The sequence below is a fragment of the Ranitomeya imitator genome, chromosome 10, assembly GCF_032444005.1.
Source record: "Ranitomeya imitator isolate aRanImi1 chromosome 10, aRanImi1.pri, whole genome shotgun sequence".
NCBI classification, from domain to species: Eukaryota; Metazoa; Chordata; class Amphibia; order Anura; family Dendrobatidae; genus Ranitomeya; species Ranitomeya imitator.
The window spans coordinates 147,884,227-148,028,405 of NC_091291.1; the positions used below are offsets into that span (position 1 = coordinate 147,884,227).

Genomic DNA, 144,179 nt, shown 5'->3' on the forward strand with positions numbered 1-144,179 from the left:
AACCATATGAAGGTCCTGGAGTGGCCTAGCCAGTCTCCAGATCTCAACCCCATAGAAAACCTTTGGAGGGAGGTGAAAGTCCGTGTTGCCCAGCGACAGGCCCAAAACATCACTGCTCTAGAGGAGATCTGCATGGAGGAATGGGCCAACATACCAACAACAGTGTGTGGCAACCTTGTGAAGACTTACAGAAACCATCTGACCTCTGTCATTGCCAACAAAGGACATGTAACAAAATACTGAGATGAACTTTTTTTTAATGACCAAATATTTATTTTCCACCATAATTGGAAAATAAATCTTGCCAAATCAGACGCGGTGATGTTCTGGATTTGTTTTCTCATTTTGACTCTCATAGTTGTGGTCACCTATGATGTCAATTACAGGCCGCTCTCATCTTTACCAGTGGGAGAACGTGCACAATTGGCGGCTGACTAAATACTTTTCTTCCCCTATGTATGTATATATATATATTCACACACACACACACACACACAGCTGTGGGCTCATTCTGGCTGCAGTTGGTTCCATTCTTTTCTGTAGGTATGTAGAAGGTCAGACTTCATATTTTCGCCCCTGGGTCCCCGTTAGAGGTCCTCTTCTCACAACCGGCACGGACCACTCCCTTCAACAGACACGTGAAGCCTCATTTATCTGCTTCTGGGAGATGGATGTTCACATTCACAAAGGACAAGTTCTCCACGAACCGTACAAGCCCTCCTGTAACATCCAGCCTGTTGTGTGGTGGCAGAGCGGGCATCCTCCACTCTGCACGTACCATTGGGTATGAGTCTGGATGCCTGGACAGTGTGACGCTCCTCCACAGCTATCTCCCCCATAGTGATCCCTTACATAGGGATCTCCTTCAATGCGATCTCCTCCACAGTGATCTCCTCCATGTGCCGCTGACGTGGAGGACATTAGCTACTTGACTCTGTATAGAGAAATGTCTCAAAGGCATAACTCAATGGAAACACCAGAACCCAGCAAAGGCAAGAACAGCGAGAACTCTGGGGACATGTCCTCCTACAGCGAGACATCCCGGGGCACGTTCTCCAACAGCAAGACATCCCGGGACATGTCCTCCAACAGCGAGACATCCCGGGACACGTCCTCCAATAGCAAGACATCCCGGGACATGTCCTCCTACAGCGAGACATCCCGGGACATGTCCTCCAATAGCAAGACATCCCGGGGCATGTCCTCCAACAGCGAGACATCCCGAGGCACGTTCTCCAACAGCGAGACATCCCGGGACACGACCTCCAATAGCAAGACATCCCGGGACACGACCTCCAACAGCGAGACATCCCGGGGCACGTTCAACAGCGAGACATCCCGGGACACGTCCTCCAATAGCAAGACATCCCGGGGCATGTCCTCCAACAGCGAGACATCCCGGGACACGACCTCCAATAGCAAGACATCCCGGGACATGTCCTCCTACAGCGAGACATCCCGGGACACGTCCTCCAATAGCAAGACATCCCGGGGCATGTCCTCCAACAGCGAGACATCCCGGGACATGTCCTCCTACAGCGAGACATTCCGGGACACGTCCTCCAATAGCAAGACATCCCGGGGCATGTCCTCCAACAGTGAGACATCCCGGGACACATTCTCCAACAGTGAGACATCCCAGGACACATTCTCCAATAGTGAGACATCCCGGGACACATCCTCCAACACTGAGACATCCCGGGGCACGTTCAACAGCGAGACATCCCGGGACACGTCCTCCAATAGCAAGACATCCCGGGACATGTCCTCCTACAGCGAGACATCCCGGGACATGTCCTCCAATAGCAAGACATCCCGGGGCATGTCCTCCAACAGCGAGACATCCCGAGGCACGTTCTCCAACAGCGAGACATCCCGGGACACGACCTCCAATAGCAAGACATCCCGTGGCATGTCCTCCTACAGCAAGACATTCCGGGACACGTCCTCCAACAGTGAGATATCCTGGGACACATCCTCCAACACTGAGACATCCCGGGGCACGTTCTCCAACAGCGAGACATCCTGGGACATGTCCTCCTACAGTGAGACATCCCAGGGCATGTTCTCCAATAGCGAGACATCCCGGGGCATGTCCTCCAACAGCGAGACATCCCGGGACACATTCTCCAACAGTGAGACATCCCAGGACACATTCTCCAATAGTGAGACATCCCGGGACACATCCTCCAACACTGAGACATCCCGGGGCACGTTCAACAGCGAGACATCCCGGGACACGTCCTCCAATAGCAAGACATCCCGGGGCATGTCCTCCAACAGCGAGACATCCCGGGACACGTCCTCCAATAGCAAGACATCCCGGGACATGTCCTCCTACAGCGAGACATCCCGGGACATGTCCTCCAATAGCAAGACATCCCGGGACATGTCCTCCAATAGCAAGACATCCCGAGGCACGTTCTCCAACAGCGAGACATCCCGGGACACGACCTCCAATAGCAAGACATCCCGGGACACGTCCTCCAATAGCAAGACATCCCGGGGCATGTCCTCCAACAGCGAGACATCCCGGGACACATTCTCCAACAGTGAGACATCCCAGGGCACGTTCTCCAATAGTGAGACATCCCAGGACACATTCTCCAATAGTGAGACATCCCGGGACACATCCTCCAACACTGAGACATCCCGGGGCACGTTCAACAGCGAGACATCCCGGGACACATCCTCCAACAGTGAGACATCCCAGGGCACGTTCTCCAATAGTGAGACATCCCAGGACACATCCTCCAACACTGAGACATCCCGGGACACATTCTCCAACAGCGAGACATCCCGGGACACGTCCTCCAATAGCAAGACATCCCGGGGCATGTCCTCCAATAGCAAGACATACCGGGGCACGTTCACCAATAGCAAGACATCCCGGGGCACGTTCACCAATAGCAAGACATCCCGGGACACATCCTCCAACAGTGAGACATCCTGGGACACATCCTCCAACACTGAGACATCCCGGGGCACGTTCTCCAACAGCGAGACATCCTGGGACATGTCCTCCTACAGCGAGACATCCCGGGACACATTCTCCAATAGTGAGACATCCCGGGACACATCCTCCAACACTGAGACATCCCGGGACACATCCACCAACACTGAGACATCCCGGGACACATCCACCAACACTGAGACATCCCGGGACACATCCTCCAACAGTGAGACATCCCAGGGCACGTTCTCCAATAGCGAGACATCCCGGGGCACGTTCTCCAACAGCGAGACATCCCGGGACACATCCTCCAACAGTGAGACATCCCGGGACACATCCTCCAACAGTGAGACATCCCGGGGCACGTCCTCCAACAGCGAGACATCCCGGGACAACTCATGATCCTCTAAAACAGCCCTATTTACTTAATGTGCAGAGATCCGGCATGTCGACGATGATGCTCATTGCCATGACACTTCAGACTCGTGCACACAATCATATTCAGAAATGATCCCCCATAATACTTTTCAGGTGATGCTCTCTGGAGACCCTCAGTAAGCTCCTGCTGTCATGCTTGGCCCATCTCTGGGATATCACTGGTGCTGCAGGTTCCCAGTGCCGGCTCAGACATAACTCAGTACATAGGACTCTGGCAGCGCTTGGTTCGGCCGGCCATGTTGTGCAACCTTTCTGGCCACAGCGGACATCACTCATCCGTGAGGAGTCTTTATGTCTGATCATCATGTATTGGGAGGAATTTCTGTCAATGCCAAGGGGCGGCAAGTATCTTCATGCAGCGCCCTGGGGAGGTAGACATGTTTTCGGGGAGCTGCCAAGTTATACGTGTGGTGTGTTCTCAGTAATCCCAGGTGTACAGCAAGAGAGACCCATGTGCAGAGGGAGGCGCGAATGCAGGAAACTAGCAGGAGTGACACTGGGGGTCACCTCATACAGGGGCAGAGGGGTCACCTCATAGAGCAGTACTGGGGTCATCTCATACAGGGGCAGAGGGGTCACCTCATAGAGCAGTACTGGGGTCATCTCATACAGGGGCAGAGGGGTCACCTCATAGAGCAGTACTGGGGTCATCTCATACAGGGGCAGAGGGGTCACCTCATACAGCAGCAGTGTGGTCATCTCATGCTGAGCAGCAGTGGGGTCACCGCATACAGCAGCAGTGTGGTCATCTCATGTTGAGCAGCAGTGTGGTCATCTCATACAGCAGCAGTGTGGTCACCTCATACAGGGGCAGAGGGGTCACCGCATACAGCAGCAGTGTGGTCATCTCATGTTGAGCAGCAGTGTGGTCATCTCATACAGCAGCAGTGTGGTCACCTCATACAGCAGCAGTGTGGTCATCTCATGCTGAGCAGCAGTGGGGTCACCTCATACAGCAGCAGTGGGGTCACCTCATAGAGCAGTAGTGGGGTCATCTCAGAGCGGCAGTGGGATCAGCCCATAGAGCAGCAGTGCGGTCATCTCATGTTGAGCAGCAGTGGGGTCACCGCATACAGCAGCAGTGGGGTCATCTCATGCTGAGCAGCAGTGGGGTCACCTCATACAGCAGCAGTGGGGTCACCTCATACAGCAGCAGTGGGGTCATCTCATACAGCAGCAGTGTGGTCACCGCATACAGCAGCAGTGTGGTCATCTCATACAGCAGCAGTGGGGTCATCTCATACAGCAGCAGTGGGGTCACCTCATACAGCAGCAGTGTGGTCATCTCATACAGCAGCAGTGGGGTCATCTCATACAGCAGCAGTGGGGTCATCTCATACAGCAGCAGTGGGGTCATCTCATGTTGAGCAGCAGTGGGGTCACCGCATACAGCAGCAGTGGGGTCATCTCATACAGCAGCAGTGGGGTCATCTCATACAGCAGCAGTGTGGTCATCTCATACAGCAGCAGTGTGGTCATCTCATACAGCAGCAGTGGGGTCATCTCATACAGCAGCAGTGTGGTCATCTCATACAGGGGCAGAGGGGTCACCTCATAGAGCAGTACTGGGGTCATCTCATACAGGGGCAGAGGGGTCACCTCATAGAGCAGTACTGGGGTCATCTCATGTTGAGCAGCAGTGGGGTCACCGCATACAGCAGCAGTGGGGTCATCTCATACAGCAGCAGTGGGGTCATCTCATACAGCAGCAGTGTGGTCATCTCATACAGCAGCAGTGTGGTCATCTCATACAGCAGCAGTGGGGTCATCTCATGCTGAGCAGCAGTGGGGTCACCTCATACAGCAGCAGTGGGGTCATCTCATACAGCAGCAGTGTGGTCATCTCATGTTGAGCAGCAGTGGGGTCACCTCATACAGCAGCAGTGTGGTCATCTCATACAGCAGCAGTGTGGTCATCTCATGTTGAGCAGCAGTGGGGTCACCTCATACAGCAGCAGTGTGGTCATCTCATGTTGAGCAGCAGTGGGGTCCCCTGATACAGCAGCAGTGTGGTCACCTCATGTTGAGCGGCTAGACATCCAACACCACAGCCTGATGCCAATAATGACTGAAGGCAAAGCTGTGACCACCAGAACTTGGAAATGAGAACATGAGAATCGAGAACCAGGAGATAACATTACCAGAAAGAACTTCCAAAGGGAGATAACCAACGGGCCTGAGGAATCAGAGCTCACACTAGATACAGGATGACGGTGGAACAATCCGTTGTAGGTGAAAGATTGTTCTATCACTCTGGTAAACAGCCATACATGATCAATGGCAGCAGGTGACTTATGGTGGATGCATTGCCATAGCTGATGTTCACATCTGAAGAGTATGTTCCCATTGCGTTAGGGCAGTCCATTAAGCGCACAGCGCTAGCGAATTGCGCTAACGCAATGTTTATTTTGTGGCCGCGTTCGCCGTCCCCGCTAGCGCAGATCCCCGATTATTATTATTTATTTATATAGCACCATTAATTCCATGGTGCTATACATTAGACGGGGTTACATCAAAATACAAATATCACTTACAGTAAGCAAACTAAGGCTACGTTCACATTAGCGTTGCGCCGCCCTGCGTCGGCGACGCAACGCGCGACGCATGTTAAAACGCGCGCAAACGCGCGCAAAAACGCGCGCGTTTTGCGACGCGTGCGTCGTTTTTGACGAAAATCGGACGCACAGAAAATGCAACTTGTTGCATTTTCTTGCGTCCGACGCTAGCGTCGGAAACGACGCACGTGGCGAAAAACGCCACCCAAAAAACGCACGCGTCCCCTATGTTAAACATAGGGGCGCGTCGCCGCTGCGTCGCCGCTGCGTCGCCGACGCAACAGCGGCGCAACGCTAATGTGAACGTAGCCTAACAATGACGGACTGATACAGAGGGGCGAGGACCCTGCCCTTGTGGGCTTACATTCTACAGGATGGCGGGGAAGGAGACAGTAGGTCGAGGGTTGCAGTAGCTCCGATGGTGTTGTGGTGGCCGTGTGGTCTGGCTGTAAGCTTCCTTGAAGAGGTGGGTTTTCAGGTTTCTTTTGAAAAATCCAAAAGTAGTGGATAACCGGACATGTTGGGGCAAAGAATTCCAGAGGATGGGGGATATTCGGGAGAAGTCTTGGAGGCGATTGAGTGAGGAGCGAATAAGCGTGGAGGAAAGGAGGAGGTCTTGGGAGGACCGGAGATTACGTGAGGGAAGATATTGAGAGATAAGTGTGGAAATATACGGAGGAGAAGGTTATGGATGGCTTTGTAGGTCAGTGTTAGTAGTTTAAACTGGATACGCTGGGAAATTGGGAGCCAGTGAAGGGATTTGCAAAGAGGGGAAGCAGGAGTGTAGCGAGGAGAGAGATTAATTACTCGGGCAGCAGAGTTAAGGACGGACTGGAGGGGTGCGAGAGTGTTAGAAGGTAGGCCACAGAGGAGGATGTTGCAGTAGTCGAGGCAGGAGATGATTAGGGCATGCACGAGCATTTTGGTATGTGGGTGTGGGTTGAGGAAAGGACGGATTCTGGAAATATTTTTGAGCTGGAGGCGACAGGAGGTGGCGAGAGCTTGGATGTGTGGTTTGAAGGACAGGGCAGAGTCAAGGGTTACTCCGAGGCAGCGGATTTTGGGGACAGGGGAAAGTGTGATTTCATTTATTTTCATAGATAGATCAGGTAGGGAAGATATGCGTGATGGAGGAACGATAATGAGTTCAGATTTGTCCACCGATCTGCGGTAGCGAGGGATGGACCTCGGACACTGTAAGCAGCGTCCGAGGTCCGTCACAAAAGAACGGCACATCGCTAGCGCGTGCCGAAAATGGCACGCGCTAGCGATGCGCTAGTCAGAAATAACATTGCTGTCAATGGGTGCGCTAACGGACCCGTTGCACGGCGTTAATGGTGACATTTTCGCCGTGCAACGCTGTCCGTTAGCGCTAACCCATTAACGCAATGGGAACCTAGAGATCTTTCACAGACTGACTGGCCATATAGTCACCAAAAATTTAGACAATGGCCAACATTTATCCAAATCACAAGGTGTCACTGACAGCATATTGTAATGTTATAGCAGAGACCCTCCATTTTCATCAACTGTAGGCTGAAGTGGGTCAGACACTCAGGGTGAAGGTCGGTTGATCACTCACCAGTCAACAATAAGCTCTCCCAACATTCACAGACACAAGATTACACACCTGTCTAAATAGGGAGAGGAAGTCCTCTTCCACCTGACTCCCATCTATCCAAAACTCCTGTCCTATCACCTTTCTTCAGCCTCCTTCTGTTACCTCTAGACTCGTCTCTTCTCCAGCCTCCTGTCCACTTCTAGACCCATCTATTCTCAAGCCCCCCTCTAGACTCTATTTTATAGCCTCCTGTCCACTTCTAGACCTGTCTATTCTCAAGCCCCCTCTAGACTCCAGTCCGCCTCTATTCTCCAACCCCCTCTAGACTCCTCTATTTTGCAGCCTCCTGTCCAGTTCTAGACTCGTGTAGTCTCCAGCCTCCTGTCCACTTCTAGATTCGTCTATTTTGCAGCCTCCTGCCCCCTCTAGACTCGACTATTCTCCAGTCCCCCTCTAGACGCCTCTATTCTCCAGCCTCCTGTCCCCCTCTATTTGTCAGCCGCCTGTCCACCACTTGACCCCATTATTCTCCAGCCCCACTATGGACTCGTGTCTTCTCCAGCCTCCTGTCCACCTTTAGAGGACCCTATTCTCCAGTCTCCTGTCCACTTGCAGACTCATCTATTCTCCAACACCAACAGGGTGTCTGTTAAGGTACAACTGCCACCAGACAAGAAGTGACTCCAACCAGAAAAAAATAAAAAATACAGAATTTATTGATAATTAAAATAAGTGGATATATAGACAGGGCTAAAACCTCCATATAGAGGGGGAGAGACAGCACAGTATCCTAGCACTATTGGTAATGTGATAACAAAATAATAATAGGAGTGTCCATATGTCAATATAAAGAGTATGAATATAACACAGATTATATCATTCTTATATACAATATGTAATCCCAATGGGACTAAAGAGAGTGATGCTATTGACCTAAAAAAAAAGTGCGTATATCAGAAGTTTAACCCCTTAACAACCGCCGATACGCCTTTTAACGGCGGCAGTTAAGGGTACTTAAACCACAGCGCCGTTAATTAACGGCGCTGTGGAAAAAGTAAATAGCGCCCCCCAGAGTCCGATTTTCTCCGGGGTCTCGGCTGCCGGGGGTAGCCGAGACCCCAGAGAACATGATTCGGGGTTTTTTTTACCGACCCCGCTTTTGCAATCGCCGGTAATTAACCGTTTACCGGCGATCGCAAAAAAACAAAAAACGCGATTTCCCTTTTAATTTCTCTGTCCTCCGATGTGATCGCACATCAGAGGACCCGCCCAATACTCACCTGTCTCTCCCGATGCTCCTCGTGGCTCCCGATGGCCGCTGCCATCTTTTTCCGGCAAAAAAATGGCGGGCGCATGCGCAGTGCGCCCGCCGGCCGGCATCGGGAGGATCTTTGGGGTCTCGGCTGCCGGGGGTAGCCGAGACCCCAAAGAACATGATCTGGGTCGGTTATACCGACCCCTGTTTTGCGATCGCCGGTAATTAACTGTTTACCAGCGATCGCAAAAAAAAAAAAGTGGTGTGTAATTTTCGGTCCTCTGATGTGATCGCACATCAGAGGACAGAGAAATAGGGGGATTCGGGGACCCTATTATACTTACCGGTGTCCCTGGGTCCTCCTGCTTTTTTTCCTGGCCGCCGGTGTCTTCTTTGGCAAACAAAAGGGCGGGCGCATGCGCAGTGCGCCCGCCATCTGTCGGCCGGCAGGTGAAAGCAGTTTGGGCTAAAATTAGGGTTAGGCTTAGGCTTCTTTCACACTTGCGTCGGTACGGGGCCGTCGCAATGCGTCGGCCTGACATACCGACGCACGTTGTGAAAATTGTGCACAACGTGGGCAGCGGATGCAGTTTATCAACGCATCCGCTGCCCAATCTATGTCCTGGGGAGGAGGGGGCGGAGTTACGGCCACGTATGCGCGGTCGGAAATGGCGAACGCGACGTACAAAAAAACATTACATTGAACGATTTTTTGTGCCGACGGTCCGCCAAAACACAACTGATCCAGTGCACGTCGCGGTCCAAAGTTAGGGTTGGAGCTAAAGTTATGGTTAGGGTAGGGGCTAAATTTAGGGTTAGGGTTGGGGCTAAAGTTAGGGCTAGGGTTGGGATTAGGATTAGGGTTGGCATTAGGGTTACGCTTGGGATTAGGGATAGGTTTGGGATTAGGGTTAAGGTTAGGATTAGGGGTGTATTGGATTAGGGTTAGGTTTGAGGTTAGGGTTGAGATTAGGATTAGGGGTGTGTTGGATTTAGGGTTTTGATTAGGGTTATGGTTAGGGTTGACATTAGGGTTGTTTTGGGGTAAGGGTTGATTATCGTTAGGGTTGTGATTAGGATTATGGATCGGGTTGGGATTAGGGTTAGGGGTGTGTTGGGGTTAGGGTTGGAGTTAGAATTGGGGGGTTTCCACTGTTTAGGTACATCAGGGGGTCTCCAAACACGACAGCCAATTTTGCGCTCAAAAAGTCAAATGGTGCTCCCTCCCTTGAGCTCTGCCGTGCGCCCAAACAGTGGGTTACGCCCACATATGGGGCATCAGCGTACTCGGGATAAATTGGACAACAACTATAGTGGTCCAATTTCTCCGGTTACCCTTGTGAAAATAAAAACTTGGGGGCTACAAAATCTTTTTTGTGGAAAAAAAAAATATTTTTTATTTTCACGACTCTGCATTCTAAACTTCTGTGAAGCACTTGGGCATTCAAAGTTCTCACCACACATCTAGATAAGTTCCATGGGGGGGTCTAGTTTCCAAAATGGGGTCACTTGTAGGGGGTTACTACTGTTTAGGTACATCAGGGGCTCTGCAAACGCAACATAACGCCCACAGACCATTCTATCAAAGTCTGCATTCCAAAACGGCGCTCCTTCCCTTCCGAGCTCTGCTGTGCGCCCAAACAGTGGTTTACCCCCACATATGGCGCATCAGCGTACTCGGGATAAATTGGACAACAACTATCGCTGTCCAATTTCTCCTGTTACCCTTGTGAAAATAAAAACTTGGGGGCTACAATATCTCTTTTGTGGAAAAAAAAATATATTTTTTATTTTCACGACTCTGCATTCTAAACTTCTGTGAAGCACTTGGGCATTCAAAGTTCTCACCACACATCTAGATAAGTTCCATGGGGGGGTCTAGTTTCCAAAATGGTGTCACTTGGGGGTTTCCACTGTTTAGGCACATCAGGGGCTCTCCAAACGCGACATGGCGTCCAATCTCAATTCCAGACAATTCTACATTGAAAAAGTAAAACGGCACTCCTCTTCCAAGCTCTGCGGTGCGCCCAAACAGTGGTTTACCCCCACATATTAGGTATCAACGTACTCAGGAGAAATCGCACAACAACTTTTGTGTTCTAATTTCTCCTGTTACCCTTGTGAAAATAAAAATTTGGGGGCAAAAGATCATTTTTGTAGAAAAAATGTGATTTTTTATTTTCACGGCTCTATGTTATAAACTTCTGTGAAGCACTTGGGGGTTCAAAGTGCTCTCCACACATCTAGATAAATTCCTTAAGGGGTCTAGTTTCCAAAATGGTGTCACTTGTGGGGGGTTTCCACTGTTTAGGCACATCAGGGGCTCTCCAAACGCAACATGGCTTCCGATCTCAATTCCAGCCAATTCTGCATTGAAAAAGTGAAACGGCACTCCTTCTCTTCCAAGCTCTGTGGTGCGCCCAAACAGTGGTTTACCCCCACATATGGGGTATTGGCGTGTTCAGGAGAAATTGCGTAACAAAATTTATGGTTACATTTCTGTTTTTACACATGTGAAAATAAAAAAAATGGTTCTGAATTAAAATGTTTGCAAAAAAAAGTTAAATGTTCATTTTTTCCTTCTACATTTCAGTTCCTGTGAAGCATGTAAAGGGTTAATAAACTTCTTGAATGTGGTTTTGAGCACCTTGAGGGGTGTAGTTTTTAGAATGGTGTCACACTTGGGTATTTTCTATCATATAGACCCCTCAAAATGACTTCAAATGTGATGTGGTCCCTAAAAAAAATGGTGTTGTAAAAATGAGAAATTGCTGGTCAACTTTTAACCCTTATAACTCCCTAACAAAAAAAAAAAAGTTGTTTCCAAAATTGTGCTGATGTAAAGTAGACATGTGGGAAATGTTATTTATTAACTATTTTTCGTGACATATCTCTCTGATTTAAGGACATAAAAATACAAAGTTTGAAAATTGCAAAATTTTAAAAATTTTCGCCATATTTCCGTTTTTTTCATAAATAATCGCAAGTAATATCGAAGAAATGTTACCACTATCATGAAGTACAATATGTCACGAAAAAGCAATCTCAGAATCAGCGGGATCCGTTGAAGCGTTCCAGAGTTATAACCTCATAAAGGGACAGTGGTCAGAATTGCAAAAATTGGCCCGGTCATTAAGTACCAAATTGGCTCTGTCACTAAGGGGTTAAGAAACACATAGTGCAGGAAATACATGAGCCTATATGCTGGTACCTGAAATAGGTTTATCCGACAATTAGCTAAAGATCAACACACCGCGGTATCTAATAAATGCACAATCTATATGCTGGATAACCAAAGCCCCAGGAAGAAGCGAGCAGCGAAACGGCGCCCGCCAGGTGGGAGGTGAGAGCACAGCCCCACTACAAACACTCATGGTCAGTCCTTCCAGCTGCACAGCCTATTCAACAGCCCTACTGAGGTAATAGGTAACTTTGACACCTCCTAGCTCTTGGAAGAGATATGTTAATTACGGCCTGATAGTATCTCTGTGAGAATGTTTACACAGAGGATCTCAAGAGAAAAATAATATATTCATTGGGGGGCGCGGCCATGGTCCAATCAAAAAACAAGCAGTTATGATATTAACCTGAGGGGCTGGTCTAGAAACCTGACCTCCAGACCAAAGATATACTGTAAATTAGACCTGTATTCAGAGAATTGTGTTCACATGTGAGGGCAGCCTGAGAAGCTGATGTGTTCCACAACTACATTCACCCCCCTCCGGGAGCAGAAAGCAGACTACAAGTTAGATGATTTCTGTAAGCTTCTCCTGTTTATTTTTATACTGTTTTGCATAAATTGTATGTCTTTTTATTATATTTTTATACATTTTTCTTACTGTAAGCATTGAACTTTTTGTATTAAAGTATAAAACTTTATCAAGTTGAACCTCGAACGTTCTAAAGAATCCATAACCTGAGGTGTGTGAGCCTTATGAGTGGCAGACAGTAGTAATATTTCTGGGACCCATCACCCGTGTATTCGGTGAGTGGTGGCAGCGTGTATGAGCGGGTGTGTGGCCTGGGTCGGTGAGTGGTGGCAGCGTGTATGAGCGGGTGTGTGGCCTGGGCCGGTGTGTGATTTATGCTCCCATTACAGCATAGGACAGAGGTTGATTGCTGGACTGAGAGTGGGGAGATAGATTAACCCTTGCAGGCACAACCCCTAGTCATGTGCTGAGAGCGGACACGTGACTAATTAGTTACACCATGGAGTAGGGATCCATGACAAAACCTATTTCAGGTACTAGCACATAGGCTCATTTATTTCCTGTACTATGTGTTTCTTAAACTTCTGATATACGCACTTTTTTTTAAGTCACTTATCACTTTCTTTAGTCCCATTGGGATTACATACTGTATATGAGATTGATATAGTCTGCGTGATATTCATACTCTTTATATGGACACTCCTATTATTGTTTTCTTACCACCTTACCAATAGTGCTAGGATACTGTGCCTCTCCCCCTCTATATGGAGGTTTTTAGCCCTGTATATTTTATACATCCATTTATTTTAATGATCAATAAATTCTATATTTTTAACTTTATTCTGGTTGGAGTCACTTCTTGTCTGGTGGCAATTGTACCATAACAGACACCCTGTTGATGTGTATTGATTGAAGTGACTAACAACTAATATGTATTATCATCTATTCTCCAGCCTAATGCCCCCTCTAGGACTCCAGTCAACCTCTAGACCAGTCTATTCTCCAGCCTCCTCCAGACCAGTCTATTCTCCAGCCCCCTCCAGACCAGTCTATTCTCCAACCCTCTAGACCAGTCTATTCTCCAGCCTCCCATCCACCTCTAGACTCGTCTATTCTCCAGCCCCCTCTAGACTCGTCTATTCTCCAGCCCCCTCTAGACTCGTCTATTCTCCAGCCCCCTCTAGACCAGTCTATTCTCCAGCCCCCTCTAGACCAGTCTATTCTCCAGCCTCCTCTAGACCAGTCTATTCTCCAGCCTCCCGTCCACCTCTAGACTCGTCTATTCTCCAGCCCCCTCTAGACCAGTCTATTCTCCAGCCTCCTCTAGACCAGTCTATTCTCCAGCCTTCTCTAGACCAGTCTATTCTCCAGCCTCCCGTCCACCTCTAGACTCGTCTATTCTCCAGCCCCCTCTAGACCAGTCTATTCTCCAGCCCCCTCTAGACCAGTCTATTCTCCAGCCTCCTCTAGACCAGTCTATTCTCCAGCCTCCCGTCCACCTCTAGACTCGTCTATTCTCCAGCCCCCTCTAGACCAGTCTATTCTCCAGCCTCCTCTAGACCAGTCTATTCTCCAGCCTTCTCTAGACCAGTCTATTCTCCAGCCTTCTCTAGACCAGTCTATTCTCCAGCCCCCTCTAGACCAGTCTATTCTCCAGCCTCCTGTCCACCTCTAGACTCGTCTATTCTCCAGCCTCCTGTCCACCTCTAGACCAGTCTATTCTCCAGCCCCCTCCAGTCTATTCTCCAGCCCCCTCTAGACCAGTCTATTCTCCAGCCCCCTCTAGACCAGTCTATTCTCCAGCCTCCTCTAGACCAGTCTATTCTCCAGCCTCCCGTCCACCTCTAGACTCGTCTATTCTCCAGCCCCCTCTAGACCAGTCTATTCTCCAGCCTCCTCTAGACCAGTCTATTCTCCAGCCTTCTCTAGACCAGTCTATTCTCCAGCTTTCTCTAGACCAGTCTATTCTCCAGCCCCCTCTAGACCAGTCTATTCTCCAGCCCCCTCTAGACCAGTCTATTCTCCAGCCCCCTCTAGACCAGTCTATTCTCCAGCCTCCTCTAGACCAGTCTATTCTCCAGCCTCCCGTCCACCTCTAGACTCGTCTATTCTCCAGCCCCCTCTAGACCAGTCTATTCTCCAGCCTCCTCTAGACCAGTCTATTCTCCAGCCTTCTCTAGACCAGTCTATTCTCCAGCCTTCTCTAGACCAGTCTATTCTCCAGCCCCCTCTAGACCAGTCTATTCTCCAGCCCCCTCTAGACCAGTCTATTCTCCAGCCCCCTCTAGACCAGTCTATTCTCCAGCCTCCTGTCCACCTCTAGACTCGTCTATTCTCCAGCCTCCTGTCCACCTCTAGACCAGTCTATTCTCCAGCCCCCTCCAGTCTATTCTCCAGCCTCCAGTCCACCTCTAGACCAGCCTATTCTCCAGCCTCCCGTCCACCTCTAGACCAGTCTATTCTCCAGCCCCCTCTAGACCAGTCTATTCTCCAGCCTCCTCTAGACCAGTCTATTCTCCAGCCCCCTCTAGACCAGTCTATTCTCCAGCCTCCTCTAGACCAGTCTATTCTCCAGCCCCCTCCAGTCTATTCTCCAGCCTCCCGTCCACCTCTAGACCAGTCTATTCTCCAGCCTCTCGTCCACCTCTAGACCAGTCTATTTTCCAGCCCCCTCTAGACCAGTCTATTCTCCAGCCTCCTCTAGACCAGTCTATTCTCCAGCCTCCCGTCCACCTCTAGACTAGTCTATTCTCCAGCCCCCTCTAGACTCGTCTATTCTCCAGCCCCCTCTAGACCAGTCTATTCTCCAGCCCCCTCTAGACCAGTCTATTCTCCAGCCCCCTCTAGACCAGTCTATTCTCCAGCCCCCTCTAGACCAGTCTATTCTCCAGCCCCCTCTAGACCAGTCTATTCTCCAGCCCCCTCTAGACCAGTCTATTCTCCAGCCCCCTCTAGACCAGTCTATTCTCCAGCCCCCTCTAGACCAGTCTATTCTCCAGCCCCCTCTAGACCAGTCTATTCTCCAGCCCCCTCTAGACCAGTCTATTCTCCAGCCCCCTCTAGACCAGTCTATTCTCCAGCCCCCTCTAGACCAGTCTATTCTCCAGCCCCCTCTAGACCAGTCTATTCTCCAGCCCCCTCTAGACCAGTCTATTCTCCAGCCCCCTCTAGACCAGTCTATTCTCCAGCCTCCTCTAGACCAGTCTATTCTCCAGCCCCCTCTAGACCAGTCTATTCTCCAGCCCCCTCTAGACCAGTCTATTCTCCAGCCCCCTCTAGACCAGTCTATTCTCCAGCCTCCTCTAGACCAGTCTATTCTCCAGCCCCCTCTAGACCAGTCTATTCTCCAGCCTCCTGTCCACCTCTAGACCAGTCTATTCTCCAGCCCCCTCTAGACCAGTCTATTCTCCAGCCTCCTGTCCACCTCTAGACCAGTCTATTCTCCAGCCCCCTCTAGACCAGTCTATTCTCCAGCCCCCTCTAGACCAGTCTATTCTCCAGCCCCCTCTAGACCAGTCTATTCTCCAGCCCCCTCTAGACCAGTCTATTCTCCAGCCCCCTCTAGACCAGTCTATTCTCCAGCCTCCTCTAGACCAGTCTATTCTCCAGCCCCCTCTAGACCAGTCTATTCTCCAGCCCCCTCTAGACCAGTCTATTCTCCAGCCCCCTCTAGACCAGTCTATTCTCCAGCCCCCTCTAGACCAGTCTATTCTCCAGCCCCCTCTAGACCAGTCTATTCTCCAGCCTCCTCTAGACCAGTCTATTCTCCAGCCTCCTCTAGACCAGTCTATTCTCCAGCCTCCTCTAGACCAGTCTATTCTCCAGCCTCCTCTAGACCAGTCTATTCTCCAGCCCCCTCTAGACCAGTCTATTCTCCAGCCCCCTCTAGACCAGTCTATTCTCCAGCCTCCTGTCCACCTCTAGACTCGTCTATTCTCCAGCCTCCTGTCCACCTCTAGACCAGTCTATTCTCCAGCCCCCTCTAGACCAGTCTATTCTCCAGCCTCCTGTCCACCTCTAGACCAGTCTATTCTCCAGCCCCCTCCAGTCTATTCTCCAGCCTCCAGTCCACCTCTAGACCAGTCTATTCTCCAGCCTCCCGTCCACCTCTAGACCAGTCTATTCTCCAGCCCCCTCTAGACCAGTCTATTCTCCAGCCTCCTCTAGACCAGTCTATTCTCCAGCCCCCTCTAGACCAGTCTATTCTCCAGCCTCCTCTAGACCAGTCTATTCTCCAGCCCCCTCCAGTCTATTCTCCAGCCTCCCGTCCACCTCTAGACCAGTCTATTCTCCAGCCTCTCGTCCACCTCTAGACCAGTCTATTTTCCAGCCCCCTCTAGACCAGTCTATTCTCCAGCCCCCTCTAGACCAGTCTATTCTCCAGCCCCCTCTAGACCAGTCTATTCTCCAGCCTCCTCTAGACCAGTCTATTCTCCAGCCCCCTCTAGACCAGTCTATTCTCCAGCCCCCTCCAGTCTATTCTCCAGCCTCCCGTCCACCTCTAGACCAGTCTATTCTCCAGCCTCTCGTCCACCTCTAGACCAGTCTATTTTCCAGCCCCCTCTAGACCAGTCTATTCTCCAGCCCCCTCTAGACCAGTCTATTCTCCAGCCCCCTCTAGACCAGTCTATTCTCCAGCCCCCTCTAGACCAGTCTATTCTCCAGCCCCCTCCAGTCTATTCTCCAGCCTCCCGTCCACCTCTAGACCAGTCTATTCTCCAGCCTCTCGTCCACCTCTAGACCAGTCTATTTTCCAGCCCCCTCTAGACCAGTCTATTCTCCAGCCCCCTCTAGACCAGTCTATTCTCCAGCCCCCTCTAGACCAGTCTATTCTCCAGCCCCCTCTAGACCAGTCTATTCTCCAGCCTCCCGTCCACCTCTAGACTCGTCTATTCTCCAGCCCCCTCCAGTCTATTCTCCAGCCTCCTGTCCACCTCTAGACTCGTCTATTCTCCAGCCTCCTGTCCACCTCTAGACCAGTCTATTCTCCAGCCCCCTCTAGACCAGTCTATTCTCCAGCCTCCTGTCCACCTCTAGACCAGTCTATTCTCCAGCCCCCTCTAGACCAGTCTATTCTCCAGCCCCCTCTAGACCAGTCTATTCTCCAGCCCCCTCTAGACCAGTCTATTCTCCAGCCCCCTCTAGACCAGTCTATTCTCCAGCCTCCTCTAGACCAGTCTATTCTCCAGCCTCCCGTCCACCTCTAGACTCGTCTATTCTCCAGTCTCCTCTGTCCCCTCTCCCCATAGAGAACACATGTGCACAAGGCTGAAACGAGCGTTCATGTGTACAAGGAAATCTTCAGGAGCATTTTTACTTGCTGCCTCTCGTCGTCCGTTGATCTTAGACTCATGACACAGAATATAAGGAGTCGTCCATAAAGAAGAAGCAGCCACCAGCAGAAAACATTAATAATAATATATTTTAATGAAAAATCTTCCATCATCAGTTTCTATCCAAAGACACTCAAAACTAACTGAATTTTTTTGTCCTTAATTTGACCTATGACGGCGCCGGGCGAGAATTGAAATCTTTTCTGCGTTTTCATACTTTTATTTTCATGTTTAAACAACCAGGCGAACGTCCTCCTTGTATATCCCACAAGCTGCGATTCCATGTAGCTATTCAGAGTATATACATTTCACAAGTGGGCAGAACCAAACACAATCCCTCCACCCCCTGCGCCAATTTAGTCTACACAAGTGGGAAATTCTCACCGCTCTCCTGACTCCTCTTTCCCGTCAGACTCCGCCCTCCTGACTCTTCCTCTCTGCTTCATCGTTGCCCGTTTTGGACTAGTCCTGTGCTGAATGTGTAACGGAGGCGGCTTCACCTTCAGCGCTTTGTCCCAATTACTAAGGAGACGTCCTGTATTATTCTGTAATTATGGATGATATGCTGGGGCAGGCCATGTGGCTGTAGCGCTCTTCCTGCCCGGCCCCCTCTAGGGTCTCCCATGCTCCGATTATCATTTCTACAGCAGGAGCCACGACGACAGACCCCGGTTATGGCAGATAAAAGATGCGGACCATCAGCCTCCCTTCACCGGTGGACTACAACTTTCTGCATCCCTTACAGCCACACTTGTTGAAGATGCTGGGAGTTATAGTGTCACAAGTTCTGGAAAGCTGAGGGGACACATACAGCCCCTAAAACTGGGTGCAGATGAGAGGATAGCCCTCTCAAGAACGGATTGTGCAGACCCCTCACTTCAGGGGCCACCGCTGCTCCTCCCACTTTAGCAGTGGGTGGGGTCTTGGTGTTTGGCTCCACCCACTCAGACATTGGGAAACATCAAAAGCGTACAGCTACGGCTCAAAATTCAGATCAGAAAGGAAAAAAGGACAAATAAAACAACCGCGACCTTCACATTGCATACAAGAACTGTAGAAATAATTGTAACATTTCCAAAACGGCACTTGTTTTCCAAAAATGGGCACAAAAATAGATATTGTCGCCACCAAGAACAATGGGGTACTATAAAAATGTTAAAAGCCAGATACAAGTATATAAAATGTGTGTCAATTGTCATTAAACATTGTATATATTTCAAAGAAAGAAAGCAACCCTCGTAATACACATGCAAGGAGTAAGATACGTACGGGGAGGGAGCCTGCGCCCAGACGGGACAGATCCGCAGGGGACGGCTCAGAGCGCGGCCCACCCTGTGCCCCCGGACCAGACACGGCGGAGGATTGTGCTGGGTGGATGGGGCGCAAGGACTCGACACACAGCCCCCGACAGCAGCGCAGAGGAATCAGGAGCCAGCCAGGACTGGTAATTTACCCCCACTATCCAGACATGGAGACCCTGCACAGATGACACGGCACCAGCTGGGTGGTCCGCACACATCCTCAGTAACCAGACGTGTAACATCCCCAACCTCCATTATATCATGTCACCACAACTGAACGTGGGACAGTCAGACCGCGTGATGGTTACAAGCAGCGGGACAATGGCCGCTCCATCCCCGGAGGACACAATACTGGGCCGGACCGTTATAATGGGAGCCCCATTACAGGGTCATTGCTGGACCTGTGTATGGGGGAGGGGAGTCATTGCGGGACCTGTGTATGGGGGAGTCATTGCTGGACCTGTGTATGGGGGAGGGGAGTCATTGCGGGACCTGTGTATGGGGGAGTCATTGCTGGACCTGTGTATGGGGGAGGGGAGTCATTGCGGGACCTGTGTATGGGGGAGTCATTGCTGGACCTGTGTATGGGGGAGGGGAGTCATTGCTGGACCTGTGTATGGGGGAGGGGAGTCATTGCGGGACCTGTGTATGGGGGAGTCATTGCTGGACCTGTGTATGGGGGAGGGGAGTCATTGCTGTACCTGTGTATGGGGGAGGGGAGTCATTGCTGGACCTGTGTATGGGGGAGGGGAGTCATTGCTGGACCTGTGCATGGGGGAGGGGAGTCTTTGCTGGACCTTGGGGTAGGGAACGGGGAGTCATTGCTGGACATCGGGGTAGGGGACGGGGAGTCATTGCTGGACATCGGGGTAGGGGACGGGGAGTCATTGCTGGACATCAGGGTAGGGGACGGGGAGTCATTGCTGGACATCGGGGTAGGGGACGGGGAGTCATTGCTGGACATCGGGGTAGGGGACGGGGAGTCATTGCTGGACATCGGGGTAGGGGACGGGGAGTCATTGCTGGACATCAGGGTAGGGGACGGGGAGTCATTGCTGGACCTGTGTATGGGGGAGGGGAGTCATTGCTGGACCTGTGTATGGGGGAGGGGAGTCATTGCTGGACCTTGGGGTAGGGGACGGGGAGTCATTGCTGGACATCGGGGTAGGGGACGGGGAGTCATTGCTGGACATCGGGGTAGGGGACGGGGAGTCATTGCTGGACATCAGGGTAGGGGACGGGGAGTCATTGCTGGACATCAGGGTAGGGGACGGGGAGTCATTGCTGGACATCAGGGTAGGGGACGGGGAGTCATTGCTGGACCTGTGTATGGGGGAGGGGAGTCATTGCTGGACCTGTGTATGGGGGAGGGGAGTCATTGCTGGACCTGTGTATGGGGGAGGGGAGTCATTGCTGGACCTGTGTATGGGGGAGGGGAGTCATTGCTGGACCTGTGTATGGGGGAGGGGAGTCTTTGCTGGACCTTGGGGTAGGGGACGGGGAGTCATTGCTGGACATCGGGGTAGGGGACGGGGAGTCATTGCTGGACCTGTGTATGGGGGTGGGGAGTCTTTGCTGGACCTCGGTGTATAGGGGAGGGGAGTCATTGCTGGACATCGGGGTAGGGGACGGGGAGTCATTGCTGGACCTCGGGGTAGGGGACGGGGAGTCATTGCTGGACCTGTGTATGGGGGAGGGGAGTCATTGCTGGACCTGTGTATGGGGGAGGGGAGTCATTGCTGGACCTCGGTGTATGGTGGAGGGGAGTCATTGCTGGACCTCGGTGTATGGTGGAGGGGAGTCATTGCTGGACCTCGGTGTGTGGGGGAGGGGAGTCATTGCTGGAGCTCGGTGTGTGGGGGAGGGGAGTCATTGCTGGACATCGGTGTGTGGGGGAGGGGAGTCATTGCTGGACCTCGGTGTGTGGGGGAGGGGAGTCATTGCTGGACCTCGGTGTGTGGGGGAGGGGAGTCATTGCTGGACCTCGGTGTGTGGGGGAGGGGAGTCATTGCTGGACCTCGGTGTATGGTGGAGGGGAGTCATTGCTGGACCTTGGTGTATGGGGAGAGGGGAGTCATTGCTGGACATCGGGGTAGGGGACGGGGAGTCATTGCTTGACACCAGGGTCACTACTGACCTCGGGATGCAGGGGGAGGTCATTGCTGGACGTTGGGGTAAAGGGCACTATTGGACCTCTGGTTGGGGGTCACTGCTGGAAGTCGGGTTGGGGGTCACTGCTGGACCTAAGCAACAACTTATTTCCAGGGTCAATATAAAACTTCCGGATTATGGAGACACGATGTCACACTGAGTATTGTGCAATGCTTCATATTGTGCTGTGTAGTTTTTTTTTTAAAGTAAAAGGAACGAACAAAGCCGCCAGAGACGTCGCGCTGACACTGAACTATCACACGCTAGGTCACACTCTCCCCTGATCTACAAATCGTCACTCATCACTTTTCCGCTGTTTCCTGAAGTACAGCCCTGAAGTACTTGAGACATTTTATCTCAGACGGTTTAGAGACTGCTGGGAGTTGTAGTGCATGCAGTGAGCCCTATACTTGCAAGGTAGCGGTGATGGAGCGCTTGCTGACAGACTGGTGCTTGCTAAGAATCATCCACCTGTACAGTGACTAGTAATCATAGTACCTTCTACAGAGCGACGTGCGCGCCCCACTACAAGAGGTCTAGAGGAGATAAAACCGCTGCAGTCAGACGCCTCACAGAGCAGGGACATATGGAAATACCTGGTGACCGCCCGTCCCCTCCATCACCAGTATCTGGTGACCGCCCGTCGCCTCCATCATCAGTATCTGGTGACCGCCCGTCACCTCCATCATCAGTATCTGGTGACCGCCCGTCCCCTCCATCACCAGTATCTGGTGACCGCCCGTCGCCTCCATCATCAGTATCTGGTGCCCGCCCGTCCCCTCCATCATCAGTATCTGGTGACCGCCCGTCGCCTCCATCATCAGTATCTGGTGATCGCCCGTCACCTCCATCATCAGTATCTGGTGACCGCCCGTCCCCTCCATCATCAGTATCTGGTGACCGCCCGTCACCTCCATCATCAGTATCTGGTGATCGCCCGTCACCTCCATCATCAGTATCTGGTGACCGCCCGTCCCCTCCATCACCAGTATCTGGTGACCGCCCATCACCTCCATCATCAGTATCTGGTGACCGCCCGTCTCCTTCATCACCAGTATCTGGTGACCGCCCGTCCCATCCATCATCAGCATCAGGTGACCGCCCATCACCTCCATCAGTATCTGGTGACCGCCCGTCGCCTCCATCATCTTCTCGTCACTTGTACACAGGTTATGGAGGAGCTCGGCAGGAGGTTGCACCAAACATCTTGGAGGACTGACCCCAGATCTTCTGGTATGAGGCTTGTGCGGATCCTTCTGTCTCTTCATGTGATCCCAGACAGACGGGATGATGGGAGATCAGGGATCCATCACTTCCAGGGTGCTCACCAGATACTGATGGGAGTTACCGCTCTTTTGTTCATTGATTGGTTTTGCCTTTTGTGTATGTGATGTAGTGTGTATTCGTATCCTCGCCTTCTCGGGGATCGTTCTGCTCCTCATCAGTGACGTCACCGCTCTGCGCACTCTCTGGATAAGACCACGTTCACACGGTCAGCATTTCACATCAGTATTTGTAGGCAAATCAAGGAGTGGGACAGTCAGAGGAAAAGTAGTAGAAACACGTCACCACGTCTGTATTATCCCCCCCGTCCTGGTTCTGACTGTGTGAACGTGGCCCAACGCTGTGCTTTGTGTGCAATGCAAGTCTACGGAGCGTCAGAGCAAGGTTGAGAACAAAACTCCATAGACTTGCATGGCAAAAGAGGAGCGGCTGATGCCCAGATTGAGGAGCGGCCGGCGCGGAGAGTCACACATTACACACATGTATCCTCCATCACAGGCTCCTGTAACTGAAACGCAACAGGAACTTCTGCAACATTTTGGGTACTGAGATTTTTCAGTAACGGCATCATTTATCGGCACCAATGATAACAGACCTGAACAACCACCGGTCCACCCGCCCCCGCAGCAGCCGGCGGCCATCGACCTTGTAGTGTATTCATAGCTCGTAACCGCATCTTCTCTACAGAAATCTAAAAACTAAGAGTAAAAAGGCACAGCTCCAGCTGCCCGGGGCCACACCGACACGCGCCCCCCCGGGGGCCGCACCCAGACACGCCCCCCCCCCCCGGGCCGCACCCGGACACGTGCCCCCCCCCCCCCCCCGGGGCCGCACCCAGAGATGCGTCTCCCCGGGGCCGCACCCAGACACGCGCCCCCCCCCTGGCCGCACCCAGACACGCGCCCCCCCCCCCCCGGGGCCGCACCCAGACACGCCCCCCGGGGGCCGCACTCAGACACGCCCCACCGGGGGCCACACCCAGACACGCGTGCCCCCGGGGGCCACACCCTGACACGCGTCCCCCCGGGGCCACACCCAGACACGCGTCCCCCCCGGGGCCACACCCAGACACGCGTCCCCCCCGGGGCCACACCCAGACACGCGTCCCCCCGGGGCCACACCCAGACACGCTCTCCTCTGCCAAATACGCGCGCCCACCCATTTCTGCCTGCTCACAAACACCTCGGCCCTGCCAGAAGTAGGCACAGCAGGGTCCACAGTGCCCAGACGCCCCGTGCCTGCCATCCTGGCCAGAGAGCAGCACATTCGGGGGCCTCCCAGATGGGCACACCTGCTCACCACCCATGCGCCGTCATACTGATACGGGTCAGGTCCTTGCGCAGAGTTACCACCAGCCGTGCCCCGGTCTGCCGCTATTACCCGCGGTGGCTTTCCCGGAGCAGAGACTGCTCATCCTTCCAACTCCTGCCACCAGCCAATGACAACACCAGCTGTGCCCACGACCACCGCAGATCTCTAACGCCCCCCAGAGCAGAAACACGGGACTTCCGCTCTGCTAAGGCTTAAAATAAAAGAAAAAATAATAAACCCCTATAAAGTAGTAAAGGTACAAGTTCTGGTATAATAAAAGGTTAGTACATAAAGAGGAAACCGGCGACATCGTTACCTAGAGCAACAGCAGCCGAACGATGACACATGAAGCAGTCGGAGCGTCGCCGGTCTCCATACCTTGTGCTTGGCGACTTTAGCTGGACCGCAGCATTGGCCGGTCAGCCTACACGTGTGTACAGCGCTCCGCAGGGCGGGAGACGACCCGTACAATTCACGATGCTGGTGAACACATTTGGTCAGAGACGTTCTAAGCTGGGGACAATGGAGATAAATGTCTGTACCAGGGCAGCGACATCCCACCGAGACGACACGGGTCACTCCTCACATCAAAAAGGATCAAACACTCCAATCAGAGATCACAAGGACATGAAAACGTCAAGGTCTGGGGAGGATCCCTGCTGCACTGCGCTCGCCTGCCTGTACCTTTAAGGATCAGACCATCACTCAAAGCCGGCGGTGGGGGAGGAGTCTCTGCACCGCCGGCTCCATGGCGACAGTGAGGGAATTATCCAGGAAAAGCAGAGGCTCCTCCCATTAAAGGGCAAGCAGCGGTTTCCAGGTGTCTGCCTGAGGTGGATGCGGCTGCCTCCCCGTAGTGTCCGCATGGGGATCATATACTTTCATCAGAAAAGAAGTGTAAAGAAACTAGAACTGACCAAACACAGGCATTTTCCAAAAAAGAAGAAACAAAATGTTAAAAATGAAGAAAGATGTGAAGTCCGGGCGCAGGTGCTCAGCTACTCCACAGCAATGGAAGCCACCTCTGCTTTGGGGGCGTCATCTCGGCTGGTTTCTCCTTCCAGCGGGGAGGCCTTGGCAGGCTCAGTCAGTTCCTCCTCGTCGCCCTCCTTGTCTGCGAGGCCGCTCAGGGAGCCCAGCGGGAAGGAGCTCTCGCAGTTCTGGGTGGAGGACACCTGGGAGATGACAGGCATTTGCACAGAGGAGTTGCTTTCGAAGCCGTGTTCTACCAGCTCGTACTGCCCCAGAGCCTCCTCCTGCTCCTGACTCAGGTAATCCGGGACTAGGAAATCGCTGCGGAGAAGAAGACAACAGCACAGTCTTACGATGAGGCACACCACCGGAGCGGAGCCCACCAGCATCCTCCCTCCCGGAATCACGGCCTGTTCACACCGGAGATACGGTGCAGACGTAGGGTCTACACCGACTACAGCAGCTCTGGGAAATACCAAAGCCATCAGCTTGTCTGCAAACACGGGATCGGGGGGCCGGCCGGGCTGCACTTCATTATTATAGGGGTGAAGATGTAGAAAATAAGTGCAGTACTCGCCCTCTGAGGTCCAGTGAGCTGCCCCGACATCAGCGCCACCAACGTGTGACCGATGCAACTAGTCGTGACCACTGCAACTAGTCGTGACCACTACAGCCCGTCACTAAAAACAGGGCAGAGGTGGAGGATGGGGCGTGCCAACCCACGGGAGGAGAGGGGGAATGGGGGAAGGAGCGCCGACCCGGAGGGATAATGATGGGGTAGGGGAGCGCCGACCAAAAGGAGGAGGAAGGGGGAGGGGGGGTGTCTGGTGAGCATTGACCAGGAGGGATAATGAGGGGGGGGAATTGGGGATGAGAACCGATCCACAGGGGAAGGGATCCGACCCAGAGGGATAATGGGGGAAGGGGGTGTAGTGGAGCACTGGACCAGGGGACGAAGGGGGGGGGGGTAGATTAGGGGTCAGCGCCACCCAGGAGGGGAAAGGTGGGGGGTTCTGGGTGAGCGCCAACTTAGAGGTAAAGGGGGGGTTGGGTGTGAGCGCCGACCCGGAGGGTGAAAGGGGGGGTGAGCGCCGACCCAGAGGGGGAAGGAGTGCCGACTCGGGGAAAGAGCATCAAGCTCGGGGGGAGGAGTGTGGTGAGGGCGCAGACTCGGGGGGGAGGAGTGTGGTGAGGGCGCAGACTCGGGGGGGAGGAGTGTGGTGAGGGCGCAGACTCGGGGAGGAGGAGTGTGGTGAGGGCGCAGACACGGGGGGGAGGAGTGTGGTGAGGGCGCAGACTCGGGGGGAGGAGTGTGGTGAGGGCGCAGACTCGGGGGGGAGGAGTGTGGTGAGGGCGCAGACTCGGGGGGGGGGAGGAGTGTGGTGAGGGCGCAGACACGGGGGGGAGGAGTGTGGTGAGGGCGCAGACTCGGGGGGGAGGAGTGTGGTGAGGGCGCAGACTCGGGGGGGAGGAGTGTGGTGAGGGCGCAGACTCAGGGGGGAGGAGTGTGGTGAGGGCGCAGACTCGGGGGGGAGGAGTGTGGTGAGGGCGCAGACTCGGGGGGGCGGAGTGTGGTGAGGGCGCAGACTCGGAGGGAGGAGTGTGGTGAGGGCGCAGACTCGGAGGGAGGAGTGTGGTGAGGGCGCAGACTCGGGGGGGAGGAGTGTGGTGATGGCGCAGACTCGGGGGGGAGGAGTGTGGTGAGGGCGCAGACTCGGGGGGAGGAGTGTGGTGAGGGCGCAGACTCGGGAGGAGGAGTGTGGTGAGGGCGCAGACTCGGGAGCAGGAGTGTGGTGATGGCGCAGACTCGGGGGGGGGAGGAGTGTGGTGATGGCGCAGACTCGGGGGGGAGGAGTGTGGTGAGGGCGCAGACTCGGGGGGAGGAGTGTGGTGAGGGCGCAGACTCGGGGGGGAGGAGTGTGGTGAGGGCGCAGACTCGGGGGGGGCAGGAGTGTGGTGAGGGCGCAGACTCGGGGGGGAGGAGTGTGGTGAGGGCGCAGACTCGGGGGGGAGGAGTGTGGTGAGGGCGCAGACTCGGGGGGGAGGAGTGTGGTGAGGGCGCAGACTCGGGGGGAGGAGTGTGGTGAGGGCGCAGACTCGGGGGGGGAGGAGTGTGGTGAGGGCGCAGACTCGGGGGGGAGGAGTGTGGTGAGGGCGCAGACTCGGGGGGGAGGAGTGTGGTGAGGGCGCAGACTCGGGGGGGAGGAGTGTGGTGAGGGCGCAGACTCGGGGGGGAGGAGTGTGGTGAGGGCGCAGACTCGGGGGGGAGGAGTGTGGTGAGGGCGCAGACTCAGGGGGAGGAGTGTGGTGAGGGCGCAGACTCGGGGGGGAGGAGTGTGGTGAGGGCGCAGACTCGGGGGGAGAGCCGTCCCACAGAGGGAGAGTATAGCAGAGTCTGATATTTTCTATGCCGGCACCTCAGTAATGAATAATGGTGTCCGTCCATCTGTCACCCCGATGTCCGGATTTCTTAGCTTTCTGCTCCACTGATGGAAAAGAACATGAGAAATACAAGGGCTGATGTGAACCCGGGAGGCAGATGGGAGAAGTGACGGGTGTAAGGCTCAGGATTACTGGAAAATGAGAAAACATGAAGTCAGCAAGAAAAGCTGAGGTGATCAGACAGTCCAAACCCAGAGGCTGCACTACTGAGGCAATCTCTGCCCTGATGGGGTGAGGGCAGTCCGGCAGAACGTGGATAGGACACTACCGTCACCCTCAGTAGTGCAGACTCAGGCTTTGGGCCTAGAACTAGGGTTGATCGAATAGCTTCAGCACTCATCAAATATGCAGAGGGAACCCGGATTCCAGGAGCCCCCGATAATCAGGAGTCCGATGCTGGATGTGTCACTGTGGTGTGACCGGCACAGCACATGTATGGAGAACAAACCGGCCATCCGTGCATGTGCCGGTCACACCGCAGTGACACATGTAGCATCGGACTCCTGATTATCGGGGGCCCAGGTATGTGCTGTGCCGGTCACACCGCAGTGACATCCAGCACCGGACTCCTGATTATCGGGGGCCCCAGGTATGTGCTGTGCCGGTCACACCGCAGTGACACATCCAGCATCGGACTCCTGATTATCGGAGGCTCCAGGTATATGATGTGCCGGTCACACCGCAGTGACACATCCAGCATCGGACTCCTGATTATCGGGGGCCCCAGGTATATGCTGTGCCGGTCACACCGCAGTGACACATCCAGCATCGGACACCTGATTATCGGGGGCCCAGGTATGTGCTGTGCCGGTCACACCGCAGTGACATCCAGCACCGGACTCCTGATTATCGGGGGCCCCAGGTATGTGCTGTGCCGGTCACACCGCAGTGACACATCCAGCATCGGACTCCTGATTATCGGAGGCTCCAGGTATATGATGTGCCGGTCACACCGCAGTGACACATGTAGCATCGGACTCCTGATTATCGGGGCCCCAGGTATGTGCTGTGCCGGTCACACCGCAGTGACATCCAGCATCGGACTCCTGATTATCGGGGCCCCAGGTATGTGCTGTGCCGGTCACACCGCAGTGACATCCAGCATCGGACTCCTGATTATCGGGGGCCCCAGGTATGTGCTGTGCCGGTCACACCGCAGTGACATCCAGCATCGGACTCCTGATTATCGGGGCCCCAGGTATGTGCTGTGCCCGGTCACACCGCAGTGACACATGTAGCATCGGACTCCTGATTATCGGGGGCCCCAGGTATGTGCTGTGCCGGTCACACCGCAGTGACATCCAGCATCGGACTCCTGATTATCGGGGCCCCAGGTATGTGCTGTGCCGGTCACATCGCAGTGACATGCAGCATCGGACTCCTGATTATCGGGGGCCCCAGGTATATGCTGTGCCGGTCACACCGCAGTGACACATGTAGCATCGGACTCCTGATTATCGGGGGCCCAGGTATATGCTGTGCCCGGTCACACCGCAGTGACACATCCAGCATCGGACTCCTGATTATCGGGGGCTCCAGGTATGTGCTGTGCCGGTCACACCGCAGTGACATCCAGCATCGGACACCTGATTATCGGGGGCCCCAGGTATGTGCTGTGCCGGTCACACCGCAGTGACACATGCAGCATCGGACTCCTGATTATCGGGGGCCCCAGGTATGTGCTGTGCCGGTCACACCGCAGTGACACATCCAGCATCGGACTCCTGATTATCGGGGGCCCCAGGTATATGCTGTGCCCGGTCACACCGCAGTGACACATCCAGCATCGGACTCCTGATTATCGGGGGCCCCAGGTATGTGCTGTGCCGGTCACACCGCAGTGACATCCAGCACCGGACTCCTGATTATCGGGGGCCCAGGTATATGCTGTGCCGGTCACACCGCAGTGACACATCCAGCATCGGACTCCTGATTATCGGGGGCTCCAGGTATGTGCTGTGCCCGGTCACACCGCAGTGACACATCCAGCATCGGACTCCTGATTATCGGGGGCCCAGGTATGTGCTGTGCCAGTCACACCGCAGTGACACATGTAGCATCGGACTCCTGATTATCGGGGGCCCCAGGTATGTGCTGTGCCGGTCACACCGCAGTGACACATCCAGCATCGGACTCCTGATTATCGGGGCCCCAGGTATGTGCTGTGCCGGTCACACCGCAGTGACATCCAGCACCGGACTCCTGATTATCGGGGGCCCCAGGTATGTGCTGTGCCGGTCACACCGCAGTGACATCCAGCATCGGACTCCTGATTATCGGGGCCCCAGGTATGTGCTGTGCCGGTCACACCGCAGTGACATCCAGCACCGGACTCCTGATTATCGGGGGCTCCAGGTATGTGCTGTGCCAGTCACACCGCAGTGACACATGTAGCATCGAACTCCTGATTATCGGGGGCCCCCGGTATGTGCCGGTCACACCGCAGTGACATCCAGCATCGGACTCCTGATTATCGGGGGCTCCAGGTATGTGCTGTGCCAGTCACACCGCAGTGACACATGTAGCATCGAACTCCTGATTATCGGGGGCCCCCGGTATGTGCCGGTCACACCGCAGTGACACATGCAGCATCGGACTCCTGATTATCGGGGCCCCAGGTATATGCTGTGCCGGTCACACCGCAGTGACATCCAGCATCGGACTCCTGATTATCGGGGGCCCCAGGTATGTGCTGTGCCGGTCACACCGCAGTGACACATGCAGCATCGGACTCCTGATTATCGGGGCCCCAGGTATATGCTGTGCCGGTCACACCGCAGTGACATCCAGCATCGGACTCCTGATTATCGGGGGCCCCAGGTATGTGCTGTGCCGGTCACACCGCAGTGACACATGCAGCATCGGACTCCTGATTATCGGGGGCCCCAGGTATGTGCTGTGCCGGTCACACCGCAGTGACACATGTAGCATCGGACTCCTGATTATCGGGGGCCCCAGGTATGTGCTGTGCCGGTCACACCGCAGTGACACATCCAGCACCGGACTCCTGATTATCGGGGGCTCCAGGTATGTGCTGTGCCGGTCACACCGCAGTGACATCCAGCATCGGACTCCTGATTATCGGGGGCCCCAGGTATGTGCTGTGCCGGTCACACCGCAGTGACACATCCAGCATCGGACTCCTGATTATCGGGGGCTCCAGGTATGTGCTGTGCCGGTCACACCGCAGTGACACATCCAGCATCGGACTCCTGATTATCGGGGGCCCCAGCTATGTGCTGTGCCCGGTCACACCGCAGTGACACATCCAGCATCGGACTCCTGATTATCGGGGGCTCCAGGTATGTGCTGTGCCGGTCACACCGCAGTGACACATCCAGCATCGGACTCCTGATTATCGGGGGCCCCAGGTATATGCTGTGCCGGTCACACCGCAGTGACACATCCAGCATCGGACTCCTGATTATCGGGGGCTCCAGGTATGTGCTGTGCCGGTCACACCGCAGTGACACATCCAGCATCGGACTCCTGATTATCGGGGGCCCCAGGTATATGCTGTGCCGGTCACACCGCAGTGACACATCCAGCATCGGACTCCTGATTATCGGGGCCCCAGGTATGTGCTGTGCCGGTCACACCGCAGTGACACATCCAGCATCGGACTCCTGATTATCGGGGGCTCCAGGTATATGCTGTGCCGGTCACACCGCAGTGACACATCCAGCATCGGACTCCTGATTATCGGGGGCTCCAGGTATGTGCTGTGCCGGTCACACCGCAGTGACACATCCAGCATCGGACTCCTGATTATCGGGGGCCCCAGGTATATGCTGTGCCGGTCACACCGCAGTGACACATCCAGCATCGGACTCCTGATTATCGGGGCCCCAGGTATATGCTGTGCCGGTCACACCGCAGTGACACATCCAGCATCGGACTCCTGATTATCGGGGGCCCCAGGTATATGCTGTGCCGGTCACACCGCAGTGACACATCCAGCATCGGACTCCTGATTATCGGGGCCCCAGGTATATGCTGTGCCGGTCCAGTGTTCTGGAATCACTGCGTTGAGAAACACGTGATGGTGTCTCCGCAGTGTTGGATGTTTTGGTCTCCCCGAGGCCAATCATCTGTGCCTTTATAGCCTTTTTACTAGGCACTGCTCCTAATAGCCAGATTCCTACTCCACACTGATGAGGGGCAAACACCCCGAAACAGCTGTCTGTGGATGGATACCATGCTTGGCATAGGTGGCTTTCCTTCATAGGATGCTGCCCTTCCCGTGGTTGTTCCTTCCCGGGGAAAGGCCTGGCTATTCACTGCTTGCGTCGAGAAACACGTGATGGTGTCTCCGCAGCTTCTTTACCTGCATCTGCATATTTCCCATAAGGGATGGGGGCAGTGTTCTGGAATCACTGCGTTGAGAAACACGTGATGGTGTCTCCGCAGTGTTGGATGTTTTGGTCTCCCCGAGGCCAATCATCTGTGCCTTTATAGCCTTTTTACTAGGCACTGCTCCTAATAGCCAGATTCCTACTCCACACTGATGAGGGGCAAACACCCCGAAACAGCTGTCTGTGGATGGATACCATGCTTGGCATAGGTGGCTTTCCTTCATAGGATGCTGCCCTTCCCGTGGTTGTTCCTTCCCGGGGAAAGGCCTGGCTATTCACTGCTTGCATCGAGAAACACGTGATGGTGTCTCCGCAGCTTCTTTACCTGCATCTGCATATTTCCCATAAGGGATGGGGGCAGTGTTCTGGAATCACTGCGTTGAGAAACACGTGATGGTGTCTCCGCAGTGTTGGATGTTTTGGTCTCCCCGAGGCCAATCATCTGTGCCTTTATAGCCTTTTTACTAGGCACTGCTCCTAATAGCCAGATTCCTACTCCACACTGATGAGGGGCAAACACCCCGAAACAGCTGTCTGTGGATGGATACCATGCTTGGCATAGGTGGCTTTCCTTCATAGGATGCTGCCCTTCCCGTGGTTGTTCCTTCCCGGGGAAAGGCCTGGCTATTCACTGCTTGCGTCGAGAAACACGTGATGGTGTCTCCGCAGCTTCTTTACCTGCATCTTCATATTTCCCATAAGGGATGGGGGCAGTGTTCTGGAATCACTGCGTTGAGAAACACGTGATGGTGTCTCCGCAGTGTTGGATGTTTTGGTCTCCCCGAGGCCAATCATCTGTGCCTTTATGGTCACACCGCAGTGACACATCCAGCATCGGACTCCTGATTATCGGGGGCTCCAGGTATGTGCTGTGCCGGTCACACCGCAGTGACACATCCAGCATCGGACTCCTGATTATCGGGGGCTCCAGGTATGTGCTGTGCCGGTCACACCGCAGTGACACATGTAGCACCGGACTCCTGATTATCGGGGGCCCCCGGTATGTGCTGTGCCGGTCACACCGCAGTGACACATGTAGCATCGGACTCCTGATTATCGGGGGCCCCCGGTATGTGCTGTGTCGGTCACACCGCAGTGACACATCCAGCATCGGACTCCTGATTATCGGGGGCCCCAGGTATGTGCTGTGCCGGTCACACCGCAGTGACATCCAGCATCGGACTCCTGATTATCGGGGGCTCCAGGTATGTGCTGTGCCGGTCACACCGCAGTGACACATCCAGCATCGGACTCCTGATTATCGGGGGCCCCAGGTATATGCTGTGCCGGTCACACCACAGTGACACATCCAGCATCGGACTCCTGATTATCGGGGGCCCCAGGTATATGCTGTGCCGGTCACACCGCAGTGACACATCCAGCATCGGACTCCTGATTATCGGGGGCTCCAGGTATGTGCTGTGCCGGTCACACCGCAGTGACACATGTAGCATCGGACTCCTGATTATCGGGGGCCCCAGGTATATGCTGTGCCGGTCACACCGCAGTGACACATCCAGCATCGGACTCCTGATTATCGGGGGCCCCAGGTATATGCTGTGCCGGTCACACCGCAGTGACACATGTAGCATCGGACTCCTGATTATCGGGGGCCCCAGGTATGTGCTTTGCCCGGTCACACCGCAGTGACACATCCAGCATCGGACTCCTGATTATCGGGGGCTCCAGGTATGTGCTGTGCCGGTCACACCGCAGTGACACATGTAGCATCGGACTCCTGATTATCGGGGGCCCCAGGTATGTGCTGTGCCTGGTCACACCGCAGTGACACATCCAGCATCGGACTCCTGATTATCGGGGGCCCCAGCTATGTGCTGTGCCCGGTCACACCGCAGTGACACATCCAGCATCGGACTCCTGATTATCGGGGGCTCCAGGTATGTGCTGTGCCGGTCACACCGCAGTGACACATCCAGCATCGGACTCCTGATTATCGGGGCCCCAGGTATATGCTGTGCCGGTCACACCGCAGTGACACATCCAGCATCGGACTCCTGATTATCGGGGCCCCAGGTATATGCTGTGCCGGTCACACCGCAGTGACACATCCAGCATCGGACTCCTGATTATCGGGGGCTCCAGGTATGTGCTGTGCCGGTCACACCGCAGTGACACATCCAGCACTGGACTCCTGATTATCGGGGGCCCCAGGTATATGCTGTGCCGGTCACACCGCAGTGACACATCCAACATCGGACTCCTGATTATCGGGGGCCCCAGGTATATGCTGTGCCGGTCACACCGCAGTGACACATCCAGCATCGGACTCCTGATTATCGGGGGCTCCAGGTATGTGCTGTGCCGGTCACACCGCAGTGACACATGTAGCATCGGACTCCTGATTATCGGGGGCCCCAGGTATGTGCTGTGCCGGTCACACCACAGTGACACATCCAGCATCGGACTCCTGATTATCGGGGGCTCCAGGTATGTGCTGTGCCGGTCACACCGCAGTGACATCCAGCATCGGACTCCTGATTATCGGGGGCCCCAGGTATGTGCTGTGCCGGTCACACCGCAGTGACACATCCAGCATCGGACACCTGATTATCGGGGGCCCAGGTATGTGCTGTGCCGGTCACACCGCAGTGACACATGTAGCATCGGACTCCTGATTATCGGGGGCTCCAGGTATATGCTGTGCCGGTCACACCGCAGTGACACATCCAGCATCGGACTCCTGATTATCGGGGGCCCAGGTATATGCTGTGCCGGTCACACCGCAGTGACACATGCAGCATCGGACTCCTGATTATCGGGGGCCCAGGTATGTGCTGTGCCGGTCACACCGCAGTGACACATGCAGCATCGGACTCCTGATTATCGGGGCCCCAGGTATATGCTGTGCCGGTCACACCGCAGTGACACATCCAGCATCGGACTCCTGATTATCGGGGGCCCCAGGTATGTGCTGTGCCGGTCACACCGCAGTGACATCCGGCACCGGACTCCTGATTATCGGGGGCCCCAGGTATGTGCTGTGCCGGTCACACCGCAGTGACACATCCAGCATCGGACTCCTGATTATCGGGGGCCCCAGGTATGTGCTGTGCCGGTCACACCGCAGTGACACATCCAGCATCGGACTCCTGATTATCGGGGGCTCCAGGTATGTGCTGTGCCGGTCACACCGCAGTGACACATGTAGCATCGGACTCCTGATTATCGGGGGCCCAGGTATGTGCTGTGCCGGTCACACCGCAGTGACACATCCAGCATCGGACTCCTGATTATCGGGGGCTCCAGGTATGTGCTGTGCCGGTCACACCGCAGTGACACATCCAGCATCGGACTCCTGATTATCGGGGGCCCAGGTATATGCTGTGCCGGTCACACCGCAGTGACACATGTAGCATCGGACTCCTGATTATCGGGGGCCCCAGGTATGTGCTGTGCCGGTCACACCGCAGTGACACATCCAGCATCGGACTCCTGATTATCGGGGGCTCCAGGTATGTGCTGTGCCGGTCACACCGCAGTGACACATCCAGCATCGGACTCCTGATTATCGGGGGCCCAGGTATATGCTGTGCCGGTCACACCGCAGTGACACATGTAGCATCGGACTCCTGATTATCGGGGGCTCCAGGTATGTGCTGTGCCGGTCACACCGCAGTGACACATCCAGCATCGGACTCCTGATTATCGGGGGCTCCAGGTATGTGCTGTGCCGGTCACACCGCAGTGACACATCCAGCATCGGACTCCTGATTATCGGGGGCCCAGGTATATGCTGTGCCGGTCACACCGCAGTGACACATGTAGCATCGGACTCCTGATTATCGGGGGCCCCAGGTATGTGCTGTGCCGGTCACACCGCAGTGACACATCCAGCATCGGACTCCTGATTATCGGGGGCTCCAGGTATGTGCTGTGCCGGTCACACCGCAGTGACACATCCAGCATCGGACTCCTGATTATCGGGGGCCCCAGGTATGTGCTGTGCCGGTCACACCGCAGTGACACATCCAGCATCGGACTCCTGATTATCGGGGGCTCCAGGTATATGCTGTGCCGGTCACACCGCAGTGACACATCCAGCACCGGACTCCTGATTATCGGGGGCCCCAGGTATGTGCTGTGCCGGTCACACCGCAGTGACATCCAGCATCGGACTCCTGATTATCGGGGGCTCCAGGTATATGATGTGCCGGTCACACCGCAGTGACATCCAGCATCGGACTCCTGATTATCGGGGGCTCCAGGTATGTGCTGTGCCGGTCACACCGCAGTGACATCCAGCATCGGACTCCTGATTATCGGGGGCTCCAGGTATGTGCTGTGCCGGTCACACCGCAGTGACACATCCAGCATCGGACTCCTGATTATCGGGGGCCCAGGTATGTGCTGTGCCCGGTCACACCGCAGTGACACATGTAGCATCGGACTCCTGATTATCGGGGGCTCCAGGTATGTGCTGTGCCGGTCACACCGCAGTGACATCCAGCATCGGACTCCTGATTATCGGGGGCTCCAGGTATGTGCTGTGCCCGGTCACACCGCAGTGACACATGTAGCATCGGACTCCTGATTATCGGGGGCTCCAGGTATGTGCTGTGCCGGTCACACCGCAGTGACACATCCAGCATCGGACTCCTGATTATCGGGGGCTCCAGGTATATGCTGTGCCGGTCACACCGCAGTGACATCCAGCATCGGACTCCTGATTATCGGGGGCCCCAGGTATATGCTGTGTCGGTCACACCGCAGTGACACATGTAGCATCGGACTCCTGATTATCGGGGGCCCCAGGTATATGCTGTGCCGGTCACACCGCAGTGACACATCCAGCATCGGACTCCTGATTATCGGGGGCCCAGGTATGTGCTGTGCCGGTCACACCGCAGTGACACATGTATCATCGGACTCCTGATTATCGGGGGCTCCAGGTATATGATGTGCCGGTCACACCGCAGTGACACATCCAGCATCGGACTCCTGATTATCGGGGGCCCCAGGTATGTGCTGTGCCGGTCACACCGCAGTGACACATCCAGCATCGGACTCCTGATTATCGGGGCCCCAGGTATGTGCTGTGCCGGTCACACCGCAGTGACATCCAGCATCGGACTCCTGATTATCGGGGGCTCCAGGTATGTGCTGTGCCCGGTCACACCGCAGTGACACATGTAGCATCGGACTCCTGATTATCGGGGGCTCCAGGTATGTGCTGTGCCGGTCACACCGCAGTGACACATCCAGCATCGGACTCCTGATTATCGGGGGCTCCAGGTATATGATGTGCCGGTCACACCGCAGTGACACATCCAGCATCGGACTCCTGATTATCGGGGGCTCCAGGTATATGCTGTGCCGGTCACACCGCAGTGACATCCAGCATCGGACTCCTGATTATCGGGGGCCCCAGGTATATGCTGTGCCGGTCACACCGCAGTGACACATGTAGCATCGGACTCCTGATTATCGGGGGCCCAGGTATGTGCTGTGCCGGTCACACCGCAGTGACACATCCAGCATCGGACTCCTGATTATCGGGGCCCCAGGTATATGATGTGCCGGTCACACCGCAGTGACACATGTATCATCGGACTCCTGATTATCGGGGGCTCCAGGTATATGATGTGCCGGTCACACCGCAGTGACACATCCAGCATCGGACTCCTGATTATCGGGGGCCCCAGGTATATGATGTGCCGGTCACACCGCAGTGACACATCCAGCACCGGACTCCTGATTATCGGGGGCCCCAGGTATGTGCTGTGCCGGTCACACCGCAGTGACACATCCAGCATCGGACTCCTCATTATCGGGGGCCCCAGGTATGTGCTGTGCCGGTCACACCGCAGTGACATCCAGCATCGGACTCCTGATTATCGGGGGCCCCAGGTATATGCTGTGCCGGTCACACCGCAGTGACACATCCAGCATCGGACTCCTGATTATCGGGGGCTCCAGGTATATGCTGTGCCGGTCACACCGCAGTGACATCCAGCATCGGACTCCTGATTATCGGGGGCCCCAGGTATATGCTGTGCCGGTCACACCGCAGTGACACATGTAGCATCGGACTCCTGATTATCGGGGCCCCAGGTATGTGCTGTGCCGGTCACACCGCAGTGACACATCCAGCACCGGACTCCTGATTATCGGGGGCCCCAGGTATGTGCTGTGCCGGTCACACCGCAGTGACACATGTAGCATCGGACTCCTGATTATCGGGGGCTCCAGGTATATGATGTGCCGGTCACACCGCAGTGACACATCCAGCATCGGACTCCTGATTATCGGGGGCCCCAGGTATGTGCTGTGCCGGTCACACCGCAGTGACACATCCAGCATCGGACTCCTGATTATCGGGGGCCCCAGGTATATGATGTGCCGGTCACACCGCAGTGACACATCCAGCATCGGACTCCTGATTATCGGGGGCCCCAGGTATGTGCTGTGCCGGTCACACCGCAGTGACACATGTAGCATCGGACTCCTGATTATCGGGGGCTCCAGGTATGTGCTGTGCCGGTCACACCGCAGTGACATCCAGCATCGGACTCCTGATTATCGGGGGCTCCAGGTATGTGCTGTGCCGGTCACACCGCAGTGACACATCCAGCATCGGACTCCTGATTATCGGGGGCTCCAGGTATGTGCTGTGCCGGTCACACCGCAGTGACACATCCAGCATCGGACTCCTGGTTATCGGGGGCCCCAGGTATGTGCTGTGCCGGTCACACCGCAGTGACACATGCAGCATCGGACTCCTGATTATCGGGGGCCCCCGGTATGTGCTGTGCCGGTCACATCGCAGTGACACATCCAGCACCGGACTCCTGATTATCGGGGGCTCCAGGTATGTGCTGTGCCGGTCACACCGCAGTGACACATGTAGCATCGGACTCCTGATTATCGGGGGCTCCAGGTATGTGCTGTGCCGGTCACACCGCAGTGACATCCAGCATCGGACTCCTGATTATCGGGGGCCCCAGGTATGTGCTGTGCCGGTCACACCGCAGTGACACATGCAGCATCGGACTCCTGATTATCGGGGGCCCCAGGTATGTGCTGTGCCGGTCACACCGCAGTGACACATCCAGCATCGGACTCCTGATTATCGGGGGCTCCAGGTATGTGCTGTGCCGGTCACACCGCAGTGACACATGTAGCATCGGACTCCTGATTATCGGGGGCTCCAGGTATGTGCTGTGCCGGTCACACCGCAGTGACACATCCAGCATCGGACTCCTGATTATCGGGGCCCCAGGTATATGCTGTGCCGGTCACACCGCAGTGACACATGCAGCATCGGACTCCTGATTATCGGGGGCTCCAGGTATGTGCTGTGCCGGTCACACCGCAGTGACATCCAGCATCGGACACCTGATTATCGGGGGCCCCAGGTATATGCTGTGCCGGTCACACCGCAGTGACACATGTAGCATCGGACTCCTGATTATCGGGGGCCCCAGGTGTGTGCTGTGCCGGTCACACCGCAGTGACACATGCAGCATCGGACTCCTGATTATCGGGGGCCCCAGGTATGTGCTGTGCCGGTCACACCGCAGTGACACATCCAGCATCGGACTCCTGATTATCGGGGGCCCCAGGTATGTGCTGTGCCGGTCACACCGCAGTGACACATCCAGCATCGGACTCCTGATTATCGGGGGCCCCAGGTATGTGCTGTGCCGGTCACACCGCAGTGACACATCCAGCATCGGACTCCTGATTATCGGGGGCCCAGGTATGTGCTGTGCTGGTCACACCGCAGTGACACATGTAGCATCGGACTCCTGATTATCGGGGGCCCCAGGTATGTGCTGTGCCGGTCACACCGCAGTGACACATCCAGCATCGGACTCCTGATTATCGGGGGCCCAGGTATGTGCTGTGCCGGTCACACCGCAGTGACACATCCAGCACCGGACTCCTGATTATCGGGGGCTCCAGGTATGTGCTGTGCCCGGTCACACCGCAGTGACACATCCAGCATCGGACTCCTGATTATCGGGGGCTCCAGGTATATGATGTGCCGGTCACACCGCAGTGACACATCCAGCATCGGACTCCTGATTATCGGGGGCCCCAGGTATATGATGTGCCGGTCACACCGCAGTGACACATCCAGCATCGGACACCTGATTATCGGGGGCCCCAGGTATGTGCTGTGCCGGTCACACCGCAGTGACACATGTAGCATCGGACTCCTGATTATCGGGGGCCCAGGTATGTGCTGTGCCGGTCACACCGCAGTGACATCCAGCATCGGACTCCTGATTATCGGGGGCCCAGGTATATGATGTGCCGGTCACACCGCAGTGACATCCAGCATCGGACTCCTGATTATCGGGGGCCCCAGGTATGTGCTGTGCCGGTCACACCGCAGTGACACATGTAGCATCGGACTCCTGATTATCGGGGGCTCCAGGTATGTGCTGTGCCGGTCACACCGCAGTGACATCCAGCATCGGACTCCTGATTATCGGGGGCCCCAGGTATGTGCTGTGCCTGGTCACACCGCAGTGACACATCCAGCACCGGACTCCTGATTATCGGGGGCTCCAGGTATGTGCTGTGCCGGTCACACCGCAGTGACACATGTAGCATCGGACTCCTGATTATCGGGGGCTCCAGGTATGTGCTGTGCCGGTCACACCGCAGTGACATCCAGCATCGGACACCTGATTATCGGGGGCCCAGGTATATGCTGTGCCGGTCACACCGCAGTGACACATGTAGCATCGGACTCCTGATTATCGGGGCCCAGGTATGTGCTGTGCCGGTCACACCGCAGTGACACATCCAGCATCGGACTCCTGATTATCGGGGGCCCAGGTATGTGCTGTGCCGGTCACACCGCAGTGACACATGTAGCATCGGACACCTGATTATCGGGGGCCCCAGGTATGTGCTGTGCCGGTCACACCGCAGTGACACATCCAGCATCGGACTCCTGATTATCGGGGGCCCAGGTATGTGCTGTGCCGGTCACACCGCAGTGACACATGCAGCATCGGACTCCTGATTATCGGGGGCCCCAGGTATGTGCTGTGCCGGTCACACCGCAGTGACACATGTAGCATCGGACACCTGATTATCGGGGGCTCCAGGTATGTGCTGTGCCGGTCACACCGCAGTGACACATCCAGCATCGGACTCCTGATTATTGGGGGCTCCAGGTATGTGCTGTGCCGGTCACACCGCAGTGACACATCCAGCATCGGACTCCTGATTATCGGGGGCTCCAGGTATATGCTGTGCCGGTCACACCGCAGTGACACATCCAGCATCGGACTCCTGATTATCGGGGGCCCCAGGTATGTGCTGTGCCGGTCACACCACAGTGACACATCCAGCATCGGACTCCTGATTATCGGGGGCCCCAGGTATGTGCTGTGCCGGTCACACCGCAGTGACATCCAGCATCGGACTCCTGATTATCGGAGGCTCCAGGTATGTGCTGTGCCGGTCACACCGCAGTGACACATCCAGCATCGGACTCCTGATTATCGGGGGCCCCAGGTATATGATGTGCCGGTCACACCGCAGTGACACATGCAGCATCGGACTCCTGATTATCGGGGGCCCCAGGTATGTGCTGTGCCGGTCACACCGCAGTGACACATCCAGCATCGGACTCCTGATTATCGGGGGCCCCAGGTATGTGCTGTGCCGGTCACACCGCAGTGACATCCAGCATCGGACTCCTGATTATCGGGGGCCCCAGGTATGTGCTGTGCCGGTCACACCGCAGTGACACATCCAGCATCGGACTCCTGATTATCGGGGGCCCAGGTATGTGCTGTGCCGGTCACACCGCAGTGACACATCCAGCATCGGACTCCTGATTATCGGGGGCCCCAGGTATGTGCTGTGCCGGTCACACCGCAGTGACACATCCAGCATCGGACTCCTGATTATCGGGGGCTCCAGGTATGTGCTGTGCCGGTCACACCGCAGTGACATCCAGCATCGGACTCCTGATTATCGGGGGCCCCAGGTATGTGCTGTGCCGGTCACACCGCAGTGACATCCCGCATCGGACTCCTGATTATCGGGGGCCCAGGTATATGCTGTGCCGGTCACACCGCAGTGACACATGTAGCATCGGACTCCTGATTATCGGGGGCTCCAGGTATGTGCTGTGCCGGTCACACCGCAGTGACACATGTAGCATCGGACACCTGATTATCGGGGGCTCCAGGTATGTGCTGTGCCGGTCACACCGCAGTGACACATCCAGCATCGGACTCCTGATTATCGGGGGCTCCAGGTATGTGCTGTGACGGTCACACCGCAGTGACACATCCAGCATCGGACTCCTGATTATCGGGGGCCCCAGGTATGTGCTGTGCCGGTCACACCGCAGTGACACATGCAGCATCGGACTCCTGATTATCGGGGGCCCCAGGTATGTGCTGTGCCGGTCACACCGCAGTGACACATGTAGCATCGGACTCCTGATTATCGGGGGCCCAGGTATGTGCTGTGCCGGTCACACCGCAGTGACACATGTAGCATCGGACTCCTGATTATCGGGGCCCCAGGTATGTGCTGTGCCGGTCACACCGCAGTGACACATGCAGCATCGGACTCCTGATTATCGGGGGCCCCAGGTATGTGCTGTGCCGGTCACACCGCAGTGACACATCCAGCATCGGACTCCTGATTATCGGGGGCTCCAGGTATGTGCTGTGCCGGTCACACCGCAGTGACATCCAGCATCGGACACCTGATTATCGGGGCCCCAGGTATATGCTGTGCCGGTCACACCACAGTGACACATCCAGCATCGGACTCCTGATTATCGGGGGGCCCAGGTATGTGCTGTGCCGGTCACACCGCAGTGACACATGTAGCATCGGACTCCTGATTATCGGGGGCCCCAGGTATGTGCTGTGCCGGTCACACCGCAGTGACACATCCAGCATCGGACTCCTGATTATCGGGGGCCCAGGTATGTGCTGTGCCGGTCACACCGCAGTGACACATCCAGCATCGGACTCCTGATTATCGGGGGCTCCAGGTATGTGCTGTGCCGGTCACACCGCAGTGACACATGTAGCATCGGACTCCTGATTATCGGGGGCCCCAGGTATGTGCTGTGCCGGTCACACCGCAGTGACACATCCAGCATCGGACACCTGATTATCGGGGGCTCCAGGTATGTGCTGTGCCGGTCACACCGCAGTGACACATCCAGCATCGGACTCCTGATTATCGGGGGCCCAGGTATGTGCTGTGCCGGTCACACCGCAGTGACACATCCAGCATCGGACTCCTGATTATCGGGGGCCCCAGGTATGTGCTGTGCCGGTCACACCGCAGTGACATCCAGCATCGGACACCTGATTATCGGGGGCCCCAGGTATATGCTGTGCCGGTCACACCGCAGTGACACATGTAGCATCGGACTCCTGATTATCGGGGGCCCCAGGTATGTGCTGTGCCGGTCACACCGCAGTGACACATGTAGCATCGGACTCCTGATTATCGGGGGCTCCAGGTATGTGCTGTGCCGGTCACACCGCAGTGACACATGTAGCATCGGACTCCTGATTATCGGGGGCTCCAGGTATGTGCTGTGCCGGTCACACCGCAGTGACACATCCAGCATCGGACTCCTGATTATCGGGGGCTCCAGGTATGTGCTGTGCCGGTCACACCGCAGTGACACATCCAGCACCGGACTCCTGATTATCGGGGGCCCCAGGTATGTGCTGTGCCGGTCACACCGCAGTGACACATGTAGCATCGGACTCCTGATTATCGGGGGCTCCAGGTATGTGCTGTGCCGGTCACACCGCAGTGACACATCCAGCATCGGACTCCTGATTATCGGGGGCTCCAGGTATGTGCTGTGCCGGTCACACCGCAGTGACACATCCAGCACCGGACTCCTGATTATCGGGGGCCCCAGGTATGTGCTGTGCCGGTCACACCGCAGTGACACATGTAGCATCGGACTCCTGATTATCGGGGGCTCCAGGTATGTGCTGTGCCGGTCACACCGCAGTGACACATCCAGCATCGGACTCCTGATTATCGGGGGCTCCAGGTATGTGCTGTGCCGGTCACACCGCAGTGACATCCAGCATCGGACTCCTGATTATCGGGGGCCCCAGGTATGTGCTGTGCCGGTCACACCGCAGTGACACATCCAGCATCGGACTCCTGATTATCGGGGGCCCCAGGTATGTGCTGTGCCGGTCACACCGCAGTGACACATCCAGCATCGGACTCCTGATTATCGGGGGCTCCAGGTATATGCTGTGCCGGTCACACCGCAGTGACACATCCAGCATCGGACTCCTGATTATCGGGGGCCCCAGGTATGTGCTGTGCTGGTCACACCGCAGTGACACATGCAGCATCGGACTCCTGATTATCGGGGGCCCCAGGTATGTGCTGTGCCGGTCACACCGCAGTGACACATCCAGCATCGGACTCCTGATTATCGGGGGCCCCAGGTATGTGCTGTGCCGGTCACACCGCAGTGACATCCAGCATCGGACTCCTGATTATCGGGGGCCCCAGGTATGTGCTGTGCCGGTCACACCGCAGTGACACATCCAGCATCGGACTCCTGATTATCGGGGGCCCAGGTATGTGCTGTGCCGGTCACACCGCAGTGACACATCCAGCATCGGACTCCTGATTATCGGGGGCCCCAGGTATGTGCTGTGCCGGTCACACCGCAGTGACACATCCAGCATCGGACTCCTGATTATCGGGGGCTCCAGGTATGTGCTGTGCCGGTCACACCGCAGTGACATCCAGCATCGGACTCCTGATTATCGGGGGCCCCAGGTATGTGCTGTGCCGGTCACACCGCAGTGACATCCCGCATCGGACTCCTGATTATCGGGGGCCCAGGTATATGCTGTGCCGGTCACACCGCAGTGACACATGTAGCATCGGACTCCTGATTATCGGGGGCTCCAGGTATGTGCTGTGCCGGTCACACCGCAGTGACACATGTAGCATCGGACTCCTGATTATCGGGGGCTCCAGGTATGTGCTGTGCCGGTCACACCGCAGTGACACATGTAGCATCGGACACCTGATTATCGGGGGCTCCAGGTATGTGCTGTGCCGGTCACACCGCAGTGACACATCCAGCATCGGACTCCGGATTATCGGGGGCTCCAGGTATGTGCTGTGACGGTCACACCGCAGTGACACATCCAGCATCGGACTCCTGATTATCGGGGGCCCCAGGTATGTGCTGTGCCGGTCACACCGCAGTGACACATGCAGCATCGGACTCCTGATTATCGGGGGCCCCAGGTATGTGCTGTGCCGGTCACACCGCAGTGACACATGTAGCATCGGACTCCTGATTATCGGGGGCCCAGGTATGTGCTGTGCCGGTCACACCGCAGTGACACATGTAGCATCGGACTCCTGATTATCGGGGCCCCAGGTATGTGCTGTGCCGGTCACACCGCAGTGACACATGCAGCATCGGACTCCTGATTATCGGGGGCCCCAGGTATGTGCTGTGCCGGTCACACCGCAGTGACACATCCAGCATCGGACTCCTGATTATCGGGGGCTCCAGGTATGTGCTGTGCCGGTCACACCGCAGTGACACATCCAGCATCGGACTCCTGATTATCGGGGCCCCAGGTATGTGCTGTGCCGGTCACACCGCAGTGACACATCCAGCATCGGACTCCTGATTATCGGGGGGCCCAGGTATGTGCTGTGCCGGTCACACCGCAGTGACACATGTAGCATCGGACTCCTGATTATCGGGGGCCCAGGTATGTGCTGTGCCGGTCACACCGCAGTGACACATCCAGCATCGGACTCCTGATTATCGGGGGGCCCAGGTATGTGCTGTGCCGGTCACACCGCAGTGACACATGTAGCATCGGACTCCTGATTATCGGGGGCTCCAGGTATGTGCTGTGCCGGTCACACCGCAGTGACATCCAGCATCGGACACCTGATTATCGGGGCCCCAGGTATGTGCTGTGCCGGTCACACCACAGTGACACATCCAGCATCGGACTCCTGATTATCGGGGGGCCCAGGTATGTGCTGTGCCGGTCACACCGCAGTGACACATGTAGCATCGGACTCCTGATTATCGGGGGCCCCAGGTATGTGCTGTGCCGGTCACACCGCAGTGACACATCCAGCATCGGACTCCTGATTATCGGGGGCCCAGGTATGTGCTGTGCCGGTCACACCGCAGTGACACATCCAGCATCGGACTCCTGATTATCGGGGGCTCCAGGAATGTGCTGTGCCGGTCACACCGCAGTGACACATCCAGCATCGGACTCCTGATTATCGGGGGCTCCAGGTATGTGCTGTGCCGGTCACACCGCAGTGACACATCCAGCATCGGACTCCTGATTATCGGGGGCCCAGGTATGTGCTGTGCCGGTCACACCGCAGTGACATCCAGCACCGGACTCCTGATTATCGGGGCCCCAGGTATGTGCTGTGCCGGTCACACCGCAGTGACACATGCAGCATCGGACTCCTAATTATCGGGGGCTCCAGGTATGTGCTGTGCCGGTCACACCGCAGTGACACATGCAGCATCGGACTCCTGATTATCGGGGCCCCAGGTATGTGCTGTGCCGGTCACACCGCAGTGACACATCCAGCATCGGACTCCTGATTATCGGGGGCCCAGGTATGTGCTGTGCCGGTCACACCGCAGTGACACATCCAGCACCGGACTCCTGATTATCGGGGGCTCCAGGTATGTGCTGTGCCGGTCACACCGCAGTGACACATCCAGCATCGGACTCCTGATTATCGGGGGCCCCAGGTATGTGCTGTGCCGGTCACACCGCAGTGACATCCAGCATCGGACACCTGATTATCGGGGGCCCCAGGTATATGCTGTGCCGGTCACACCGCAGTGACACATGTAGCATCGGACTCCTGATTATCGGGGGCCCAGGTATGTGCTGTGCCGGTCACACCGCAGTGACACATCCAGCATCGGACTCCTGATTATCGGGGGCTCCAGGTATGTGCTGTGCCGGTCACACCGCAGTGACACATCCAGCATCGGACTCCTGATTATCGGGGGCTCCAGGTATGTGCTGTGCCGGTCACACCGCAGTGACACATGTAGCATCGGACTCCTGATTATCGGGGGCTCCAGGTATGTGCTGTGCCGGTCACACCGCAGTGACACATCCAGCATCGGACTCCTGATTATCGGGGGCTCCAGGTATGTGCTGTGCCGGTCACACCGCAGTGACATCCAGCATCGGACTCCTGATTATCGGGGGCCCCAGGTATGTGCTGTGCCGGTCACACCGCAGTGACACATCCAGCATCGGACTCCTGATTATCGGGGGCCCCAGGTATGTGCTGTGCCGGTCACACCGCAGTGACACATGTAGCATCGGACTCCTGATTATCGGGGGCCCAGGTATATGATGTGCCGGTCACACCGCAGTGACATCCAGCATCGGACTCCTGATTATCGGGGCCCCAGGTATGTGCTGTGCTGGTCACACCGCAGTGACACATGTAGCATCGGACTCCTGATTATCGGGGGCCCCAGGTATATGCTGTGCCGGTCACACCGCAGTGACACATCCAGCATCGGACTCCTGATTATCGGGGCCCCAGGTATATGATGTGCCGGTCACACCGCAGTGACACATCCAGCATCGGACTCCTGATTATCGGGGGCTCCAGGTATGTGCTGTGCCGGTCACACCGCAGTGACACATCCAGCATCGGACACCTGATTATCGGGGGCCCCAGGTATGTGCTGTGCCGGTCACACCGCAGTGACACATCCAGCATCGGACACCTGATTATCGGGGGCCCCAGGTATATGCTGTGCCGGTCACACCGCAGTGACACATGTAGCATCGGACTCCTGATTATCGGGGGCCCCAGGTATGTGCTGTGCCGGTCACACCGCAGTGACACATGTAGCATCGGACTCCTGATTATCGGGGGCCCAGGTATGTGCTGTGCCGGTCACACCGCAGTGACATCCAGCATCGGACTCCTGATTATCGGGGGCCCAGGTATGTGCTGTGCCGGTCACACCGCAGTGACACATCCAGCATCGGACTCCTGATTATCGGGGGCCCCAGGTATGTGCTGTGCCGGTCACACCACAGTGACACATCCAGCATCGGACTCCTGATTATCGGGGGGCCCAGGTATGTGCTGTGCCGGTCACACCGCAGTGACACATCCAGCACCGGACTCCTGATTATCGGGGGCCCCAGGTATATGCTGTGCCGGTCACACCGCAGTGACACATCCAGCACCGGACTCCTGATTATCGGGGGCCCAGGTATGTGCTGTGCCGGTCACACCGCAGTGACACATGTAGCATCGGACTCCTGATTATCGGGGGCTCCAGGTATATGCTGTGCCGGTCACACCGCAGTGACACATCCAGCACCGGACTCCTGATTATCGGGGGCCCAGGTATGTGCTGTGCCGGTCACACCGCAGTGACACATGTAGCATCGGACTCCTGATTATCGGGGCCCCAGGTATGTGCTGTGCCGGTCACACCGCAGTGACACATGTAGCATCGGACTCCTGATTATCGGGGGCTCCAGGTATGTGCTGTGCCGGTCACACCGCAGTGACACATCCAGCATCGGACTCCTGATTATCGGGGGCTCCAGGTATGTGCTGTGCCGGTCACACCACAGTGACACATCCAGCATCGGACTCCTGATTATCGGGGGCCCCAGGTATGTGCTGTGCCGGTCACACCGCAGTGACACATGTAGCATCGGACTCCTAATTATCGGGGGCTCCAGGTATGTGCTGTGCCGGTCACACCGCAGTGACACATCCAGCATCGGACACCTGATTATCGGGGGCCCCAGGTATATGCTGTGCCGGTCACACCGCAGTGACACATCCAGCATCGGACACCTGATTATCGGGGGCCCCAGGTATATGCTGTGCCGGTCACACCGCAGTGACACATCCAGCATCGGACTCCTGATTATCGGGGGCTCCAGGTATATGCTGTGCCGGTCACACCGCAGTGACACATCCAGCATCGGACACCTGATTATCGGGGGCCCCAGGTATATGCTGTGCCGGTCACACCGCAGTGACATCCAGCATCGGACTCCTGATTATCGGGGGCTCCAGGTATGTGCTGTGCCGGTCACACCGCAGTGACACATCCAGCATCGGACTCCTGATTATCGGGGGCTCCAGGTATATGCTGTGCCCGGTCACACCGCAGTGACATGCAGCATCGGACTCCTGATTATCGGGGGCCCCAGGTATGTGCTGTGCCGGTCACACCGCAGTGACACATCCAGCATCGGACTCCTGATTATCGGGGGCTCCAGGTATGTGCTGTGCCGGTCACACCGCAGTGACATCCAGCATCGGACTCCTGATTATCGGGGGCCCAGGTATATGATGTGCCGGTCACACCGCAGTGACACATCCAGCATCGGACTCCTGATTATCGGGGGCCCCAGGTATGTGCTGTGCCGGTCACACCGCAGTGACACATCCAGCATCGGACTCCTGATTATCGGGGGCCCAGGTATATGATGTGCCGGTCACACCGCAGTGACACATCCAGCATCGGACTCCTGATTATCGGGGGCCCCAGGTATGTGCTGTGCCGGTCACACCGCAGTGACACATCCAGCATCGGACTCCTGATTATCGGGGGCCCCAGGTATATGATGTGCCGGTCACACCGCAGTGACACATGTAGCATCGGACTCCTGATTATCGGGGGCTCCAGGTATGTGCTGTGCCGGTCACACCGCAGTGACATCCAGCACCGGACTCCTGATTATCGGGGGCCCCAGGTATGTGCTGTGCCGGTCACACCGCAGTGACACATCCAGCACCGGACTCCTGATTATCGGGGGCTCCAGGTATGTGCTGTGCCGGTCACACCGCAGTGACACATCCAGCATCGGACTCCTGATTATCGGGGGCCCAGGTATGTGCTGTGCCGGTCACACCGCAGTGACATCCAGCATCGGACTCCTGATTATCGGGGGCCCCAGGTATATGCTGTGCCGGTCACACCGCAGTGACATCCAGCATCGGACACCTGATTATCGGGGGCCCCAGGTATGTGCTGTGCCGGTCACACCGCAGTGACACATCCAGCATCGGACTCCTGATTATCGGGGGCCCCAGGTATGTGCTGTGCCGGTCACACCGCAGTGACATCCAGCATCGGACTCCTGATTATCGGGGGCCCCAGGTATGTGCTGTGCCGGTCACACCGCAGTGACATCCAGCATCGGACTCCTGATTATCGGGGGCCCCAGGTATATGCTGTGCCGGTCACACCGCAGTGACATCCAGCATCGGACACCTGATTATCGGGGGCCCCAGGTATGTGCTGTGCCGGTCACACCGCAGTGACACATCCAGCATCGGACTCCTGATTATCGGGGGCCCCAGGTATGTGCTGTGCCGGTCACACCGCAGTGACATCCAGCATCGGACTCCTGATTATCGGGGGCTCCAGGTATGTGCTGTGCCGGTCACACCGCAGTGACACATCCAGCATCGGACTCCTGATTATCGGGGGCCCAGGTATGTGCTGTGCCGGTCACACCGCAGTGACACATCCAGCATCGGACTCCTGATTATCGGGGGCCCAGGTATGTGCTGTGCCGGTCACACCGCAGTGACACATCCAGCATCGGACTCCTGATTATCGGGGGCCCAGGTATGTGCTGTGCCGGTCACACCGCAGTGACACATCCAGCATCGGACACCTGATTATCGGGGGCCCCAGGTATGTGCTGTGCCGGTCACACCGCAGTGACATCCAGCATCGGACTCCTGATTATCGGGGGCCCCAGGTATATGCTGTGCCGGTCACACCGCAGTGACACATCCAGCATCGGACTCCTGATTATCGGGGGCTCCAGGTATGTGCTGTGCCGGTCACACCGCAGTGACACATCCAGCATCGGACTCCTGATTATCGGGGGCCCAGGTATGTGCTGTGCCGGTCACACCGCAGTGACATCCAGCACCGGACTCCTGATTATCGGGGCCCCAGGTATGTGCTGTGCCGGTCACACCGCAGTGACACATGCAGCATCGGACTCCTAATTATCGGGGGCTCCAGGTATGTGCTGTGCCGGTCACACCGCAGTGACACATGCAGCATCGGACTCCTGATTATCGGGGCCCCAGGTATGTGCTGTGCCGGTCACACCGCAGTGACACATCCAGCATCGGACTCCTGATTATCGGGGGCCCAGGTATGTGCTGTGCCGGTCACACCGCAGTGACACATCCAGCACCGGACTCCTGATTATCGGGGGCTCCAGGTATGTGCTGTGCCGGTCACACCGCAGTGACACATCCAGCATCGGACTCCTGATTATCGGGGGCCCCAGGTATGTGCTGTGCCGGTCACACCGCAGTGACATCCAGCATCGGACACCTGATTATCGGGGGCCCCAGGTATATGCTGTGCCGGTCACACCGCAGTGACACATGTAGCATCGGACTCCTGATTATCGGGGGCCCAGGTATGTGCTGTGCCGGTCACACCGCAGTGACACATCCAGCATCGGACTCCTGATTATCGGGGGCTCCAGGTATGTGCTGTGCCGGTCACACCGCAGTGACACATCCAGCATCGGACTCCTGATTATCGGGGGCTCCAGGTATGTGCTGTGCCGGTCACACCGCAGTGACACATGTAGCATCGGACTCCTGATTATCGGGGGCTCCAGGTATGTGCTGTGCCGGTCACACCGCAGTGACACATCCAGCATCGGACTCCTGATTATCGGGGGCTCCAGGTATGTGCTGTGCCGGTCACACCGCAGTGACATCCAGCATCGGACTCCTGATTATCGGGGGCCCCAGGTATGTGCTGTGCCGGTCACACCGCAGTGACACATCCAGCATCGGACTCCTGATTATCGGGGGCCCCAGGTATGTGCTGTGCCGGTCACACCGCAGTGACACATGTAGCATCGGACTCCTGATTATCGGGGGCCCAGGTATATGATGTGCCGGTCACACCGCAGTGACATCCAGCATCGGACTCCTGATTATCGGGGCCCCAGGTATGTGCTGTGCTGGTCACACCGCAGTGACACATGTAGCATCGGACTCCTGATTATCGGGGGCCCCAGGTATATGCTGTGCCGGTCACACCGCAGTGACACATCCAGCATCGGACTCCTGATTATCGGGGCCCCAGGTATATGATGTGCCGGTCACACCGCAGTGACACATCCAGCATCGGACACCTGATTATCGGGGGCTCCAGGTATGTGCTGTGCCGGTCACACCGCAGTGACACATCCAGCATCGGACACCTGATTATCGGGGGCCCCAGGTATGTGCTGTGCCGGTCACACCGCAGTGACACATCCAGCATCGGACACCTGATTATCGGGGGCCCCAGGTATATGCTGTGCCGGTCACACCGCAGTGACACATGTAGCATCGGACTCCTGATTATCGGGGGCCCCAGGTATGTGCTGTGCCGGTCACACCGCAGTGACACATGTAGCATCGGACTCCTGATTATCGGGGGCCCAGGTATGTGCTGTGCCGGTCACACCGCAGTGACATCCAGCATCGGACTCCTGATTATCGGGGGCCCAGGTATGTGCTGTGCCGGTCACACCGCAGTGACACATCCAGCATCGGACTCCTGATTATCGGGGGCCCCAGGTATGTGCTGTGCCGGTCACACCACAGTGACACATCCAGCATCGGACTCCTGATTATCGGGGGGCCCAGGTATGTGCTGTGCCGGTCACACCGCAGTGACACATCCAGCACCGGACTCCTGATTATCGGGGGCCCCAGGTATATGCTGTGCCGGTCACACCGCAGTGACACATCCAGCACCGGACTCCTGATTATCGGGGGCCCAGGTATGTGCTGTGCCGGTCACACCGCAGTGACACATGTAGCATCGGACTCCTGATTATCGGGGGCTCCAGGTATATGCTGTGCCGGTCACACCGCAGTGACACATCCAGCACCGGACTCCTGATTATCGGGGGCCCAGGTATGTGCTGTGCCGGTCACACCGCAGTGACACATGTAGCATCGGACTCCTGATTATCGGGGCCCCAGGTATGTGCTGTGCCGGTCACACCGCAGTGACACATGTAGCATCGGACTCCTGATTATCGGGGGCTCCAGGTATGTGCTGTGCCGGTCACACCGCAGTGACACATCCAGCATCGGACTCCTGATTATCGGGGGCTCCAGGTATGTGCTGTGCCGGTCACACCACAGTGACACATCCAGCATCGGACTCCTGATTATCGGGGGCCCAGGTATGTGCTGTGCCGGTCACACCGCAGTGACACATGTAGCATCGGACTCCTAATTATCGGGGGCTCCAGGTATGTGCTGTGCCGGTCACACCGCAGTGACACATCCAGCATCGGACACCTGATTATCGGGGGCCCCAGGTATATGCTGTGCCGGTCACACCGCAGTGACACATCCAGCATCGGACACCTGATTATCGGGGGCCCAGGTATATGCTGTGCCGGTCACACCGCAGTGACACATCCAGCATCGGACACCTGATTATCGGGGGCCCCAGGTATATGCTGTGCCGGTCACACCGCAGTGACACATCCAGCATCGGACTCCTGATTATCGGGGGCTCCAGGTATATGCTGTGCCGGTCACACCGCAGTGACACATCCAGCATCGGACACCTGATTATCGGGGGCCCCAGGTATATGCTGTGCCGGTCACACCGCAGTGACATCCAGCATCGGACTCCTGATTATCGGGGGCTCCAGGTATGTGCTGTGCCGGTCACACCGCAGTGACACATCCAGCATCGGACTCCTGATTATCGGGGGCTCCAGGTATATGCTGTGCCCGGTCACACCGCAGTGACATGCAGCATCGGACTCCTGATTATCGGGGGCCCCAGGTATGTGCTGTGCCGGTCACACCGCAGTGACACATCCAGCATCGGACTCCTGATTATCGGGGGCTCCAGGTATGTGCTGTGCCGGTCACACCGCAGTGACATCCAGCATCGGACTCCTGATTATCGGGGGCCCAGGTATATGATGTGCCGGTCACACCGCAGTGACACATCCAGCATCGGACTCCTGATTATCGGGGGCCCCAGGTATGTGCTGTGCCGGTCACACCGCAGTGACACATCCAGCATCGGACTCCTGATTATCGGGGGCCCAGGTATATGATGTGCCGGTCACACCGCAGTGACACATCCAGCATCGGACTCCTGATTATCGGGGGCCCCAGGTATGTGCTGTGCCGGTCACACCGCAGTGACACATCCAGCATCGGACTCCTGATTATCGGGGGCCCCAGGTATATGATGTGCCGGTCACACCGCAGTGACACATGTAGCATCGGACTCCTGATTATCGGGGGCTCCAGGTATGTGCTGTGCCGGTCACACCGCAGTGACATCCAGCACCGGACTCCTGATTATCGGGGGCCCCAGGTATGTGCTGTGCCGGTCACACCGCAGTGACACATCCAGCACCGGACTCCTGATTATCGGGGGCTCCAGGTATGTGCTGTGCCGGTCACACCGCAGTGACACATCCAGCATCGGACTCCTGATTATCGGGGGCCCAGGTATGTGCTGTGCCGGTCACACCGCAGTGACATCCAGCATCGGACTCCTGATTATCGGGGGCCCCAGGTATGTGCTGTGCCGGTCACACCGCAGTGACATCCAGCATCGGACTCCTGATTATCGGGGGCCCCAGGTATATGCTGTGCCGGTCACACCGCAGTGACATCCAGCATCGGACACCTGATTATCGGGGGCCCCAGGTATGTGCTGTGCCGGTCACACCGCAGTGACACATCCAGCATCGGACTCCTGATTATCGGGGGCCCCAGGTATGTGCTGTGCCGGTCACACCGCAGTGACATCCAGCATCGGACTCCTGATTATCGGGGGCTCCAGGTATGTGCTGTGCCGGTCACACCGCAGTGACACATCCAGCATCGGACTCCTGATTATCGGGGGCCCAGGTATGTGCTGTGCCGGTCACACCGCAGTGACACATCCAGCATCGGACTCCTGATTATCGGGGGCCCAGGTATGTGCTGTGCCGGTCACACCGCAGTGACACATCCAGCATCGGACTCCTGATTATCGGGGGCCCAGGTATGTGCTGTGCCGGTCACACCGCAGTGACACATCCAGCATCGGACACCTGATTATCGGGGGCCCCAGGTATGTGCTGTGCCGGTCACACCGCAGTGACACATCCAGCATCGGACTCCTGATTATCGGGGGCCCCAGGTATATGCTGTGCCGGTCACACCGCAGTGACACATCCAGCATCGGACTCCTGATTATCGGGGGCCCCAGGTATGTGCTGTGCCGGTCACACCGCAGTGACACATCCAGCATCGGACACCTGATTATCGGGGGTCCAGGTATGTGCTGTGCCGGTCACACCGCAGTGACACATCCAGCACCGGACTCCTGATTATCGGGGGCCCCAGGTATGTGCTGTGCCGGTCACACCGCAGTGACACATGTAGCATCGGACTCCTGATTATCGGGGGCCCAGGTATGTGCTGTGCCGGTCACACCGCAGTGACACATGTAGCATCGGACTCCTGATTATCGGGGGCCCCAGGTATGTGCTGTGCCGGTCACACCGCAGTGACACATGTAGCATCGGACACCTGATTATCGGGGGCTCCAGGTATGTGCTGTGCCGGTCACACCGCAGTGACACATGTAGCATCGGACTCCTGATTATCGGGGGCTCCAGGTATGTGCTGTGCCGGTCACACCGCAGTGACACATCCAGCATCGGACTCCTGATTATCGGGGCCCCAGGTGTGTGCTGTGCCGGTCACACCGCAGTGACACATGTAGCATCGGACTCCTGATTATCGGGGGCCCCAGGTATATGATGTGCCGGTCACACCGCAGTGACACATCCAGCATCGGACTCCTGATTATCGGGGGCCCAGGTATATGCTGTGCCGGTCACACCGCAGTGACATCCAGCATCGGACTCCTGATTATCGGGGGCCCAGGTATGTGCTGTGCCGGTCACACCGCAGTGACACATCCAGCATCGGACTCCTGATTATCGGGGGCCCAGGTATGTGCTGTGCCGGTCACACCGCAGTGACACATCCAGCATCGGACTCCTGATTATCGGGGGCTCCAGGTATGTGCTGTGCCGGTCACACCGCAGTGACACATCCAGCATCGGACTCCTGATTATCGGGGGCTCCAGGTATGTGCTGTGCCGGTCACACCGCAGTGACACATCCAGCACCGGACTCCTGATTATCGGGGGCCCCAGGTATGTGCTGTGCCGGTCACACCGCAGTGACACATCCAGCATCGGACTCCTGATTATCGGGGGCCCAGGTATGTGCTGTGCCGGTCACACCGCAGTGACACATCCAGCATCGGACTCCTGATTATCGGGGGCTCCAGGTATGTGCTGTGCCGGTCACACCGCAGTGACACATCCAGCATCGGACACCTGATTATCGGGGGCCCCAGGTATGTGCTGTGCCGGTCACACCGCAGTGACACATCCAGCATCGGACTCCTGATTATCGGGGGCCCCAGGTATGTGCTGTGCCGGTCACACCGCAGTGACACATGTAGCATCGGACTCCTGATTATCGGGGGCCCCAGGTATATGCTGTGCCGGTCACACCGCAGTGACATCCAGCATCGGACTCCTGATTATCGGGGGCCCAGGTATGTGCTGTGCCGGTCACACCGCAGTGACACATCCAGCATCGGACTCCTGATTATCGGGGGCCCAGGTATGTGCTGTGCCGGTCACACCGCAGTGACACATCCAGCATCGGACTCCTGATTATCGGGGGCTCCAGGTATGTGCTGTGCCGGTCACACCGCAGTGACACATCCAGCATCGGACTCCTGATTATCGGGGGCTCCAGGTATGTGCTGTGCCGGTCACACCGCAGTGACACATCCAGCACCGGACTCCTGATTATCGGGGGCCCCAGGTATGTGCTGTGCCGGTCACACCGCAGTGACACATCCAGCATCGGACTCCTGATTATCGGGGGCCCAGGTATGTGCTGTGCCGGTCACACCGCAGTGACACATCCAGCATCGGACTCCTGATTATCGGGGGCTCCAGGTATGTGCTGTGCCGGTCACACCGCAGTGACACATCCAGCATCGGACACCTGATTATCGGGGGCCCCAGGTATGTGCTGTGCCGGTCACACCGCAGTGACACATCCAGCATCGGACTCCTGATTATCGGGGGCCCCAGGTATGTGCTGTGCCGGTCACACCGCAGTGACACATCCAGCATCGGACACCTGATTATCGGGGGCCCAGGTATATGCTGTGCCGGTCACACCGCAGTGACACATGTAGCATCGGACTCCTGATTATCGGGGGCCCCAGGTATGTGCTGTGCCGGTCACACCGCAGTGACACATCCAGCATCGGACACCTGATTATTGGGGGCTCCAGGTATGTGCTGTGCCGGTCACACCGCAGTGACACATGTAGCATCGGACTCCTGATTATCGGGGGCTCCAGGTATGTGCTGTGCCGGTCACACCGCAGTGACACATCCAGCATCGGACTCCTGATTATCGGGGGCCCCAGGTATGTGCTGTGCTGGTCACACCGCAGTGACACATCCAGCATCGGACTCCTGATTATCGGGGGCCCCAGGTATGTGCTGTGCCGGTCACACCGCAGTGACACATCCAGCATCGGACTCCTGATTATCGGGGGCCCAGGTATATGCTGTGCCGGTCACACCGCAGTGACACATCCAGCATCGGACTCCTGATTATCGGGGCCCCAGGTATGTGCTGTGCTGGTCACACCGCAGTGACATCCAGCATCGGACTCCTGATTATCGGGGGCCCAGGTATATGCTGTGCCGGTCACACCGCAGTGACATCCAGCATCGGACTCCTGATTATCGGGGCCCCAGGTATGTGCTGTGCCGGTCACACCGCAGTGACATCCAGCACCGGACTCCTGATTATCGGGGCCCCAGGTATGTGCTGTGCTGGTCACACCGCAGTGACATCCAGCATCGGACTCCTGATTATCGGGGGCCCAGGTATATGCTGTGCCGGTCACACCGCAGTGACATCCAGCATCGGACTCCTGATTATCGGGGGCCCCAGGTATGTGCTGTGCCGGTCACACCGCAGTGACATCCAGCACCGGACTCCTGATTATCGGGGGCCCCAGGTATGTGCTGTGCCGGTCACACCGCAGTGACACATGCAGCATCGGACTCCTGATTATCGGGGGCCCCCGGTATGTGCCCGGTCACACCGCAGTGACACATGTAGCATCGGACTCCTGATTATCGGGGCCCCAGGTATGTGCTGTGCTGGTCACACCGCAGTGACATCCAGCATCGGACTCCTGATTATCGGGGGCCCAGGTATATGCTGTGCCGGTCACACCGCAGTGACATCCAGCATCGGACTCCTGATTATCGGGGGCCCCAGGTATGTGCTGTGCCGGTCACACCGCAGTGACATCCAGCACCGGACTCCTGATTATCGGGGGCCCCAGGTATGTGCTGTGCCGGTCACACCGCAGTGACACATGCAGCATCGGACTCCTGATTATCGGGGGCCCCAGGTATATGATGTGCCGGTCACACCGCAGTGACACATCCAGCATCGGACTCCTGATTATCGGGGTCCCAGGTATATGCTGTGCCGGTCACACCGCAGTGACACATCCAGCATCGGACTCCTGATTATCGGGGGCCCAGGTATGTGCTGTGCCGGTCACACCGCAGTGACATCCAGCATCGGACTCCTGATTATCGGGGGCTCCAGGTATGTGCTGTGCCGGTCACACCGCAGTGACACATCCAGCATCGGACTCCTGATTATCGGGGGCCCAGGTATGTGCTGTGCCGGTCACACCGCAGTGACACATCCAGCATCGGACTCCTGATTATCGGGGGCCCAGGTATGTGCTGTGCCGGTCACACCGCAGTGACACATCCAGCATCGGACTCCTGATTATCGGGGGCCCAGGTATGTGCTGTGCCGGTCACACCGCAGTGACACATGTAGCATCGGACACCTGATTATCGGGGGTCCAGGTATGTGCTGTGCCGGTCACACCGCAGTGACACATCCAGCATCGGACTCCTGATTATCGGGGGCCCAGGTATGTGCTGTGCCGGTCACACCGCAGTGACACATCCAGCATCGGACACCTGATTATCGGGGGTCCAGGTATGTGCTGTGCCGGTCACACCGCAGTGACACATCCAGCATCGGACTCCTGATTATCGGGGGCCCAGGTATGTGCTGTGCCGGTCACACCGCAGTGACACATCCAGCATCGGACACCTGATTATCGGGGGCCCCAGGTATATGATGTGCCGGTCACACCGCAGTGACACATCCAGCATCGGACTCCTGATTATCGGGGGCCCAGGTATGTGCTGTGCCGGTCACACCGCAGTGACACATCCAGCATCGGACTCCTGATTATCGGGGGGCCCAGGAAGCCGGGTCACCAATGCAGATATTCGGGAAGCGCTGACGCTATTCGATCAACCCTACCTAGAACCTCTTGATATGCATGGTCTCCAGGACGGAGCAGGCTGTACATGGCTGACCTTCTTGCTTTCCTGTCTTTACGATTACATGATGGAGTAAAAGGCTTTGCAGACTCATCCCTCCGTTACATTAAGTTTGCGGCCATTCGGGGACCAGTGCAGCAGCTTTTGGTGCAGACCCCCGGGGATACACAGGACACTACGTTCTGTCACACTATTTACTCCACCAACTTATTCTGATGCTTGTGAAGGAGGTTGAGGAAACACGTATTGACACGATGTGCTGCAATCAGCGTGTCCTCCTGTACCTACCCGTCCGTCCTCTGGCCGCCCCGTGCTGGCGGCTGCACTATGGCTCCTGGCAGTGGAGCGGAGCTGTACTGCACCCTCCATGGGCTCCCACAGGGCATCTCTGCTGCAGCCCCCTGCACGCCACTATAGACACCAGTGTATCAATGTCGGTGCTGCTCTGTGCCCCGGCGGTGGCTGCTGTGTGGAGGAACATTGGGTTACATCGGCTGGCATCTTGCTGGGCACCTCACCTGCTCTGGAAGTAGTTTGCTAGCTCTGACGCTTCGTGGTTCAGGCTCCTCAGGTGCACGATTAAATTTCCAGAGTTGGTAAACATGGCGCCGCATGTTTTGCACTCGTATATCCGAGGCTTGCGGATAATGTGCCGGGAAACCCGCATGTGGTGTTTGTATTCCCCGAAGGAAGTGAATGTGGCACTACAAATCTGGCACCGGAAACAGCGTTTACCTTCGTGTTTCAGCCGATGCATCTTTAAGGAGTAAGCCCGAGTGAATTTTTTCCCACAGCGATCACACTGAAATGGTTTAATTCCTAGGAAAAGAGAAGGCAGCGATCAAATACGTGAATAGTTTACACCAAAGACGTCTACTGCTCTCTGTTGGCTGCCATTCAAAATGGCACTGTCCTTCCAATACTCCCCATTCACAAGGTACAGAAGGGAGAACAGGGCCCACGTCATGCAGAGTACGGGCAAAGTACGAGGATGGAGAAGCCTAGAACCCCAGACAACATCACTATGCGAGCGGAGCATCGTCTCACTATACCAGGGGAGCGTGCGGCCACGTCGTCTCACTATATCAGGGGAGCGTGCGGCCACGTCGTCTCACTATATCAGCGGAGCGTGCGGCCACGTCGTCTCACTATATCAGCGGAGCGTGCGGCCACGTCGTCTCACTATATCAGCGGAGCGTGCGGCCACGTCGTCTCACTATACCAGGGGAGCGTGCGGCCACGTCGTCTCACTATATCAGCGGAGCGTGCGGCCACGTCGTCTCACTATATCAGCGGAGCGTGCGGCCACGTCGTCTCACTATATCAGCGGAGCGTGCGGCCACGTCGTCTCACTATATCAGCGGAGCGTGCGGCCACGTCGTCTCACTATATCAGCGGAGCATGCGGCCACGTCGTCTCACTATATCAGCGGAGCGTGCGGCCACGTCGTCTCACTATATCAGGGGAGCGTGCGGCCACGTCGTCTCACTATATCAGCGGAGCATGCGGCCACGTCGTCTCACTATATCAGCAGAGCGTGCGGCCACGTCGTCTCACTATATCAGCGGAGCGTGCGGCCACGTCGTCTCACTATATCAGCGGAGCGTGCGGCCACGTCGTCTCACTATACCAGGGGAGCGCGCGGCCACGTCGTCTCACTATATCAGCGGAGCGTGCGGCCACGTCGTCTCACTATACCAGGGGAGCGTGCGGCCACGTCGTCTCACTATATCAGCGGAGCGTGCGGCCACGTCGTCTCACTATACCAGGGGAGCGTGCGGCCACGTCGTCTCACTATATCAGCGGAGCGTGCGGCCACGTCGTCTCACTATATCAGGGGAGCGTGCGGCCACGTCGTCTCACTATATCAGCAGAGCGTGCGGCCACGTCGTCTCACTATACCAGGGGAGCGTGCGGCCACGTCGTCTCACTATATCAGCGGAGCGTGCGGCCACGTCGTCTCACTATATCAGGGGAGCGTGCGGCCACGTCGTCTCACTATATCAGCAGAGCGTGCGGCCACGTCGTCTCACTATACCAGGGGAGCGTGCGGCCACGTCGTCTCACTATATCAGCGGAGCGTGCGGCCACGTCGTCTCACTATACCAGGGGAGCGTGCGGCCACGTCGTCTCACTATATCAGCAGAGCGTGCGGCCACGTCGTCTCACTATACCAGGGGAGCGTGCGGCCACGTCGTCTCACTATATCAGCGGAGCGTGCGGCCACGTCGTCTCACTATATCAGGGGAGCGTGCGGCCACGTCGTCTCACTATATCAGCGGAGCGTGCGGCCACGTCGTCTCACTATACCAGGGGAGCGTGCGGCCACGTCGTCTCACTATATCAGCGGAGCGTGCGGCCACGTCGTCTCACTATATCAGGGGAGCGTGCGGCCACGTCGTCTCACTATATCAGCAGAGCGTGCGGCCACGTCGTCTCACTATACCAGGGGAGCGTGCGGCCACGTCGTCTCACTATATCAGCGGAGCGTGCGGCCACGTCGTCTCACTATATCAGGGGAGCGTGCGGCCACGTCGTCTCACTATATCAGCAGAGCGTGCGGCCACGTCGTCTCACTATACCAGGGGAGCGTGCGGCCACGTCGTCTCACTATATCAGCGGAGCGTGCGGCCACGTCGTCTCACTATACCAGGGGAGCGTGCGGCCACGTCGGCTCACTACCAGGGAGCGTGCGGCCACGTCGTCTCACTATACCAGGGGAGCGTGCGGCCACGTCGTCTCACTATATCAGCGGAGCGTGCGGCCACGTCGTCTCACTATATCAGCAGAGCGTGCGGCCACGTCGTCTCACTATACCAGGGGAGCGTGCGGCCACGTCGTCTCACTATACCAGGGGAGCGTGCGGCCACGTCGTCTCACTATATCAGCGGAGCGTGCGGCCACGTCGTCTCACTATACCAGGGGAGCGTGCGGCCACGTCGTCTCACTATACCAGGGGAGCGTGCGGCCACGTCGTCTCACTATATCAGCGGAGCGTGCGGCCACGTCGTCTCACTATATCAGCGGAGCGTGCGGCCACGTCGTCTCACTATACCAGGGGAGCGTGCGGCCACGTCGTCTCACTATACCAGGGGAGCGTGCGGCCACGTCGTCTCACTATATCAGCGGAGCGTGCGGCCACGTCGTCTCACTACACCAGGGGAGCGTGCGGCCACGTCGTCTCACTATACCAGGGGAGCGTGCGGCCACGTCGTCTCACTATATCAGCGGAGCATGCGGCCACGTCGTCTCACTATATAAGTGGAGCGTGCGGCCACGTCGTCTCACTATACCAGGGGAGCGTGCGGCCACGTCGTCTCACTATACCAGGGGAGCGTGCGGCCACGTCGTCTCACTATACCAGGGGAGCGTGCGGCCACGTCGTCTCACTATATCAGCGGAGCGTGCGGCCACGTCGTCTCACTATATCAGCGGAGCGTGCGGCCACGTCGTCTCACTACATCAGCGGAGCGTGCGGCCACGTCGTCTCACTATATAAGTGGAGCGTGCGGCCACGTCGTCTCACTATATCAGCGGAGCGTGCGGCCATGTCGTCTCACTACATCAGTGGAGCGTGAGGCCATGTCGTCTCACTATATAAGTGGAGCGTGCGGCCACGTCGTCTCACTACATCAGCAGAGCGTGCGGCCACGTCGTCTCACTATATAAGTGGAGCGTGCGGCCACGTCGTCTCACTATATCAGCAGAGCGTGCGGCCACGTCGTCTCACTACATCAGCAGAGCGTGCGGCCACGTCGTCTCACTATATAAGTGGAGCGTGCGGCCACGTCGTCTCACTATCAGCGGAGCGTGCGGCCACGTCGTCTCACTATATCAGCGGAGCGTGCGGCCACGTCGTCTCACTATATCAGCGGAGCATGCGGCCACGTCGTCTCACTATATCAGCGGATCGTGCGGCCACGTCGTCTCACTACATGAGCGGAGCGTGCGGCCACATCGTCTCACTATATAAGTGGAGCGTGCGGCCACGTCGTCTCACTATATAAGTGGAGCGTGCGGCTAAGTCGTCTCACTATATAAGTGGAGCGTGCGGCTAAGTCGTCTCACTATATAAGTGGAGCGTGCGGCTAAGTCGTCTCACTATATAAGTGGAGCGTGCGGCCACGTCGTCTCACTATATCAGCGGAGCGTGCGGCCACGTCGTCTCACTATATCAGCAGAGCGTGCGGCCACGTCGTCTCACTATATCAGCGGAGCGTGCGGCCACGTCGTCTCACTATATAAGTGGAGCGTGCGGCTAAGTCGTCTCACTATATAAGTGGAGCGTGCGGCTAAGTCGTCTCACTATATAAGTGGAGCGTGCGGCTAAGTCGTCTCACTATATAAGTGGAGCGTGCGGCCACGTCGTCTCACTATATCAGCGGAGCGTGCGGCCACGTCGTCTCACTATATCAGCAGAGCGTGCGGCCACGTCGTCTCACTATATCAGCGGAGCGTGCGGCCACGTCGTCTCACTATACCAGGGGAGCGTGCGGCCACGTCGTCTCACTATATCAGCGGAGCGTGCGGCCACGTCGTCTCACTATACCAGGGGAGCGTGCGGCCACGTCGTCTCACTATATCAGCGGAGCGTGCGGCCACGTCGTCTCACTATACCAGGGGAGCGTGCGGCCACGTCGTCTCACTATACCAGGGGAGCGTGCGGCTAAGTCGTCTCACTATATAAGTGGAGCGTGCGGCTAAGTCGTCTCACTATATAAGTGGAGCGTGCGGCCACGTCGTCTCACTATATCAGCGGAGCGTGCGGCCACGTCGTCTCACTATATCAGCAGAGCGTGCGGCCATGCCGTCTCACTATACATGACGAGTCAGAAGGCTGTGTCCGCAGGTTACACGCCACTTGTCCGTCCTCGCTGTGCAGGCGATACACTGACAAGCAGACACAATGAAGGCAGTGACGGCTGCGTGGCGCCATTTTCGCAGACTAACCAGAATGAATAAGCATGTGCTGCTTCAGGTTCTGGATTCGGGTGAAGCGCACGCCGCAGGTCGGGCACTGGAAAGGTCTGTCGGGGCCGTTGGGACTCGGCCGCTCCGTGCTGCTCGTGGATGGAGTCAGGTACAGCTGGTATGGATACTGGACATTCTCCAACCTACAAAGACAGGAGGACACAGTGATGGCGCCAGTCACTGACGGGTCGGGACCGCCCATATAACGGACGACGGAGGAGGGTCTGTGATGGGCTCAGGGGCATCCTGCAACCTCATTACAAGGAACATATAAGAAGCCGCAGAGATCAGAGGATTGTGTACGAGCGGTCACACACTCACCTGTCATCGTCATCTGCATGGACATTGCTGCTGGCCGTCCCCTGGAGCGTGGGCAGACCTTCACCAACACCCTCATCAATGGAGCCTGGAGGACAGAGGGCACAGAGCGCGGGTCATCATCAGGGACGTAATACCGGAGGGAAACAACAGCGTCCACATACACAACAGGGTACTCCCGCCATCACAGGAGGGGCACACATACACAGCGGGGTGCTCCCGCCATCACAGGAGGGGCACATATACACAGAGGGGTGCTCCCGCCATCACAGGAGGGGCACACATACACAGCGGGGTGCTCCCGCCATCACAGGAGGGGCACATATACACAGAGGGGTGCTCCCGCCATCACAGGAGGGGCACACATACACAACAGGGTACTCCCGCCATCACAGGAGGGGCACACATACACAGCGGGGTGCTCCCGCCATCACAGGAGGGGCACACATACACAGCGGGGTGCTCCCGCCATCACAGGAGGGGCACATATACACAGAGGGGTGCTCCCGCCATCACAGGAGGAGCACACATACACAGCGGGGTCCTGGCGCCATCACAGGAGGGGCACACATACACAGCGGGGTGCTCCCGCCATCAAAGGAGGAGCACACATACACAGCGGGGTCCTGGCGCCATCACAGGAGGAGAACATATACACAGCACGGTCCTGGCGCCATCACAGGAGGAGCACACATACACAGCGGGGTCCTGGCACCATCACAGGAGGGGCACACATACACAGCGGGGTCCTGGCGCCATCACAGGAGGGGCACACATACACAGCGGGGTCCTGGCGCCATCACAGGAGGAGCACACACACACAGCACGGTCCTGGCGCCATCACAGGAGGGGCACACATACACAGCGGGGTCCTGGCGCCATCACAGGAGGAGCACACACACACAGCACGGTCCTGGCGCCATCACAGGAGGAGCACACACACACAGCAGGGTCCTGGCGCCATCACAGGAGGGGCACACACACAGCGGGGTCCTGGCGCCATCACAGGAGGGGCACACATACACAGCGGGGTCCTGGCGCCATCACAGGAGGGGCACACATACACAGCGGGGTCCTGGCGCCATCACAGGAGGGGCACACATACACAGCGGGGTCCTGGCGCCATCACAGGAGGAGCACACATACACAGCGGGGTCCTGGCGCCATCACAGGAGGAGCACACATACACAGCGGGGTCCTGGCGCCATCACAGGAGGAGCACACATACACAGCGGAGTCCTGGCACCATCACAGGAGGGGCACACATACACAGCGGGGTCCTGGCGCTATCACAGGAGGGGCACACATACACAGCGGGGTCCTGGCGCCATCACAGGAGGAGCACACACACACAGCACGGTCCTGGCGCCATCACAGGAGGAGCACACACACACAGCACGGTCCTGGCGCCATCACAGGAGGAGCACACACACACAGCACGGTCCTGGCGCCATCACAGGAGGAGCACACACAGCACGGTCCTGGCGCCATCACAGGAGGAGCACACACACACAGCACGGTCCTGGCGCCATCACAGGAGGAGCACACACACACAGCGGGGTCCTGGCGCCATCACAGGAGGGGCACACATACACAGCGGGGTCCTGGCGCCATCAGAGGAGGGGCACACATACACAGCGGGGTCCTGGCGCCATCACAGGAGGGGCACACATACACAGAGGGGTGCTCCCGCCATCACAGGAGGGGCACACATACACAGCGGGGTCCTGGCGCCATCACAGGAGGAGCACACATACACAGCGGGGTCCTGGCGCCATCACAGGAGGAGCACACATACACAGCGGGGTCCTGGCGCCATCACAGGAGGAGCACACATACACAGCGGAGTCCTGACGCCATCACAGGAGGGGCACACATACACAGCAGGGTCCTGGCGCCATCACAGGAGGGGCACACATACACAGCGGAGTCCTGACGCCATCACAGGAGGGGCACACATACACAGAGGGGTGCTCCCGCCATCACAGGAGGGGCACACATACACAGCGGGGTCCTGACGCCATCACAGGAGGGGCACACATACACAGAGGGGTGCTCCCGCCATCACAGGAGGGGCACACATACACAGCGGAGTCCTGACGCCATCACAGGAGGGGCACACATACACAGAGGGGTGCTCCCGCCATCACAGGAGGGGCACACATACACAGCGGGGTCCTGGCTACTGGACAAGAGACATTCAGCAAAGGTTAATCCAACCACAGAAGACAGTGTGATATCATTCCATGATTGTGGTGGTCCGGGACCCTCGTTGATCAGACTTACAAGTTTCTCCATTCACTGTGGAGACCTGGAGCAGGACCACCTTTGTGTGGGGTCCTGGACTGTCATGTGACCATCCATACAGCGTGGTATGTGTGTGTGACATAGGGGGAGCCTCCCACCGCGGGGTCACGGCTAAGGCCAACACCTGATGTGTACGCAGCCCCTCGGCCTCAGAGACCACCGGGGCCTCTCAGCCCCCAGACCAGCAGCCGCAGGAAAGCACGAGCCGCTGCTGCTTCTTGTTTTGGTCACAGTGGTATAAAGATGGCGGAGAACCCGACAGGAGAAAAATGGCGTCAACCCACTGCAATGGCGGACCCCCCCTCAACAATGAACATCCTGGATTATCACTACCATCATCCTGACCGTCATACACAGGAGCCCGACGCCCTCTGTGCTGCAGGACTAGAGCGTGGGGAGGCCGTACACGAGGTGGCGGGCCGTGTAGTCTGGCATTACCGGGACTGGATTACCACATGGAAAGTCTGCTGGGGTCTACACCAAAGCTCAGGGATGATGGGGGCAGTGATCCGCTGTGTGGTAGATTACATTGCGAGCTCCGGGGGTCGGGGATGATGGGGGCAGTGATCTGCTGTGTGGTAGATTACACTGCGAGCTCCGGGGGTCGGGGATGATGGGGGCAGTGATCTGCTGTGTGGTAGATTACACTGCGAGCTCCGGGGTCGGGGATGATGGGGGTAGTGATCTGCTGTGTGGTAGATTACACTGCGAGCTCCTGGGGTCGGGGATGATGGGGGTAGTGATCTGCTGTGTGGTAGATTACACTGCGAGCTCCGGGGGTCGGGGATGATGGGGGCAGTGATCTGCTGTGTGGTAGATTACACTGCGAGCTCCGGGGGTCAGGGATGATGGGGGTAGTGATCTGCTGTGTGGTAGATTACACTGCGAGCTCCGGGGGTCAGGGATGATGGGGGTAGTGATCTGCTGTGTGGTAGATTACACTGCGAGCTCCGGGGGTCGGGGATGATGGGGGTAGTGATCTGCTGTGTGGTAGATTACACTGCGAGCTCCGGGGGTCAGGGATGATGGGGGTAGTGATCTGCTGTGTGGTAGATTACACTGCGAGCTCCGGGGGTCGGGGATGATGGGGGTAGTGATCTGCTGTGTGGTAGCTCCGGGGGTCGGGGATGATGGGGGTAGTGATCTGCTGTGTGGTAGCTCCGGGAGTCGGGGATGATTGATCCACTGTGTGGTAGCTCCGGGGTCGGGGATGATGGGGGCAGTGATCTGCTGTGTGGTAGCTCCTGGGGTCGGGGATGATGGGGGCAGTGATCCGCTGTGTGGCAGCTCCTGGGGTCGGGGATGATGGGGGCAGTGATCCGCTGTGTGGCAGCTCCTGGGGTCGGGGATGATGGGGGCAGTGATCCGCTGTGTGGCAGCTCCTGGGGTCGGGGATGATGGGGGCAGTGATCCGCTGTGTGGCAGCTCCTGGGGTCGGGGATGATGGGGGCAGTGATCCGCTGTGTGGTAGCTCCGGGGTCGGGGATGATGGGGGCAGTGATCTGCTGTGTGGCAGCTCCTGGGGTCGGGGATGATGGGGGCAGTGATCCGCTGTGTGGCAGCTCCTGGGGTCGGGGATGATGGGGGCAGTGATCCGCTGTGTGGCAGCTCCTGGGGTCGGGGATGATGGGGGCAGTGATCCGCTGTGTGGCAGCTCCTGGGGTCGGGGATGATGGGGGCAGTGATCCGCTGTGTGGCAGCTCCTGGGGTCGGGGATGATGGGGGCAGTGATCCGCTGTGTGGTAGCTCCGGGGTCGGGGATGATGGGGGCAGTGATCTGCTGTGTGGTAGCTCCTGGGGTCGGGGATGATGGGGGCAGTGATCCGCTGTGTGGCAGCTCCTGGGGTCGGGGATGATGGGGGCAGTGATCCGCTGTGTGGCAGCTCCTGGGGTCGGGGATGATGGGGGCAGTGATCCGCTGTGTGGCAGCTCCTGGGGTCGGGGATGATGGGGGCAGTGATCCGCTGTGTGGCAGCTCCTGGGGTCGGGGATGATGGGGGCAGTGATCCGCTGTGTGGCAGCTCCTGGGGTCGGGGATGATGGGGGCAGTGATCCGCTGTGTGGCAGCTCCGGGGGTCGGGGATGATGGCGGCAGTGATCCGCTGTGTGGCAGCTCCGGGGGTCGGGGATGATGGCGGCAGTGATCCGCTGTGTGGCAGCTCCGGGGGTCGGGGATGATGGCGGCAGTGATCCGCTGTGTGGCAGCACTACCGGCTGGCGCTCTCACCTATGGAGGAGGACTGTGGGCTGATCAGCAGATCCTCCTGCACCTGCTCGCTGCCCGGGACTGTCTGCTGGTCGCTCATGGAGCTCTGGGAGGCACTGACCGGCTGGGACACTTCCTCGTGGACCTCCTCGTCACTGAGGCGCTCCACCTTCACCCGCACGTCGTCCTCCATCACCAGCGGGGAGCTGACCTTCGTACTTTCACAGGGCACATAATCCGTCACCCTTCTGGCAATCTCCGAGGGTCCGGGCAGTTCTAATGTTCTGGACTCTATCTGCTTCACCTTATCTGGCTGCAATCTCCGGTCAATGCCGAAGGGGAAAGTCCACGGGAAGGCGTGAGAAGAGTCCACGGGCTGACCCCTGGCCTCGGTGTAGGAAGGTGTGGGGTTCAGCACTTGTGGGGAGCTGGTCTGTGTGCTACACTTCAGGGGGCTCTCGGGGGACATCACAATGTAGCTTTTCCGTTTTCGTCTGGACTCGCGACAGATGGGGATGGTCCTCTCCACCACACTGCACTCGGAGGACACCGGGGACAAGCTGCCGTCCCGGAAGTTGCTGCTGGTGTTCTCCTGCCCGGTGTCCAGCACCTTCTCTTGCTGAGTGTTCCACAATATGCTGGACTTCATGAACTCGGAGCAGGTGCTGGCCACGCTGAACATCTGCATGTAGCTGGCGGCGGCCAGCACGTCGATGATGTTCTCCGTGTTGATGGAGAGGGTGGCGGTGTAGGCGTACTCCAGCAGCGGGATGAATCCGGTCACCGTCACGTGGTGTATATCCAGGACGCACTGAGCGCTCTCCTCTGCCTGACCCACCAGCTTACTGCGGAAGAACTCGCTGCACGCCGCCAGCACCACCTTATGTGCCCGGAAGATCTTGTCCTGCACCCGGATGGTGATGTCACAGAAATGGCCGTCATTCCGCAACATGTTCAGCTTCCCCAGCATCTCCTGACTGTGCGCCGGCGAGCTGTGAGTGAACGTCTTCACCCCCATCCTGAGGTTTCTGGAGAGATGGTGCTTTCTCCTCTTCAGAAACAAGTGCAGTAACTCCGAATCTGGAAGACAAAGACGACATCTGAGAGTGCAGCTCTGGAGGAGAATGCATGATAAGTAATCTATGTACAGTGACTGCACCAGCAGAATAGTGAGTGCAGCTCTGGGGTATAATACAGGATGTAACTCAGGATCAGTAATGTAATGTATGTACACAGTGACTGCACCAGCAGAATAGTGAGTGCAGCTCTGGGGTATAATACAGGATGTAACTCAGGATCAGTAATGTAATGTATGTACACAGTGACTGCACCAGCAGAATAGTGAGTGCAGCTCTGGGGTATAATACAGGATGTAACTCAGGATCAGTAATGTAATATATGTACACAGTGACTGCACCAGCAGAATAGTGAGTGCAGCTCTGGAGTATAATACAGGATGTAACTCAGGATCAGTAATGTAATGTATGTACACAGTGACTGCACCAGCAGAATAGTGAGTGCAGCTCTGGAGTATAATACAGGAGGTAACTCAGGATCAGTAATGTAATGTATGTACACAGTGACTGCACCAGCAGAATAGTGAGTGCAGCTCTGGAGTATAATACAGGATGTAACTCAGGATCATTAATGTATGTACACAGTGACTGCACCAGCAGAATAGTGAGTGCAGCTCTGGGGTATAATACAGGATGTAACTCAGGATCAGTACTGTTACTGTAATGTATGTACACAGTGACTGCACCAGCAGAATAGTGAGTGCAGCTCTGGAGTATAATACAGGATGTAACTCAGGATCAGTAATGTAATGTATGTACACAGTGACTGCACCAGAATAGTGAGTGCAGCTCTGGAGTATAATACAGGATGTAACTCAGGATCAGTAATGTAATGTATGCACACAGTGACTGCAGCAGCAGAATAGTGAGTGCAGCTCTGAGGTATAATACAGGATGTAACTCAGGATCAGTAATGTAATGTATGTACACAGTGACTGCACCAGCAGAATAGTGAGTGCAGCTCTGGAGTATAATACAGGATGTAACTCAGGATCAGTAATGTAATGTATGTGCACAGTGACTGCACCAGCAGAATAGTGACTGCAGCTCTGGAGTATAATACAGGAGGTAACTCAGGATCAGTAATGTAATGTATATACACAGTGACTGCACCAGCAGAATAGTGAGTGCAGCTCTGGGGTATAATACAGGATGTAACTCAGGATCAGTAATGTAATGTATGTACACAGTGACTGCACCAGCAGAATAGTGAGTGCAGCTCTGGAGTATAATACAGGAGGTAACTCAGGATCAGTAATGTATGTACACAGTGACTGCACCAGCAGAATAGTGAGTGCAGCTCTGGAGTATAATACAGGATGTAACTCAGGATCAGTAATGTAATGTATGTACAGAGTGACTGCACCAGCAGAATAGTGAGTGCAGCTCTGGGGTATAATACAGGATGTAACTCAGGATCAGTAATGTAATGTATGTACACAGTGACTGCACCAGCAGAATAGTGAGTGCAGCTCTGGAGTATAATACAGGATGTAACTCAGGATCAGTAATATATGTACACAGTGACTGCACCAGCAGAATAGTGAGTGCAGCTCTGGAGTATAATACAGGATGTAACTCAGGATCAGTAATGTATGTACACAGTGACTGCACCAGCAGAATAGTGAGTGCAGCTCTGGAGTATAATACAGGATGTAACTCAGGATCAGTAATGTATGTACACAGTGACTGCACCAGCAGAATAGTGAGTGCAGCTCTGGGGTATAATACAGGAAGCAACTCAGGATCAGTAATGTAATGTATGTACACAGTGACTGCAGCAGCAGAATAGTGAGTGCAGCTCTGGAGTATAATACAGGATGTAACTCAGGATCAGTAATGTAATGTATGTACACAGTGACTGCACCAGCAGAATAGTGAGTGCAGCTCTGGAGTATAATTGTTATGATCTGGTGGTTTAGGAGCAACATGGGACGAGCTCTAAAGGAAGTGGTACCTGTACTGACCGCAGTCCCTAAGCTCAACACTAGAAGTAGCCGTGGGATGCTCCTGACACTCCCTAGGCACCTCGTCACAGCCTAAGATCTAACTACCCCTAAAGATAGTTTTCTTGTTTCTATCTTGCCTCAGAGAAAATCCCCAAAGGATAGATAGCCCCCCACAAGTAATGACTGAGTGGAGAGGGAGGACATACACAGAATGAAACCAGGATGTAGCACAGGAGGCCAGTCTAGCTTGATAGATAGGACAGGATGGAATACTGTGCGGTCAGTATAAAACACTACAAAAAATCCACACAGAGTTTACAAAAATCTCCACACCTGACTAAAGGTGTGGAGGGTAAATCTGCTTCCCAGAGCTTCCAGCTACACTGAATTAATTCATACTGACAAGCTGGACAAACATAGAGAGCACAGAACGGATAAGTCCACAACCTGTGGACAGAAAAGAGACAGCAACGACTTAACTTTGCTGAACTGGTCAGGATAACAGGGAAATCCAAAGAGATGTGAATCCAACCAGGAACCATTGACAAGTGGCACAAGCAGAAGGAAAGAGCCAGGCTAAATAGCCGAGCAGAATAGACAATCAGTGGAAGCAGCTGCTGACTGCTAAATCCAAGGAACAGTCATTCCACTTAAAACCACCGGAGGGAGCCCAAGAGCGGAATTCACAACAGTACCCCTCCCCCTTGAGGAGGGGTCACCGAACCCTCACCAGAGCCCTCAGGCCGATCAGGACGAGCCAAGTGAAAAGCACGAACCAAATCGGCGGCATGGACATCGGAGGCAACAACCCAAGAATTATCCTCCTGGCCATAACCCTTCCACTTGACAAGATACTGAAGCCTCCACCTCGAAAAACGAGAATCCAAAATCTTCTCAACCTCATATTCCAACTCTCCCTCAACCAACACCGGGGCAGGAGGATCAACCGAGGGAACAACGGGCACCACATATCTCCGCAACAAAGATCTATGGAAAACATTATGAATGGCAAAAGAGGCTGGAAGAGCCAGACGAAAAGACACCGGATTGATAATTTCAGAAATCTTATAAGGACCAATGAACCGAGGCTTAAACTTAGGGGAAGAAACCTTCATAGGAACATGACGAGAAGACAACCAAACCAAATCCCCCACACGAAGCCGGGGACCAACACACCGACGGCGGTTAGCAAAACGTTGAGCCCTTTCCTGAGACAACGTCAAATTGTCCACCACATGAGTCCAAATCTGCTGCAGCCTGTCCACCACAGAATCAACACCAGGACAATCAGAAGGCTCAACCTGACCTGAAGAAAAACGAGGATGAAAACCAAAATTACAAAAGAAAGGTGAAACCAAAGTAGCCGAACTAGCCCTATTATTAAGGGCAACCTCGGCCAACGGCAAGAAAGACACCCAATCATCCTGATCAGCAGACACAAAGCATCTCAAATAGGTCTCCAAGGTCTGATTAGTTCGCTCAGTTTGGCCATTAGTCTGAGGATGAAACGCCGAAGAAAAAGACAAATCAATGCCCATCCTAGCACAAAAGGCCCGCCAAAATCTAGAGACAAACTGAGAACCTCTGTTAGACACAATATTCTCCGGAATGCCATGCAAACGAACCACATGTTGAAAAAACGATGGAACCAAATCTGAGGAGGAAGGCAACTTAGGCAAAGGTACCAGATGAACCATTTTAGAGAACGGGTCACAAACAACCCAGATAACAGATATCTTCTGGGAAACAGGAAGATCCGAAATAAAATCCATGGAAATATGCGTCCAGGACCTCTCAGGGACCGGCAAAGGCAAAAGCAACCCACTAGCGCGGGAAGAGCAAGGCTTGGCCCGGGCGCAAGTCCCACAGGACTGCACAAAAGCACGCACATCGCGCGACAAGGAAGGCCACCAAAAGGACCTAGCAACCAAATCTCTGGTACCAAAAATCCCAGGATGACCAGCCAACACTGAAGAATGAACCTCAGAAATCACCTTACTTGTCCATCCATCAGGAACAAACAGCTTCCCCACTGGACAGCGGTCAGGCCTATCAGCCTGAAATTCCCGAAGCACCCGCTGCAAATCAGGGGAGATGGCAGAAAGAATCACCCCTTCCTTAAAAATGCCAACCGGCTCAAGGACTCCAGGAGAATCAGGCGAAAAACTCCTAGAGAGGGCATCAGCCTTAACATTCTTAGATCCCGGAAGATACGAGACCACAAAATCAAAACGGAAGAAAAACAGGGACCATCGAGCCGGTCTAGGATTCAGCCGCTTGGCCGACTCGAGGTAAATCAGATTCTTATGATCGGTCAGGACCACAACGCGGTGCTTAGCTCCCTCAAGCCAATGTCGCCACTCCTCAAACGCCCACTTCATAGCCAACAACTCCCGATTGCCGACATCATAATTGCGTTCCGCAGGCGAAAACTTTCTGGAAAAAAAAAAGCACACGGTTTCATCAAACAACCATCAGAATCCCTCTGAGACAAAACGGCCCCTGCCCCAATCTCAGAAGCGTCAACCTCAACCTGAAAAGGAAGAGAAACATCCAGCTGACGCAACACAGGGGCAGAAGTAAATCGGCGTTTAAGCTCCCGAAAGGCCTCAACAGCCGCAGAGGACCAATTCGTCACATCAGTGCCTTTCTTCGTCAAATCAGTAAGGGGCTTAACCACAGTGGAAAAGTTGGCAATGAAACGGCGATAGAAATTAGCAAAGCCCAAAAATTTTTGAAGGCTCTTCACAGATGTGGGTTGAATCCAGTCATGAATAGCTTGGACCTTAACAGGATCCATTTCCATAGACGAGGGAGAAAAAATAAAACCCAAAAAAGAGACCTTCTGAACTCCAAATAGGCACTTAGACCCCTTCACAAATAAAGCATTATCACGAAGGATCTGGAATACCATCCTGACCTGCTTCACATGAGACTCCCAATCATCGGAAAAAAAATCAAAATATCATCCAAATATACAACCATGAATTTATCAAGATAATTGCGGAAAATATCATGCATGAAGGACTGGAACACAGGTGGAGCATTAGAGAGCCCAAATGGCATCACAAGGTATTCAAAATGGCCTTCGGGCGTATTAAATGCAGTTTTCCATTCGTCACCCTGTTTAATACGAACAAGATTATATGCCCCTCGGAGGTCAATCTTAGTAAACCAACTAGCCCCCTTAATCTAAGCAAACAAATCAGAAAGCAAAGGCAAGGGGTATTGGAATTTGACCGTGATCTTATTAAGAAGACGATAATCTATACAGGGTCTCAAGGAGCCATCCTTCTTAGCAACAAAAAAGAAACCCGCTCCCAATGGTGACGAAGAGGGCCGAATATGCCCTTTCTCCAAAGATTCCTTAACATAGCTCCGCATGGCGGCATGCTCTGGCACAGACAGATTGAAAAGTGGGCCCTTAGGGAACTTACAACCAGGAATCAAGTTAATAGCACAATCACAGTCCCTATGTGGAGGAAGGGAACTGGACTTGGGCTCATCAAATACATCCTGCAAATCCGACAAACTCAGGGACCTCAGAAGAGGGGGAAGAGGAAATTGACATCAAAGGAACGTCACTATGTACCCCTTGACAACCCCAACTAGTCACAGACAGTTTTCCAATCCAGCACCGGATTATGTTCCTGTAACCATGGAAAACCCAGTACAACAACATCATGCAGGTTATGCAACACCAGAAAACGGCAATCTTCCTGATGTGCTGGAGCCATGTACTTAGTCATCTGCGTCCAGTACTGAGGTTTATCCTTGGCCAAGGGTGTAGCATCAATGCCCCTCAAAGGAATAGGGCTCTGCAAAGGCTGCAAGGAAAAACCACAGCGCCTGGCGAATTCTAAGTCCATTAAGTTCAGGGCAGCGCCTGAATCCACAAATGCCATGACAGAAAAGGACGACAATGAGCAAATCAGGGTCACAGATAAGAGAAATTTAGGCTGTACAGTACTGATGGTAACAGACCTAGGGACCCTCCTAGTACGCTTAGGGCAATCAGAAATAACATGAGCAGAATCACCACAGTAACACAGCCTATTCTGACGCCTGAATTCCTGCCGTTCTGTTCTAGTCAAAATCCTATCACATTGCATAGGCTCAGGATTCTGCTCAGAGGACACTGCCATATAGTGCATAGCTTTGCGCTCGCGCAGACGCCGATCAATCTGAATGGCTAGAGACATAGATTCGCTCAAACCAGTAGGCGTAGGGAAGCCCACCATAACATCTTTAAGGGCTTCAGAAAGACCTTTTCTGAAAATAGCAGCCAGAGCATCCTCATTCCATTTAGTGAGCACAGACCATTTCCTAAATTTCTGGCAGTATAATTCTGCCGCTTCCTGACCTTGACACAAGGCCAACAGGGTTTTTTCTGCATGATCCACAGAATTAGGTTCGTCATACAATAATCCGAGCGCTTGAAAAAATGCGTCTACATTCAGCAATGCCGGATCCCCTGATTCAAGGGAGAATGCCCAGTCCTGAGGGTCACCACGCAGCAAGGATATGATGATTTTATCTTGCTGAATGGGATCACCAGAAGAACGGGGTTTCAAAGCAAAAAACAATTTGCAGTTATTTTTAAAGTTCAAAAACTTGGATCTGTCCCCAAAAAACAAATCAGGAGTAGGAATTCTAGGCTCCAAAGCTGGAGTCTGGACAACATAATCTTGGATACTCTGTACTCTTGCAGCAAGTTGATCCACACGAGAAAACAAACCCTGAACATCCATGCCAGAGCATAAATCCTGAACCACACAGAGATCAAGAGGAAAAAAAGACAAAACAATGCACAGAAAAAAAAATGGCTCAGAATTTTTTCCTTCTTTTGAGATGCATTTAATTCATTTTTGGCCACTTGTACTGTTATGATCTGGTGGTTTAGGAGCAACATGGGACGAGCTCTAAAGGAAGTGGTACCTGTACTGACCGCAGTCCCTAAGCTCAACACTAGAAGAAGCCGTGGGATGCTCCTGACACTCCATAGGCATCTCGTCACAGCCTAAGATCTATCTACCCCTAAAGATAGAAACAGGAAAACTATCTTGCCTCAAAGAAAATCCCCAAAGGATAGATTAACCCCCCACAAGTAATGACTGAGTGGAGAGGGAAAAGACATACACAGAATGAAACCAGGATGAGCACAGGAGGCCAGACTAGCTAGATAGAAAGGACAGGATGGAATACTGTGCGGTCAGTATAAAACACTACAAAAAATCCACACAGTTTATAAAAATCTCCACACCTGACTAAAGGTGTGGAGGGTAAATCTGCTTCCCAGAGCTTCCAGCTACACTGAATTAATTCATACTGACAAGCTGGACAAACATAGAAAGCACAGAACGGATAAGTCCACAACCTGTGGACAGAAAAGAGACAGCAACGACTTAACTTTGCTGAACTGGTCAGGATAACAGGGAAATCCAAAGAGATGTGAATCCAACCAGGAACCATTGACAAGTGGCACAAGCAGAAGGAAAGAGCCAGGCTAAATAGCCGAGCAGAATAGACAATCAGTGGAAGCAGCTGCTGACTGCTAAATCCAAGGAGCAGCCATTCCACTTAAAACCACCGGAGGGAGCCCAAGAGCGGAATTTACAACATATAATACAGGATGTAACTCAGGATCAGTAATATAATGAATGTACACAGTGACTGCACCAGCAGAATAGTGAGCGCAGCTCTGGAGTATAACAGCAGAGCTATGGAGTCGGTAAGCCACAGTTGCGGCTCCGACTCCTGGATTTTATCAGGTTCTGGCTCCGACTCCTTCATAAATGGCCAATTCTTAACAATAAATTTACTGTTGTCAAATATTAACATCGTGCTTATTCAGTTTCTCACCATCATATAAGTAATCAGACCACTTAGAGCAAAAACTATATTTATTAGAATACAATTAGAATATAGCAAATAACTTTTATAAACTTTTCTAAACTCTTGTAAGTAAATATGCAATAAACACTGTTTTATGCAGTCAAGAAGAAATCCATAAATTTGTCCTCAGAAAAAGTATTGCCTGTGTCAGTTCCTCCTTCGTGGATGCCCTCAAATCTGGTCTAATTATTCTGAGAGCAGAGAACAACCTCTCTACAGTAACTTGGGTTGGTGGCAAAGCAGTAACCACTCGGGCAACATCTCTGACAATGTCGGGATACAGAGGAATCGCTTGCTGCACTGTTATTTTTGATTGACGGTCAAATTTCTCAATTTCTTTTAGTGCACATGAAAAATTCTGCTGAAATGTACTGGCTGTGTTCTTTGATGGAGATGACTCCTCTATGTGGGAACGCTTTGCACGGTCCTTGCGATCCAAATATTTTTCAAAATTAAATTCTTCATCAGTTGATGAGGGTGAAGATGTGGCAGAACGACCAAATTCTTCTTGTTCCTCCTGACTGTTCTGCAACCCTTTCATCCTTACTGCTATTTCAAACAGAGCTTCTTTTCCTTTAGTTAGCTGTTGATCATCTAGAAGAATCCGATGCATTGGGTCTACATAAACAGCGGCCAATGAATGTTATTTTGTAATAGTAGCTCCTCTCTCCGTTTCATTGATGTAGCAATGCCACTTGCAATTAAACCTCCTCTTTGGGACAGGCGAAACATGAGGTTCTCCTGTTCCTTTAAGAAAATACCTGGAGTTAAGTCCTCTGCTTGTAATTTTTTAGTCATTGTAAATGGGTGCTCTAGCAATTTTTCCAGCTCAGTCACCTGATTCCACTGACTTTCATTTAGCGTCAGTTGAGGGTTAGCCATGTCTACAAGAAAGGTTTTCAGTTCAACCAAGCGCTGAATCATTAAGTACTGCCCCATCGTGTGGCTTGATCAATAATTGCCCCTTTTCCAGCAAAATTGAGTCAACTTTAGGGGTTCTGGCAACAGTAGCCAATGTTCTCACCTTGCCAATCAGTGCAGCAGCATGTCCTTCTTGCAGACTGTCTCTTATAGCCAGCTGTAGCGTATGCACAACACGGCGCATGTGATGAATGAAAGAACGTATTGACAGTTTCACAAGATCATCTAAACTATCATGTTGCTGTTCATCTGAAGCAACTTCAGTTTGCTCCTCAGTTACAATACTGTGTTCCTCTATTTCAAACATTTCTGTGTCTGTGGACCCAGAATGTTCTTCTAGCTGCTGGTCACCATCATTACTCTCATTCATTAGCTTAATAGTACGTATCATATTTGAAAGGGAACCTGTCACCCCGTTTTTTGAGATTGAGCTATAAATACTGTTAAATAGGGCCTGCGCTGTGTGTTCCTATAGTGTATGTAGTGTACCCCGATTCCCCATGTATGCTGAGAAATAACTTACCAAATTCGCCGTTTTCGCCTGTCAATCAGGCTGGTCAGGTCGGGAGGGCGTGGTGACATCGGTGGTTCTTCCTCAGCTTTACGTTGGTGGCGTAGTGGCGTAGTGGTGAAGACACAGCGCGCGATCTGCGCTGTAATCCCTTGCATCGGTGGGGGCGGCCATCTTCCTGGGGCCGCGCGTGCGCAGATCGAGTGCTCTGCTGCACGGGGCTTCAGGAAAATGGCCGCGGGATGCCGCGCGTGCGCATTAGAGATCGCGGCGGCCATTTTCCCAAAGCCGAGTTGCAAACTCGGCTTTGGGAAAATGGCCGCCGCGATCTCTAATGCGCACGCGCGGCATCCCGCGGCCATTTTCCTGAAGCCCCGTGCAGCAGAGCACTCGATCTGCGCACGCGCGGCCCCAGGAAGATGGCCGCCCCCACCGATGCAAGGGATTACAGCGCAGATCGCGCGCTGTGTCTTCACCACTACGCCACCAACGTAAAGCTGAGGAAGAACCACCGATGTCACCACGCCCTCCCGACCTGACCAGCCTGATTGACAGGCGAAAACGGCGACTTTGGTAAGTTATTTCTCAGCATACATGGGGAATCGGGGTACACTACATACACTATAGGAACACACAGCGCAGGCCCTATTTAACAGTATTTATAGCTCAATCTCAAAAAACGGGGTGACAGGTTCCCTTTGAAGCATTGTCAGTTACGACAGAAAGAACTTGCTCTTTTTTAAGTTTATAGTCTTGCAGAACCTTTTCCACCAAGACCTGGAGAAACTCACTGGTGTGACGAGCTTTGGTGTCTTTTACTGCCAATGTCTTGGTAACTATTTCATTTTTGTCACAAACAAATCGGACATTGATGGCAAAATAGTTCACTCTGACGTGTGCAGGCATCCATTTTAAGAAACAGAAAGCGTCCCTTGAGAGTTTTTTTAAGTTCTTCCTTTTGTTTAAAAGCTTCTTCGATTACTAATTTTCTAATACTCTCTCTCCAAACATCAAGCTTGCGGGCCATTTCCCCCTTCAGACACACAAAAGCTGGTCGTGAAAATAATGAAATAGGCACACTATCCTTTACCTCAAACTCTATGATCTGTTTTTTAAATGTATCTACTGTCATTGTCACAGTAACTTTGTCACTGACAAATATCTTGCAACTGATGGCTGCAAAGTTCTCTGCTCCTTTGTTTGGCTGGAAGAGCTGGGCCCTGGTTCATTGGTTTGGATGCAGTCTCTCTCATCCACTGCTTTCAGTACTTCTGGATGAAAGCACTGTAAATGTCTCTTTAGATTAGAAGCTCTGGTAGGAGCATTTTTATCTTTGCCTGGATATGCACTGATCTTGGCTTCACAGCATTTGTTTTCGTCTGGATCATTTGTCATACACTGACAGACATGTTTTCTATCTTGAGTGATGGTGAAATGTTCAAATACAGCCGATTTAATGTGACACTTCTTTGACATTCTCAGGTTTTTAATTCTGCATTCACAATCCAAATGACAATTGTTTCTCCTAAAAACAATTGTACAAAATTATTGCCAAGTCGTACAACTGATATAGTGGTCATTAATACTGTTATTCCTCATGTACTCACAGTTAACTGATGCAAAGTTTGTTAAAGGATAATACTTCTTACAGTCTTCCTCTTCTGAGTAGCAGCTGTGAGATGCTTGGAAGACGCACACCAAACATCTAGTCTAGAGGAGGAGCTTTACTACTAAGAATTTACAGCACATTTTCAGTTTCATACATTGAAAGTAGGGGGGTTGGGGCAGCATGAGGTTAACCAAGTATAAGATTAGATAAGGGCAGTGGAGAACAGTGACACACAAGAAGTAAGAAATGTCTATCTCCAGCAGAAATGCTCATCACTGTTGTTCATAGTTTGATAGAACATATATTTGAGTAACATTTATAAAATTCATATGAAAGTTCAATTATGAAATATTAATACATTATTTTTTTTTAAAGCTGGAGTCGGTACATTTCTATCGACTGCAACCAAAACGAACTCCGACTCCACAGCCCTGTAATACACGATGTAACTCAGGATCAGTAATGTATGTACACAGTGAGTGCACCAGCAGAATAGTGAGTGCAGCTCTGGGGAATAATACAGGATGTAACTCCGGATCAGTAATGTAATATATGTACACAGTGACTGCACCAGCAGAATAGTGAGTGCAGCTCTGGAGTAGAATACAGGATGTAACTCAGGATCAGTAATGTAATGTATGTACACAGTGACTGCACCAGCAGAATAGTGAGTGCAGCTCTGGGGTATAATACAGGATGTAACTCAGGATCTGTAATGTAATATATGTACACAGTGACTGCACCAGCAGAATAGTGAGTGCAGCTCTGGGGAATAATACAGGATGTAACTCCGGATCAGTAATGTAATATATGTACACAGTGACTGCACCAGCAGAATAGTGAGTGCAGCTCTGGAGTATAATACAGGATGTAACTCAGGATCAGTAATGTAATGTATGTAAACAGTGACTGCACCAGCAGAATAGTGAGACGCACCACATGGCACACAGAGGGAAGATGCAGCGAGACGCACCGCACGGCTCAGAGGGAAGAGGCAACGAGACGCACCGCACGGCACAGAGGGAAGAGGCAGAGAGACGCACCGCACGGCACAGAGGGAAGAGGCAGCGGGACGCACCGCACGGCACACAGAGGAAAGAGGCAGAGAGACGCACCGCGCGGCACACAGAGGAAAGAGGCAGAGAGACACACCTCACAGAGGGAAGAGGCAGCGAGACGCACCGCACAGCTCAGAGGGAAGAGGCAGCGAGACACACTGCACGGCACAGAGGGAAGAGGCAACAAGACACACTGCACGGCACAGAGGGAAGAGGCAGCGAGACGCACCGCACACAGAGGGAAGAGGCAACGAGACGCACCGCACACAGAGGGAAGAGGCAGCGAGACGTACCGCACGGCACAGAGAGGGAAGAGGCAACGAGACGCACCGCACGGCACAGAGGGAAGAGGCAGCGGGACACCGCATGACACTATGAGGGCCCCCTAGGGAAGGCAAGGCTGACGGTATACAGAGGGGCCCTTAGGGAAGGCCAAGCGTACGGTACACAATGGGCAAATACAACGGGGATCTAAGGGGTAAGGTTTCTCCTTGTGGAGAGTGACATGCCTGGCATGCCACAATAAGGAGGCTTATTTAATGTTCCCCTTGGAATTAAATATGCAAATTGTCTCTTAGGAGAGGAGGACTGGACCTCTTGTGCCACCAATTGGAATTAGCAATCCTAAAAGTCAATATAGACCCTTCACGAGTGTCACGTACCCGCTTCTCAGCACGCGACCTGAAGTTGCGCCTACAAGGGTAAATCTATCTCCCCACTCTCAGTCCAGCATTCAACCTCTGTCCTATACTGTAATGGGAGCATAAATCACACACCGACCCAGACCACACACCCGCTCATACCCGCTGCCACCACTCACCGAATACACGGGTGATGGGTCCCAGAAATATTACTACTACTGTCTACCAATCATAACGCTCACACACTTTAAGGCTATGGATTCTTTAGAAAATGCAAGATCAACTTATTAAAGTTTTATGCTTTAACCCCTTCATGACCCAGCCTATTTTGACCTTAATGACCTGGCCGTTTTTTGCAATTCTGACCAGTGTCCCTTTATGAGGTAATAACTCAGGAACGCTTCAACGGAACCTAGCGGTTCTGAGATTGTTTTTTTGTGACATATTGGGCTTCATGTTAGTGGTAAATTTAGGTCGATAATTTTTGCGTTTATTTGTGAAAAAAATGGAAATTTGGCTAAAATTTTGAAAATTTCAAATTTTGAATTTTTATTCTGTTAAACCAGAGAGTTATGTGACACAAAATAGTTAATAAGTAACAATTCCCACATGTATACTTTACATCAGCACAATTTTGGAACCAAAATTCTTTTTTGCTAGGAAGTTATAAGGGTTAAAATTTGACCAGCGATTTCTCATTTTTACAGCAGAATTTACAAAACCATTTTTTATTTAGGGACCACCTCACATTTGAAGTCAGTTTGAGGGGTCTATATGGCTTAAAATACACAAAAGTGACACCATTCTAAAAACTGCACCCCTCAAGGTACTCAAAACCACATTCAAAAAGTTTATTAACCCTTCAGGTGCTTCACAGCAGCAGAAGCAACATGGAAGGAAAAAATGAACATTTAACTTTTTAGTCACAAAAATGATGTTTTAGCAACAATTTATTTTCCCAATGGTAAAAGGAGAAACTGGACCCCAAAAGTTATTGTACAATTTGTCCTGAGTACGCTGATACCTCATATGTGGGGGTAAACCACTGTTTGGGCGCACGGCAGGGCTTGGAAGGGAAGGAGCGCCATTTGACTTTTTGAATGAAAAATAGGCTCCACTCTTTAGCGGACACCATGTCGCGTTTGGAGAGCCCCTGTGTGCCTAAAAATTGGAGCTCCCCCACAAATGACCCCATTTTGGAAACTAGACCCCCCAAGGAACTAATCTAGATGCATAGTGAGCACGTTGAACCCCCAGGTGCATCACAAATTGATCCGTAAAAATGAAAAAGTACTTTTTCACAAAAAAATTTATTTTAGCCTCAATTTTTTCATTTTCACATGGGTAACAGGATAAAATGGACCCTAAAATGTGTTGGGCAATTTCTCCTGAGTACACTGATACCTCATATGTGGGGGTAAACCACTGTTTGGGCACACGGCCGGGCTCGGAAGGGAAGGCACGCCATTTGACTTTTTGAATGAAAAATTAGCTCCAATCATTAGCGGACACCATGTCGCGTTTGGAGAGCCCCTGTGTGCCTAAACATTGGAGCTCCCCCACAAGTGACCCCATTTTGGAAACTAGACCCCCCAAGGAACTAATCTAGATGTGTGGTGTTCACTTTAAACCCTCAAGTGCTTCACAGAAGTTTATAACGCAGAGCCGTGAAAATAAAAAATCATTTTTCTTTCCTCAAAAATTATTTTTTAGCCAACAATTTTTTATTTTCACAAGAGTAACAGGAGAAATTGGACCCGAAAAGTTGTTGTCCAGTTTGTCCTGAGTACGCCGATACCCCATGTGGGGGAACCACTGTTTGGGCACACGTCGGGGCTCAGAAGGGAAGTAGTGACGTTTTGAAATGCAGACTTTGATGGAATAGTCTGCAGGCGTCACGTTGCGTTTGCAGAGCCCCTGATGTGCCTAAACAGTAGAAACCCCCCACAAGTGACCCCATTTTGGAAACTAGACCCCCCAAGGAACTTATCTAGATATGTGGTGAGCACTTTGAACCCCCAAGTGCTTCACAGAAGTTTACAACGCAGAGCCGTGAAAATAAAAAATCATTTTTCTTTCCTCAAAAATGATGTTTCAGCAAGCAATTTTTTATTTTCACAAGGGTAACAGGATAAAAACTGGGCAACAATTATTGGGGTCCAATTTCTCCTGAGTATGCTGGTACCCTGTTATGGCTGGCAATCAGGCAACACAGCGTGCAGTAATCAGCGCACATACAGAGATCTGGCAATAACCAAAAACAATAGGACGAGCTCTGAGACGTGGAATCTCTGTAGACTGCAGTACCTGATCTATCCTCACACAACTATAAGCAGCAGTGGATTGCGCCTATCAACTACCTATGCAACTCGGCACTGCCTGAGGAGCTGACTAGCCTGAAGATAGAAATACAAGCCTGACTTACCTCAGAGAAATACCCCAAAGGAATAGGCAGCCCCCCACATATAATGACTGTTAGCAAGATGAAAAGACAAACGTAGGAATGAAATAGATTCAGCAAAGTGAGGCCCGATATTCTAGACAGAGCGAGGATAGCAAAGAGAACTATGCAGTCTACAAAAAACCCTAAAACGAAAACCACGCAAAGGGGCAAAAAGACCCACCGTGCCAAACTAACAGCACGGCGGTGCACCCCTTTGCTTCTCAGAGCTTCCAGCAAAAGTTAATAGCAAGCTGGACAGAAAAAACAGAAAACAAACTAGAAGCACTTATCTAGCAGAGCAGCAGGCCCAAGGAAAGATGCAGTAGCTCAGATCCAACACTGGAACATTGACAAGGAGCAAGGAAGACAGACTCAGGTGGAGCTAAATAGCAAGGCAGCCAACGAGCTCACCAAAACACCTGAGGGAGGAAGCCCAGAGACTGCAATACCACTTGTGACCACAGAAGTGAACTCAGCCACAGAATTCACAACAGTACCCCCCCCTTGAGGAGGGGTCACCGAACCCTCACCAGAACCCCCAGGCCGACCAGGATGAGCCACATGAAAGGCACGAACAAGATCTGGGGCATGGACATCAGAGGCAAAAACCCAGGAATTATCTTCCTGAGCATAACCCTTCCATTTGACCAGATACTGGAGTTTCCGTCTAGAGACACGAGAATCCAAAATCTTCTCCACAATATACTCCAATTCCCCCTCCACCAAAACAGGGGCAGGAGGCTCCACAGATGGAACCATAGGTGCCACGTATCTCCTCAACAACGACCTATGGAATACATTATGTATGGAAAAGGAGTCTGGGAGGGTCAGACGAAAAGACACCGGATTGAGAATCTCAGAAATCCTATACGGACCAATAAAACGAGGTTTAAATTTAGGAGAGGAAACCTTCATAGGAATATGACGAGAAGATAACCAAACCAGATCCCCAACACGAAGTCGGGGTCCCACACGGCGTCTGCGATTAGCGAAAAGCTGAGCCTTCTCCTGGGACAAGGTCAAATTGTCCACTACCTGAGTCCAGATCTGCTGCAACCTGTCCACCACATAATCCACACCAGGACAGTCCGAAGACTCAACCTGTCCTGAAGAGAAACGAGGATGGAACCCAGAATTGCAGAAAAATGGAGAGACCAAGGTAGCCGAGCTGGCCCGATTATTAAGGGCGAACTCAGCCAACGGCAAAAATGACACCCAATCATCCTGGTCAGCGGAAACAAAACATCTCAGATATGTTTCCAAGGTCTGATTGGTTCGTTCGGTCTGGCCATTAGTCTGAGGATGGAAGGCCGAGGAAAAAGATAGGTCAATGCCCATCCTACCACAAAAGGCTCGCCAGAACCTCGAGACAAACTGGGAACCTCTGTCAGAAACAATATTCTCAGGAATGCCATGTAAACGAACCACATGCTGGAAGAACAAAGGCACCAAATCAGAGGAGGAAGGCAATTTAACCAAGGGCACCAGATGGACCATTTTAGAAAAGCGATCACAGACCACCCAAATGACCGACATTTTTTGAGAAACGGGAAGGTCAGAAATGAAATCCATCGAAATATGTGTCCAAGGCCTCTTCGGGACCGGCAAGGGCAAAAGCAACCCACTGGCACGTGAACAGCAGGGCTTAGCCCTAGCACAAATTCCACAGGACTGCACAAAAGCACGCACATCCCGTGACAGAGATGGCCACCAGAAGGATCTAGCAACCAACTCCCTGGTACCAAAGATTCCTGGATGACCGGCCAGCACCGAACAATGAAGTTCAGAGATAACTTTACTAGTCCACCTATCAGGGACGAACAGTTTCTCGGCCGGACAACGATCAGGTTTATTAGCCTGAAATTTCTGCAACACTCTCCGCAAATCAGGGGAGATGGCAGACACAATGACTCCTTCCTTGAGGATACTCGCCGGCTCAGATAACCCCGGAGAGTCGGGCACAAAACTCCTAGACAGAGCATCCGCCTTCACATTTTTAGAGCCCGGAAGGTATGAAATCACAAAATCAAAACGAGCAAAAAATAACGACCAACGGGCCTGTCTAGGATTCAAGCGCTTGGCAGACTCAAGATAAGTAAGGTTCTTATGATCAGTCAAAACCACCACGCGATGCTTAGCACCCTCAAGCCAATGACGCCACTCCTCGAATGCCCACTTCATGGCCAGCAACTCTCGGTTGCCCACATCATAATTACGCTCAGCAGCAGAAAATTTCCTGGAAAAGAAAGCACATGGTTTGAACACTGAGCAACCAGAACCTCTCTGTGACAAAACCGCCCCTGCACCAATCTCAGAAGCATCAACCTCGACCTGGAACGGAAGAGAAACATCAGGTTGACACAACACAGGGGCACAGCAAAAACGACGCTTCAACTCCTGAAAAGCTTCCACGGCAGCAGAACACCAATTAACCAAACCAGCACCCTTCTTGGTCAAATCGGTCAATGGTCTGGCAATGCTAGAAAAATTACAGATGAAGCGACGATAAAAATTAGCAAAGCCCAGGAATTTCTGCAGACTTTTTAGAGATGTCGGCTGAGTCCAATCCTGGATGGCCTGAACCTTAACCGGATCCATCTCGATAGTAGAAGGGGAAAAGATGAACCCCAAAAATGAAACTTTCTGCACACCGAAGAGACACTTTGATCCCTTCACGAACAAGGAATTAGCACGCAGTACCTGGAAAACCATTCTGACTTGCTTCACATGAGACTCCCAATCATCTGAGAAGATCAAAATGTCATCCAAGTAAACAATCAAGAATTTATCCAGATACTCACGGAAAATGTCATGCATAAAAGACTGAAAAACAGATGGAGCATTGGCAAGTCCGAACGGCATCACCAGATACTCAAAATGACCCTCGGGCGTATTAAATGCCGTTTTCCATTCATCTCCCTGCCTGATTCTCACCAGATTATACGCACCACGAAGATCAATCTTAGTAAACCAACTAGCCCCCTTAATCCGAGCAAACAAGTCAGAAATCAATGGCAAGGGATACTGAAACTTAACAGTGATCTTATTAAGAAGGCGGTAATCAATACACGGTCTTAGCGAACCATCCTTCTTGGCTACAAAAAAGAACCCTGCTCCCAATGGTGACGACGATGGGCGAATATGTCCCTTCTCCAGGGACTCCTTCACATAACTGCGCATAGCGGTGTGTTCAGGTACGGACAAATTAAATAAACGACCCTTAGGGAATTTACTACCAGGAATCAAATCGATAGCACAATCACAATTCCTATGCAGAGGTAGGGCATCAGACTTGGACTCTTCAAATACATCCTGAAAGTCCGACAAGAACTCTGGGATGTCAGAAGGAATGGATGACGAAATAGACAAAAATGGAACATCACCATGTACCCCCTGACAACCCCAGCTGGTTACCGACATAGAGTTCCAATCCAATACTGGATTATGGGTTTGTAGCCATGGCAACCCCAACACGACCACATCATGCAAATTATGCAGTACCAAAAAGCGAATAACTTCCTGATGTGCAGGAGCCATGCACATGGTCAGCTGGGCCCAGTACTGAGGCTTATTCTTGGCCAAAGGTGTAGCATCAATTCCTCTCAACGGAATAGGACACCGGAAAGGCGCCAAGAAAAATCCACAACGTTTAGCATAATCCAAATCCATCAGATTCAGGGCAGCGCCTGAATCCACAAACGCCATGACAGAATACGATGACAAAGAGCACATTAAGGTAATGGACAAAAGGAATTTGGACTGTACAGTACCAATAACGGCAGAGCTATCGAACCGCCTAGTGCGTTTAGGACAATTAGAAATAGCATGAGTAGAATCACCACAATAGAAACACAGTCTGTTCAGACGTCTGTGTTCGTGCCGTTCTACTTTAGTCATAGTCCTGTCGCACTGCATAGGCTCAGGCTTACTCTCAGACAATACCGCCAGATGGTGCACAGATTTACGCTCGCGCAAGCGACGACCGATCTGAATGGCCAAGGACATAGACTCATTCAAACCAGCAGGCATAGGAAATCCCACCATTACATCCTTAAGAGCTTCAGAGAGACCCTTTCTGAACAAAGCCGCTAGTGCAGATTCATTCCACAGAGTGAGTACTGACCATTTCCTAAATTTCTGACAATATACTTCTACATCATCCTGACCCTGGCATAAAGCCAGCAGATTTTGCTCAGCCTGATCCACTGAATTAGGCTCATCGTAAAGCAATCCCAGCGCCTGGAAAAATGCATCAACATTACTCAATGCAGAATCTCCTGGTGCAAGAGAAAACGCCCAGTCCTGTGGGTCGCCGCGCAAAAAAGAAATAATAATCAAAACCTGTTGAATAGGATTACCAGAAGAATGAGGTTTCAAGGCCAAAAATAGCTTACAATTATTTCTGAAGCTCAGGAACTTAGTTCTGTCACCAAAAAACAAATCAGGAATCGGAATTCTTGGTTCTAGCATCGATTTCTGATCAATAGTATCTTGAATCTTTTGTACATTTACAACGAGATTATCCATTGAGGAGCACAGAGCCTGAATATCCATGTCCACAGCTGTGTCCTGAAGCACTCTAATGTCTAGGGGAAAAAAAAGACTGAAGACAGAGCTAAGAAAAAAAAATGATGTCAGGATTTCTTTTTTCCCTCTATTGGAAATCATTGAAAGGCTCCTTGTACTGTTATGGCTGGCAATCAGGCAACACAGCGTGCAGTAATCAGCGCACATACAGAGATCTGGCAATAACCAAAAACAATAGGACGAGCTCTGAGACGTGGAATCTCTGTAGACTGCAGTACCTGATCTATCCTCACACAACTATAAGCAGCAGTGGATTGCGCCTATCAACTACCTATGCAACTCGGCACTGCCTGAGGAGCTGACTAGCCTGAAGATAGAAATACAAGCCTGACTTACCTCAGAGAAATACCCCAAAGGAATAGGCAGCCCCCCACATATAATGACTGTTAGCAAGATGAAAAGACAAACGTAGGAATGAAATAGATTCAGCAAAGTGAGGCCCGATATTCTAGACAGAGCGAGGATAGCAAAGAGAACTATGCAGTCTACAAAAAACCCTAAAACGAAAACCACGCAAAGGGGCAAAAAGACCCACCGTGCCAAACTAACAGCACGGCGGTGCACCCCTTTGCTCATCAGAGCTTCCAGCAAAAGTTAATAGCAAGCTGGACAGAAAAAACAGAAAACAAACTAGAAGCACTTATCTAGCAGAGCAGCAGGCCCAAGGAAAGATGCAGTAGCTCAGATCCAACACTGGAACATTGACAAGGAGCAAGGAAGACAGACTCAGGTGGAGCTAAATAGCAAGGCAGCCAACGAGCTCACCAAAACACCTGAGGGAGGAAGCCCAGAGACTGCAATACCACTTGTGACCACAGAAGTGAACTCAGCCACAGAATTCACAACAGTACCCCATATGTGGGGGTAAACCACTGTTTGGGCACACGTCAGGGCTCGGAAGTGAGGGAGCACCATTTGACTTTTTGAATGCAAGATTGACTGGAATCAATGATGGCGCCATGTTGCGTTCGGAGACCCCTGATGTGCCTAAACAGTGGAAACCCCTCAATTCTAACTCCAACACTAACCCCAACACACCCCTAACCCTAATCCCAACTGTAGCCATAACCCTAATCACAACCCTAACCCCAACACACCCCTAACCCTAACCACAGCCTAATCTTAACCCTATTTCCATGCCTAGCCCTAATTCCAACCCTAACCCTAAGGCTATGTGCCCACGTTGCGGATTCGTGTGAGATTTTGCCGCACCATTTTTGAAAAATCCGCGGGTAAAAGGCACTGCGTTTTTCCTGCGGATTTACCGCGGATTTCCAGTGTTTTTTGTACGGATTTCACCTGCGGATTCCTATTGAGGAACAGGTGTAAAACGTTGCGGAATCCGCAAAGAATTGACATGCTGCGGAAAATACAACACAGCGTTTCCGCGCGGAATTATCCGCACCATGGGCACAGCGGATTTGGTGTCCCATAGGTTTATATGGTACTGTAAACCTGATGGAAAACTGCTACGAATCCGCAGCGGCCAATCCGCTGCGGATCCGCAGCCAGATCTGCTGCAGATCTGCAGCCAAATCCGCACCGTGTGCACAAAGCCTAATTCTAACCCTAATTCTAGCCGTAACCCAAACCCTAAGGCCAGGTTCACACTGCGCTAGCAGCAGCCCGTTCAGCACATACGCTAACAGGCTGCTGCTAGCGCAAGTGCCGACGTTTGCATTGCGCTAGCGCAGATAAAGCATCTGCTAGCTCTATCTGCGCTAGCAGTGACGGACCCGGAAACGCTGCAGCCCGCGTCTCCGGGTCCATCACTCAATGACTGCACATCCCTAGCGTACACCCATTGTGGGCGTGCGCTAGTGATGCGTCCAACATTGCCGTCAATGGCGGCCGTAACGGACTACGTTACACCGCGTTTATGCCGTGGTGTAACGTAGTCCGTCTAACGGACTGCTTAGACGCAGTGTGAACTAACCCTAACTCTGCAAAGAGAAAAAAAAAAAAAAAAATTCTTTATTTTATTTTTGTCCCTACCTATGGGGGTGATAAAGGGGGGGTTTATTTACTATTTTTTTTTTTATTTTGATCGCTGTGATAGAACCCATCACAGCGATCAAAATGTACCTGTAACGAATCTGGCGGGCGCACTGTGCATGCGCCTGCCATTTTGGAAGATGGCGGCGCCCATCGAACAGACGGATGGACACCGGGAGGGACACAGGTCGGTAAGTATGAGGGGTGGGGGGGGGGGTCTGAGCGGACAGGAGAGGAAGGAGGGGAGGAGAGCATTTGACAGGACGGAGGACCAGAGGGGAGGCGATCGGTGGCGGTGGGATCAGATCACGATCTCCAGCCATGGCTGATGCTATTGCAGCATCGGCCATGGCTGATTGTAATATTTCACCAATTTTCATTGGTGAAATATTACTATCGCTCTGATTGAAAGTGAAACGTCACTTTCAACAGCCAATCAGAGCGATCGTAGCCACGGAAGGGGGTGGTGAAGTACCACTCCCCCTGCAGGCCGGGTGAAATTACAGTTAACCCTTTCACTCGGCCTGCAGGAGCCCAATCCGGCCATGACGCATATGCTGCGTCACAGGTTGGATTGGCACAGGTTTTCATGACACATATGGTGCGTCAAAGGTCGGGAAGGGGTTAATACTAAAGGTACAGTTCTTACAATAAAAAGTGTACAAAATATGGGAATAAAAAGACATGCTAATATGCAAAATTGTTATAAAAATAAACAGGAGAAAATTTGCAGAAAATATCTAACTTTGTAGTCGGCTTTCTGCTCCGAGGGGGGGACGGACGAAAATGGACTGTAACACATCAGGTTGGCTGCCCCTCAATCTGGGAACCACTATTCTATATGTACAGGCCTAATAAATAGAGTCATCCTGGAGGTCCGATTTCTAGACCAGCCTCTAGAAATATTATAATTGCTTGTCTATGATTGGACCATGGCCACTCCGCCAATGAATGCATTATTTCCTCTGAAATTCAATTCAATTCAAATGAGCTTTATTGTCAGGACTAAGAACACGTTAGCATTGCCAAAGCATATGGTAAAAATATGGGGGTGGGGGAGGGAGGTATATAGAGGTCCAGGATATATCAGACTCCTTTTAGAGGACAGGGGATGTTTCCAGGGTGGTATATAAGAGTCCATGACATATCAGGCTCTTTGTGAAATTATCTGTGTAAAGTTTCTCATAGATAGTGTCAGGCTGTAATTGACATCTCCCTTCAAAAGAGAAGGTGTGAAATATTTCCCCTTCCTGGTTCTTAGCAAGACCCCCTGCCGAGATTGGAGACAGTAGACTGCCTTCTCAGGGTAACGTGCTTTGACACCTGTGAGACCTGCAGTCTCAGGACAGATGTTAAATTACTGTTAGCTACACATATATACCAGGGCTGTGAAGTCGGAGAGTCAGTAGAAGTGTACCGACTCCAGCTTTAAAAAAAAAAAAAAATGTATTAATATTTCATAATTGAACTTTCATATGAATTTTATAAATGTTACTCAAATATATATGTTCTATCAAACCATGAACAACATTGATAAGCAGTTCTGCTGGAGATAGAGACATTTCTTAAGGTACCTTCACACAACAATATCGTTAAGGATATCGTTGCAACGTCACGCTTTGTGACATATCAACGATCCCGCTAACGATATCTTTATGTGTGACAGAGACCAACAATCAGGCCCCTGCTGGGAGATCGTTGGTCGTGGGGAATGATCAGGACCTTTTTTTGGTCGCTGATCACCAGCTGTCATCGCTGGATCGGCGTGTGCGACGCCGATCCAGTGATGTGTTCACTGGTAACCAGGGTAAACATCGGGTTACTAAGTGCGGCCCTGCGCTTAGTAACCCGATGCTTACCCTGGTTACCCGGGGACTTCGGCATAGTTGGTCGTTGGAGAGTTGTCTGTGTGACAGCTCTCCAGCGACCACACAACGACCTAAACAGCGACGCTGCAGCGATCGGCATCGTTGTCTATATCGCTGCAGCGTCGCTAAATGTGACGGTACCTTTACTTTTGGCTTTAAACCTTGCTATAGAGCTCCCGCTGCTTGTGTGGATCCCCGCATTGTTATACAATACTTGGGCTTTATTTATTGTGCCTTATTTTTGGCTCTACTTACCTAGCACATGGACAAGCATTCAAATGTAAATCAGATAGATGTACTACCTCTGAACTCCCATGTGCACCTCACTACTGTATGTACTTCCGTGTCCTTGTCCTGATTGACAATTTTATTATGTGTTTTTCTTTGATTTATTGAAATAAATTTTGTACTTTCTTACTTATTTATTGGTTACTCCAGTTTTTCTCCCATTTATATATTTCACTACAAACGAGCCTTACCATATATCTTAGGATAAAAGACAAATTCTGGTTTAGCTTCCCTTAGCAATGTAAGAATGACTGTAAAAACTGAGGCGCCCGGTCCGCGTGCCAGGCCCCCTGTGGGAGGTGCGCCAGGCCCTGGTACAAGGAGGGTCGTTTATATGATGGATGTTGTGAGGAAAATGTATAATATAAGTTTTAGTTTCTCTTGCCAGCACATATAGGGTGGGTGTTGACCCCCCTTCACTCTGAGGGATTTTTGCACTTCTGACTATGGTCCTGAAAGCACATGGCAGCGGTAACCCCCCCCCTCTCTTTCCCCTCCCTGAATACAACAAACCAGCCCTATGGCAGACACTGGGTACTTTGAAGCAAGTATGTGAGCAGGGTGTGGCTTTAAACTGCAGGTGACCAATCCTGCAAAGCCACCTGTTGTCCCTCCCTTCTCTCAGGAATTTCTTTTGTCTCCAGGGTCTGAGAACATAAAAATGCCTGACCTCAGTGAATATAATTAACCAGCCCTTTAGTGATGTCACCAGGCTGGAGTTTATAAGTCTTTACACTTAAAGGGAACCTGTCACTCCCAAAATTGATGGGGAGGTAAGCTCACCATCATCAGGGGCTTATCTCCAGCACTCTGTAATGCATTCTGTAATGCTGTAGATAAGCCCCCAATGTATCCTGAAAGAGGAGAAAAAGGTTAAATTATACTCACCCAGGGGCGGTCCCGCTGCGGTATGGTCAAATGGGTGTCTCAGGTCCGCTCCGGCGCCTCCCATCTTCATTCCATGACGTCCTCTTCTGGTCTTCACGCTGAGGCTCCGGCCCAGGCGTACTTTGTCTGCCCTGCGGCGCTGTTGAGGGCGCAGGTGCTGGGCCTCTCTGACCTTTCCGGCGCCTGCGCACTGCAATACTTTGCTCTGCCCTCAACAGGGCAGACAGTACGCCTGCGATGGAGCCGCGGCGTTAAGACCAGAAGAGGACGTCATGGAATGAAGATGGGAGGCGCCGGAGCGGACCTGAGACACCCATGTGACCAGACCGCAGCGGGACCGCCCCTGGGTGAGTATAATCCAACGTCTTTTTCTCCTCTTTCAGGTTACATCGGCGGCTTATGTACAGCATTACAGAATGCATTAAAGAATGCTGGAGTTAAGCCCCTGATGCCGGTGGGCTTACCTCACCATCGATTTTGGGGGTGACAGGTTCCCTTTATCCCAGCCTTTAGTCTGAGTTTTTTTGCCTGAGGAGCTGTACTATGCACTGGGATATTTGGGAGCTCTGCCTGCCAGCATGGTTTTGCCTGACATGAACTGAGAACATGTGAGTTTTATCTTTTTTTATTTCATGTTATTTTATAATTGCTTCTACATATTTCCAATTGTCTCTTTTGTAACATCCTTGCAATATTTTTTTTTTATAAACACTGCCTTATCGTCGGAGTAAAATATCTAAATTACCTTTTTCGTTCTTCCTGCTCTAAAACGTACCCTAAGTCTTCTGAAGGGAATTACGCTACTGTTTTGGGTTAGCTTCGGACCCGTATAATCGAAGCTGGTGGCAGCATACCGTGCCCTGTGCCTTTGGGAGTCATTGTAGCGACGGCGGCGTTGATAATTATTGGTCCTGCCTGAGTGGGAGTAGTTATATCACCTCGCTGCAGCGTGCCCAATAGCCAGTACATAACAGGCAGCCTGTCTGGCGACTAATTACCCTAGGTGCAGTACCTAATCTGACCTGAGGGTAAGGGGGGCACCAGAGAGCTGCAAGTTCAAGTGGAACTGTAAGCGGGACATAAATCCCTGCAGTTTGAGGTATAGTGAAGAGCAGTGGGATACCTAGAATAAGCCCCTGCTGTAAACTAAGGTCAATAGCCTTGTGTGTGTTCTCATCACATTGTGCAGTGGAGGGATAACTAAGATAAGCCCCCCTGCACATGTGATAACCGTCTGTCGGCCTAAAGTCACCCCGACCCGTGACGTAGGGGTGACGGTCACGGTGTGAATCGTGACAGATGTCATAAAGGGACATTAGACCCTTATGTGATCAATCTTTCAGTGTGCCACTGCTCCCTTATCAGCCTTGTTTGGATGGCTGGAGGAGGCACACAAGGAGCAGACTCCGGCTTTACTGCAGGACTGGCAGCAGCTGCTCCGCATACCCTCCTGGGCGCACAGGCTGCAGCACGCCCGCCTCCAGGCAGAGGACTGGTATGAGGATTTGAATGCTGCTCAGGAGCCCACCTTGTCTGTCCTAGATTGGTTACCATGGTGACTAAATCCTACAGAGGCCGGTGCCATCCATAACAAGCAGCAGGTGAAGCTAGAGATGACGGGGCGGGTATCTGGGCATCACTTGCATTTAGCGTGGTGTTGGCAGCACCTCATCACCAAGCAGTGACCTGTATGCACGTGGCTATCTATAATACAATGGTGCGGGGGCGAAGACCCCGACAACACCACAGGAAATACAAAGTATTGCCAGCAGGGCATCAGAGGAGACGCAGCCCCTTATCTTCCTCGCCACAGATAGCGGTGAGGGTGAGCAGGTAGTGGAGGACATGATCTCGCATGGGCTACAGGGTCTCCTTCCGATCCCACCTGCAGATAACTTCACCCATCAGATATTTAGAACACCTCTGGACGGATCTGCTTCAAAAACCACGTAAAACAAAAAACAAAAAACACTGAACATTCCCTCAGGATTATTCAGCCCCTGAGCAGAATCCCACATAAGAGCACATTAATCCACGGCTCCATTACTGGCATCAGGTGCTGGGGAGGAGACATCAAATCCTGGGACCGGCTACAGAAGTGTGACTGCGGGGGAGAAATATGGAGACGTCACGAGAGCAGTCCAAAAAGTGGTACCAGGCCACCAACCCACCAAGGAGGCTACAGCAGCAGTGACTGGTTAGAGATGACACAGGAGCACCAGAGACCAGGCAAAACAGGAGGCCGCCACCGGCTACACAACACGGCCAGAGCAAAACAGGAGGAGGCCACCACCGGCTACACTACCCGGCCAGGGCAAAACAGGAGGAGGCCGCCACCGGCTACACTACCCGGCCAGGGCAAAACAGGAGGCCGCCACCGGCTACACTACCCGGCCAGGGCAAAACAGGAGGCCGCCACCGGCTACACAACACGGCCAGAGCAAAACAGGAGGAGGCCGCCACCGGCTACACAACCCGGCCAGGGCAAAACAGGAGGAGGCCGCCACCGGCTACACTACCCGGCCAGGGCAAAACAGGAGGCCGCCACCAGCTACACTACCCGGCCAGGGCAAAACAGGAGGCCGCCACTGGCTACACTACCCGGCCAGGGCAAAACAGGAGGAGGCCGCCACCGGCTACACAACCCGGCCAGGGCAAAACAGGAGGAGGCCGCCACCGGCTACACTACCCGGCCAGGGCAAAACAGGAGGCCGCCACCAGCTACACTACCCGGCCAGGGCAAAACAGGAGGCCGCCACTGGCTACACTACCCGGCCAGGGCAAAACAGGAGGCCGCCGCCACCGGCTACACTACCCGGCCAGGGCAAAACAGGAGGCTGCCACCGGCTACACTACCCGGCCAGGGCAAAACAGGAGGAGGCCGACACCGGCTACACTACTCGGCCAGGGCAAAACAGGAGGCCGCCACCGGCTACACTACCCGGCCAGGGCAAAACAGGAGGAGGCCGCCACCGGCTACACTACCCGGCCAGGGCAAAACAGGAGGAGGCCGCCACCGGCTACACTACCCGGCCAGGGCAAAACAGGAGGCCGCCACCGGCTACACTACCCGGCCAGGGCAAAACAGGAGGAGGCCGCCACCGGCTACACTACCCGGCCAGGGCAAAACAGGAGGAGGCCACCACCGGCTACACTACCCGGCCAGGGCAAAACAGGAGGAGGCCGCCACCGGCTACACTACCCGGCCAGGGCAAAACAGGAGGAGGCCGCCACCGGCTACACTACCCGGCCAGTGCAAAACAGGAGGAGGCCGCCACCGGCTACACTACCCGGCCAGGGCAAAACAGGAGGAGGCCGCCACCGGCTACACTACCCGGCCAGGGCAAAACAGGAGGAGGTCGCCACCGGCTACACTACCCGGCCAGGGCAAAACAGGAGGCCGCCACCAGCTACACTACCCGGCCAGGGCAAAACAGGAGGCCGCCACCGGCTACACTACCCGGCCAGGGCAAAACAGGACGAGGCCGCCACCAGCTACACTACCCGGCCAGGGAAAAACAGGAGTAGGCTGCCACCAGCTACACTACCTGGTCAGCGTAAAAGTTCAGGGTCACACACACACACACACGACAACTTTGCACAAAGCAACGAAGACAGGGAGGAGTTGCAGTCAATAGAAAATAACGGCGGGGCGGCCACACACACCTGACGGGTGGACGAGGGAGACTCCATTTTGGACTTATGTGCCCCCACCTTTTGGAAAATACAGATTCCCACCAGTGCATGACTTCTGCCAAATGGCCACTGAGTTAGAGGCCACGTGTTAGGCTACTTTCACACTAGCGTTTTCTGCAATCCATCACAATGCATCGTTTTGCAGAAAAAACGCATCCTGCAAAAGTGCTTGCAGGATGCGTTTTTTCCCCATAGACTTGTATTGACGACGCATTGCGACGGACTGCCACACGCCGCATCCGTCGTGCAACGGATGCGTCGTGCTTTGGCGGACCGTCGGGAGCAAAAAACGCTACATGTAACGTTTTTTGCTCCTGACGGACAGCTTTTTCCGACCGCACATGCGCGGCCGGAACTCCGCCCCCACCTCCCCGCACCTTACAATGGGGCAGCGGATGCGCCGGAGAAATGCATCCGCTGCCTCCGTTGTGCAATGCGTTAAACGCTAGCGTCGGAATCTCTGCCCGACGCATTGCGACGGGGAGATTCCGACGCTAGTGTGAAAGTAGCCTTAAAGAAAGTACAGAGGAGCAGAACTGGACCCCCCTGCTGTCTTTTGTGCAAGGCAGCCAACATAAAAACCCAATCCAGACCCAGCGTCATCAAAATCTAGAGATGAATTATGGAAGTACTGTGCATGTCGGGGTTATGTCCGATACACCACCAGAATCCAGGGAGCCCCCTGCACGCACCCCTGCGTCTCATATTTCTTTAGCGGCCCCGCTATCAAGATGGGCTCTCCAGAACCACTTAGCCGACCCGAGTTTAGACTATCAGTCCAGCCCGAACTAACCCATTGAGATGTCAGTCAACCCGTTTCGACCTCCAGCTAGGAATTTATGACCCATCCTAGATATTGGGAATTATTTTGGCTGCGAGGTCAAGGGAGAATTTAGTTCAACCCAGAGGGGTGGTGGCGAATATCGGAGGGGACGACCTAGGGGTTAAAAGCTAGCTACAGCTACACACTTCCAGCCTTGGTTCTGCCATGGAAGCCGCGTCACGTCACATGTGGAGATGACCAGAAACTAAGAAGGAGCCTGTGGATATGAGAACTTCCCTCCATCCACAAGTGATAAGAAACAGTAAGGTGACACATGCAGCTGCTATCCTGACCTGCACCCTCCCTTTATCTGCACCTCTGGCTCTAATCTCTGTATATATTTGTAGTTCCTAGTGCGCCTTTCGGCAATTAAAATATCAATTAATCTTGGCTGCTCTTTTATCTCTAAACCCAATTTCCCACGTCTGTGAGTTCGGCTCGTCCTTATACGCTACCCGGGGTTGGTCTCTGACCTGATATAAGCCTGTTAACGCAGGGGTCCCCAACTCCAGTCCTCAAGGCCCACCAACATGTCATGTTTTCAGGATTTCCTTAGTCTTGCCCAGGTAATAATTGCATCACCTGTGCAGTGCAAAGGAAATCCTGAAAACATGACCTGTTGGTGGGCCTTGAGGACTGGAGTTGGGGACCCCTGTGTTAACGGACCAGCCTTATATCCAACGAGGAACTGGTGGCAGCACACCGTCCTGGTGTTATTGGGGGATCCTGGCAGTGACAGACCGGAGGTGTGTGTATGTGTAATATAAATATTATATATATATATATATATATATATATATATATATATATATATATATATATATATATATATAATCACACTAGATTGTGGCCCGATTCTAACGCATCGGGTATTCTAGAATATGCTGTCCCCGTAGTATATGGACAATGATGATTCCAGAATTCGCGGCACTGTGCCCGTCGCTGATTGGTCGAGGAAACCTTTATGACATCATCGTCGCCATGGCAACCATTATGACATCTACGTCGATACTGTGCCCGTCGCTGAATCAGAAACGTGAGATGTCTACGTCCTTTATGACATCATCGTCGCTGTGCCCGTTGCTGATTGGTCGAGGCCGCCAGGCCTCGACCAATCAGAGACGCGGGATTTCTACGTCGATGCTGTGCCGGTCTCTGATTGGTCGAGGCCTGGCGGCCTCGACCAATCAGAGAGCCGGGATTTCCAGGACAGACAGACAGACGGAAAAACGGATATTTATATTCCACCCTCACTGCAGAGTGCCCCGATAACCTGTACGTGACAGGGCAGCCTCTCCGGCGACTACTTATCCTGGGTGCAGTTCCCTTACTGACCTGAGTGTAAGGGGGGCGCCAGAGTGTGGTGACTGTGTAAGCTCCGTCACAGATTAGTGACGGTGGGGGATATCCATATCCCACGGTCCTCGTGTGTTTTCTTTACAGTGGGTTACACACACACGGCTGACGGAGGGAGGGGGGGCTATACACACCGCTGACGGAGGGGGGGGGGGGGGGCGGCTACACACACCGCTGACGGAGGGGGGGGGGGGAGGACGGCTACACACACCGCTGACGGAGGGGGGGGGGACGGGAGACGGCTACACACACAGCTGACGGAGGGGGGGGACGGGAGACGGCTACACACACAGCTGACGGAGGGGGGGGGACGGGAGACGGCTGCACACACCGCTGACGGAGGGGGGGGGACGGGACTACACACACCGCTGACGGAGGGGGGGGGGGGGCTACACACACCGCTGACGGAGGGGGGGGGGGGGAGGACGGCTACACACACCGCTGACGGAGGGGGGGGGGACGGGAGACGGCTACACACACAGCTGACGGAGGGGGGGGGACGGGAGACGGCTACACACACAGCTGACGGAGGGGGGGGGACGGGAGACGGCTGCACACACCGCTGACGGAGGGGGGGGGACGGGGCTACACACACCGCTGACGGAGGGGGGGGGGGGGCTACACACACCGCTGATGGAGGGGGGGGGGGACGGCTACACACACCGCTGATGGAGGGGGGGGGGGACGGCTACACACACCGCTGACGGAGGGGGGGGACGGCTACACACACCGCTGACGGAGGGGGGGGGACGGGAGACGGCTGCACACACCGCTGACGGAGGGGGGGGGACGGGGCTACACACACCGCTGACGGAGGGGGGGGGGCTACACACACCGCTGATGGAGGGGGGGGGGGGACGGCTACACACACCGCTGATGGAGGGGGGGGGGGACGGCTACACACACCGCTGACGGTGGGGGGGGACGGCTACACACACCGCTGACGGAGGGGGGGGGACGGGAGACGGCTACACACACCGCTGACGGAGGGGGGGGGGACGGGGCTACACACACCGCTGACGGAGGGGGGGGGGGCTACACACACCGCTGATGGAGGGGGGGGGGGGGACGGCTACACACACCGCTGATGGAGGGGGGGGGGGACGGCTACACACACCGCTGACGGTGGGGGGGGACGGCTACACACACCGCTGACGGAGGGGGGGGGGGACGGCTACACACACCGCTGACGGAGGGGGGGGGGGGAACGGCTACACACCGCTGATGGAGGGGGGGGGACGGCTACACACACCGCTGACGGAGCGGGGGGGGCTACACACACCGCTGATGGAGGGGGGGGGGGACGGCTACACACACCGCCGATGGGGGGGGGGGGGGACGGCTACACACACCGCTGACGGAGGGGGGGGGGCTACACACACCGCTGATGGAGGGGGGGGGGACGGCTACACACACCGCTGACGGAGGGGGGGGGGGGGCTACACACACACACACCGGCGTTGTACACTCGTCCGGTAGTCGCCGGTACACCCCCGGGCGGTCACACATAGAGGCGGACACGCTGCCTCTTCCCCACAGACCCTCCGGGAATCGGACGCGGAGCCTCACCTGCCAGTTTAACCTCCGTGTGGCCCACCAGGCGTCCAGCGCGCTCTCCGCCTCACAGGCCTCAGCCCCCCGCAGCGGCCCCGGCCTACACAGACAGCGGCCTACACACGGCGGTATCCCGTCACTCTGTGCCCCGGTTCACCCTCTGGCGGCCTCCGTGGATCATACAGGCCCAGGGCTCGGAATCTTCCACTGCTCAGCGGCGGGGGCCGAAGGGGAGGACAGCGCATCAGTTTGTTTGTGTCCCACAATCCAGCGCGACAGAGCGGGAGGGGGAGTGACGCAGCGCGGAGGGCGGGGCCTGTCTGGCTCACACTGGTTACCTGGCAACAGAGCGAAGGATCCACAGCAACCGGAGACCCTGGCGGCCGCGGTACAAAGCTCCTGTATGCCGGAGACCCCGGAGGTGCCGAGCGCGCCGTCCCCATAGATTGCAGACCCCGGAGGTGCCGTCCCTAGAGATTGGAGACCCCGGACATTCCGTCCCTAGAGATTGCAGACCCCGGACATTCCGTCCCTAGAGATTGCAGACCCCCGGACATTCCGTCCCCATAGAGTGCAGACCCCCGGACATTCCGTCCCTAGAGATTGCAGACCCCCGGACATTCCGTCCCCATAGAGTGCAGACCCCCGGACATTCCGTCCCTAGATATTGGAGACCCCGGACATTCCGTCCCCATAGATTGCAGACCCCGGAGGTGCCGTCCCCACAGATTGGAGACCCCCGGACATTCCGTCCCCATAGAGTGCAGACCCCCGGACATTCCGTCCCCATAGATTGCAGACCCCGGACATTCCGTCCACAGAGATTGGAGACCCCGGACATTCCGTCCCTAGAGATTGCAGACCCCGGACATTCCGTCCCTAGAGATTGCAGACCCCCGGACATTCCGTCACCAGAGATTGCAGACCCCGGACATTCCGTCCCTAGAGATTGCAGACCCCCGGACATTCCGTCCCTAGAGATTGGAGACCCCGGACATTCCGTCCCTAGAGATTGCAGACCCCCGGACATTCCGTCCACAGAGATTGGAGACCCCGGACATTCCGTCCCCAGAGATTGCAGACCCCGGAGGTGCCGTCCCTAGAGATTGCAGACCCCCGGACATTCCGTCCCTAGAGATTGGAGACCCCGGACATTCCGTCCCCAGAGATTGCAGACCCCGGACATTCCGTCCCCAGAGATTGCAGACCCCGGACATTCCGTCCCCAGAGATTGCAGACCCCGGAGGTGCCGTCCCTAGAGATTGCAGACCCCCGGACATTCCGTCCACAGAGATTGGAGACCCCGGACATTCCGTCCACAGAGATTGGAGACCCCGGACATTCCGTCACCAGAGATTGCAGACCCCGGACATTCCGTCCCCATAGAGTGCAGACCCCGGACATTCCGTCCCTAGAGATTGCAGACCCCCGGACATTCCGTCCCTAGAGATTGGAGACCCCGGACATTCCGTCCCTAGAGATTGCAGACCCCCGGACATTCCGTCCACAGAGATTGGAGACCCCGGACATTCCGTCCCCAGAGATTGCAGACCCCGGACATTCCGTCCCCATAGAGTGCAGACCCCGGACATTCCGTCCCTAGAGATTGCAGACCCCCGGACATTCCGTCCCTAGAGATTGGAGACCCCGGACATTCCGTCCCTAGAGATTGCAGACCCCCGGACATTCCGTCCACAGAGATTGGAGACCCCGGACATTCCGTCCCCAGAGATTGCAGACCCCGGACATTCCGTCCCCAGAGATTGCAGACCCCGGACATTCCGTCCCCAGAGATTGCAGACCCCGGAGGTGCCGTCCCTAGAGATTGCAGACCCCCGGACATTCCGTCCACAGAGATTGGAGACCCCGGACATTCCGTCCACAGAGATTGGAGACCCCGGACATTCCGTCCCCATAGAGTGCAGACCCCGGACATTCCGTCCCTAGAGATTGCAGACCCCCGGACATTCCGTCCCTAGAGATTGGAGACCCCGGACATTCCGTCCCTAGAGATTGCAGACCCCCGGACATTCCGTCCACAGAGATTGCAGACCCCGGACATTCCGTCCCCATAGAGTGCAGACCCCGGACATTCCGTCCCTAGAGATTGCAGACCCCCGGACATTCCGTCCCTAGAGATTGGAGACCCCGGACATTCCGTCCCTAGAGATTGCAGACCCCCGGACATTCCGTCCACAGAGATTGGAGACCCCGGACATTCCGTCCCCAGAGATTGCAGACCCCGGACATTCCGTCCCCAGAGATTGCAGACCCCGGACATTCCGTCCCCAGAGATTGCAGACCCCGGAGGTGCCGTCCCTAGAGATTGCAGACCCCCGGACATTCCGTCCACAGAGATTGGAGACCCCGGACATTCCGTCCACAGAGATTGGAGACCCCGGACATTCCGTCACCAGAGATTGCAGACCCCGGACATTCCGTCCCCATAGAGTGCAGACCCCGGACATTCCGTCCCTAGAGATTGCAGACCCCCGGACATTCCGTCCCTAGAGATTGGAGACCCCGGACATTCCGTCCCTAGAGATTGCAGACCCCCGGACATTCCGTCCACAGAGATTGGAGACCCCGGACATTCCGTCCCTAGAGATTGCAGACCCCCGGACATTCCGTCCCCAGAGATTGCAGACCCCCGGACATTCCGTCCCTAGAGATTGCAGACCCCGGACATTCCGTCCCCAGAGATTGCAGACCCCGGACATTCCGTCCCCAGAGATTGGAGACCCCGGACATTCCGTCCCCAGAGATTGGAGACCCCGGACATTACGTCCCCAGAGATTGCAGACCCCGGACATTCCGTCCCCATAGAGTGCAGACCCCGGACATTCCGTCCCTAGAGATTGCAGACCCCCGGACATTCCGTCCCTAGAGATTGGAGACCCCGGACATTCCGTCCCTAGAGATTGCAGACCCCCGGACATTCCGTCCACAGAGATTGGAGACCCCGGACATTCCGTCCCCAGAGATTGCAGACCCCGGACATTCCGTCCCCAGAGATTGCAGACCCCGGACATTCCGTCCCCAGAGATTGCAGACCCCGGAGGTGTCGTCCCTAGAGATTGCAGACCCCCGGACATTCCGTCCACAGAGATTGGAGACCCCGGACATTCCGTCCACAGAGATTGGAGACCCCGGACATTCCGTCCCCATAGAGTGCAGACCCCGGACATTCCGTCCCTAGAGATTGCAGACCCCCGGACATTCCGTCCCTAGAGATTGGAGACCCCGGACATTCCGTCCCTAGAGATTGCAGACCCCCGGACATTCCGTCCACAGAGATTGCAGACCCCGGACATTCCGTCCCCATAGAGTGCAGACCCCGGACATTCCGTCCCTAGAGATTGCAGACCCCCGGACATTCCGTCCCTAGAGATTGGAGACCCCGGACATTCCGTCCCTAGAGATTGCAGACCCCCGGACATTCCGTCCACAGAGATTGGAGACCCCGGACATTCCGTCCCCAGAGATTGCAGACCCCGGACATTCCGTCCCCAGAGATTGCAGACCCCGGACATTCCGTCCCCAGAGATTGCAGACCCCGGAGGTGCCGTCCCTAGAGATTGCAGACCCCCGGACATTCCGTCCACAGAGATTGGAGACCCCGGACATTCCGTCCACAGAGATTGGAGACCCCGGACATTCCGTCACCAGAGATTGCAGACCCCGGACATTCCGTCCCCATAGAGTGCAGACCCCGGACATTCCGTCCCTAGAGATTGCAGACCCCCGGACATTCCGTCCCTAGAGATTGGAGACCCCGGACATTCCGTCCCTAGAGATTGCAGACCCCCGGACATTCGGTCCACAGAGATTGGAGACCCCGGACATTCCGTCCCTAGAGATTGCAGACCCCCGGACATTCCGTCCCCAGAGATTGCAGACCCCCGGACATTCCGTCCCTAGAGATTGCAGACCCCGGACATTCCGTCCCCAGAGATTGCAGACCCCGGACATTCCGTCCCCAGAGATTGGAGACCCCGGACATTCCGTCCCCAGAGATTGGAGACCCCGGACATTCCGTCCCCAGAGATTGCAGACCCCCGGACATTCCGTCCCTAGAGATTGCAGACCCCGGACATTCCGTCCCCATAGAGTGCAGACCCCGGACATTCCGTCCCCAGAGATTGCAGACCCCAGACATTCCGTCCCTAGAGATTGCAGACCCCCGGACATTCCGTCCCTAGAGATTGGAGACCCCGGACATTCCGTCCCCAGAGATTGGAGACCCCGGACATTCCGTCCCCAGAGATTGCAGACCCCCGGACATTCCGTCCCTAGAGATTGCAGACCCCGGACATTCCGTCCCCAGAGATTGCAGACCCCCGGACATTCCGTCCCCATAGAGTGCAGACCCCGGACATTCCGTCCCTAGAGATTGCAGACCCCCGGACATTCCGTCCCTAGAGATTGGAGACCCCGGACATTCCGTCCCCAGAGATTGGAGACCCCGGACATTCCGTCCCCATAGAGTGCAGACCCCCGGACATTCCGTCCCCAGAGATTGGAGACCCCGGACATTCCGTCCCTAGAGATTGCAGACCCCCGGACATTCCGTCCCCATAGAGTGCAGACCCCGGACATTCCGTCCCTAGAGATTGCAGACCCCCGGACATTCCGTCCCTAGAGATTGGAGACCCCGGACATTCCGTCCCCAGAGATTGGAGACCTCGGACATTCCGTCCCCAGAGATTGCAGACCCCCGGACATTCCGTCCCTAGAGATTGCAGACCCCCGGACATTCCGTCCCCATAGAGTGCAGACCCCGGACATTCCGTCCCTAGAGATTGCAGACCCCCGGACATTCCGTCCCTAGAGATTGGAGTCCCCGGACATTCCGTCCCCAGAGATTGGAGACCCCGGAGGTGCCGTCCCCACAGATTGCAGACCCCCGGACATTCCGTCCCTAGAGATTGCAGACCCCCGGACATTACGTCCCTAGAGATTGGAGACCCCCGGACATTCCGTCCCCAGAGATTGCAGACCCCGGACATTCCGTCCCTAGAGATTGCAGACCCCCGGACATTCCGTCCCCAGAGATTGCAGACCCCGGACATTCCGTCCCCATAGAGTGCAGACCCCGGACATTCCGTCCCCAGAGATTGGAGACCCCGGACATTCCGTCCCCAGAGATTGGAGACCCCGGACATTCCGTCCCCAGAGATTGCAGACCCCCGGACATTCCGTCCCTAGAGATTGCAGACCCCGGACATTCCGTCCCCATAGAGTGCAGACCCCGGACATTCCGTCCCCAGAGATTGCAGACCCCAGACATTCCGTCCCTAGAGATTGCAGACCCCCGGACATTCCGTCCCTAGAGATTGGAGACCCCGGACATTCCGTCCCCAGAGATTGGAGACCCCGGACATTCCGTCCCCAGAGATTGCAGACCCCCGGACATTCCGTCCCTAGAGATTGCAGACCCCGGACATTCCGTCCCCAGAGATTGCAGACCCCCGGACATTCCGTCCCCATAGAGTGCAGACCCCGGACATTCCGTCCCTAGAGATTGCAGACCCCCGGACATTCCGTCCCTAGAGATTGGAGACCCCGGACATTCCGTCCCCAGAGATTGGAGACCCCGGACATTCCGTCCCCATAGAGTGCAGACCCCCGGACATTCCGTCCCCAGAGATTGGAGACCCCGGACATTCCGTCCCTAGAGATTGCAGACCCCCGGACATTCCGTCCCCATAGAGTGCAGACCCCGGACATTCCGTCCCTAGAGATTGCAGACCCCCGGACATTCCGTCCCTAGAGATTGGAGACCCCGGACATTCCGTCCCCAGAGATTGGAGACCCCGGACATTCCGTCCCCAGAGATTGCAGACCCCCGGACATTCCGTCCCTAGAGATTGCAGACCCCCGGACATTCCGTCCCCATAGAGTGCAGACCCCGGACATTCCGTCCCTAGAGATTGCAGACCCCCGGACATTCCGTCCCTAGAGATTGGAGTCCCCGGACATTCCGTCCCCAGAGATTGGAGACCCCGGAGGTGCCGTCCCCACAGATTGCAGACCCCCGGACATTCCGTCCCTAGAGATTGCAGACCCCCGGACATTCCGTCCCTAGAGATTGGAGACCCCCGGACATTCCGTCCCCAGAGATTGCAGACCCCGGACATTCCGTCCCTAGAGATTGCAGACCCCCGGACATTACGTCCCCAGAGATTGGAGAGCCCCCGGATATTACGTCCCTAGAGATTGGAGACCCCGGACATTCCGTCCCCAGAGATTGCAGACCCCGGAGGTGCCATCCCTAGAGATTGCAGACCCCCGGACATTCCGTCCCTAGAGATTGCAGACCCCCGGACATTCCGTCCCCAGAGATTGCAGACCCCGGACATTCCGTCCCTAGAGATTGCAGACCCCCGGACATTACGTCCCCAGAGATTGGAGACCCCCCGGACATTACGTCCCCAGAGATTGGAGACCCCGGACATTCCGTCCCCAGAGATTGCAGACCCCGGAGGTGCCGTCCCTAGAGATTGCAGACCCCCGGACATTCCGTCCCTAGAGATTGCAGACCCCCGGACATTCCGTCCCCAGAGATTGCAGACCCCGGACATTCCGTCCCTAGAGATTGCAGACCCCCCGACATTACGTCCCCAGAGATTGGAGACCCCCCGGACATTACGTCCCTAGAGATTGGAGACCCCGGACATTCCGTCCCCAGAGATTGCAGACCCCCGGACATTACGTCCCCAGAGATTGGAGACCCCCGGACATTCCGTCCCCATAGAGTGCAGACCCCCCGGACATTCCGTCCCTAGAGATTGCAGACCCCCGGACATTACGTCCCCAGAGATTGGAGACCCCGGACATTCCGTCCCCATAGATTGCAGACCCCCGGACATTACGTCCCCAGAGATTGGAGACCCCGGACATTCCATCCCCAGAGATTGCAGACCCCCGGACATTCCGTCCCCATAGATTGCAGACCCCCGGACATTACGTCCCCAGAGATTGGAGACCCCGGACATTCCGTCCCCATAGAGTGCAGACCCCCGGACATTCTGTCCCCATAGAGTGCAGACCCCGGACATTCCGTCCCCAGAGATTGCAGACCCCCGGACATTCCGTCCCTAGAGATTGCAGACCCCCGGACATTCCGTCCCCATAGATTGCAGACCCCCGGACATTACGTCCCTAGAGATTGCAGACCCCCGGACATTCCGTCCCTAGAGATTGCAGACCCCCGGACATTCCGTCCCCATAGAGTGCAGACCCCGGACATTCCGTCCCTAGAGATTGCAGACCCCCGGACATTCCGTCCCTAGAGATTGGAGACCCCGGACATTCCGTCCCCAGAGATTGGAGACCCCGGACATTCCGTCCCCAGAGATTGCAGACCCCCGGACATTCCGTCCCTAGAGATTGCAGACCCCCGGACATTCCGTCCCCAGAGATTGCAGACCCCCGGACATTACGTCCCCAGAGATTGGAGACCCCCCGGACATTACGTCCCCAGAGATTGGAGACCCCGGACATTCCGTCCCCAGAGATTGCAGACCCCGGAGGTGCCGTCCCTAGAGATTGCAGACCCCCGGACATTCCGTCCCTAGAGATTGCAGACCCCCGGACATTCCGTCCCCAGAGATTGCAGACCCCGGACATTCCGTCCCTAGAGATTGCAGACCCCCGGACATTACGTCCCCAGAGATTGGAGACCCCCCGGACATTACGTCCCTAGAGATTGGAGACCCCGGACATTCCGTCCCCAGAGATTGCAGACCCCCGGACATTACGTCCCCAGAGATTGGAGACCCCCGGACATTCCGTCCCCATAGAGTGCAGACCCCCCGGACATTCCGTCCCTAGAGATTGCAGACCCCCGGACATTACGTCCCCAGAGATTGGAGACCCCGGACATTCCGTCCCCATAGATTGCAGACCCCCGGACATTACGTCCCCAGAGATTGGAGACCCCGGACATTCCATCCCCAGAGATTGCAGACCCCCGGACATTCCGTCCCCATAGATTGCAGACCCCCGGACATTACGTCCCCAGAGATTGGAGACCCCGGACATTCCGTCCCCATAGAGTGCAGACCCCCGGACATTCTGTCCCCATAGAGTGCAGACCCCGGACATTCCGTCCCCAGAGATTGCAGACCCCCGGACATTCCGTCCCTAGAGATTGCAGACCCCCGGACATTCCGTCCCCATAGATTGCAGACCCCCGGACATTACGTCCCTAGAGATTGCAGACCCCCGGACATTCCGTCCCTAGAGATTGCAGACCCCCGGACATTCCGTCCCCATAGAGTGCAGACCCCGGACATTCCGTCCCTAGAGATTGCAGACCCCCGGACATTCCGTCCCTAGAGATTGGAGACCCCGGACATTCCGTCCCCAGAGATTGGAGACCCCGGACATTCCGTCCCCAGAGATTGCAGACCCCCGGACATTCCGTCCCTAGAGATTGCAGACCCCCGGACATTCCGTCCCCATAGAGTGCAGACCCCGGACATTCCGTCCCTAGAGATTGCAGACCCCCGGACATTCCGTCCCTAGAGATTGGAGACCCCGGACATTCCGTCCCCAGAGATTGGAGACCCCGGACATTCCGTCCCCATAGAGTGCAGAACCCCGGACATTCCGTCCCCAGAGATTGGAGACCCCGGACATTCCGTCCCCATAGAGTGCAGACCCCCGGACATTCCGTCCCCAGAGATTGGAGACCCCGGAGGTGCCGTCCCCACAGATTGTATCCCCCGGACATTCCGTCCCTAGAGATTGCAGACCCCCGGACATTCCGTCCCTAGAGATTGGAGACCCCCGGACATTCCGTCCCCAGAGATTGCAGACCCCGGATATTCCGTCCCTAGAGATTGCAGACCCCCGGACATTACGTCCCCAGAGATTGGAGAGCCCCCGGACATTACGTCCCTAGAGATTGGAGACCCCGGACATTCCGTCCCCAGAGATTGCAGACCCCGGAGGTGCCATCCCTAGAGATTGCAGACCCCCGGACATTCCGTCCCTAGAGATTGCAGACCCCCGGACATTCCGTCCCCAGAGATTGCAGACCCCGGACATTCCGTCCCTAGAGATTGCAGACCCCCGGACATTACGTCCCCAGAGATTGGAGACCCCCCGGACATTACGTCCCCAGAGATTGGAGACCCCGGACATTCCGTCCCCAGAGATTGCAGACCCCGGAGGTGCCGTCCCTAGAGATTGCAGACCCCCGGACATTCCGTCCCTAGAGATTGCAGACCCCCGGACATTCCGTCCCCAGAGATTGCAGACCCCGGACATTCCGTCCCTAGAGATTGCAGACCCCCGGACATTACGTCCCCAGAGATTGGAGACCCCCCGGACATTACGTCCCTAGAGATTGGAGACCCCGGACATTCCGTCCCCAGAGATTGCAGACCCCCGGACATTACGTCCCCAGAGATTGGAGACCCCCGGACATTCCGTCCCCATAGAGTGCAGACCCCCCGGACATTCCGTCCCTAGAGATTGCAGACCCCCGGACATTACGTCCCCAGAGATTGGAGACCCCGGACATTCCGTCCCCATAGATTGCAGACCCCCGGACATTACGTCCCCAGAGATTGGAGACCCCGGACATTCCATCCCCAGAGATTGCAGACCCCTGGACATTCCGTCCCCATAGATTGCAGACCCCCGGACATTACGTCCCCAGAGATTGGAGACCCCGGACATTCCGTCCCCATAGAGTGCAGACCCCCGGACATTCTGTCCCCATAGAGTGCAGACCCCGGACATTCCGTCCCCAGAGATTGCAGACCCCCGGACATTCCGTCCCTAGAGATTGCAGACCCCCGGACATTCCGTCCCCATAGATTGCAGACCCCCGGACATTACGTCCCTAGAGATTGCAGACCCCCGGACATTCCGTCCCTAGAGATTGCAGACCCCCGGACATTCCGTCCCCATAGAGTGCAGACCCCGGACATTCCGTCCCTAGAGATTGCAGACCCCCGGACATTCCGTCCCTAGAGATTGGAGACCCCGGACATTCCGTCCCCAGAGATTGGAGACCCCGGACATTCCGTCCCCAGAGATTGCAGACCCCCGGACATTCCGTCCCTAGAGATTGCAGACCCCCGGACATTCCGTCCCCATAGAGTGCAGACCCCGGACATTCCGTCCCTAGAGATTGCAGACCCCCGGACATTCCGTCCCTAGAGATTGGTGACCCCGGACATTCCGTCCCCAGAGATTGGAGACCCCGGACATTCCGTCCCCATAGAGTGCAGAACCCCGGACATTCCGTCCCCAGAGATTGGAGACCCCGGACATTCCGTCCCCATAGAGTGCTGACCCCCGGACATTCCGTCCCCAGAGATTGGATACCCCGGACATTCCGTCCCCATAGAGTGCAGACCCCCGGACATTCCGTCCCCAGAGATTGGAGACCCCGGACATTCCGTCCCCATAGAGTGCAGACCCCCGGACATTCCGTCCCCAGAGATTGCAGACCCCCGGACATTCCGTCCCCAGAGATTGGAGACCCCGGACATTCCGTCCCCATAGAGTGCAGACCCCCGGACATTCCGTCCCCAGAGAGTGCAGACCCCGGACATTCCGTCCCTAGAGATTGCAGACCCCCGGACATTCCGTCCCTAGAGATTGGAGACCCCGGACATTCCGTCCCCAGAGATTGGAGACCCCGGACATTCCGTCCCCATAGAGTGCAGACCCCCGGACATTCCGTCCCCAGAGATTGGAGAACCCGGACATTCCGTCCCCATAGAGTGCAGACCCCCGGACATTCCGTCCCCAGAGATTGGAGACCCCGGACATTCCGTCCCCATAGAGTGCAGACCCCCGGACATTCCGTCCCCAGAGATTGGAGACCCCGGACATTCCGTCCCCATAGAGTGCAGACCCCCGGACATTCCGTCCCCAGAGATTGGAGACCCCGGACATTCCGTCCCCATAGAGTGCAGACCCCCGGACATTCCGTCCCCATAGAGTGCAGACCCCCGGACATTCCGTCCCCAGAGATTGGAGACCCCGGACATTCCGTCCCCATAGAGTGCAGACCCCCGGACATTCCGTCCCCAGAGATTGGAGACCCCGGACATTCTGTCCCCATAGAGTGCAGACCCCCGGACATTCCGTCCCCAGAGATTGCAGACCCCCGGACATTCCGTCCCTAGAGATTGGAGACCCCGGACATTCCGTCCCCATAGAGTGCAGACCCCCGGACATTCCGTCCCCAGAGAGTGCAGACCCCGGACATTCCGTCCCTAGAGATTGCAGACCCCCGGACATTCCGTCCCTAGAGATTTGAGACCCCGGACATTCCGTCCCCAGAGATTGGAGACCCCGGACATTCCGTCCCCATAGAGTGCAGACCCCCGGACATTCCGTCCCCAGAGATTGGAGACCCCGGACATTCCGTCCCCATAGAGTGCAGACCCCCGGACATTCCGTCCCCAGAGATTGGAGACCCCGGACATTCCGTCCCCATAGAGTGCAGACCCCCGGACATTCCGTCCCCAGAGATTGCAGACCCCCGGACATTCCGTCCCCAGAGATTGGAGACCCCGGACATTCCGTCCCCATAGAGTGCAGACCCCCGGACATTCCGTCCCCAGAGATTGGAGACCCCGGACATTCCGTCCCCATAGAGTGCAGACCCCCGGACATTCCGTCCCCAGAGATTGCAGACCCCCGGACATTACGTCCCCAGAGATTGCAGACCCCCGGACATTACGTCCCCAGAGATTGGAGACCCCGGACATTCCGTCCCCAGAGATTGGAGACCCCGGACATTCCGTCCCCAGAGATTGCAGACCCCCGGACATTCCGTCCCTAGAGATTGGAGACCCCGGACATTCCGTCCCTAGAGATTGCAGACCCCGGACATTCCGTCCCTAGAGATTGCAGACCCCCGGACATTCCGTCCCCAGAGATTGCAGACCCCCGGACATTCCGTCCCCAGAGATTGCAGACCCCCGGACATTCCGTCCCTAGAGATTGCAGACCCCCGGACATTCCGTCCTCAGAGATTGGAGACCCCGGACATTCCGTCCCCAGAGATTGCAGACCCCGGACATTCCGTCCCCAGAGATTGCAGACCCCGGACATTCCATCCCTAGAGATTGCAGACCCCCGGACATTCCGTCATCAGAGATTGCAGACCCCGGATATTCCGTCCCCAGAGATTGCAGACCCCGGACATTCCGTCCCCATAGAGTGCAGACCCCGGACATTCCATCCCCATAGATTGCAGACCCCGGACATTCCGTCCCCAGAGATTGCAGACCCCCGGACATTCCGTCCCTAGAGATTGCAGACCCCCGGACATTCCGTCCCCAGAGATTGGAGACCCCGGACATTCCGTCCCTAGAGATTCGAGACCCCGGACATTCCGTCCCTAGAGATTGCAGACCCCGGACATTCCGTCCCTAGAGATTGGAGACCCCGGACATTCCGTCCCCAGAGATTGCAGACCCCCGGACATTCCGTCCCTAGAGATTGGAGACCCCGGACATTCCGTCCCTAGAGATTGGAGACCCCGGACATTCCGTCCCCAGAGATTGCAGACCCCCGGACATTCCGTCCCTAGAGATTGCAGACCCCCGGACATTCCGTCCCTAGAGATTGCAGACCCCCGGACATTCCGTCCCTAGAGATTGCAGACCCCCGGACATTCCGTCCCCAGAGATTGCAGACCCCGGACATTCCGTCCCCAGAGATTGCAGACCCCGGACATTCCGTCCCCATAGAGTGCAGACCCCGGACATTCCATCCCCATAGATTGCAGACCCCGGAGATTGGAGACCGGGTCATTCCTTATCAAGTGATCCAAATATGAATATTTTTTTTACCTGACGTCTTTAGACTTTTTTTATTGTTTGAAAACTGCATTAACCCCCAATGACCAGAAAGGGAAAAAGGTTTAAATCTGAGGGAAACCAGATCTGCCACAGATCCAAACATGGATCGTGACATTTAGTTAATTACAAATTAAAAGTTTTGAGTTTTTTTCTTCAGTTAATTTTTTACAGACTTCTAAAGTTGTGAAAAAAAGCGGATTTTGGCCTCGTATAGCTTTACATTTTTTATCATATCTCAGGCTAGAATTAAGATAAAGAGATGGGAGAGGCATCATTGTTCTCAGAACGGTGTCGGCTTGCGTTTGATATGTCACAAGACTATGTGTTAGGTCTTGAGTTCCCGCTTCTGCACAGGGGGAATCTCGAGCCATCTCCGCTGCGGTCTCCCATTCTTATCCAGCCGCAGTGGAGTCTGCTCAGCAGGGACGTCGGTCCCAGCGTCTTGCTCAGTCTCACTCTGTACAGAGAGTTACTGCTGCTTCAGCTTCTGCCATTAAAGCCAGTCCTGGTCAGCAGCGAGCGGACTTCTCTGGGACTAAGTCCTTGTCTGCACACACTGAGCATGCCCAGGGCAAGATCTCCTGTTGGAGATCGAGGGTCATGTGCTCAGGCTCTGCAGCACATTCCATTGGTCCTCTTGGCAGGTCTTGGAAGGGCAAAGTTTCTGTGGCCACTTCCTGTGCTGCAACTATATAAACTGCGCATGACCGCACGGCCATGCGCTAGTGTACATTTGCTTACGTGTGTTTGTTGTGAGTGCAAGTCGTCCTTGGATACCCCTACCCTATTGAATGTCTGTTCGCGGAAGGTGTATGGTTGCTATCTAGCGCCCGACTTATCCTACAGCACGAATCACACATTACAGCGTCCAGTTGCTGTGACCGCCAGTACGGCGCCGTGCACTTCCTCTGTGCTTTCCTTACCCAAGCCTGGGTGGTTAGTGGCGTTCGTCAGTGCCGCACCGCATGCACTCTCGTGCCTTAATATTGTTATTTAGTTTCCTTACATACCCAGTTGCGGTGTTGTGCCAGCAAGGGTCTAATTGGACTTTAATCCTAGTTGGGGTTGAGTTCGCTGACTACTTGCTCGCGCTCTATGTGCGGTACCGCGATCCTGTGACGCAACAGGATCGCTTTCTTCACGCTGGGTGAAGTTTAACCCACGTGTGTATACTTATGAGTACCGCCATATAGTCCGTCATTACTTGGCAGCAGTTTCCATCTCTGCACGGTGGACCCCGGGCTGCGAACGCACCATACTCTATCTGTCTTATCATTTGGTGCGTTCCGCTAGCCCTAACATTACACTAGCGCCAGGGTCTGGCTAGTAATGACGGACAAACAGCAATCCTTGCGGTATATCCAGCAGCTGGAGGGTAGGTTGGCGGCTCTTGAGAGCGCAACCTCAGCTGTGGATGTTACCGCAGTTGCTGTACAGGCTGCTAGCGTGGCTGCAGCAACCCTGTCCATTGCCACCCCTGCTCCGACATTTTCTCGCCTCCCGCTGCCAGAAAAATTTTCTGGTGATAGCAAGTTTTGTAGGGGATTTGTGAGTCAGTGCTCTATTCACCTCAAGCTCCTGGCTGCACGTTTTCCCACAGAGCGGGCTAAGGTGGGATTTATAGTGTCTCTCTTGTCGGACAGGGCGTTGGAATGGGCTACGCCGCTGTGGGAGCGTGGTGATCATGTGGTGCAGAGTGCTCTGCTGTTTCTGAGCACTCTGAAACAGGTCTTTTTAGGACCTCAAGTCACCCATGATACTGCGCTCCAACTGCTGGCATTAACTCAGGGTGAGTCCTTGGTCAGTCATTTTGCCGTCCAATTCCGCACTTTAGCTTCTGAGCTGGATTGGTCGGATAAAGCTCTTATTCCCATATTTTGGAGGGGCCTGGCTGACCATGTTAAGGACGCTCTGGCCACTAGGGAGATTCCTGCCACACTGGAGGAGTTAATAACTGTCTCCACTCGAATTGACCTCCGTTTTAACGAGCGAAGGTTAGAGCGAGCCCAGTGTAGGCAGAGGTTTCGGCTGGCTCCTACCTTCGCCAAACCTCTGGAATCTCCGGTCCTGGTTCCTGAGTCACATGAGGCCAGGGAAGTGTCACAAGCGGGATCTAAGTCCCGGACCGCTTGTGCACTCAAGGTCTGTCATGTTTGCCAGCAGTCAGGACATCTAGCCACCAGATGTTCTCAGCGGTCGAGGAAACGTCAGCGTCTAGTGGTAGTAGGTGGAGGTACACTAGACACGGCGACGTTTGCCTCTAAATTGTCCTTTAAGGGGACAATTACTATAGGCTCATTCTCCCACTCGGTAGAGCTCTGCGTGGATTCTGGGGCGGAGGGCAATTTTATGTCTTCTGCCTTCGCCCAACGTCACGCAATACCCCTGGTTATGCTAGCTCAACCAGTAACGGTACGAGTGGTGAATGGGTCGACACTGCTCTCACAGATAACACACCAGACCATCCCTTTTACTCTGTCCATGTCGCCATCTCATCAGGAGATTATATCTCTGCTCGTCATTCCTGAGGGAATTGATGAGGTCCTGTTGGGAATACTTTAGCTACGGTACCACTCTCCTCATATCGAGTGGTCCTCTGGCAGAATCCTGGGATGGGGCGAATCTTGTGGGGGTAGGTGTCAGAGGGAGTGCGTTCAGGTTGCTACTACAGAGGTACCCGCAGATCTTTCCTCTCTCCCCAAGCAGTATTGGTCTTATGCAGACGTGTTCTCCAAAAAGGCGGCGGAGATCCTTCCGCCCCATCGCCCCTATGACTGTCCTATTGATCTCTTGCCTGGTGCTGAGCCTCCCCGGGGTCGAGTCTATCCGTTATCTCTCCCGGAGACGGAGGCAATGTCACAGTACATCCAGGAAAATCTGGCAAGAGGATTCATTAGGAAGTCAGTGTCACCTGCTGGGGCAGGGTTCTTCTTCGTGCAGAAGAAGAATGGGGAATTGCGTCCATGCATAGACTAGGGGGTCTTAATGCCATCACCGTTAAGAATAAGTATCCTTTGCCCTTGATATCTGAGCTCTTCGATAGGCTTCGGGGAGCAAGGGTATTTACTAAACTAGATCTGCGGGGTGCTTACAACCTGATTCGCATCCGTGAGGGGGACGAATGGAAGACGGCTTTTAACACCAGGGATGGGCACTATGAATATCTGGTGATGCCCTTCGGGCTCTGTAATGCCCCAGCCGTTTTTCAAGACTTTGTGAACGATATCTTCCGGGATATGCTTTCCACCTCGGTCGTAGTCTATCTGGATGATATTCTCATCTACTCTCCAGATATTGACTCCCACCGGAGAGATGTTTGCAAAGTCTTCGACCTCCTACGGGCAAACTCCCTCTATGCCAAGTTGGAGAAGTGTATGTTTGAGCAGGAGTCCTTACCTTTCCTAGGCTACATCATCTCTGCCCAGGGATTGGCTATGGATCCTGCCAAACTACAGGCTGTGATGGACTGGCAGGAACCCCATTCTCTTAAAGCGGTGCAGCGCTTTATGGGGTTCATTAATTATTATCGCCAGTTCATTCCGCACTTCTCAACTTTGGTAGCTCCCTTGGTTGCCCTCACCAAGAAGGGGGCGAATCCCAAATTGTGGTCTGAGGAGGTCTCCAAGGCCTTTAACTCTATAAAGTCACACTTCGCTAGCACTCCCATCCTACATCGCCCCGATGTTGATAAGCCATTTATCATGGAGGTGGATGCCTCTTCTGTTGGTGCTGGAGCAGTCCTCTTCCAAAAGGATGCTCAAGGTCAGAAGCATCCTTGCTTCTTTTTCTCCAAGACCTTCTCACCAGCAGAGAGGAATCATTCCATCGGGGACAGGGAGTTGCTAGCCATGAAGTTGGCTTTCTCGGAGTGGAGACATCTCTTGGAGGGAGCACGTTTTCCCTTCCAAGTCTTCACAGACCATAAAAATTTGGTGTACCTGCAGACAGCCCAGCGGTTGAATTTTCGCCAGGCCAGATGGTCCTTATTCTTCTCCCGGTTTCATTTCACCCTCCATTTTCTTTCTGGGGAGAAGAACATTCGGGCCGACGCTCTCTCTCGCTCCGTTGTGTCATCTGCGGAGGAGGAGGAGGAGCCTCGGCTTATTGTCCCCACCGAGAGCTTGAGAACTGTGGCCCCGGTTTCGCTAGAGTCTGTGCCCCCGGGCAAGACTTTTGTTCCATCCAATTTGCGACCGGAGGTTCTCTCTTGGGCACACTCGTCCAGGGTGGGTGGACATTTTGGTACCAAAAGGACATCTGAGTTACTGGCGAGGACGTACTGGTGGCCGCATATGGCTCGTGATGTCGCAGAGTATGTTCGGGCGTGTGTGTCTTGCGCCAAGAACAAGACTCCTCGGCAACGGCCAGCTGGTTTGCTTTATCCTCTGCCGGTGGCGGACAGGCCCTGGGAGATGGTCGGGATGGACTTTGTGGTGGGCTTACTGTTATGTTTGCTAATGACAGGTGTTATGAAGGCAATCCAGAAACACAGTGTGCTTAGCGATCAGAGCGCACACAGTGATCTGACAAATACCCAAAAATACAAGAACGAGCTCTGAGACGTGGAAACTCTGTAGACTGCACACCTGATCCTATCCTAAACACAACTAAAAGCGGCTGTGGATTGCGCCTAACAACTACCTAGGCAACTCGGCACAGCCTAAGAAACTAGCTAGCCTGAAGATAGAAAAATAGGCCTGACTTGCCCCAGAGAAATTCCCCAAAGGAAAAGGCAGCCCCCCACATATAATGACTGTGAGTAAGATGAAAAGACAAAACGTAGGGATGAAATAGATTCAGCAAAGTGGGGCCCGATATTCTAGGACAGAGCGAGGACAGTAAAGCGAACTTTGCAGTCTACAAAAAACCCTAAAGCAAAACCACGCAAAGGGGGCAAAAAAAACCCCACCGTGCCGAACTAACGGCACGGCGGTACACCCTTTGCGTCTCAGAGCTTCCAGCAAAACAAAAGACAAGCTGGACAGAAAAAAAGCAACAAAAAAGCAAAAAGCACTTAGCTATACAGAGCAGCAGGTCACAGGAACAATCAGGAGAAGCTCAGATCCAACACTGAAACATTGACAAGGAGCAAGGATAGCAGCATCAGGCGGAGTTAAGTAATGAAGCAGTTAACGAGCTCACCAGAACACCTGAGGGAGGAAGCTCAGAAGCTGCAGTACCACTTGTGACCACAGGAGTGAATTCAGCCACAGAATTCACAACAGTACCCCCCCTTGAGGAGGGGTCACCGAACCCTCACCAGAGCCCCCAGGCCGACCAGGATGAGCCGCATGAAAGGCACGAACAAGATCGGAAGCATGAACATCAGAGGCAAAAACCCAGGAATTATCTTCCTGAGCATAACCCTTCCATTTAACCAGATACTGGAGTTTCCGTCTAGAAACACGAGAATCCAAAATCTTCTCCACAATATACTCCAATTCCCCCTCCACCAAAACCGGGGCAGGAGGCTCAACAGATGGAACCATAGGTGCCACGTATCTCCGCAACAACGACCTATGGAATACATTATGTATGGAAAAGGAGTCTGGGAGGGTCAAACGAAAAGACACAGGATTGAGAACCTCAGAAATCCTATACGGACCAATATAACGAGGTTTAAATTTAGGAGAGGAAACCTTCATAGGAATATGACGAGAAGATAACCAAACCAGATCCCCAACACGAAGTCGGGGACCCACACGGCGTCTGCGATTAGCGAAAAGTTGAGCTTTCTCCTGGGACAAGATCAAATTGTCCACTACCTGAGTCCAGATCTGCTGCAACCTATCCACCACAGAATCCACACCAGGACAGTCCGAAGACTCAACCTGTCCTGAAGAGAAACGAGGATGGAACCCAGAATTGCAAAAAAATGGAAAAACCAAGGTAGCCGAGCTGGCCCGATTATTAAGGGTGAACTCAGCCAACGGCAAAAAGGACACCCAATCATCCTGGTCTGCAGAAACAAAACATCTCAGATATGTTTCCAAGGTCTGATTGGTTCGTTCGGTCTGGCCATTAGTCTGAGGATGGAAAGCCGAGGAAAAGGATAGGTCAATGCCCATCCTACCACAAAAGGCTCGCCAAAACCTTGAAACAAACTGGGAACCTCTGTCAGAAACAATATTCTCAGGAATGCCATGCAACCGAACCACATGCTGAAAGAACAAAGGTACCAAATCAGAGGAGGAAGGCAATTTAGCCAAGGGCACCAGATGGACCATTTTAGAAAAGCGATCACAGACCACCCAAATGACTGACATCTTTTGAGAAACGGGAAGGTCAGAAATGAAATCCATCGAAATATGTGTCCAAGGCCTCTTTGGGACCGGCAAGGGCAAAAGCAACCCACTGGCACGAGAACAGCAGGGCTTAGCCCTAGCACAAATCCCACAGGACTGCACAAAAGTACGTACATCCCGTGACAGAGATGGCCACCAGAAGGATCTAGCCACTAACTCTCTGGTACCAAAGATTCCAGGATGACCAGCCAACACCGAACAATGAAGTTCAGAGATAAGTTTATTAGTCCACCTATCAGGGACGAACAGTTTCTCTGCTGGACAACGATCAGGTTTATTCGCCTGAAATTTTTGCAGCACCCGCCGCAAATCAGGGGAGATGGCAGACACAATGACTCCTTCCTTGAGGATTCCCGCTGGCTCAGATAAACCCGGAGAGTCGGGCACAAAACTCCTAGACAGAGCATCCGCCTTCACATTTTTAGAGCCCGGAAGGTACGAAATCACAAAGTCGAAGCGGGCAAAAAATAACGACCAACGGGCCTGTCTAGGATTCAAGCGCTTGGCAGACTCGAGATAAGTCAAGTTCTTATGATCAGTCAATACCACCACGCGATGCTTAGCTCCTTCAAGCCAATGACGCCACTCCTCGAATGCCCACTTCATGGCCAGCAACTCTCGATTGCCCACATCATAATTACGCTCAGCGGGCGAAAACTTCCTGGAAAAGAAAGCACATGGTTTCATCACTGAGCAATCAGAACCTCTCTGTGACAAAACCGCCCCTGCTCCAATCTCAGAAGCATCAACCTCGACCTGGAACGGAAGAGAAACATCTGGCTGACACAACACAGGGGCAGAACAAAAACGACGCTTCAACTCCTGAAAAGCTTCCACAGCAGCAGAAGACCAATTAACCAAATCAGCACCCTTCTTGGTCAAATCGGTCAATGGTTTGGCAATGCTAGAAAAATTACAGATGAAGCGACGATAAAAATTAGCAAAGCCCAGGAACTTTTGCAGACTTTTCAGAGATGTCGGCTGAATCCAATCCTGGATGGCTTGGACCTTAACTGGATCCATCTCGATAGTAGAAGGGGTAAAGATGAACCCCAAAAATGAAACTTTCTGCACACCGAAGAGACACTTTGATCCCTTCACAAACAAAGAGCACGCAGGACCTGAAAAACCATTCTGACCTGCTTCACATGAGACTCCCAATCATCTGAGAAGATCAAAATGTCATCCAAGTAAACAATCAGGAATTTATCCAGCTACTCACGGAAGATGTCATGCATAAAAGACTGAAACACAGATGGAGCATTGGCAAGTCCGAACGGCATCACTAGATACTCAAAATGACCCTCGGGCGTATTGAATGCAGTTTTCCATTCATCTCCTTGCCTGATTCTCACCAGATTATACGCACCACGAAGATCTATCTTAGTGAACCAACTAGCCCCCTTAATCCGAGCAAACAAGTCAGATAACAATGGCAAGGGATACTGAAATTTAACAGTGATCTTATTAAGAAGGCGGTAATCAATACACGGTCTCAGCGAACCATCCTTCTTGGCTAGAAAGAAGAACCCTGCTCCCAGTGGTGATGACGATGGGCGAATATGTCCCTTCTCCAGGGATTCCTTCACATAACTGCGCATAGCGGCGTGTTCGGGCACGGATAAATTAAATAATCGACCTTTAGGGAATTTACTACCAGGAATCAAATTGATAGCACAATCACAATCCCTATGCGGAGGTAGAGCATCGGACTTGGGCTCTTCAAATACATCCTGATAATCAGACAAGAACTCTGGGACCTCAGAAGGGGTGGATGACGAAATCGACAAAAATGGAACATCACCATGTACCCCCTGACAACCCCAGCTGGATACCGACATGGAATTCCAATCCAATACTGGATTATGGGTTTGTAGCCATGGCAACCCCAACACGACCACATCATGCAGATTATGCAACACCAGAAAGCGAATAACTTCCTGATGTGCAGGACCCATGCACATGGTCAGCTGGGCCCAGTATTGAGGTTTATTCTTGGCCAAAGGTGTAGCATCAATTCCTCTCAATGGAATAGGACACCGCAAAGGCTCCAAGAAAAACCCACAACGTTTAGCATAATCCAAATCCATCAGATTCAGGGCAGCGCCCGAATCCACAAACGCCATGACAGAAAACGACGACAAAGAGCATATCAAGGTAATGGACAGAAGGAATTTGGACTGTACAGTACCAATGACGGCAGACCTAGCGGACCGCTTAGTGCGCTTAGGACAATCAGAAATAGCATGAGTGGAATCACCACAGTAGAAACACAGACCATTCAGACGTCTGTATTCCTGCCGTTCAACTCTAGTCATAGTCCTATCGCACTGCATAGGCTCAGGTTTAACCTCAGGCAGTACCGCCAAATGGTGCACAGATTTACGCTCGCGCAAGCGTCGACCGATCTGAATGGCCAAAGACAAAGACTCATTCAAACCAGCAGGCATAGGAAATCCCACCATGACATCCTTAAGAGCCTCAGAGAGACCCTTTCTGAACAAAGCTGCCAGCGCAGATTCATTCCACTGAGTGAGTACTGACCATTTCCTAAATTTCTGACAATATACTTCTATATCATCCTGACCCTGGCACAAAGCCAGCAAATTTTTCTCAGCCTGATCCACTGAATTAGGCTCATCGTACAGCAATCCGAGCGCCAGGAAAAACGCATCGACACTACTCAATGCAGGGTCTCCTGGCGCAAGAGAAAATGCCCAGTCTTGAGGGTCGCCGCGCAAAAAAGAAATAATAATCAAAACCTGTTGAATAGGATTACCAGAAGAATGAGGTTTCAAGGCCAGAAATAGCTTACAATTATTTTTGAAACTTAGAAACTTAGTTCTATCTCCAAAAAACAAATCAGGAATAGGAATTCTTGGTTCTAACATAGATTTTTGATCAATAGTATCTTGAATTTTTTGTACATTTATAACGAGATTATCCATTGAAGAGCACAGACCCTGAATATCCATGTCCACACCTGTGTCCAGAATCACCCAAATGTCTAGGGGAAAAAAAAGTGAACACAGAGCAGAAAAAAAAAAAAAAATGATGTCAGAACTTTTTCTTTCCCTCTATTGAGAATCATTAGTTGGGCTCCTTGTACTGTTATGTTTGCTAATGACAGGTGTTATGAAGGCAATCCAGAAACACAGTGTGCTTAGCGATCAGAGCGCACACAGTGATCTGACAAATACCCAAAAATACAAGAACGAGCTCTGAGACGTGGAAACTCTGTAGACTGCACACCTGATCCTATCCTAAACACAACTAAAAGCGGCTGTGGATTGCGCCTAACAACTACCTAGGCAACTCGGCACAGCCTAAGAAACTAGCTAGCCTGAAGATAGAAAAATAGGCCTGACTTGCCCCAGAGAAATTCCCCAAAGGAAAAGGCAGCCCCCCACATATAATGACTGTGAGTAAGATGAAAAGACAAAACGTAGGGATGAAATAGATTCAGCAAAGTGGGGCCCGATATTCTAGGACAGAGCGAGGACAGTAAAGCGAACTTTGCAGTCTACAAAAAACCCTAAAGCAAAACCACGCAAAGGGGGCAAAAAAAAAACCCACCGTGCCGAACTAACGGCACAGCGGTACACCCTTTGCGTCTCAGAGCTTCCAGCAAAACAAAAGACAAGCTGGACAGAAAAAAAGCAACAAAAAAGCACTTAGCTATACAGAGCAGCAGGTCACAGGAACAATCAGGAGAAGCTCAGATCCAACACTGAAACATTGACAAGGAGCAAGGATAGCAGCATCAGGCGGAGTTAAGTAATGAAGCAGTTAACGAGCTCACCAGAACACCTGAGGGAGGAAGCTCAGAAGCTGCAGTACCACTTGTGACCACAGGAGTGAATTCAGCCACAGAATTCACAACAGTACCCCCCCTTGAGGAGGGGTCACCGAACCCTCACCAGAGCCCCCAGGCCGACCAGGATGAGCCGCATGAAAGGCACGAACAAGATCGGAAGCATGAACATCAGAGGCAAAAACCCAGGAATTATCTTCCTGAGCATAACCCTTCCATTTAACCAGATACTGGAGTTTCCGTCTAGAAACACGAGAATCGAAAATCTTCTCCACAATATACTCCAATTCCCCCTCCACCAAAACCGGGGCAGGAGGCTCAACAGATGGAACCATAGGTGCCACGTATCTCCGCAACAACGACCTATGGAATACATTATGTATGGAAAAGGAGTCTGGGAGGGTCAAACGAAAAGACACAGGATTGAGAACCTCAGAAATCCTATACGGACCAATATAACGAGGTTTAAATTTAGGAAAGGAAACCTTCATAGGAATATGACGAGAAGATAACCAAACCAGATCCCCAACACGAAGTCGGGGACCCACACGGCGTCTGCGATTAGCGAAAAGTTGAGCTTTCTCCTGGGACAAGATCAAATTGTCCACTACCTGAGTCCAGATCTGCTGCAACCTATCCACCACAGAATCCACACCAGGACAGTCCGAAGACTCAACCTGTCCTGAAGAGAAACGAGGATGGAACCCAGAATTGCAAAAAAATGGAAAAACCAAGGTAGCCGAGCTGGCCCGATTACTAAGGGCGAACTCAGCCAACGGCAAAAAGGACACCCAATCATCCTGGTCTGCAGAAACAAAACATCTCAGATATGTTTCCAAGGTCTGATTGGTTCGTTCGGTCTGGCCATTAGTCTGAGGATGGAAAGCCGAGGAAAAGGATAGGTCAATGCCCATCCTACCACAAAAGGCTCGCCAAAACCTTGAAACAAACTGGGAACCTCTGTCAGAAACAATATTCTCAGGAATGCCATGCAACCGAACCACATGCTGAAAGAACAAAGGTACCAAATCAGAGGAGGAAGGCAATTTAGCCAAGGGCACCAGATGGACCATTTTAGAAAAGCGATCACAGACCACCCAAATGACTGACATCTTTTGAGAAACGGGAAGGTCAGAAATGAAATCCATCGAAATATGTGTCCAAGGCCTCTTTGGGACCGGCAAGGGCAAAAGCAACCCACTGGCACGAGAACAGCAGGGCTTAGCCCTAGCACAAATCCCACAGGACTGCACAAAAGTACGTACATCCCGTGACAGAGATGGCCACCAGAAGGATCTAGCCACTAACTCTCTGGTACCAAAGATTCCAGGATGACCAGCCAACACCGAACAATGAAGTTCAGAGATAAGTTTATTAGTCCACCTATCAGGGACGAACAGTTTCTCTGCTGGACAACGATCAGGTTTATTCGCCTGAAATTTTTGCAGCACCCGCCGCAAATCAGGGGAGATGGCAGACACAATGACTCCTTCCTTGAGGATACCCGCTGGCTCAGATAAACCCGGAGAGTCGGGCACAAAACTCCTAGACAGAGCATCCGCCTTCACATTTTTAGAGCCCGGAAGGTACGAAATCACAAAGTCGAAGCGGGCAAAAAATAACGACCAACGGGCCTGTCTAGGATTCAAGCGCTTGGCAGACTCGAGATAAGTCAAGTTCTTATGATCAGTCAATACCACCACGCGATGCTTAGCTCCTTCAAGCCAATGACGCCACTCCTCGAATGCCCACTTCATGGCCAGCAACTCTCGATTGCCCACATCATAATTACGCTCAGCGGGCGAAAACTTCCTGGAAAAAAAAGCACATGGTTTCATCACTGAGCAATCAGAACCTCTCTGTGACAAAACCGCCCCTGCTCCAATCTCAGAAGCATCAACCTCGACCTGGAACGGAAGAGAAACATCTGGCTGACACAACACAGGGGCAGAACAAAAACGACGCTTCAACTCCTGAAAAGCTTCCACAGCAGCAGAAGACCAATTAACCAAATCAGCACCCTTCTTGGTCAAATCGGTCAATGGTTTGGCAATGCTAGAAAAATTACAGATGAAGCGACGATAAAAATTAGCAAAGCCCAGGAACTTTTGCAGACTTTTCAGAGATGTCGGCTGAATCCAATCCTGGATGGCTTGGACCTTAACTGGATCCATCTCGATAGTAGAAGGGGTAAAGATGAACCCCAAAAATGAAACTTTCTGCACACCGAAGAGACACTTTGATCCCTTCACAAACAAAGAGCACGCAGGACCTGAAAAACCATTCTGACCTGCTTCACATGAGACTCCCAATCATCTGAGAAGATCAAAATGTCATCCAAGTAAACAATCAGGAATTTATCCAGCTACTCACGGAAGATGTCATGCATAAAAGACTGAAACACAGATGGAGCATTGGCAAGTCCGAACGGCATCACTAGATACTCAAAATGACCCTCGGGCGTATTGAATGCAGTTTTCCATTCATCTCCTTGCCTGATTCTCACCAGATTATACGCACCACGAAGATCTATCTTAGTGAACCAACTAGCCCCCTTAATCCGAGCAAACAAGTCAGATAACAATGGCAAGGGATACTGAAATTTAACAGTGATCTTATTAAGAAGGCGGTAATCAATACACGGTCTCAGCGAACCATCCTTCTTGGCTACAAAGAAGAACCCTGCTCCCAGTGGTGATGACGATGGGCGAATATGTCCCTTCTCCAGGGATTCCTTCACATAACTGCGCATAGCGGCGTGTTCGGGCACGGATAAATTAAATAATCGACCTTTAGGGAATTTACTACCAGGAATCAAATTGATAGCACAATCACAATCCCTATGCGGAAGTAGAGCATCGGACTTGGGCTCTTCAAATACATCCTGATAATCAGACAAGAACTCTGGGACCTCAGAAGGGGTGGATGACGAAATCGACAAAAATGGAACATCACCATGTACCCCCTGACAACCCCAGCTGGATACCGACATGGAATTCCAATCCAATACTGGATTATGGGTTTGTAGCCATGGCAACCCCAACACGACCACATCATGCAGATTATGCAACACCAGAAAGCGAATAACTTCCTGATGTGCAGGACCCATGCACATGGTCAGCTGGGCCCAGTATTGAGGTTTATTCTTGGCCAAAGGTGTAGCATCAATTCCTCTCAATGGAATAGGACACCGCAAAGGCTCCAAGAAAAACCCACAACGTTTAGCATAATCCAAATCCATCAGATTCAGGGCAGCGCCCGAATCCACAAACGCCATGACAGAAAACGACGACAAAGAGCATATCAAGGTAATGGACAGAAGGAATTTGGACTGTACAGTACCAATGACGGCAGACCTAGCGGACCGCTTAGTGCGCTTAGGACAATCAGAAATAGCATGAGTGGAATCACCACAGTAGAAACACAGACCATTCAGACGTCTGTATTCCTGCCGTTCAACTCTAGTCATAGTCCTATCGCACTGCATAGGCTCAGGTTTAACCTCAGGCAGTACCGCCAAATGGTGCACAGATTTACGCTCGCGCAAGCGTCGACCGATCTGAATGGCCAAAGACAAAGACTCATTCAAACCAGCAGGCATAGGAAATCCCACCATGACATCCTTAAGAGCCTCAGAGAGACCCTTTCTGAACAAAGCTGCCAGCGCAGATTCATTCCACTGAGTGAGTACTGACCATTTCCTAAATTTCTGACAATATACTTCTATATCATCCTGACCCTGGCACAAAGCCAGCAAATTTTTCTCAGCCTGATCCACTGAATTAGGCTCATCGTACAGCAATCCGAGCGCCAGGAAAAACGCATCGACACTACTCAATGCAGGGTCTCCTGGCGCAAGAGAAAATGCCCAGTCTTGAGGGTCGCCGCGCAAAAAAGAAATAATAATCAAAACCTGTTGAATAGGATTACCAGAAGAATGAGGTTTCAAGGCCAGAAATAGCTTACAATTATTTTTGAAACTTAGAAACTTAGTTCTATCTCCAAAAAACAAATCAGGAATAGGAATTCTTGGTTCTAACATAGATTTTTGATCAATAGTATCTTGAATTTTTTGTACATTTATAACGAGATTATCCATTGAAGAGCACAGACCCTGAATATCCATGTCCACACCTGTGTCCAGAATCACCCAAATGTCTAGGGGAAAAAAAAGTGAACACAGAGCAGAAAAAAAAAAAAAATGATGTCAGAACTTTTTCTTTCCCTCTATTGAGAATCATTAGTTGGGCTCCTTGTACTGTTATGTTTGCTAATGACAGGTGTTATGAAGGCAATCCAGAAACACAGTGTGCTTAGTGATCAGAGCGCACACAGTGATCTGACAAATACCCAAAAATACAAGAACGAGCTCTGAGACGTGGAAACTCTGTAGACTGCACACCTGATCCTATCCTAAACACAACTAAAAGCGGCTGTGGATTGCGCCTAACAACTACCTAGGCAACTCGGCACAGCCTAAGAAACTAGCTAGCCTGAAGATAGAAAAATAGGCCTGACTTGCCCCAGAGAAATTCCCCAAAGGAAAAGGCAGCCCCCCACATATAATGACTGTGAGTAAGATGAAAAGACAAAACGTAGGGATGAAATAGATTCAGCAAAGTGGGGCCCGATATTCTAGGACAGAGCGAGGACAGTAAAGCGAACTTTGCAGTCTACAAAAAACCCTAAAGCAAAACCACGCAAAGGGGGCAAAAAAAAAACCCACCGTGCCGAACTAACGGCACGGCGGGACACCCTTTGCGTCTCAGAGCTTCCAGCAAAACAAAAGACAAGCTGGACAGAAAAAAAGCAACAAAAAAGCAAAAAGCACTTAGCTATACAGAGCAGCAGGTCACAGGAACAATCAGGAGAAGCTCAGATCCAACACTGAAACATTGACAAGGAGCAAGGATAGCAGCATCAGGCGGAGTTAAGTAATGAAGCAGTTAACGAGCTCACCAGAACACCTGAGGGAGGAAGCTCAGAAGCTGCAGTACCACTTGTGACCACAGGAGTGAATTCAGCCACAGAATTCACAACAGCTTACCCAAGTCTCGTAACTGCACCATTATCTGGGTGATCACCGACCATTTTTCCAAAATGGTGCACTTGGTGCCTCTTCCACGGCTACCTTCTGCACGGACGTTGGCTGTCTTGTTTGTCAAGCATATCTTTCGCCTACACGGTATGCCAGACAAAATTGTTAGTGACCGGGGTCCCCAGTTTGCGTCTCGATTCTGGAGAGAGCTTTGTCGTCTACTCAGTATTGAGTTGAATCTCTCTTCGGCATATCATCCCGAGACTAATGGGTTGGTAGAGAGGGCCAACCAGACCTTGGTCACATATTTACGACATTTTGTTTCTGCCAGGCAGGATGACTGGGCATCCTTGCTACCGTGGGCAGAGTTTGCACTTAACAATGCCGTAGCCGACTCCACCGGTCAGACTCCATTCCTCCTAAATTACGGCCAGCATCCGCGTGTTCCTGTGCCCATGCCTGTGTCTTCTGCTGACTCCAGGGTGGCAGACTGGGCTGTGGAGGCACGGGACATTTGGGACCGCACGCAGGATGCCATTCGGGCCTCCAAGGAGAGAATGAGGTCCTCCGCCGATGTTCATCGGCGCCCCGCTCCGACCTTTGCTCCTGGCGACTTGGTGTGGCTCTCCGCCCGTAACATCAGGCTGCGAGTTGAGTCCACTAAGTTTGCTCCTCGCTACTTGGGTCCCTTCAAGGTTCTCGAACAGGTTAATCCTGTGGTCTACCGTTTGGCTCTTCCTCCACGCTTGGGTATCACCGACACCTTTCATGTGTCCCTCTTGAAACCCGTATACATGTCCCGGTTTTCCGAGTCATCTGCCGGGACATCGGGTTCGTCTACGGACGATTACGAGGTGAACGCTATTTTGGGGTGCAAGGTGGTACGCGGCAAAAAGTTCTATCTGGTGGATTGGAAGGGTTATGGCCCAGAGGACAGGTCATGGGAGCCTGCTGAAAACATTCGGGCCCCACAGCTCATTGCTGCCTTTGAGCGTAGCGAGGCCCAAGGGGGGGGGGGCCCTAGGAGGGGGGGTAATGTTAGGTCTCGAGTTCCCGCTTCTGCACAGGGGGAATCTCGAGCCATCTCCGCTGCGGTCTCCCATTCTTATCCAGCCGCAGTGGAGTCTGCTCAGCAGGGACGTCGGTCCCAGCGTCTTGCTCAGTCTCACTCTGTACAGAGAGTTACAGCTGCTTCTTCAGCTTCTGCCATTAAAGCCAGTCCTGGTCAGCAGCGAGCGGACTTCTCTGGGACTAAGTCCTTGTCTGCACACACTGAGCATGCCCAGGGCAAGATCTCCCGTTGGAGATCGAGGGTCATGTGCTCAGGCTCTGCAGCACATTCCATTGGTCCTCTTGGCAGGTCTTGGAAGGGCAAAGTTTCTGTGGCCACTTCCTGTGCTGCAACTATATAACCTGCGCATGACCGCACGGCCATGCGCTAGTGTACATTTGCTTACGTGTGTTTGTTGTGAGTGCAAGTCGTCCTTGGATACCCCTTCCCTATTGAATGTCTGCGTGGATTTTTGTAGTGTTTTATACTGACTGCACAGTATTCCATCCTGTCCTATCTATCAAGCTAGACTGGCCTCCTGTGCTCATCCTGGTTTCATTCTGTGTATGTCTTTTCCCTCTCCACTCACAGTCATTATTTGTGGGGGGCTAATCTATCCTTTGGGGATTTTCTCTGAGGCAAGATAGTTTTGTCTTTAGGGGTAGTTAGCTCGTAGGCTGTGACGAGATGCCTAGGGAGAGTTAGGAGCATTCCACGGCTGCTTCTAGTGTTGTGTTGAGCTTAGGGACTGCGGTCAGTAGTTACCACGTCCTTCAGAGCTCGTTCCATGTTGCTCCTAGACCACCGCATCATAACAGTACAAGTGGCCAAAAATGAATTAAATGCAGCTCAAAAGAAGGAAAAGAAAGTTCTGAACCATTTTTTTTCTGTGCTCTAGTTTGTCTCTTTTTTTTCCTCTTGATATCTGGGTGGTTCAGGATATATGCTCTGGCATGGATGTTCAAGGTTTGTTTTCTCGTGTGGATCAACTTGCTGCAAGAGTACAGAATATCCAAGATTATGTTGTTCAGACTCCGGCTTTAGAGCCTAGAATTCCTACTCCTGATTTGTTTTTTGGGGACAGATCCAAGTTTTTGAACTTTAAAAATAACTGCAAATTGTTTTTTGCTTTGAAACCCCGTTCTTCTGGTGATCCCATTCAGCAAGTAAAAATCATCATATCCTTGCTGCGTGGTGATCCTCAAGACTGGGCTTTTTCTCTTGAAACAGGGGATCCGGCATTATTGAATGTAGACGCATTTTTTCAAGCGCTTGGATTATTGTATGACGAACCTAATTCCGTGGATCATGCAGAAAAAACCCTGTTGGCCTTGTGTCAAGGTCAGGAAGCGGCAGAATTATACTGCCAGAAATTTAGAAAATGGTCTGTGCTCACTAAATGGAATGAGGAGGCTCTGGCTGCTATTTTCAGAAAAGGTCTTTCTGAAGCCCTTAAAGATGTTATGGTGGGCTTTCCTACGCCTGCCGGTTTGAGCGAATCTATGTCTCTAGCCATTCAGATTGATTGGCGTCTGCACGAGCGCAAAGCTGTGCACCATATGGCAGTGTCCTCTGAGCAAAGTCCTGAACCTATGCAATGTGATAGGATTTTGACTAGAACAGAACGGCAGGAATTCAGACGTCAGAGACGGACTACACCTCAACAAACCTGGGAAACACACATTCGCCAGAAGACTCGCTACACTCATCAGGAGGGCGTTAAACTAGAAGAAGAGGGGACGGGAAGAAAAACATTAGACTCGAACAAAGACGACCCAGGAAAACATACTCAGAAGGGAGGTAAGAACATTTCTAAAACAATCCACAGTGAGGAGATTGGAACAAAACAAAATCCTCTAAACTGCATGCTTGCAAACGCCAGAAGCCTGACAAACAAGATGGAAGAACTAGAAGCAGAAATATCTACAGGTAACTTTGACATAGTGGGAATAACCGAGACATGGTTAGATGAAAGCTATGACTGGGCAGTTAACTTACAGGGTTACAGTCTGTTTAGAAAGGATCGTAAAAATCGGAGAGGAGGAGGGGTTTGTCTCTATGTAAAGTCTTGTCTAAAGTCCACTTTAAGGGAGGATATTAGCGAAGGGAATGAGGATGTCGAGTCCATATGGGTTGAAATTCATGGAGGGAAAAATGGTAACAAAATTCTCATTGGGGTCTGTTACAAACCCCCAAATATAACAGAAAGCATGGAAAGTCTACTTCTAAAGCAGATAGATGAAGCTGCAACCCATAATGAGGTCCTGGTTATGGGGGACTTTAACTACCCGGATATTAACTGGGAAACAGAAACCTGTGAAACCCATAAAGGCAACAGGTTTCTGCTAATAACCAAGAAAAATTATCTTTCACAATTGGTGCAGAATCCAACCAGAGGAGCAGCACTTTTAGACCTAATACTATCTAATAGACCTGACAGAATAACAAATCTGCAGGTGGTTGGGCATTTAGGAAATAGCGACCACAATATTGTGCAGTTTCACCTGTCTTTCACTAGGGGGACTTGTCAGGGAGTCACAAAAACATTGAACTTTAGGAAGGCAAAGTTTGAACAGCTTAGAGATGCCCTTAATCTGGTAGACTGGGACAATATCCTCAGAAATAAGAATACAGATAATAAATGGGAAATGTTTAAGAACATCCTAAATAGGCAGTGTAAGCGGTTTATACCTTGTGGGAATAAAAGGACTAGAAATAGGAAAAACCCAATGTGGCTAAACAAAGAAGTAAGACAGGCAATTAACAGTAAAAAGAAAGCATTTGCACTACTAAAGCAGGATGGCACCATTGAAGCTCTAAAAAACTATAGGGAGAAAAATACTTTATCTAAAAAACTAATTAAAGCTGCCAAAAAGGAAACAGAGAAGCACATTGCTAAGGAGAGTAAAACTAATCCCAAACTGTTCTTCAACTATATCAATAGTAAAAGAATAAAAACTGAAAATGTAGGCCCCTTAAAAAATAGTGAGGAAAGAATGGTTGTAGATGACGAGGAAAAAGCTAACATATTAAACACCTTCTTCTCCACGGTATTCACGGTGGAAAATGAAATGCTAGGTGAAATCCCAAGAAACAATGAAAACCCTATATTAAGGGTCACCAATCTAACCCAAGAAGAGGTGCGAAACCGGCTAAATAAGATTAAAATAGATAAATCTCCGGGTCCGGATGGCATACACCCACGAGTACTAAGAGAACTAAGTAATGTAATAGATAAACCATTATTTCTTATTTTTAGTGACTCTATAGCGACAGGGTCTGTTCCGCAGGACTGGCGCATAGCAAATGTGGTGCCAATATTCAAAAAGGGCTCTAAAAGTGAACCTGGAAATTATAGGCCAGTAAGTCTAACCTCTATTGTTGGTAAAATATTTGAAGGGTTTCTGAGGGATGTTATTCTGGATTATCTCAATGAGAATAACTGTTTAACTCCATATCAGCATGGGTTTATGAGAAATCGCTCCTGTCAAACCAATCTAATCAGTTTTTATGAAGAGGTAAGCTATAGACTGGACCACGGTGAGTCATTGGACGTGGTATATCTCGATTTTTCCAAAGCGTTTGATACCGTGCCGCACAAGAGGTTGGTACACAAAATGAGAATGCTTGGTCTGGGGGAAAATGTGTGTAAATGGGTTAGTAACTGGCTTAGTGATAGAAAGCAGAGGGTGGTTATAAATGGTATAGTCTCTAACTGGGTCGCTGTGACCAGTGGGGTACCGCAGGGGTCAGTATTGGGACCTGTTCTCTTCAACATATTCATTAATGATCTGGTAGAAGGTTTACACAGTAAAATATCGATATTTGCAGATGATACAAAACTATGTAAAGCAGTTAATACAAGAGAAGATAGTATTCTGCTACAGATGGATCTGGATAAGTTGGAAACTTGGGCTGAAAGGTGGCAGATGAGGTTTAACAATGATAAATGTAAGGTTATACACATGGGAAGAGGGAATCGATATCACCATTACACACTGAACGGGAAACCACTGGGTAAATCTGACAGGGAGAAGGACTTGGGGATCCTAGTTAATGATAAACTTACCTGGAGCAGCCAGTGCCAGGCAGCAGCTGCCAAGGCAAACAGGATCATGGGGTGCATTAAAAGAGGTCTGGATACACATGATGAGAGCATTATACTGCCTCTGTACAGATCCCTAGTTAGACCGCACATGGAGTACTGTGTCCAGTTTTGGGCACCGGTGCTCAGGAAGGATATAATGGAACTAGAGAGAGTACAAAGGAGGGCAACAAAATTAATAAAGGGGATGGGAGAACTACAATACCCAGATAGATTAGCGAAATTAGGATTATTTAGTCTAGAAAAAAGACGACTGAGGGGCGATCTAATAACCATGTATAAGTATATAAGGGGACAATACAAATATCTCGCTGAGGATCTGTTTATACCAAGGAAGGTGACGGGCACAAGGGGGCATTCTTTGCGTCTGGAGGAGAGAAGGTTTTTCCACCAGCATAGAAGAGGATTCTTTACTGTTAGGGCAGTGAGAATCTGGAATTGCTTGCCTGAGGAGGTGGTGATGGCGAACTCAGTGGAGGGGTTCAAGAGAGGCCTGGATGTCTTCCTGGAGCAGAACAATATTGTATCATACAATTATTAGGTTCTGTAGAAGGACGTAGATCTGGGTATTTATTATGATGGAATATAGGCTGAACTGGATGGACAAATGTCTTTTTTCGGCCTTACTAACTATGTTACTATGTTACTATGTAGAATAGGCTGTGTTTTTACTGTGGTGATTCGGCTCATGTTATCTCTGATTGCCCTAAGCGTACTAAGAGAGTCGCTAGGTCTGTTACAATTAGTACTATACAGCCTAAATTTCTCTTATCTGTGACCCTGATTTGCTCATTGTCGTCCTTTTCTGTCATGGCATTTGTGGATTCAGGCGCTGCCCTGAACTTAATGGACTTAGAATTCGCCAGGCGCTGTGGTTTTTCCTTGCAGCCTTTGCAGAGCCCTATTCCTTTGAGGGGTATTCATGCTACACCCTTGGCCAAGGATAAACCTCAGTACTGGACGCAGATGACTATGTACATGGCTCCAGCACATCAGGAAAATTGCCGTTTTCTGGTGTTGCATAACCTGCATGATGTTGTTGTACTGGGTTTTCTATGGTTACAGGAACATAATCCGGTGCTGGATTGGAAAACTATGTCTGTGACTAATTGGGGTTGTCAAGGGGTACATAGTGACGTTCCTTTGATGTCAATTTCCTCTTCCCCCTCTTCTGAGGTCCCTGAGTTTTTGTCGGATTTCCAGGATGTATTTGATGAGCCCAAGTCCAGTTCCCTTCCACCGCACCGGGACTGTGATTGTGCTATTAACTTGATTCCTGGTTGCAAGTTCCCTAAGGGCCGACTTTTCAATCTGTCTGTACCAGAACATGCCGCCATGCGGAGTTATGTTAAGGAGTATTTGGAGAAGGGGCATATTCAGCCCTCTTCGTCACCATTGGGAGCGGGTTTCTTTTTTGTTGCTAAGGATGGCTCCTTGAGACTCTGTATTGATTATCGTCTTCTTAATAAGATCACGGTCAAATTCCAATACCCCTTGCCTTTGCTTACTGATTTGTTTGCTCAGATTAAGGGGGCTAGTTGGTTTACTAAGATTGACCTCCGAGGGGCATATAATCTTGTTCATATTAAACAGGGTGACGAATGGAAAACTGCATTTAATACGCCCGAAGGCCATTTTGAATACCTTGTGATGCCATTTGGGCTCTCTAATGCTCCATCTGTGTTCCAGTCTTTCATGCATGATATTTTCCGCAATTATCTTTATAAATTCATGGTCGTATATTTGGATGATATTTTGATTTTTTCCGATGATTGGGAGTATCATGTGAAGCAGGTCAGGATGGTGTTCCAGATCCTTCGTGATAATGCTTTGTTTGTGAAGGGGTCTAAGTGCCTATTCGGAGTTCAGAAGGTCTCTTTTTTGGGTTTTATTTTTTTCTCCCTCGTCTATAGAAATGGATCCTGTTAAGGTCCAAGCTATTCATGACTGGATTCAACCCACATCTGTGAAGGGCCTTCAAAAATTTTTGGGCTTTGCTAATTTCTATCGCCGTTTCATTGCCAACTTTTCCAGTGTGGTTAAACCCCTTACTGATTTGACGAAGAAAGGCACTGATGTGACGAATTGGTCCTCTGCGGCTGTTGAGGCCTTTCAGGAGCTTAAACGCCGATTTACTTCTGCCCCTGTGTTGCGTCAGCCGGATGTTTCTCTTCCTTTTCAGGTTGAGGTCGACGCTTCTGAGATTGGGTAGGGGCCGTTTTGTCTCAGAGGGAGTCTGATGGTTCTTTGATGAAACCGTATGCTTTTTTTTCCAGAAAGTTTTCGCCTGCGGAACGCAATTATGATGTCGGCAATCGGGAGTTGTTGGCTATGAAGTGGGCGTTTGAGGAATGGCGACATTGGCTTGAGGGAGCTAAGCACCGCGTTGTGGTCCTGACCGATCATAAGAATCTGATTTACCTCGAGTCGGCCAAGCGGCTGAATCTTAGACAGGCTCGATGGTCCCTGTTTTTCTCCCGTTTTGATTTTGTGGTCTCGTATCTTCCGGGATCTAAGAATGTTAAGGCTGATGCCCTATCTAGGAGATTTTCGCCTGATTCTCCTGGAGTCCTTGAGCCAGTTGGCATTCTTAAGGAGGGGGTGATTCTTTCTGCTATTTTACCTGATTTGCGGCGGGTGCTTCAGGAATTTCAGGCTGATAGGCCTGACCGCTGTCCTGTGGGGAAGCTGTTTGTTCCTGATAGATGGACAAGTAAGGTGATTTCTGAGGTTCATTGTTCAGTGTTGGCTGGTCATCCTGGGATTTTTGGTACCATAGATTTGGTTGCTAGGTCCTTTTGGTGGCCGTCCTTGTCGCGCGATGTCTGTGCTTTTGTGCAATTCTGTGGGACTTGCGCCCGAGCCAAGCCTTGCTGTTCCCACGCTAGTGGGTTGCTTTTGCCGGTCCCTGAGAGGCCCTGGACGCATATTTCCATGGATTTTATTTCGGATCTTCCTGTTTCCCAGAAGATGTCTGTTATCTGGGTGGTTTGTGACCGGTTCTCTAAAATGGTCCATCTGGTACCTTTGCCTAAGTTGCCTTCCTCCTCAGATCTGGTTCCATTGTTTTTTCAGCATGTGGTTCGTTTGCATGGCATTCCGGAGAATATTGTGTCTGACAGAGGTTCTCAGTTTGTCTCTAGATTTTGGCGGTCCTTTTGTGCTAGGATGGGCATTGATTTGTCTTTTTCTTCGGCGTTTCATCCTCAGACTAATGGCCAAACTGAGCGAACTAATCAGACCTTGGAGACCTATTTGAGATGCTTTGTGTCTGCTGATCAGGATGATTGGGTGTCTTTCTTGCCTTTGGCCGAGTTTGCCCTTAATAATCGGGCTAGTTCGGCTACTTTGGTTTCTCCTTTCTTTTGTAATTTTGGTTTTCATCCTCACTTTTCTTCTGGGCAGGTTGAGCCTTCTGATTGTCCTGGTGTTGATTCTGTGGTGGACAGGCTGCAGCAGATTTGGACTCATGTGGTGGACAATTTGACGTCTCAGGAAAGGGCTCAACGTTTTGCTAACCGCCGTCGGTGTGTTGGTCCCCGGCTTCGTATGGGGGATTTGGTTTGGTTGTCTTCTCGTCATGTTCTTATGAAGGTTTCGTCCCCTAAGTTTAAGCCTCGGTTTAGTGGTCCTTATAAAATTTCTGAAATTATTAATCCGGTGTCGTTTCGTTTGGCTCTTCCAGCCTCTTTTGCCATTCATAATGTTTTCCATAGATCTTTGTTGCGGAGATATGTGGTGCCCGTTGTTCCCTCGGTTGACCCTCCTGCCCCGGTGTTGGTTGAGGGAGAGTTGGAATATGAGGTTGAGAAGATTTTGGATTCTCGTTTTTCGAGGCGGAGGCTTCAGTATCTTGTCAAGTGGAGGGGTTATTGCCAGGAGGATAATTCTTGGGTTGTTGCCTCCGAAGTCCATGCCGCCGATTTGGTTCATGCTTTTAATTTGGCTTATCCTGATCGGCCTGGGGGCTCTGGTGAGGGTTCGGTGACCCCTCCTCAAGGGGGGGGTACTGTTGTGAATTCCGCTCTTGGGCTCCCTCCGGTGGTTGTAAGTGGCACTTTTGTGAGTTCTGCTCTTGGGCTCCCTCTTGTGGTTTCAAGTGGTATGGCTGCTCCTTGGAGTTAGCTGTCATCAGCTGCCTCCACTTATCTTCTCTTCTGCTCGGCTATTTAGGTCTGGCTGTTCCTTCAGCTAGTGCCACTTGTAAATGGTTTCTGGTTGGATTCACATCTCTTTTGATTTCCCTGTTTTCCTGACCAGTTCAGCAAAGCTAAGTTCTTACTTGCTCTGTTCTGTTCATAGATTGTGGACTTATCCGTTCTGTGCTTTCTATGTTTGTCCAGCTTATCAGTATGAATTAATTCTGTCTTGCTGGAAGCTCTGGGAAGCAGATTTACCCTCCACACCTTTAGTCAGGTGTGGAGATTTTTAGTAAACTCTGCGTGGATTTTTGTAGTGTTTTATACTGACCGCACAGTATTCCATCCTGTCCTATCTATCAAGCTAGACTGGCCTCCTGTGCTCATCCTGGTTTCATTCTGTGTATGTCTTTTCCCTCTCCACTCACAGTCATTATTTGTGGGGGGCTAATCTATCCTTTGGGGATTTTCTCTGAGGTAAGATAGTTTTCCTGCTTCTGTCGTTAGTGGTAGTTAGCTCTTAGGCTGTGACGAGATGCATAGGGAGAGTTAGGAGCATTCCACGGCTGCTTCTAGTGTTGTGTTGAGCTTAGGGACTGCGGTGAGTACAGTTACCACGTCCTTCAGAGCTCGTTCCATGTTGCTCCTAGACCACCGCATCATAACAGAGGAGGGGTATACATAATAAAAACGGGTACAATAATCTTGAACAATACAAGTCACAACTGGTGCAGGAGGAGGGATGGGTGAGGATACAGTAGGTGAGGATAGAGCTGGTCATGCAGCGGTTTGGTCGATCGGTGGTTACTGCAGATTGTAGGCTTGCCCGAAGAGGTGGGTCTTCAGGTTCTTTTTGAAGGTTTCGATGGTAGGCGAGAGTCTGATATGTTGTGGTAGAGGGTAACAGAGTAAGGGCGATGCGCGAGAGAAATCTTGTATGCAATTGTGGGAAGAGGAGATAAGAGGGGAGTAGAGAAGGAGATCTTGTGAGGATCGGAGGTTGCATGCAGGAAAGTACAGGGAGACTGTTATGGACCTGGTGGTTAGGAGCACCCGGACGACCTGATGGTTAAACTCACACAGGACAAGCTCTGGGAAGTGGAAGCTCTGCTGACCGCAACCCCTAATCCTATCACACAACTAGAAATAGCCGTGGAGCGTACCTAACACGACCTAGACGCCTCTTCACAGCCTAAGAGCTAACTAGCCCTAAAGATAGAAAATAAAGCCTACCTTGCCTCAGAGAAATTCCCCAAAGGAAAAGGCAGCCCCCCACATATATTGACTGTGAGTTAAGATGAAAGTCACAAACACAGAAATGAAACAGGTTTCAGCAAAGGGAGGCCAGACTTACTAAACAGACTGAGGATAGGAAAGGTATCTTTGCGGTCAGCACAAAAAACTACAAAAGGACCACGCAGAGTGTGCAAAAAGACCTCCGCACCGACTCACAGTGCGGAGGTGCCACTCTGCATCCCAGAGCTTCCAACTAGCAAGGAAAAATCATGATAGCCAGCTGGACAAGGAAACAATGAACAAATAAGTGACTAGCAGGGACTTAGCTTCTGCTGGAGTAGACAGGTCACCAGAAAGATCCAAGAGCGAACTGAACCAGTACAAGAACATTGACAGCTGGCATGGAGTAACGATCTGAGTGGAGTTAAATAGGGCAGCCAGCCAAAGAATAACCTACGTCACCTGTGGAAGGAACCTCAGAAGCAGCAGCTCCACTCACAGCCACCAGAGGGAGTCCATGGACAGAACTCGCCGCAGTACCATTCATGACCACAGGAGGGAGTTCGATAACAGAATTCACAACAGGAGACGAGGTCACAGATGTATGGAGGAGACAGGTTGTGGATGGCTTTGTATGTCATGGTTTGACTTTTGTACTGGAGTCTCTGGGTAATGGGGAGCCAGTGAATGGATTGACAGAGGGGAGAGGCCGGGGAATAGCGGGGGGACAGGTAGATTAGTCGGGCAGCTGAGTTTAGAATAGATTGGAGGGGTGTGAGAGGGGTTTTGCAGATTCTTGGTTTAGGAATGTACGGATCCGTGAAATATTTTTGAGTTGAAGGCGGCAGGAAGTGGAAAGGGCTTGGATATGTGGTTTGAAGGAGAGATCAGTGTCAAGGATTACCCCAAGACAGCAAACTTGTGGGACTGGGGAGAGTGGGCAGTCGTTTACTGTAATGGATAGGTTCTTTGGGGGGGGGGTCACGTGAGATGGGGGAAAGATGATGAGGTCTGTTTTGTTCATGTTAAGTTTTAGAAATCTAGTGGAGAAGGATGAAATAGCAGACAGACATTGAGGGATTCTGGTTAGTAGGGAGGTGATATCTGGTCCAGAGACGTAGATCTGTGTGTCATCAGCATAGAGATGATACTGAAAAACGTGAGATTCTATGAGCTGTCCCAGGCCAAAAATGTAAATGGAGAAGAGCAGGGGCTCTAGAACTGAACCTTGCGGGACTCCGACAGATAGTGGGCGAGGTGAGGAGGTGGTGTGTGAGTGGGAGTCCCTCAATGTTCAGTCAGTTAGGTATGACGAGATCCAGGATAGGGCCAAGTCTGTGATGCCAAGGGATGAGAGGGTCTGTAGTAATCGGGAATGGTCCACTGTGTCAAAGGCAGAGGACAGGTCCAGGAGGAGGATAGAGTAGTGTCGCTTGCTCTTGGCGGTTAATAGGTCATTGGTGACCTTAGTTAGGGCAGTTTCAGTGGAGTGGTGTGACCGGAAGCCAGATTGTAAGCGGTCGAAAAGGGAGCAGGAAGATACATGGGAGGACAGTTCAAGATGGACATGTTGTTCCAGTAATGTTAATTTCTTTGCACAGTGCAGGGGTTAATTTGCTGTTGAGAGCTCCTGAAGTAAGGCGCACAGCTGTGCATTGTTAGCCTATCCCATCTCCTATATAATCTGCTCCCTGGCTAGCACTCATTGTCAGAACTAGCTTATGCTGCATGGCTTGGAGGGTCCCGGGACATCCGACAGAGTTGTGACACATATGGAGTGCACCCGCGGGCAGTGGGGTACTCGGTATCGGGTCCTTCTGTTCTCAGGGGGATGCCACGGTGGCTGACTTGGTCCTTGGGACGTCCGAGTTAAAGGGGGAAAGGTCTTTAAAGGGAATGTTCGTGACGCCACCTGTGGTATTCGGTCAGGGTGACTGACGCTGCTTAGGGGTCCGCTGGGGTGATGTTATGGCAGCTAGATGGTATACCTTCCCACAGGTGAAGTATGTCCCCAGGGCTTCCCAGTGTGAAGATGGTGGATGGTGAGAGGCGCAGTGAAAAACGCACAAGGGTGCAATCTCTTTACCTTTTACTGAAGGCTTCAGCATCCACAGTCCAGAGCACAGATCACAGGGCAGGCAGAGTCCGGACGGTTTGGAGGCAAATCCAGAGTCCCCTTATCCAGGTAGAAATCAGTAGCCTTCCTCTAGCGCCATGGTGTTGAAGTACCTTACTGCTAAGGCTAGGTTCAGATTGCGTTAGTGCAATCCGTTTAGCGCCTAGCGCTAACGCAACGTGTTGTGTTGTGAATTCTGTTGTCGGGCTCCCTCCTGTGGTCATGAATGGTACTTCGGCTGGTTCTGTCCATGGACTTTCTCTGGTGGCTGTGGGTGTTTCTGAGTTTCCTTCCACAGGTGACGAGGTTAATTCGTTAGCTGGCTGCTCTATTTAACTCTTCTTAGATCCTTGCTCCATGCCACCTGTCAATGTTCCAGTATTGGTCTAGTTCACTCCTGGATCGTTCTTGTGACCTGTCTTCCCAGCAGAAGCTAAGTGACTGCTTGTTTTTCTCTGGTTTGCTATTTTTCTGTCCAGCTTGCTATTTTGATTGTTGTCTTGCTTGCTGGAAGCTCTGGGACGCAGATGGAGCGCCTCCGCACCGTAAGTCGGTGCGGAGCGTCTTTTTGCGCCCTCTGCGTGGTCTTTTTGTAGGTTTTTGTGCTGACCGCAAAGCTACCTTTCCTATCCTCAGTCTGTTCAGTAAGTCGGGCCTCACTTTGCTTAATCTATTTCATCTCTGTGTTTGTATTTTCATCTTTACTCACAGTCATTATATGTGGGGGGCTGCCTTTTCCTTTGGGGAATTTCTCTGAGGCAAGGTAGGCTTTATTTTTCTATCTTTAGGGCTAGCTAGTTCCTTAGGCTGTGCCGAGTTGCATAGGGAGCGTTAGGAGCAATCCACGGCTATTTCTAGTGTGGTTGATAGGATTAGGGATTGCGGTCAGCAGAGTTCCCACGTCCCAGAGCTCGTCCTGTATTATCAGTAACTATCAGGTCATTCCGTGTGCTCTTGACCACCAGGTCCATTGTTGTCCTGACCACCAGGTCATAACAGTGTTGTAAAGGGGTCGCGTTAAACGTCCGCGCTCTCGCAGATCTCCGGACCGTGGGCGTGCCTCGGACGCTGCAAGCAGCGTCCGCGGCGCGCCCTAAAACACCGGCACATCGCTAGCGCGTGCCGAAAATGGCACGCGCTAGTGATGCGCGTCCCCATTGCTGTTAATGGGCGTGCTAACGGATGCGTTGCACGGCGTTAATTTCACCGTGCAACGCTGTCCGTTAGCGCGGTCCCATTAACGCAATGGGAACCTAGCCTTAGCCTCTCATAAGGTCCTCACAACTGTTGTAGATGTTATCTCTTTCTCTCTGCCCCCCAGATGGATAGGACAAACCCGTATGACCGGTGGCTTGAGGCTTTTTACAGGGAGGGTGCCACCTTGCCTCTTGGGTATGGGACGGATCAGTAACTTGC

The 144,179-nt window shown here is 53.4% G+C and overlaps 2 protein-coding genes and 1 long non-coding RNA gene across 6 annotated transcripts; 1 reads left to right on the forward strand and 2 right to left on the reverse strand.

Moving 5' to 3' along the window:
• The first annotated feature begins 946 nt into the window (after positions 1-946).
• On the forward strand, positions 947-3,355 carry LOC138652277 (dentin sialophosphoprotein-like). Its single transcript, XM_069743047.1, has one exon. It carries the CDS (start codon positions 947-949, stop codon positions 3,353-3,355), a length of 2,409 nt encoding a protein of 802 aa, XP_069599148.1.
• Positions 3,356-17,876: 14,521 nt separating this feature from the next.
• Positions 17,877-23,310, reverse strand: LOC138651580 (uncharacterized). Its single transcript, XR_011315509.1, has 2 exons — positions 21,193-23,310; positions 17,877-20,754 (listed from the first exon to the last, which is right to left on the reverse strand). It is a non-coding gene; the product is annotated as an uncharacterized lncRNA (long non-coding RNA).
• Positions 23,311-23,473: 163 nt separating this feature from the next.
• On the reverse strand, positions 23,474-102,383 carry ZBTB44 (zinc finger and BTB domain containing 44). 4 transcript variants are annotated; one of them, XM_069742581.1, is made up of 7 exons: positions 102,133-102,383; positions 68,981-70,039; positions 64,450-64,534; positions 64,108-64,271; positions 59,893-59,976; positions 59,446-59,622; positions 23,474-25,145 (listed from the first exon to the last, which is right to left on the reverse strand). In XM_069742581.1, exons 2-6 carry the CDS (start codon positions 69,975-69,977, stop codon positions 59,483-59,485), a joined length of 1,470 nt encoding a protein of 489 aa, XP_069598682.1. In that variant the 5' UTR covers positions 69,978-70,039; positions 102,133-102,383; the 3' UTR covers positions 23,474-25,145; positions 59,446-59,482. The 4 variants fall into 4 exon arrangements, with proteins under 4 accessions (XP_069598682.1, XP_069598680.1, XP_069598684.1 ...); XM_069742580.1 differs by lacking the exon at positions 59,446-59,622 and adding an exon at positions 27,242-27,397 and having other exon boundaries at positions 25,016-25,145; XM_069742579.1 differs by lacking the exon at positions 59,446-59,622 and having other exon boundaries at positions 23,476-25,145; positions 59,676-59,976.
• Between the last annotated feature and the right edge of the window lie 41,796 nt (positions 102,384-144,179).

Bases quoted from the DNA above. Each gene is read 5' to 3' on its own strand.
- LOC138652277 (XM_069743047.1), top strand. From the start codon at position 947: ATGTCTCAAAGGCATAACTCAATGGAAACACCAGAACCCAGCAAAGGC.
- ZBTB44 (XM_069742579.1), bottom strand. From the start codon at position 69,977: ATGGGGGTGAAGACGTTCACTCACAGCTCGCCGGCGCACAGTCAGGAG. The intron at 64,535-68,980 runs GTGAGAGCGCCA...TCTGTCCTCCAG, and splicing joins CCCACAGTCCTCCTCCATAG to GCTCCATTGATGAGGGTGTT. The intron at 59,977-64,107 runs GTTAGTCTGCGA...CTCTTTTCCTAG, and splicing joins GCACATGCTTATTCATTCTG to GAATTAAACCATTTCAGTGT.